Source organism: Hirundo rustica, chromosome 6 (genome assembly GCF_015227805.2).
Source record: "Hirundo rustica isolate bHirRus1 chromosome 6, bHirRus1.pri.v3, whole genome shotgun sequence".
Lineage (NCBI taxonomy): Eukaryota > Metazoa > Chordata > Aves > Passeriformes > Hirundinidae > Hirundo > Hirundo rustica.
In genome coordinates, this window is record NC_053455.1 from 9,448,875 (window position 1) to 9,551,039 (window position 102,165).

The following is a 102,165-nucleotide window of genomic DNA, read 5'->3' on the forward strand; positions in this document are numbered from 1 at the left end:
CAGGCACAGCTGCTGTCCAGGGAGCAAACACAGCACTGTCATAAAATTAATGTAGCAGTTTGCCATGATGGACCTATGGGGCCCAGGGCTTGATTCCACTTCCTAGTTTTCTTGTGGTTTCAGAAGCATTTTTAATTGCTTTTTTCTCATCAGGGAAAACAAGTGTGTGAGCCGCAGGTCTTTGTTCTGTAAACTATCAAGTGCTAAGAGAATATAATTATTATCACTGCTATTTATTTCACCCTTTGGTGTTTTGTCTCTCTTTCCTGATTGGTTTATGATGACGAATGTCAGGACTCTGTTCCCAGTTATGCACCTCTTGGGCAGAGACAATGCAATGTGACATTTAACACAGTGTACCAGACACCATCCTCCCTCTTTGGAATATTAAAATCACATACACAACATAAAGCACTCGTAACAATAGATGTATCTTTTATTCACAGATAAAAACTGAAGCAAGCTGTTATAATACATATTTATACAAAGAATTTGAAAAAACCATAAAAAGGAAGATGATTAGAAAATATGATTCATTATGAAATGTGGTATTACATACACTATTAAACCTTTTCAAAAGTATTTGTTTGGCAACAATTTATCAATAGTTTCCACACTTAAGTGGCCTCCTTCAAAAAAGCACAAATCTCATGCAGCATGTATAAACTTGATCCTGAGGGTTTGCCTTCCTTAGAAAAACTGTAAAAAGATATACTATTTGTCTTAAAAGTTCAAAATGCAAATGCTATATTTATAGTCAAAACTATATAAAAATATGGACCTAACTTAACATTTACAAAAACTTTTTGCTCCTTTTTTTTTTTTTTGCTTGTTTTACGGTTTTGGTAATAAACATAATTCTCAATTCCTGCAGTCAGAGAGGAAAAAAGAAAACCAAAACAAACCACAGTGCCCTTTGTAGACTTCCTCACATTAAGTTTATGACTCCAAAAAAGACCAGGTCTGTGAAAAGTGAGGTTAGTAACCAAGGAAGTAGGTAAGCAGTTAATATATATCTATATATGTATATATAAAATGGAAAACAAACATTTATTTTGATCTGAAAAAGTAATAATACAAAACCTGAAGGTAAAACAATCATCTCAAAATGCCATAATACTCCTTTTCAATAGATAAATGTTCATAAAAATATCTTGAACCCTAACCAAGAAAACAATTATAATACAATTTTAATTCTGCTACATAAAACAGCTTTTCTATGAAACAAGAAGGCAAGTTCAGGTATGAAAACATAATTTACTTATTGCTTTTGCTACAATGTTGTTTGTTTTTTACATACAGTCATAAATACACTATACAGTATAAAATATTTTGTAGGAATACATTTTGTGGTCTGCTTAGGTTTGCTGGCTTTAATTCTAGCACCAAATACAAAAACAAAAATCAAATGAACTTTAAAGGCACTTCCATTTCGTGTTTGTTTGTTTGTTAATGAACATCATGGTTTGTACTAAATTTCTTCACTTCCCTCTGGTAGAAGCAATACTTGATCCTACTTTCATCTTTGTACAGCTCAGGTCACGTTGAGGCACCAAATGATTTATGAACATTCCCATTCCTCAGCTGTTTCTTTCTCTTACAACATTCATTGTTGCTTTTTAGTCTTCACCTTCCCTCCTCCACTTCCCAGCTACTTTATCCCTTTACTTCTCCATGTCGGATGACCCAGCTTCACTTCCTTCAGTCCCTTGAAAAGCCTCTCTTCAAACCTCCACTTCCCTCACTCCATCTTGCACGTCGGTTATCCCGATATCGAAACATGTCACTATCATGATATGTGACTTGCACAGATTAACACACTGCTCCAGTTCTTCTGTCACTTGTTCCAGTGCCTCCAGGTACTCCTGCGAGTCCTTATCAAGATCAGGATCCACTTCAACTGTCAGACAAAAAAGTACTGAGTAAGAGAAACAGCTTATCATAAAACATTATTCTATCACAAAGCAGGCAGTTGGTAGAGTAAAATTGAGTTTCTCTTGAACTAAGATTTTTTTCCCCCCTTTGTTCAGAAGATGCAAAACTCTGCCTTGAGGCTGCAGTTAAGCACAGCACTCAGTCTGGGAACAAATCTCATTACTCAATTTCCCAGCTATAACATGGATATGGAAACAACTCTTTCCCTCTTTGGAAAGAAGAATAATAAAAGAGTATATATTTAATATTAACAAACACCACATTTAATATTAACTGCACCATTTTGCTGTTCTCTTCTGGTTGTTTTGGACAGTTGTTTTGTTCAAATAGCATATTACAGAAACACAGATTGAGTCATAGAGTATTTTAGGACTCAATTCAGCAAAATATCTTAGCAAGTGATTAAGTTTTTCAGTGGGACTGCTGACATGCTGAAAATCTGTTAGAGGCTGATCATACTGCTGTTTTTGCAAAATACTTACAGTCTTCCTTCCACTTATTTGGATCCATCATCAACCTGCACTTTGTCTCTTCCAACTCTTCCTTCAAAAATTCGTGCTTTGCCTTTATTTCTCTGATTCGCTGCTGGCGCCTCTCTAATATCTTCAGCTTGGTATGGAAATACATCAGACCCTTTTAAGACACAGAAAGACCATTCCATGAATTTTCCTATTTTGAGCTGGCCCATAACAGTCTGACAAAAATTGCTCCCAGCTCACTACTTGTGAGAGTGAGCAGGTGGGTGGTTTTATTTGGTTGTGGCATTGGTGGGGTTTTTATGGGTTTTTGGGGAGTCTTTTTATTTGAAGTTACATTAATGGATTCTAATCTAGACTGCAAGCTACATCACTTTAGTATTTTTTGCACTTCTCTGAACTAGCAAACATCTCTAAATACATTCTGGAATTACTACTGTTTGTAGATAATGTTTTTTTTTCCAGTAGTGACAATGATGAACACAGCCTAATGATAATGTCAGAGTTACAGTTAATACTAAAATATAAATTCTTATTTTTCTAAAAAGCATTCCTACCTTCTCAACATCCTGGAAAGGCTATTACAAAAGAAAGGGGAAAAAGGCATCAGTAGAACATAGAATTCTGATCTCTAAAATAGAATTAGCTGAAGTGTTTTCCAATTACAAGTAAGCTAAACTCAGTATATCCCTGATTTAATAGAATCCTGTCACAAAGAGTTAATGATCCTATCGTTGAGGGAGGCTGTAAGGTTCCACCAGCCAGGCTAGGATTATGAAGTCTTCTCATAAGTATTCATTGGTAACTTCCATTTACACCATCAGTCATGTTAGACACAATTAATTTTAGACAGTAATCATTTTCATTTTCTGTGTTAAGGGTACCCCAACATATGAATTGTAAAATTAATAATTATAGTACTTTAATTGCACTCAATTTCCTGAACACCGTTCTGGCATTCAAGCAAGGACTTTGTCTGTATATTGTAATTTAAGTTGTCTACAGTTGTAAAATATGTGCTGACCTCAGTTTCCTCTTGTCTGTGTCGCTGTAATCGTTCCACATCATCAATCTCATAAACTTTAATTTCAAATGGCTCTTTCAAAGTGCCTGGCAAAGGTGGTAGATCAACCCATTGGCCAGTGACACTGGGTTTTCTTCCTAAGGAGGCAGCATCTGGCAGTGGTGCAGGAATCAGTCTGCGACGCTGGAGACCTAAAATACAAAAACAAACACTCCTCAGGCTCTAAGAGACTAACACGCTGGAGAACATACTGCAGTGAATTAAAGAAAGATCTAGGTTCTCAGCATACTTAGGAAGAAATGCTTTTCTTGATCTTTTCCTTTTAGTAAAATACCCTCCGGCTGCTAATTGAGTTACTGCCTTGACAAAGTAGGTTTCACTTGGTTCCCAGATGGGAGCAACAGCAGTTCCTCTCCCAGAGCAGATGTCTGAACATCAGTTCTTTATTCTCTCCTTGCAGAAATATTTTGCCTGGATTGATTTTTCTTTGGTGGACTACAATGGTATTCATTACCTTGAATGGCATTGAGATAGTGAATAATCTAAAACTAATACTGATAATGGCTAACTTATCTGGAAATCTTCTGCTCCCTCAGTTAAAGCCAAGCAAGCCTGTCTAAGATCCCTGTCACTGCACTACATCTTTGCAAAGCTCTAACAGTTCCCTCCAGAACTACTACTGCTATTTTACGGTGCTAAATACCACCAGTTTTCAGTGACTTTGTGGGATTGAGAGGCATTCAGAAGGCATCAACCAAGGTGCAACTTGAGCACCTCTAATGTTGAGACATGTCACACCTTTGCACCAGCACCCAGAAGTTCAGTGCATGACAAAACTCACCAATTCTGGGAGCCTTCAATAGAATGCTCCCAGATTTTCCAAGAAAATCATACTGCTCCATTATGCTTCTCCTAGGGTTCAAGTTTCATGAAGCAGAGAGTTATATCCTTCAAAAATGCTGATGCTTTTGATTGCAAGATTTGGCACTCTGGTGTACAGTGGTTTTTTTCTGATTAATAATCCTCTCACCATTTTCTAAAAATCTGACCCTTACAGTGTTTGTCTCAAGCACAAGTACATGCATAGAGCTGGTCAGGCAACATTAACAAGCCTGCAGTCCAATCCCCAAGAAAAGGAGGGCTGAAGGCCTCCAGAAACAAGCTGAAATAACACAAGGTAGCAGTGAGTATAAACTGGCTTTAGGTGACTGGTGACAATAATTTTAGAACTTAATTGCCTCCTCTTATTAAAAACTAACTTAGAGGTGAAGAGTCTTGTTTCTTCTGCTCTTACAAAAGGGAGCACATCAAACAGACTAGGCAGCTCTGCTCAAAGGACAATGCTGCCAAAATAGCTCCTGGGCCGAGACCTCTACAGGAGAGCTAAGTGCAAGTTAAGGCTGTCAGATAAGCCCTGTCATGAACTTCAACATGAAATGAAGACAAAACCCCAGCAGGCACCCCCAAAAGCAACACACCTCCACTGATACCCCAAAAGTTACTTGCTTTACATATTCATAAGAAAAACCTCCCTCATTCTTAATTGCATCCTTGCTGATTTCTAAGCAACAAGAACAAAAGAGGAATGTTCTCAGAAGGGGAAGTCTTGATTCTACTTCTACAAAATCATTCTCACAACCCCAATCCATTCAGCCTGAAATACCACTACAGTCCTGCCAGGCGAAGCCACACACTGTAACCCTGGTCCTGTAACTGCTTTGGGAACAGAGATCCCTCTGAGGAGGACACCAAACAGATGTGGTCAAACACAAGCAATAAGCAGACAAACTTTATCTCCTTCCACTGCACAAGCCAGAGTCAACATCATTTCTCCAAGAATGAAGTTACAGGATAAGGGAACAGGTTTACAGCAAAATACATGGGAGTAGGATCTGTCCTTAAATCCAGAGACTCAAACATAAGCTACTCCAAGAATACCTAATAGTGCGCAAAGATTACAATTACTTTAGAAAAGTAATAGGTCTGAACCAAACATTTCTCGTAAGAAATATTTGATGCACTTCCTGGTAAACCACATTTCATGCATAAAACACATTATTTTCTCAAAGTCTACAGCACTCCAAAAAAGTAATACATAATTTACTGATATGGAGCAATTACAACTGGAAAAAGAAACAGTTTGTCATTTTTAAAGACCTTATAAGTATTTCCTGGGGCAAAAACAAATACAAATCCATCAGTGGGTAATGCCTTCTCAATATGTGTGCAACTTCTACAGCTGTTAATATTGATTTGTAGGAAAGGTTTAAGAGGCTGATATGCTATGGAAAGAGAAGCGCAGCAAATGCTGCACTAAGTTTCCAAAATGATTTATCGCTTGCTGAAGGAACTCATTTTCCTTGATCAGAAAGCACCATGAGATCAACTTCATTCATTTGGTTTTACTGCCCAAACTGAGCATCGTGGGTATCTACAGGGATTGCAGTAACGGCCACTTTCCAACCAGAAGTTCAGATCCAGCACATTGCTGATCTTAGTTCCTACTCTATTTCCAACAGTCAGAATTGTCCAGGCTGCTGAAGGAGGCTGCTCGTCATGATCTACATGGCACTGGTTGCCATGGATCCTTTACAATACCACAATATCTCCACCTAGATCTGAGAAATGAACACTAACACCAATCATATGTGCCAGATTTTGAAGCTTGTACAAATACACTTGACTGCAGCTGCACTTACATGAGCACCAGCTGTGAAAGCAGTAAGGAAAGGCACCAGAGGGAAGGAAAGGGGACCTGGTCCCCCTACATCCACCTTTGTTTGCCTGGTCAGACACAGTGAGCCAGAGTTGTCCCTTCCAAGCAACCCTCCCAGTCAGTTTCCTACTGCTTATATTATCCACACACACCCTCTAAAATTTCTTAATATAAATACTATTAGAGTGCAATACAATAATGTTGTGATTAGCTGGTAGCATTAACCAAAGAGTCGCTGTATCTTACGCACATGCCCTACTGCTCTAAGCCTTACCTTTGGGTAATCCAACACACATTTAGCAATCCTCATTAATACAGAAACACTCTTCTCCCCTCCTTTCCTTTTTCCTATTCCTTTGTTTCTAAACTACAGTCCTAGCCAATCTCTCCAGCGTACCCTCAAAGACACCTAGCAGCAGAGCTCCCCCTCTCCTCACTGCCCTTCTCTCACCATTTTTCCAGGATCACTTTTGAGCTTCACAAAAACTCATCAGCATTCACCCAGCACCTCATTTTTCCCAACCCACCCATTTGGTAACACCTTCCTATTTGGGCCACCCTGGTCCTGGCCCTGCTGAGGGAAGAAGGCATGTCCCCCATCTGCAGGCAGCCACCTGCTGCCTCCTCCCTCACAGGGAGGCTGCCGGCACCCCGGGGCACCCACACCTCTCCTGCCCTCTCCACCACAGCACCTGTGTCACACCTGCAGCTTTGAAGTAAAATAAATGGCAAGTAGCTGCTGTCACAGCAATACACATGCACACACAGGCGCATGCAGCCAGTCCACATCCCTGCTCTGAGTTCCCTCCAAGCCTCCTCTCCTCTCCACTCTGTCAGACATGCCACAAAACGCCTCCATCCTCAGGACGCAGCGGAGCACCAGCGAACACCTGGCCACCTGCCCCTTCTTGCCTTACCTGTTGACCGCTTCTTGGGGGATTTAAGGCTCCTCATCCGACCCGGCGATGACATCCCGCTCTCGCTCATGGAGTCGTGCGCTGAGGAGGCACTGCCGGTAGCCTCGCTGTCCCGAATCATGCTCTCATAGCCGCTGCTGCCCCCACTGTGGTAGAACAGAGCCGTCCTCCCCATGGCTGGCGGCAGCTCCCCGCTCAGGACGCTGCTGTTGTCACTGCCGTGCCCGCTGCTGTAGCGCTGCGGCCGCCGCGGGGCCGTTATCTTGCTGTAGGGAGACGGCAGCACCGGCACTTGCGACTTCTCGTCGCTGAGGTTGATGCCGCTGTCATTGCCACTGTCAGAGTCGGTGGAGCCTCGGAAGTGTCCCGCCTTGGCAGAGCCGCCCGACACCAGCTCGTTCACGCGGCTGTTGGCTGCCCTCATGGCCTGCTTGGTGCCCATGATGGTCCCGCGGCCGGGTTTGCCGCTGACAGGCTGCACGGAACGGGGGGCTGCCTTCCCACCAGGGGCCGTGCCAGAGCCCTTCCCTGCAGGCTGTGCCAGGGATTTCACAGAGGAGCTGAGAGACTTTGACCCACTGGCAGAGAGGCCCCGGTTTTTATTCCCATTGGCTTGCACCTTCTGGTTAGCGGTGGGTTTTGCCTGGCTGTTTTTACCAGGTGCAGGGGCGGTGAAGGGCAGTGCTAAACCCATACTGGAAGCAACAGGAGGGACCCCCAGCCTGGGGACAGAGCGCCCTGCCCGGCTGCTGCCAGTGCTCCCGCTGTCCCTCACCATGCTTGCTTTGGATCCAACCGATGTCAGGCTGTCACACCTCTCCAGAGACATGTGGCTCCCGTATCGGTGCACACTTTCACTCTTTGATGCCTTCACCTTTAAGCTGGACGTCATCTTGGGCAAAGAGTGGTCACCCTTCAAGTTCATTTTGCAGCTGGCACTTTCACCAAAGTAAGAGCCAGCTTTCAACCGCAAATCTGCTTCGTCTTCAGCCTTTGGCGTGGCAGCTCTGGCAAAATCCAGGCCAGAGGCTTTTCCCCCACCGTTACCCAGACCAACAGGTTTCTGCTCCAGGCTCGATTTACGTACAGGAGGTGTTGGAGGTGTTGGCCCACCTGGTCTGGGCAACATGGTTGATTTCTGTTGTGCGCTCTTCCTTCCCAGGGACGATTTCAAGCTGCCAGTGGCCAAGAGAGCATCCGAATTCCCTCGGGTCCCGGACTCCAGCAAAGTACTGTTAGCGTGTGACACTGGCATCACTCCCAGTGTGGTGGCTCCTCTCTTCAGCTGTGGCATCTTCATCGCAACCTCTGACTTCTTTGCAGCTCCGCTGGAGGATTTGCAGGCCATTTCACAACCATCCACAACCCTCTGCGAACAGGCCAGCACAGTCTGTGACTTTGTTGGCCCGGATGCTGCGCCAAAACACTGGGCAGCTTTTTCTGGCTGCTTCTCAGTACCAAACGTGTGAGGTTTTGGAGACAGCAGCGACTCTGCGGGTTTTGCTTCCAAGTGATAATCGGTGCGTAACAGCCAAGGATCTTCAAATATGCCACGTGGATTCTGCAGCTCTTTATAGCTGAGAACAGTATTATTGTGGATTGGAGAAGAGGTAGTTTTTGTTTTCCTAGGAAGACTAGAATGTATTGTTTCTATCACAGGCGCATCACGAGAATGACTGAATTTAATTTTTACTGGTTGATCAGTGACACAAAAAGCACTTTTTATCTGAGATGCTTTGGTAGTTTCAGAGGTTTGAGGGTTTTTGCTGATGCTTGAGGAAAGCTTACTGGAATTCAAGCTCTCACTCTCCAGCTCGGAGAAGCAAAATCCACTGTCATTCAGAGCACTTTTCAGGGGGACACATAAATGGGATGGGTCCAAGTTGAAGGCATCCTCGGACTTATCACAGCTGTAAGATGACTGTGCAACAAAACTGTCACTAGACTGGGCCCCATCACTTTCAATTGTACAAATGCTGACTTCACTAAGCCATGAACTGATGGAGGAACGTCTGCTGCTGGTGAAGGTATCCTTAGCAAAGGGCACAACAATATCAATATTTACACCAGTAGAAGTCTCCTGTGAGGTATAAGCATCAAACTCATCATTTATGCTGCTGATAATGCTGACCGGCCTTGAACCCGATGCAAGGGCCTGAAGGGAGCAGTCACTGTTAAAGCTAATGATACTGGAAGGTCTCCCATTATCCATAATTCCGCTAATAGAGAGCTCTTCCACCACTGTGAAAACAAGCTCATCCTCTCCATTCAGCTCAACAGGCTGCTGCAAAGTCACTGTGGTGGTCAGTATATCCCGATCAAAACATTTCCCTCTGAATGCTGACCTGAAGCTGTGTACCTCTATCGCACCTGACTGACTCTGAGTGTTGCTACCAACAAGGAATGTGTTTCCTAAAGGGTTTTGCTCAGGCTTGTTTCCCATCTGTTTGCTCATTCCCACAGGAGGAGTCCGAACTGCATTGCTATTGTCCAGCTCCAAATTCTCGGCTTTGGAGCTTGGGGAGTGTTCTCTCTGCTGTGGAGGAGGAGGTGCTGGGCTTGGCAAGGGTCTCTTTATGTACAAGGACTTCTCCTTAGAGACACATTCAGCTGCAGCCTTATTCTGCTCTGAATTCCTCAAAGGGCTACACCTTGAAGTCTGCAGGGAATCAGTGATTGTCTCTCTCTCCCCCTCCAGGACAGAGTCTATTATTTTGTTGTCAGCTCTGCTCTGCAGCTTGGAAAGCTCTGCTTTCAAGTGAGGTGTGCTATTTTCTTGACAGTTGCCATTGCCACCCCTTGGTGTAACAGCCTGGAAAGGAAGGTTATGTCCCTTTTTGGGAGATGCAGTTTCTTGTGGAATCGGTTTCTTAAATCCTCCAGAAGGAGAGGATAATTTTTCCTTTATCAGCTTGGACTGTGGATTTTCTGTACTTCCAGGAACAGGACTACAATTGGACCCAACAGAGATTTCTCCGCAAGCATATTTCATGGGTTCCTCACTTCCATCAATGCACTCTAACCTTTCCTGCAGTTCAGCAAAAGTGTTGCATTTGAAATGGTCCTTGTCAGAACTCCTACCAAGAGCAGAATTGTCCTTATTTCTCTTCTTATTTAGGGATGGGATAATGGGAACAAACTCTGGTGGACCTTCATTATCTGTCAATTCCCGGTCGGACAAAGCTGCACCGTTGGGACCGACATAGATGACAGTATCACAAGACTGTTCACTGCTGGAGGAATAATCAGGATCACTGGATATATTCAGGACAGGAAGGTCAGGGTCAAGGGCAACAGTTCGTGGGTGGAATGGTCGCAAATGGGGTGGTCTCCGGACATGTCCTTCTTCACAGGAACTCTCTCCTCCAGATGAGCTGGATGCATACTGCAAATGACAAGTAACAGAGAAATTATCAGCATCAATTGATAAATTAGTATATACATGCACAGTAAGTGATTAAAAGGTCAGGTTGCAATGTACTCTGTGCTTTGTGTTACTATCACAACTACCTAGTGGGAAAATATTAGAGGGGAGGGTAAACCAAAATAACATGCCACATACATTTTACTGCCTTAGTAATAATATAACAATCACACCTTTTCAGATAAATTCTATTAAGTATTATGCATTCTCTTCCTCCTCAATAGGTTTCTGTTCCTCCTCTATTGATTTTTAATTAATACTGATAGAAGCTTTTGAGGTAGTTCCATATGTAAGCAAAGAAAGAATACGTGTTTGAAACAAAAAGAAGGGAATATCAGGATTAAGAATTGGGGGCAGGATGATGGCTCAGTGCCAAGTCATTTGTCAGTTCCTCTCCTGAGATTTTATGCATTTTGTATTACTTCCTACCATAGAGAAATCCCATGTTCCCCTACTGAGAGGTTAGGAAAACTCATTTTCAAATGAATTAATTTCTGCTTGTTTGTGAACAAACCTTGGATTTCTTCTTTCTCATGCGGTGGATTCGCGATGCAAGCTGAACAGTGGTGAGAGTCTCTGCATAATTGGCTGGGGAGTCAGAAATGTGTGCAATCATAGTAGTCCTGCAGTTGATGTTCCCAAGTGATTCCCTCAACAACATTGTCAACTTGTTGTCCCTGTGCAAAAAAAAATGAAAACGCCAGGATTATTTAAAGAAACCAATTTTTTTTTGCAGAATTTTACACCACAAGCTGTGCTTTCACTCTTGTGCATGGTACACGTAGGTAAGAAACATGCTCCTGTTATTCACCACACTTAAAATGTGTCTAAATGTCACATACAAAGGTACCAATATTTTAATTTATCTGCCTGTGTATTTACAGTATGGTAAGTAATTTTGTTGCTTAGAAAATTGTAAACCAATTGACTGATAATTAATTTTCTCAGATTTAGGGTCATATTACTCAAAAGAGATCATGAGTGCTGTATTTTTCAGACTTAGTACCAGGATAGTTACACTCTGTGAGCTCTATGAAAACACTTTTAACAGTAAGAAATAAAAGAAGTCAACAGAAATTGTAAGAAATCTCTAAATAGATACAACAATGTTAGATTGAACAACGAGAAATACAAGTGTCACCCCAACTAATCTATTTTCCATTCTGCCTCCTGTGCTCTGCTCTGGCATAGCAAAAGGGAAGCAGGACTTATCTCTGGAGGCCTTCCTGGTGATGCAAAGCCTGTGGACAGTAAAGCTGACAAGACAAGTGACATTTTGTCCTCTACTGGTCTCCAAGACATCTTCCCCCAAGGCTCCTTGGAGTGGGAAGCTTCCTGCTTCCTACTGTCTCCCCTGAGCAGTTCCAACCTGAGGGAACTCCTATCATGTCTGGTCACTAAACCACAGTAGGTGACCAAGTTGAGGATCTGCCCTTCCCCATTCTAACCCATCCATCCTGTACTCCATGCACAAACCTAGCAAGTAGCCTGAGGAAAATATCTCTCTGCCTAATACAGAAAGAAAAAAACACCTGTTTGAGATGCATCACTAGATAAATATGTGAAATGACATGATTGATAATGCATTATATCTTTGTGCTGTTGTTAAGACAAGTAGCAATTAAATTTAAGGACTGAAGGCCAAGTTCTGGTAAGGGTGCTCTAAAATGTGACTGTTGTCTTTAAGCTGGGTTCCCCACAGGTGTGTTTGACACAAAATTATTGTCACAGGTACTCCACAAAGGAAAATACGTAAACATTCACTTCTGCTAAACTAATGGGCAACATGGTGTTGTGTTGTTCAGGTTTTTTTTAATTGAAAAGATGTATCATTCAAAAAGACACACAGAAGTAACAACCTTTGATGACCATACTTGATCAATACTCAATTAAATATTTTCCAAAATTTCAGCACAATTTTTGCAGTTATAAAAAGAAGAGAAAAATCTATGATATTTGGGGTCAATTACTCACTAATGTCCAGCTGGCTGAGATCAGCCAAAAATTCCAAATCCAGGAGACAAAGAGAAGAGAGAAGGAAAGAAGACATCTACTCATTTTTCCCTCACTTTTTGTAACAATCAAACCCTCCCCAACACATCACCCAAATTCACCCAATATACCATTTTTGGCCATCTAACTAAGAATTTCACATTACTTGAACACTTAAAAACCTGTGTGTATGTCAAGATGGACAAGCAGATGAACAGATACGTGTATCTGTAGGAGTGACCTTAAAAGAATACAGAACCCTCTCTGACAGAATTTCCTTTAACTTCATGTTAGGTAAATAAATTGTTGGTGCAATCCATTTCTCAGGTAAAACCAGCCACAAATTTAAGGTAATGCAGACTAGAATTCACTTACTTATATGGCACATGCTTAGCACCATTAATTAAGGCCAAAATTACGTTGCCCAGGGCAGAGAGAGACAGACACAGAGAGCCTCCTCCATCTCGGCTCTTGCTCAGCACTTTTTCACAGCTCCCTAAATCAATGAGATGCAAACGACTGCGTCCTCCAGACACTAAAACAAGAAGGGGAAAAACAGTTGTACATCACATTCTTGCATGGACTCAAGCCAAACCTCGTATTCAAAAGGCATTCAAATGAGGAGAATAATGAATACAGCATGAGATAATGACCAAATTAATATTTAATTATAAGGAAACCAGATATTAGTCACAGCTACAAAAGTTATAGGTGACTCAACTGGCTTGAGAGCTCATTTTTTTTCTTTTTAAGTAATTGCAAATTATTACTAAAACTAATGCAAGACCACATCATTTAAAAATAAACAATATGGTAAGAACATTCATACTTCCTCCTTTGCTGCTCTTCTCCATGCGATACTGGTATATGTGAAGAGTAAAGAGCATGTGTGAATTCCTCCTATCTTCCTCCTCACATTCAGGCTTGCTGGTGCTTCTGGCAGCAATTGCAGCATCAAGGAAAAAGGCAGCTTTCTCTGCTGTCGGGGCCCTTAGCTCACTTTGGTTTTGAAGCTTGAATATAAACAAGAAAATGACTAATTAGCACAGGGGCTTTTTTTATTATTTTTTGCTGAACATGCTAAATCTCCAGGGCACTCAGAGAAACAAATATGTACACCATGGGAGAAGAGCTTATAAATTAAAAGCAATAATTTTTTTTTTACTGGCTTAAAAGTTGTCATATTTGTTGTCAGATAAAAGGAAATAAAAAGTAGAAGAAAGTCAGGCTCCGAAAAATCTATGTTGTGATATTCATTATACCTGGGTTCCACATATTGGATCTTCTCTCAGATAAACCCCAGGAGACTGGCCATCCTGAAGGCTGCCAGTGGCTACTTCAGCTAACAAATCCTTAAGGTTTTCATCTTTGCCACTGATCTCTACAGCAGATACTCTAATAGAGAAACGAGTTCCAGTTTTTTCTTTACGTTCATTGATCAATTTGAAGAGCCAAGAAATTGCACAGGGGATGATACCAAGGCTTTGTGTGGAGTTATCTTTCCCAATCATAGTAAAAGATTTTCCTAGAACGAAAAGACAAACATAAACACAATTAGCCTTTCTTGTACAGGCAGTGTGTCTTCATACTGCCACCTGATATCACCAGAGTACATTACATGTAATGCCATGTGCTGCACAGATAAGGGAAAGAAGAGGTGAAAAAATTCAAAGTTTGTAATTAATAATCCATTCCTATTTATTCAATTAAGTTTGCAAGTTTTGTAAGCCAGACCCAGAGCAAATTAACATTAAAAACATCTCTGATCTTTTGATTTTCATCACAATGCACTTACATAAACTTGCTCTTGAATAAGCTAATCTGATGCTACATTTTACCTTTTCAAATTAAAACTTACAATCACAATGTAGAAATAAACCGTGATAAGTTTGCAAAGCTAATTAAAAAGAAATTCTAATCTATTCATATACTCCAGGTTTATTGTTCCAGGAGCTGACAGCATGTAATTACCAGACTGACATAGTAATTAACTGTAACGAATTTGGGAGCTCACCAAGCTTGACGTGACCAAAGCAAAATATGCAACCATCTGCACCATTCACAACAGACTGGATTACTTCTGCTACTGTTCCAGAGCATACCTCAGCCTGAAAGAAAAATTGGAGACAAATATGTGAAAGAGCATATACTGCTGTGGTTTTTACTATCCTTCTGTAATGAAATGAATGACTCAATATTTTTGAGGTGCAATATTCTCCCCATTTTTATGGCTTCAGTCCTATTATTTTAGCAACTATGCTATCTTAAAAAATGATAAAATATGCTACTACAACCTAAAATAGTTTTCAATTCTATTAAACCTATTCTCTTGGAATATTGATTCTACGACTAATGTAGCAAACTGAATGCTATCCAACCAGGCTTCCTGCTGGTTTAATAGCTTAGCCAAGGCTATTCAGTAATAGTAGCAACTCCATTGAAATTAAGCTACCCAGGAGTGCTCACAGGAATTAAAAAGACATCCATACTGGAGAAAATGCATTAAGATCTCTGAATAAGATTTCATAGTATCACATTTTCCTCTTCCAGCGGAAACATCATCATCAATAAAAAGAACTTGCTAAAATACTTGATTGTGCTAAAACCAGTTAATCCACATCAGGGAAGGTTTCAAATACACAATAAGATGATCTATTAAGTACAGCAACTGGGGGCAGGGGAGGGCCCTGCTGTAAATATGTAACTACAGTGAAATGATAAGGCTCTGTTTGCAGGTGTATGGCAGCAAGCTTGCCTCCAGCAATAACTCCTCCACAGGAGGGGCTGCACCGGCCAACGTCACCCAAAAACATCACAACAGGCCACCCAACAGGCCTGCTACAAGGAAATGAAAAGCCATCCCAAAACAGGGGTCAACAGCCTGAAGGACTGGTGCCAGAACCAGCAGACAGGCAGGCTGTGACCAGCCACCTTGTAGAGGACTGGCAGCACAAGAAAACCTCACTTCCAGTTCTGGACTAATGCTGAGATCGCTGCTGCAAACGTCTGCACAAAGACCTTGTTTGAACTTATGCAGGATCTAAAAACAGCTTTTGGGATGTGGTTACCTGTGTTTTGGGCACTGATGTGTGTGGGAAGTTATTCTCCAGCTTTAGTGCTTGTCTAGAACTTAGACTTAACAGATACTGTCCTATCTACAGACTGGGACACAAAAAAATAAACAAAACCCTAGGAAAAGATCTGAGGAGGGGATTATGAACTAGATTTTGTTATATTTTCTCAACATTAACAGACTGTTCACCTTGAATGCTTTGTGTCCTATTTTTCACCCTAATTTTTTTTCAGCAGTTCAGACTTGGTGTAGTTCTTCAAATGCTGTTGAATTAGTTCCTTTTAAAGCTGTTCTAGGATTTTATTTTCTGAACCAAAGATTTTTCACAAAAGGAATTATCAGATGTCCATGAATGCAGCCTCACTGAATATACTGCAGACCCCAATCCTCTCAAAGACCATCCTGTCTGTGTCGCAGATTTCAGGTCTGAGGCAACCAGTGAATAAACGCTCCCTTTTGCAGGCCAAAAGAAAGACATGCACTACTATCAGCACAACCATCAACATAAAATAATCAGTTAAAACCACAGTATAAACAAACTGGAAAAGGTGTAGATAATATAAAAGCTCCCTGTTCCCTGTATAATAATCTCAAGGGGTTACCTTTATCTTTCCTCCTAAACATTTAGTTTAACATTAGGCACATTTATCTCCCACTGAAAGCTGTGGGGAAAGACTTTATTTCAGTCCCATCAAATGGGTTAAAACCTAGCTGGATGGAAAACCAGATTTTAAGCTGGCTGTGTGCCTTTCTCTAACAAGAGAATACACAAGAAGGTACTTCAGTCAGCAAAACTATTTCCCCAGCTACTATTCCTTAATTTTACATCTCAACTAAACAGAAGATATAAGAATTTACCCAGGTGTCTATTAATTACCATGTTTTTTCCAGGCATTAATACACTCAAATAAAATTCCCCAGAAACAGAAGGAACTCTTCAGGGAATCAAATGCAGTGCTCAAGAGAAGACTCAAGAGGTTTATGTGAGTGATTCCAGTACCTGTGAAGCATCCTGGGGGAAAACTGCATCAAAGGCAAACATCTTTGGGACAGCAACAACACCTCTTCTGTGACCTGCATTGGAAGGCCCAGTCGTTGCTGGATCATAAAATGTGATTTGCTTTTTTCGTGGGTCTACCTTTAGGAAGGACATGGATTCAGACGTTTCGTGTGCTCCTTGAGAGGAACAAATCCTTACCATCACTTTCACCTGCAAGGATTCAGAAGAAAGCAACAACTTGAGTTCCCAGCCACAGATAACACACACAAAACATTCCTCCCAAACCCACTCCCCTTCCCATGATGTGTTTGCTTGTAATGTTTAGGTGTGTCAGAACAACCGTGGGACAAAAACAGAGCCAGATTTTCCAGCCTGGGGTCTTCACTGAACTAATTAGGCTTCAAAGGTGCACTTTGTCTCTTCAGCTGATGCTGTTCCAGTTTTACCAATTCAATTCATAAATGTCTGATGTGCAAGTATGATCCACTGTAGGTGTAATACGATGCCAAAGAAAAGAAAATCCTAGTCTCCTGCTTTTCAAATACTCAATGTGACTGAAAGGACACTCTGAAAACCAGTCTGAATAACACAAGGCTCAGACAGCTACTGCATTTGAAATAAGTCTAGAAACTTTCAATTTCTCTTTCATATTATTCTAATAAAAAGGTGTTTCTCTTACAACTGTCCCAAGCAGTTGCCTTTATGCTGTCACTGCTAGGCTCTTCACTGGTTAGTTGCAGATTTAATGGGGGGAGGGGGGAAGAAGGGAAAAAAAAACAAACAACCACAAACCACTAGAAGGTCAAAGAGCTTGAAAAGAAACATTTCACAAGGTACATTTCTATTGCAGCGCTACAGATTATGATATCCTACACACAGCTTTTTAAGACAGTATCTTTAGAAAGCTTCGACATGTTAGCTGTGATTTCCAAAGCACCTTATGGGAGCCAAGTGACTGGGTCTGAGGAAAATTCAACAGCTGTACACCTGCTTCTTTTAAGCTTCCTGGAAATCATACTCCTACTCTAAAAACCTGTGAAATACTGCCTCGCACCCACTTACAACCATTTATCCTTATGAAATGCTCCCATGTCAGAACTAGCATGTTTTATACACCTTGCACTGAAGTAAATTACTATTACAGGTGCAACTTCAACTCTGAACTGCCCTGCAGATCAAACTTCAGAGAAAAGCAATGTTCAGTGAGAATTACTTTTTCCACGGTGTATGAAATGTTCCAGTAACAAGCTGAACAACAGTTTAGTCTCCTTATTCAACTACCAGACAACTCTCACAGCACCAGAGTTAACCAGGTGGTTGAAGAGCCTCCATGGCTGCGATATTCCACAGCTGGAACAATTTACATATGCACTGTCCACAGCATCCATCAGCACCTTCATCTTCTGCAACACAGCTGCTGAGCCACAAAACACCCACTCCTGTTAAAGCCCATGGTTTAGTGGTGGGCTTGGCAGTGCAGGGTTAACAGCTAGACTTGATCTTGAGGATCCTTTCCAACCTAAACAATTCTATGGGTCAGGCTCGCTTTTAGCCCTGAGCTGGATATTGCATGTAGAAGCTGGGTTCGAAAGCACTTGTCTCTGACAAAGAATGATTCTCCATTTCAGTAGTTTTTTTGTTAAATGTAACCTTAAATGTGCCAGAACAATTTGATTCCTACTTACTTCGTTTCAAGAACATTATGTCATTGAAACGGTGTGCACTTATTCCATGAACACATTCTTTGTGTCTTTACCAAAAAAATGGGCTTTGCAGTCAGCACTTCCCCATTACTTCTGTGTCCACAGAGATACTGGCAAAGGAAGAACCAAAGCTGAAAACCTACTTCAGCAAAGCACAGCATGTGAAATGCAGGCAACAAGCAGAGACCAGGCTGAGCCACCCTCAGGGACTGCCCCTTGTACCAGACAAGATGGAAAGGTGACAGCAGACACATCTACACCCAGCGTGTGCAGTGCAATGCAGTGGCCAAGCCAGGATGATCCGCAGCAGATGTGGGAGCAGCAGGAAGCACCATGCTGAACTGCCCTTGCCTTTACCAGCTGGGGAGAGCAGGTAATTCAAACACTGAAGTTCTCAACTGTCCCGTTCTTCCATCTCCTTCTCTTTATGGGGGCTAAGCTGCACACGGGCATCCCTACACAATCCCTCAAGCACCCTCAAAGGAAATATTTTCCACAAAGCAGCTCTAAAAGCTTTCCCCCAACATTTCTTACAAAGAGGTTAAGAAACAACCAACCCTTCCCACTAACACTGCAGGAGGCTCCACCAAACATAGAAGCAAATTCTTCCACCTGTTGACTCAAGCCATCCCCTGATTCAACACTTCCTTTTCTTTTGCCTTTCACAGTAATATGAATATGAAAATACCATCCCAGAAAACAAGCAAACCCTAAAATAAATGAAACAGCTGCCTCAAAAGCAAAGTGCATCAGAGGTGACACACTCGAGGCAGTTTTCCCATAAAAGCTGCATGAAGCCAGCTTTGTGTATTAGCCTGGTAGCTCAACCTTGACATGCTACCAAGGTGCTCATAAAAAATAACCTCCCTCAGGGCAAACAAACAAACGAAAAAAAAAAAAAAAAAAAAAAAAAAAAAAAAAAAAAAAAAAAAAACCACCCTAAATATATAAATATATGTAAGTATAAATGGACACTTCAGGGTCACTTGATTAAAATGAATTTTAAAATATATGCTGTTTTCAAAGCACTTATCTAAACAGTCCTTTCTGTTCTCTCTTCTATCTATTATTAGATTATAGCAGTCAGAGCTTGAATAAGTGGAAAATTGGTTTCCTCCTGACCTAAACAGCAAGTTACCTCCATCAGAGCATTGCTCCCCCTAAACACAATGATGGCTTCACCCACAGAAAATCCCTGTGTGACAAATTAGCTTTTTAAGATGACCTCTCTGAAGCAGAAAGATACTAAAATAGCTTCCCATAATGAATCAGATCCCAAACTTAACAGATCTCAAGTGTCATGTTCATTTTTACAATGGAAGCGAGCTTTCAAGACAAATGTGTGGGGGGAGAGAAAAGCAACTTGAGGGGCTTCCTCTTTTGGTTTTGGGGTATAAAAGCTGATTTGCAGAGTAGAAAAACACTGATTCCACATTTAGCTTCCCTGTCCACTAAATATATCTGTAAGTGATATCTGTCAATAATTGTAGAGTTATAATGTGCCACACTCATTCATGATGCTGAGCCAGACTGATTTCACTCAGAAATAAAGCAGAAATGCTCATGGAAGTACCATCAAGCACAAAGATTACTCAAACGTATCCCTTCACAAGAGCAAAAACGACGAGCAGGCAGATCCCAGGTGCATGCACATGCTTCTGTGTGTATAAAGGAAAGGTTTAGTGCAATACTGTTTATTCTTCTCACACTTCCTGCATGCCTGTGGTTGAGGACCAATCTTAAGTGACAGGTTTATATTCTCAGCTCCGAAGTTCATCCCAGTGTTCTTCTGGAGTTAATACTGCAGGAAAACAGTATAGGATGAGTACTATAGGGCCAGCATGGCTCTTGCCTTAAGGATCAATCCAACTGCAGCTTCTCGTGGGTCTCTCTATCTAGCTCTCATACAAAAGGCATGCTCACCTGTAGAGACAGCAATATGTGGTGCAGGAAATCATCCGGAAACAAGGGCTTGCAGAGAGGGGAGGATTCAGGATAACACAGGGCCTGTAAATTTGAAAGTAACTTTGGCCCATAACTAGGGAACAAATCAGTAATGACTGCACTCTAATGCTTTTATTTGCTTATGAAAATGAATTACTAGAATTAAGCACAATTAATTTCAGGCCCACTCAAGATCACAGCTTTCATGGGCAATTATTTGACAATATGTCCAGGTTTCTGGGGTTAACTCCAACTGCAGTGGTACCAGCTACTGCTAACATTTGTACAAAGCAAGGAAACAAAAGAAAAGGAATTTAGAGGAGAATAAAGAAATGGAAGAATAACACAGGTCTAAAGGAAAAAGAACAGGTAAGGGGGGTGGGAATTGAAGAGAGCTAAAAGCACTGGGGGTGAGGGGAGAGAGAGGGGGAGAGAGGGAGAGAGAGAGAGAGAACACATAAGAGGAAAGACAATACAAATTTGGTGATTTTAGAACAGTCATCTCAGGCTCAGGGCACCCCTCAACTTTTATATTCCTTAAGGAGAGCTAACACAGACACCCATCCTGTGATGGGAATGACCCTTTTAGCTAAAAGTCTGTATTATTACTACCTTTCCCCCCCCCTTGTTGTTTCTTCTTCAATGCAAGGAAAAACACAAAGTAAAAAAAAAAAAAAAAAATTACAAGTGAAAGTTTGTAATTATGGAAGGTATAAGACTTTGCATATAGAAATTCATCCAGGCATTGAGTACTGGATAGAGGCACTATTTTAATGAGGATGTTGATAGAAAAAGAGGCTAGGTTTGTATTTGAGTTCAATTTCTGCAAATAAAAATAAAAGAAACATAAATATCACAATATTTGCACATTATTAACATTTTTTTCAGTGCCTGAAGACAGCCTAAATCATAGAAACAACTGAAGTATCTCATTAATTAACTGACTCTAATCTGGTGGGGTTTGTACACTGGGGGTTCACACTCCATTACTGAACTTTTCCAGACTCGTGTATATGCAGAAACCAGGAGGTCAGCAGAACTGCTGAAGGAAATCCTATTAAAATCAAAAGTGCTTTGGAAAAGAAGATGGTAAATATATCTTAAATACGTCATCACAAGATAAAGAATTCAAAAAAATAAATAAGCAAGCACCTAATTTGGAGAAGCTCCAGAAATGTGTGGCATAAGGTCAGAGGCCCAACCCCCAGCACAACAGTGAGTGTAATTTTAACCTTCACTGGCAAGGGTGAGAGAGAATTTCTGAGCAATCAAAGAATATTTATTTATTTATTTATTTATTTTTAATCTGTCAGCCTACCACTAGAATTCATTAGCTCCAGATATGCAAGGGCAAACCTAAGGGATGGATGCTGAAGCATAAATCAAAAGCACACCAGTTTTATGCAAACACATGCGATTTTAAGGAGACAAATTGGCAAAATGGGTAGATTCCTTAAAAAAAAAAACAAAAACAAAAAAAGTCCTCTGTGTGCAACACAAGGCTATGTAGAGGACTCTGGGAACAAACCCCATAAAGTTTTAGAAACATCTGACGAAATCACTGGAGAATCACAGACCCACTCAAATATCAGCAACCTGTTGGGAGTCCTGAGAAAAAACTGTAGACTTTGAGACCTTTAACCTTTACGGAAGTCAAATCTAGATGGATATTTAACAATTTTCAGCAAAACACCAAAATATCTCAGAAAGTGAGGGATTTACAATCCTGGCTGGCACCAGCCCTTCCTCTCCTTGCAGAGCTCCTCCTCCTCTGATACTGGCGACCCCATTTCACACCAAAGGGTCACGAGGGGTCACCTTCTGCCCCACTGTCACGTGGAGTCACTGCTCCCATGCTGTGACCTTCTCCAGCATTGCCACGTGACCTGTTGGGGGGGGGCTCATAATTTCCAGATCTCCCCAACACACTGAACCAGCTGGAGTTGAGGAGGGCAGGACAGGGGAGTCGCACCAACCAAAATAATGGGCTGGCTTCAGGACTCGTCAAGACAGTGCAGAGCATCAACAGTATGTCAGTGCCAGAAAGCAGGTCTGGAAAAAGGAAGAGACAGACCAAAAACATGTGAAACCCAAAATTTGAAGCAATTGACAGCTGAAGAGGAGACTGATGGTCAGAGGTAAGCTAGAAATTCTGTCTAGTAAGGCCCATATATAAGACCAATGAGGCGTGTGCTGTCCCAGAAGAAATCATGTTCAAGCCTGAATTTGCAGAGAAAAGAGCCGCTGATCAACAGAGAGAATGACACAATCCTACATAATCCTAGACAGAAAGAGCCAGGAGATTGACATTCAGGTACTCACATATTATCATCCCATAAGCAAGAGAGATGGAAAGGCTTTAAACTCTGAGACCAGAAAAAGGGGATGGAGCAAAGCACACTTAAAGATCCAAATGATTTTAGTTCTGTTCCTAAGATTATCATGGACCTGTACTACATGTTTTAGACAACAAATACAAATATATATATATATATATATATATATATATATATATACACATCTACATCAATCTATCTATCTATCTGTATCTTAGAAAATTTGTCATTCATCTCTCAGTGGAGGGTGCCAAGCACTCTACAAAGTTTAATTAGGGACAGACTTGTAGACAGAGAAGGCTCCACTAATTCACTAGGTAATGACTAGACTCCATGGCCTTTTGAATGTTGAGGAAATTAGGATCCTGACCCAGCCAAGTATGTTAGCACAGGCATAACTGTAACATATGGTACCTCCTTTGAAATCAATGGATGTGCAGTGTTTATGTTTTTGTAGTGATGCTTTGTTAGCATCTGATGCTTATATAGTTGTCAAGTTTCATATTAGATATAATGAGAAGGAAAAAAATAAAAGGAATGGATTAAAAAGCATGTACATTTTTTAAATACATGTCCTCACGCCTCTTTTACTAAAATAAACTCTGTCTGTATTTTGGGAAGGTGCTGGCACTATAGTGGAATCCATTTTAAAAATGCTGGTCATATTCTGCATTACAGCAGTATCATAATCCCTAAATGAGCAAGCAATTTGGTCTTTAGCAATAAATGTCATTATAACAAATTTGAATGGACACTAAATATTCCCTAGAAACACGCATCCTTGACAGGCATTGTGCAGCCAGGAAGTTAATTCTGTCCAATATTCACAAAATGGCGTATAACAGCAGGTTAATTAAATAACTATGCTTATACACCCACCATTCTGAATTAAGATTTCTCACCAAGAAATTACAAAGAATTCACATTCCGTTGTATAAAGACCATTTTCCAACGAAATCACTCATTTTTCAACTACAGTGTAAAACAAATTACAAAAGTCCTAGTTCAGAGCCAATATTTTTCATGGATTTAATTGTAACTGACAGATATATAACCCTTGCTAAATTGGTTTACCGTGGGTGGTTCTTACAAGCCTTTCATATACTGCCACTACCAATGGATGGCAAATTTTTATGCAAAATTGCCACGCTAGCATAGACCATCTAGCTCCCCTGGGAGAACCTAAAACAAACAAAAAAATTTTAAAAATCACTTCTATATTGTACTCTGCTAAAAAAGAATTGATTCTGTACTCTCAGAAAACGTGAAGGAAAACTATTTCATTTTTTCAAGGTGAAAACAAAGTAAAACCTACGTATTTTTACTTCACTTTTCCACATTTTTGTTTAAGCAGCTCAAGGTGTTTTGGCAGGGATGCAAATACTTTGGATGATACAGTGCTACCTACATCAATAGGCAAGTACTTACTGTGATACATGACTTACATCAGAAATAACGCTTCAGTCATTAGGGAACAAGGAGCAGTAAAGATGACAAAATTAAGTACCTATTTGTTATCCGTCATCAAACCATCGTAAGAGCCAGTGAATGGGACACACAGCACGCTTAAGACAACACTACATAATCAGTAAATCATATTAGCAGAACCTTAGCTATGGCTTAGTAAAGCATAAACGGAAATAAATGTCTAAAACTTATAAATGGAGAGCAGTATGCATATACCTGTCCAAGAAACACATCTGACAGTTCAGGTTCTCTTTAAATGCTCCACTTCAATTGTCTCACATAGGAGCATTCTGTCATTCTAACTCAAAAAAAATTTGACAGAATCCTTGGAAGAGACAAGCACTTAAAGCTGCTGTTGTAAGTGATGCAGTATTATAAAAAATGAGCTGAACAGAACCCCAGAAAATAACATTTTGCATGAAAAAGGTTTCCCACCATGCTAAGGAAAAATAGCACATTAGAATGCTATACAGCAGCCACTGTAAAAAGGATGTCTTTCTTAATACCACAATATGATAAATTATCTTAAGTAGCACATTAATGTCAGAAATTGAGCATAATCTAACTTCTTTCCAGTGACAATATTAAATGGCTTTCAGACGTCTTTTCTACTATTCTGACATTAAATTTAATAACACCCAGAGAGACCACAAAAATGATTCAGTTACAAGAATCATAGTGCACTGGATCATTGCCTTTTAAGTAGGATTCAGCTAAATGGTTTGGACTCCGATGCTTTCGGGACATTCAAGAGAAAGGTATGAATTTTGCTACGTAACATTTATCAGTAGTGTGTAAAGTTCCTTTCAGTATCCAGTTTGAACTGATAGTGGGATCTTCCTTTGTGCATGAGTTTGGTTACTGTTGATCACATGAAGCACAGGCAGAGTTCTAAATTGTTGCGCTTTTTTCAACTTTTCCCTGCTTGGTATTCCTGCGTGTTGACAACCCCTGCAAGCACCTGCGAGAGTGTACAACATTTTGCAATCTTACTGAAGAAAATTAAGCAAAAGGCTTAATTAAAAGATTTGTATCACAGCACAAGTCCAGACACTGCTGCTGAAATTATTATAAGCAGAAAAAATTGGTATTTCTGAAATGTAAAAGAAATTAATAAGACATTTATTTTCCACCTTCCAGAAGAATACTTGAAACAGTGAGAAATTATAAATACGAATTGCAAAAGATATGCAAGAGCTCTCTGCTGCAGTAAATCTCTTATAACAAATGTATTCAACCATAAAAGCTCCATAGCAATTTCACTGCAGAAGAACTGGATGATGTGCATGAAGAAGATGATGTGAAATTAAGAATAAATTTAGATCATGGGCTCAAATAATCAATAACTGAGTGCAAGTGCAAGAACTGGCCATCGTGATCTCTCCACATTCCTGCCTTGCCCAGCAGTGCTCACAATGCACAGTAACTGCATTTGCTGCAGCCATGCAGCCTATGAAAAGCGAGAAGTCAAGCTTCTTCCTTACCCCAAATGTTTGTTGTGCTCAAATGTTCAAGACAAGGTCCCACAACCAGTGGCAGGACCTGTTCAGTTTCTGACACCACAGAATGTATCTGACACAAGATAGTCCAGATGCTACTTCAGTCAGTTCCTTAGATGCAACTGTCCCATCACCCAGTTCAGAATAACTCTTATTCCTCTGTTGACCCCAAAAATTCAACCATATTTTCCATGTTTTTTCTGTGTGTCTTACAATATATTGAACCAACCTTGAGTATCAGTGGATGGAAAAAATGTTATGAATTACCACTGCAGAGACAATATAAAAAGACAGTTGTATTTGCCACTGTAAATGCTTCAACATGTACTTTACTCTAAGCTTCCAGTGGGTTTATAAGAAAAATGGGACTCCACAGAATGTGTCAGTACAAACAATAATTAGTCACTGTAGTATTCAGGCACTACTCGTGTAGAATAAATAGTGTTTTGGCACAGTTGGCATATCATTCATCTCTTCATTTTTTTTCATAAAGTGAGGCACATTCCTCTCATTGAAGCATCGTGGACACAGCATGAGTTTCCAGTTTGCTACTTCTATTTTTCATTCTCACACAACAACTTCTCCTCAGAGGTGAGGGAGGAAAAGGAGGCTGCTCCACCAGCTGCTTAACCCACTGAAACCACCCAGTAATAGTGAGGGACACTGCTGACATGGGAATGAACACCCAAACCACATCAAGTACCAACCACAGCCACAGATGCTGTGGTAGGAAAAAGTGATCCAGAATTCACTGCTGATTCTGTTCCATATGTGTATCTTAAATTCATCACTGGACAGGCTGCAAGAAAAAGTTGAGGAAAATGATAACCAGGAGGAGTATAAAGTAACAAGCTGTTAGAAGAGAGACTGATGTTAAGAGAGGACCACAGCACAACCACCAGTGTTTACTGATCGCTCTCTCCATTGCTGGGACACTTAAAGCAATGAGGAAGAAAAGCAATTACTTAATTCCAGTCACCCTCGTCATAAGATACCAGCTGAGCAAATTTTGATCAGAAGAAGCTGATGAGTAGGAAATAGTAGAGAGTGCTAATGCATAATGAGCTAAATGTTACCAAAAGCTGTTTGGCATTGCACACAAAAGGTTAAACTATGAATTTTTAGTACTAAAGAACACCAATAGAGGAGTGATACTTCTCCTTGGATCACAAGTTCTAAGAATTCAGACACATGAAATTTCATTTGTGCTGACTCATAATTTTTAGAAAAAGCTGTACTGCTGGAGGGGTTTTTAAGGCAAACACTGATATTTATAGAGTTGAAAAAGAGGAATGGGTTAAGAGACATTTAGTAGGTACTGCATATCTTACACTGTGTTTCAGAGATGGCTGCTTTGGGTTTTGAGGAGCATTAAAACTGGTAACTAGCCTACCCCATTACCATTTGGATGCTCTAAATCTCAACTCAAGAACTAAAGGGCTGATTCAACTAGCAGAGAGCTCTTATCCTCTCCAGCAAAGCACAGGATTCTTCCAAATTGTGGTAAACAAGTATTTGGTGAGAAAGACACAGCTGGAACCCTCAGAGATTCACAGAATCTGCTGAGTTGGAAGGGACCCACAAGGATCACTGAATCCAAGTCCTGGACCTGCAGAGCACCGTCCCCAAGAATGACAACAAACAGAATCTTCAATACTCTATCATCATTTTAAGGTTCCTTCCAACTGAGGATATTCTGTGATTCTGTTTTTAATGTTTTCAGCTGAGAGCTAAATAACAGACATTATGAGAATCAACAGATAAATCCTGTGCTGGAGGAGAAGCTCCCACGGCTGAGCTGATCAGGGTCCTGCCATATCCTTGGAATTCTGGTGAAGCTTTTCCCTTGGAAAGTTCTCCACTCTACTCACTAATGAAAACAGTAGGTAGAGCACATGACCCAAGGCATATTATCTCCTGCCTTCTGGAATCATACATTTGATCACAGAATTTGTTGATCTGTTTGAAGACACCAGGAAAACCAGCGCTTTCCATGAGGTACAAGTCATGCAGGGAAGTTCCACCAGCCACCCTCAAAGCACAGGAAAAAGGCTGCGGTCTCTTGGCTACACAGAGGGAGGAACACAACTGCAGGCACACAAGTGCAGAAACAGTTTTATTGAGCTGTAAGCACAAGGATATAGAATCGTACTTCAAAGGTCTTCCTAAGGCAAAATGCCTCAGAAATGCCAAGCTCCCTGTTATTCCTGGTGCCATGGCCAAGTACCAAGTCTCATAGGATAAAAAAAAAAAAAGAAATAAGAACAACAATCACAATAATTGTGTTTTGTTGAAACTCACACAGAGAAAGGACATTCCTCAGCACACCCTCCTCTACTTGGGAATGTCTAAATTACTGTGCCAGATTTACTGTATTCCATCATTACATCCTCTTTTCTAAGGCACTGGAAAAGCAGGAGGAAAAAAAAAAAAAAACAATCCATTTTCATCTGGGACTTTCCACCTGCTTAAAATAGCCCAAATTACTCCTTTATTTTCCATTAAGCACAAACTCAGGAAATACAGAGTACTCTCCGTGAGCAGGTGTCAGCTCCAGGTATTCAGGCTGACAAACTCTTTATGTTAACGCTGATTTGTATAGTTACTCTAGTTGCATATTTTAGCTCTCATATGCACATTACATACTTCAATTCTATCTTCAAACACTAATCTCTTGTAGCCTATGTAAATAAGTATTCAGACTCTGTTGTGTGGGTGATTAAACAGTTATAAATATGAATAAAGCTCCAAGTAATTTGGTTGTATTTTAATTAATTTTAGATAAACTTAGCACGCATTTTTTTTTCATTTCAAAGGTGCTGCATTTCCTAAGTTGGCAAGACTGCTACTCCATTTCCATACTCTTACAATGACATGTGAAGCAGAGGGAAACAAAGCCCCCTCAGTAGAGTCAAGCACCAGTGCCTGAGTCCTGCTGGCAACACAGAGACTGCTTCTTCCACAGCTGAAGCCCGTATGGCCACTGGGTTTGGACCAGTGGGCTTGAATGTCAAAGGAAATTTTGTCTCTTACTCTTTGTCCACAGGAGGTAACAGCACTCAGGCACACTCAAATGGACGTGGCTCTCGCTCTATCCCAAGACCCTTTTCCTGAGTCCGTCCTGCTCTGTTCTAGGCCAGAAGCTTCCAGCCCAGTTAAGATTTGTCTAGAAAAATACTTTAAAATATTGAAAGCCAAAGTTACCTTTCCAATGCCAGGGTTGTCCTTGATTTTGGACACAGCTCTCAGAAGGCATGGTGGTGCTGGGGGAGGACAGAGCTGCAGGATGCCACTAAAGTTAGTAGCATAAATAGAGAAGTCGTGTGTGTGTGGCAGGGGTGGATGGTATTTCTTTCTCTTCGAAGACAGGTTAAGCTTCTGTGCTGCTCTGTATAAAAGTAATAGCAAGAAAGGACAATGTTACTTAGGTGTTAACAGGCATCTGAACCAGACAAACAGGTGCTCACTGTCATCACTGCCTGCTTAACAAATCAAGTCATTGCATTCTAATCCAATTTCATAAGGACAATGTGATAACATTATGAAAGTGGTTCTTTGTACTCTACAAGTTACTCCAAGTCAGCTGAGCTCAAGATCCTCTCCTGTTGGCTGCACAGAAAATCCTTAGGTAACAGAAAATTTCCTTCAAGACAGATTGTATTTTCCTCCCCAAGTCCATTCTTTCACATTAAAATGGAAAGCTATTAAAAAGACACGCTTTAATGTGCTGAATGATAATGATCCTGCTTTTGAAACGTATAATTTCAAAACATAAAAGATGAAGAAGGAGGAAAAATTAGAACATACAATTAAAATTGTAACATTCTTCCTTGTGAATAAAAATAGCAACAAAATCTGTTTATTTTTTCTGCTATTCCCCATCAGCAGCACCAAACAATATAGCAAGAAACCAAAACAGAAACACTTCCCTACATCAAAACCCACATGGGAAAATAAAATTCACCCTGCAGAGTGATTCTTTTAAGCAGAATAAAATATATATGTTAGCAAGCACATGCTGAGCAACTGGACATGGCAATGAGGATGAAATCCCAGTTCTCTCAAAGTCAAGGAGAGCTTTACCACCCGAAAAAGACACAGGTGATCCAACCCTGAGACAGTCAGCAGACAGTCCATCCACAGACCAATGTCATAAAAGCATCCAAATTGTTACCTTTTAGCATTACTTTGAATGACTGTTCGGGCAGCAAAAGCACAAGGTGTCCCACTGTCAGCATCTCTGGACATGCTGAGACCACACTGCTGATGCCAGCAGGTCTTCTGGGTCCATGCTTGCAATGTGAGGGCTTGTCACGTTGAACAAATTAGTAAATATCTTTATACAATGACTACTTTATATTTTCATTAAGTCTTTCTGCCCAAGATCTCCAAGTACGTTTCACTGAGATCAAACTGGCACTACCATCTGTGCAGTATTATAAGCAACAGACCAATGGAGAAACCAAGGCAGTGTTTTGCTGTCATAACAATTTAAGGGTAAATCCTGAACCCCAACCTTGCTACGAATCTTGTCACCATTGTCAGACAGCCTCGGGCTTAATCAGCTTAGTAAACAGATCAGAGAGGGAAACTGTTCCTTTGTACCATTTATTGTAGGTTAGAAATAAAAATTAACACCAAGAGCAGAAAAGCTGCAGAGTTTCTTCCAGTTTCACTATTGGCTTCAAATGAGCAACAATACAAAGATCTGGCTGTGTTTGGGGAGCAAAACTGGACACTTGAGTCAAAATTAGGCAGTTAGTACAACAGCAGGACTCTCAATACAGATCTCCAAAATTCCCAGTCCTTTTCTCTATATTCCAAAACTTGTGTGTTGAACTCCTGAACCTTTCAACTTCTAGAGATGCAGACCCCCTACATGCTTCCTTCTCCCTCTATAAACACTATGGTATTTAGAAAAAGACAAAGCTTCGTGTGATGAAAAAATGAGGCCCTAGTCTCAAACTCAGAGGGAGCCCAAAGCCACTGTCTTTTGAGGAACAAGTTGGACTTTTGCCTCTGAGGAAAGAAGCAGCTTTTGACTCCTACTGCATCCTGAAACCAGCAGGAACTGCATCCCACAGCGAAGCAAAATACCACAAGCATGGGTTTATACAGAACCTCAAGGGTTTGGTGGCAATGAGAACTGATTTAACTGCCTAAATCTCAAATTCCCGTGCTGATACTTCATTCAGTATGAAAACATATGCTGAAATAGGACACCGGGAACACGCTTGCACAACTTCACTGTGGTTGCAGCTGCACATTAAAACCATAATGCCTCCTAAATTATATGCCGCTTTACTGTGCAGAAAAGAGACTCTACCTGTTGGTACTGTCATTGAGGAACTCAAGACAGTCATTAGCATCTATCTCCAAGTACCAATTAACAATCCTGCTTATTATTTAATCATCTTGTTGATTAATATGAAAGATAATGTTTATTTTCTTGTTTACATGCTATGATCCCTTGTTGAAATTATAAAAACTCCTCAAGAGAATGTCTTCAAAGTGCAATCAAGATATACATTAAATCCTGATGAAATAATTACTCCTGCAACGAATCTGGCTGAAGGAGCTCCTCTGGGAAACATACATGAAAGAGAATGAGATACAAAGGACAAATTTACTCAGGAATTGTGTGTTCAAGGAGCTAAGTACTGACACTCAATGAGTAACTGCACACAAAAAGGCCAAGCAAAGCAAAGAATACGAACAACAAACAGAAAATGCCACTTTTTGGAAGTATAGCAGTTCTCAAAATACCTCAGTAGCACATTTCTGGGACATTCTGATAAACAGATCCAAGATACTGAATCTCTTACTAATTGCCTTAACTTCTGCACCAAGACAGACCCACGTTCAAACCGGTTCACGCTGACAGTGTGTGTGACCTCCCTGCACCTCCACAGTGGCACATGCTACCTAAAGCAATTAACTGCCGTAGTGCTGATAAATCCTCTTCCTGTGAGTCTGGAGGGCGATGATTTTACCAAGAAATTTGGCAAAGGGACTGTTGATGTCCATGTGAGATAACAGGAAACTGAAAGCAGAGGAACTGGAGTAGCAGTTGTAGAAAATAATCAGTGCTTTGATGGGCAACCAGCCAGCTGCACTAATAATGATGTGTGTGGTTCACACTTAAAAAGCATCTCTTGTCAGGTAACAGTGCACAAAGCTTAATTACAACTTCTCTGTGCCTGAATGCAAGAATGGCTTTGCCTGACATTAAAACAAGGTTATTTCTGGAGCTGGAACACCGCAGACAACTTGCAAAAGCAGTATCAAACAGCTTGCTGGGTTTGATTTTGTTTATTGTTTTGGGGTTTCTTTCTAAAAGGGAAGAGTAAGGATCTAATTGAATGCATAAGGCAATTTAGGCAAAACAAAACCTCACTATCATACTGTAGACTCTGAATATGAATTCAAGTAATTGTCATCCTCAGCTCCTACAAAAAGCACAGTCAGTTCTTTAACAAAAAGCCAGCTGGGCAGCCCCTTTCACATGCTTTGCTTGGGCTCCTGGACAGGTCCAGGCCAAGAGCACAACAAAAACACTCATTAATCCCTATGTGCTTCTTGCAGAATAAACAATACACATGGTGGCAACCCAGCCACCTACTCATTTGGCCAAAATATAGGCCAAGCTGGTCTGGACATGGGCCCAAATAAACAAAATTTAACTTCAGAAACCTCCTCAGTAAAATTCATGAGAGGATGCATTTACACAGAGCCAGCCCTGAGAAACTCCAGAGTGCCAGACTTTCTCCAGTCCTTATCCAACAACACATTTCTGAATTTACACTGAAGTTTTCAGTTGTGTCTTTTCTCCAGAATTCCTTTTCTTGGGGGGAATTTGTTCCATGGAGACAGGATTGGAAAAGCTCTCCTAAACTGGGCCTTTTTTGTCTAGTGCCAGAAAGACAGGACTCAAGCTCATACCAGATCACTTTCTGTAGGGACCCTAGTTTGGTGCTATGTCCATTGCCTGATCTGCTTCTTTTTCTCCAATTTAATCTTGCACAGGAGGCCCTCACACACATCTTCAGCAGCACAATGGGCTGTCTGACCTTGTTCAATATCAACTTCTGTTTCCTCACAGGGAAAATTATGACCTTTAGGGAATTCTACACAAAATTTAAGCATTGCAGTCATTTGTTTCTCTGGGCACGTGCCAAACACTTGTCACAGCTCTGACAGGGTTTTACACTTCCCACCTATCTTCTCTTTCCCCATTTTCAGCCTTCACAACCACTCTTCTACAAAACACTCTTACATGGGAAACCAAGCCCCACACCCTTATGCTTCTCTTCCAATTAAAGCATGAGAGACTTCCATGTATATTGCTTTTACCTCCAGCTGTGAGATCTACTGTCTGCATTTTGTTTAACTCTTTCCCTCTTTAATAGAAGATGTCTTTTAAGACGCTCTGGAGAGTTCTTTCCTCATAGCTAGGCGTCACAGTAGAAAATAAAACTAATATATGGCACATGCAGGGGCACTCAAATATCAAATGACGAGGGACAGTCTCTAACCTGCTCTTTCCCCCACACAATTTACAGATTACTAGGTTTTCTGCCATGCACGATGAGACCAGTGAGGAAAACCACAGCCAGATCGATTACATAATGCTCAACACCTAGGGAATGAGGCTGTGCAACAACAGCAGCTACAAAGCCTGCTCATTGAAAAAGCCATGCCATTTTTAATTTTAAATTCTGCCTATGTTGTTAGCATGACATTTCAGATATTCTGATGTACAGCAAGCTGCTTCTAGTTTACACTCCCTGCACATATTCTGCACATTACAGCTGTGAAAGTAAACAGCACAATTTAAATCCCTAAAGCACTCCTTCTGAGCATAATTTCTTCACAAAAAGAAATTAGATTTGAAACTTTCATAACTAGGCAAACTTATAAAATTTTTGCTTAAAACTTTGTGAATTTTATTAACCTTCAGAAGGAAGAGTGCTATGAAGTATGCTTTGGCACGCATACTATAAATGGACCAACTGAGATAAAGGCAGAGGACTTAATGGACACAGTACATTTATGGACAAACTACCACAAGTCAGAAATAGAACTGGGACTCCTGCTTCCCATTATTAAGCTCCACTAAAAAGAATAATAAAAGAAAATTTCTGCACATTCATTTCAACATGACTCATTAAATGTTAACAGTTTTAGTGTTATCTTTCAGAGATCACTATCATTATTTGTATTGTGAGGATGCTGAAGGGCTTCACTGAAAGGGTCAAGGCCAAAGAAGTGTACAGTCCAAGCCTTAAATATCCTGAACTTTAGACTTTACACAAAAGTATGCTTACTCAAGACTTTTGGTTTGACCTTGACAGACACCACGGAAGTGATTTTTATCCTGATTCTGAGCCCTCCCCTAAGTTTGGAAAATTACGGATGCAGGCTTACACTGAGAATCAGTTGACTTTAAAGCAAAGCTTTCCCAAACTTTCCCAGTTCTCAGCTCAGAAAGGCATAAATCCCCCCCACATAACCAATATCCCAGTCTTTTCCTGCTGCCAACCAGTTCCAAAGGAAGCAGTGGGAAAGTCACAGGCTGTCATCCTATCTGCAGTTCCAGTTATTGTTTCCTTAATCACTCATCAAAATAGGCAACAAATAGACGGATGTCCTACAATACATCCTCCAGCACCCTGTCCCAAGCCTTCCACAACTCACAGGATAAACTTGGTTGGCATTATTATTTTTATTATTGCTATTTGCTGCTTGATTTGTGGTTCAAAAATTAGAAAGGTTGCACAATGAAAAAAAAAGAAAAAATGCAGTTGCTACCCAAAACCCCAAGCAAAATTAAAAACCAAGAAGGTCTCTATTTCCACTAACAGCATTAGCCTTGGAAAACAAAATGTGATCTAAAAAACACATTTTTAAAGCGAAAACCAGGAATGTCAAAATATATCATGAAGGTTTGGAAAGGATAGGCACCATCTGTATTTCTAGAGTAAGTTTTGTCCAAGGAGCCACTTATAAAGCGTATGATAGACTTCAAGGGTATGGTCTCTTCCTCCCCCAAGACTACTAGGTTCCTTCAATGGATGTACAACTTCTGGAGGACCTAAACACTTTCCCCACTTTGTACCGTTACACCAGTTCTGCACCAAACCTTTGTTTGTTTAGCTGTCCCAGCAATGCTGCTGAGAAGCACTGCCAGGAAGAACAAACAATTAATGTTCCTTATTTCTGTGTTTTGACTTCCTCAATAAATAATTAGTTCATCTGGATCACAATGCACAGCCTCAAACAATGGCATTTCTTATAATGGGTGAGGGTAATAAAATTTCAATAGAAACCCATTATTCTGAAACAGTCCAAAATGTTAAACCACATTTAATATTTCGAGGATGTTACCTCACCAACACTGTGAGAGCAAGTATCTCCAATTCAAGACAAAGTTCATGCCTTGCCTCATGCACATAGCATAATCTTGCAATTCAGATTTGAATTTCAGCCTCTCACTTTGACCCTGTAATTTTCTCTTACTATCTCTTTCTAAAACCAGCAAGACAGAAATAAAAATCAGCAGTGTTGACATATTAGGAACATCATCATCTCATAGCTTTTTAATAGACAGTTTTTAACTACTCTTACTCTTGGAAAATTCACATCTCATGTCTCCCATTCCTTGTTTTTCCCCCAGCTCACCAGCAGACATGCAGAGGAGCTTATTTCCTTCTCCACAGCAGCTGTTACCTGGATGAACACCACTAACACATCCTAGTCAGTCTTCTCTTTTCAAATTAAGAAGCCCCAATCCTTCCAACCTCTCCTCACAGGTCAGGTTTCCTTGATTTCTGACCATCCTTGTTGCTTGCCCCCAACTCTATTCACAACTTCATAAAGTATGGAATTCAAGCAAATTGCATACAGGTATCCAAGAAGAAAGAACTTCTCACCCCACTTCTCTGTAATTTTTCCCCAGGTTTAAGAAACATCAAAGGGCAGATTCTCACGAGCACTGACAATTGCACTCCAACCATTTTTCCTGCTGTCCCAAACCAGCAGCTTCTGAGGTTGCTGCTATAAAATTGTCACTTCCACGTTCTCTTCAGCTTGTAGATTTAAGACATGTTTCTGGCCAAAGAGCATTGCTTCAGCAGCCAGAACCAGCGTTCAGGAACTGACATATACATACATATATATATATATATGAATAACAGCTAGTCACAGCAGCCTGCCACACACCATTTCCAGCTCTGCTCACTAATGATGCTAAACAAAGCAAGAGCAGATGAACATATTGCTGCACTTCCACACTTGCTGTTTACAACTGTACCATATGACAAACTGCTGAAAACCTGTGTAGATTTATCTTTAAGTAAGCAAGACTGTCGACACCTAATATAGAAATATGTCAGTTCCCGGGCTGCACACTGCATGGATAGCTATGTACTGAAAATACAGCTACCTGAATGCCAGCAATATTTCCCCACTCTTTTTCATGAGCTAACTGAGCTAAAGCAGGCAGAACCACATCAATCTAAGCTCACTCCTTAGGCAAAAAAAAAAAAAAAAAAAAAAAAGTTGGACTTATTTGCCAGTGAGACACAGATGCATGAGTCAGGCTGAGCAAAAACAGAATTCTAGTCTCATTTGTATTCTGTCAAGAAAAAGTAAGAAAGACATTTTTAAAACTACAAAGTAATGCAACTGAAACAATGGTGCTAACTAGCCCTTCACTATTGAATCAATACTTATATCAATTACTTAAAATTTTGTTTTGTTAGTATCAGCTCCTGGTGTACAAAAATCATTTTGCTCATTCAGGCTGCTCCAGGGAAGAGGTAGATGTATTTACAAGTGGAAAAGATAAGAGATAAAATACATGACATGGCTAACAAGGGTTCATCTGAAACATCAGATTCAGACAAAAAATATCTGACAGGAAAGAGAAGGACCAAAAGAGAGGAAATTCAGTATTTCCATGTTCCCGACTGCATATAGCAGTCTGAATACAAGTTAGCATCTGTGAATATAATGCCTTCTTTACAATAAAAGCTCTCAGGCAGGTTACATTTTCCTGTTACCTTCCTTTGACCCAGCATACCATCCCCACAGATATACCTTTCTCATCAATTCCAGCTCCCTCAGTTCCATATTTTATTGCACATCTAGAAAATCCACAGAGGATCCATTCTGACTTCAGCTGGGTTTTATTTCAGATGCTTAGTCAAAGGCTTGACACCTATACTGCCAAGCAAATAACTTCTCAGGGGGGCATTTACTTATTCCTACTGTTAGTGAGTTAAATGGTCACTGACAGCACTAAATGATGCAGTGGAAATCACCCAAGTACAGAAGTGGTATGCCTGCACAATGAGTATTTTTAAACAGGAGAGACACATGGGCTTCTAAACCCAGGGTTACTATGATTTATTTAACCGATATCAGTTCTGAAGTGATACTTCTCAGAGGTGTAACAGGCTGATACTGCAGTGCCCTTTAAAACAGCACTTAGTAGAAAATTTTGAGATGTGTGTTTTTCCATCACTGCAGATGGAGAGATATGACTATTTCTGACCCAAAGATGGTAACTTCAAATTTCAGTAAAAATGAGCAACTCCTGAAGACCTGCTGGAGACACATTAGTAAACGATATTCTGAAGCTTGCCCTGAAGTCCAGAAAGCTTCACTAATAACATTTAGATTAGATTTATGATGTGCTGATTAGCATCCATTGAGTCCTTTCCTCCAGAGGGCAAGTGCTTCTTAATAAGTAAACTCTAACACTGAGGACACAAAAAGCCAAACAAAGCAGAAAGCAAACTTAAGAGCAGCACTAACCAATGATGAGTGAGATACTGGCTAAGCTTTTTGAAATGTCCTGCCAAAAGAAACATCTTCCATATTCCAGCATGAAGGATGGAGAAAGTTTAGAAATTCAGTATTTCATAAAGAATTAAAAAGTAGCGTCAGTGTAATCCTGCAGCTGATCAAGCACTGCAGCTTTAGTGCTGGTGCATTTCTTTGGCTTGACATTTTATTTTTGTAATAAATGATAATGTGGGATGTCTTGTTTCGCAGCAAGCACGAGCAAGCAAAGCAGTTTAGCTCTGAAAAGAGACAAGTGCCACTTCAAAGTCCATCTGCCCTGCAAACCACATCCTGCACACCATAAACTCAATGTCAGAGTGACTCCAGGTTAGCCATGAAAACTAAATATTCAATTAACTATCAGTCTGATTTAAAACTATTTCACCTGCTAAGTCTGTCTGTCTGAACAATGGCATTAAAATAGTTAATAGGCTATTGGAAGAGTCTGAAAGTCACTAATAAAGTTGCAAAACAGGTGCAAACTGTCAAATTACATCCCCACAGGAAAGTCACCATTATCATTTTACCTATGGAATGCTCCGTTCCCACTGCAGAAAAACCACCAGTGCAGCTGCCACTGCTGCCAAGCTGAGAAGCCCCGAACAACGGAGTCAGAGCAAGCGCTGGTGTTCAGGAGTCCAGGAACCAAAAAAGCAGGCAGACTGGGAGGGCTGGGCTGAGGGGGAGGCAGGAGAAGTGCTCCTCTTGACAAGCTAGGAAGGGCAGAAAGAAAGGAAAAATCCAAGGGGAAAGAGAGACTCTGGTAGCTATGCAGCAGTGAGATTCCATACACTCAGGAAAACAGAATTAATCAAGTGCATTCAGCTAGGGAGGAAGGAGAAAATAAAGAAAGGGTCATACAGGAAAAAAAAATTAAGGGAGAAAATATTAAGTCTGGGTGAGCCAAAGATCCAAGAGAGGACAAAGTAAGAAGAAATATCTGCATAACTCCAGTCAAGTACTTCAGACCTTTTCCTAGTTTAAAATCCACATACCACCATTTACCCCCATAAATAAAAGCAAACCTTGGTAGCTCTGAAGGCATAGATTCTCCCCTACTTGTGGGCACATCACTTTTAAATTATTCTTCGTTTCTCCTTCTCATGAGCACCAAGAATGCCACAGTATATAGAGCTAATCCAAACCCCAACTGCTGCAACCACTGTCTGCACTGATCCACCTACAGCTCAAAAAGTCACCACATCTCCTGGGAGGGCTGCCTCTGCTGCTCCAGAACTTCTTCATCAAGGCAATCAGGGCTGACAAAAATCAGCCCTCCTCAGGTGTGGCCTCAAATTATAAAGATCTTTAAGATAGCTGGTCAGCAGAAAACACTGGAAGTGCTTTGTTGTGCCTCAATTCTGCTTCTGCTCTCAAACTGGGGTTAAGACCTAGAACATCCTCTTCAAAATCCTGACCTCATCACATAGTTCCCACGTTACTAGATTTATATTTCCCCCTCTTTCACTGCTTCTTCCTTTTCATATTTCTTGCCAATCTGATCGACACCAGGTTCCCTCCTTTCTTTATTCTGCCGCCACCTGCACAGTCCAGCCTGCTCCCACACAAGTCCTACAGCCTGTGCTATCCAACAGAGGCTTCTCCTCCCAGATACCTCCCTGACACCGCTGTCATGCATGACCTCTCCAATATCATGATCCCTAACACTCTACAGAGGAGCTTCATCTTCCAAGGCAATGACTCCCAGATTCCCAGTCCAGCTCCATCTGGTCATCACCCAGATCCCCCTGAGACTGTCAAACCCCCACCACGGGCTCTCCACCTTGGCTGATCATTCAGTGCCTCACCCCTCTAAATCAACAGGCATCTGACCACAGATCTGTTGGCCTTTGGGACCTTTCAATGCTTTGTGTAGCATTCTAACTCAGCACTATTAATTTCCAAACTCTATTTTCCCTCTTTCTCAGCTACTCCTAATTTGCTCACCTCCCCTTTGCTGAAGTGCAGCTCAGTGTCTCATCTCTGCCCCGTCAGTCCCACAGATGAGCTGCTCCTAGCAGGGAGCCTGGCTCACCACACACCAATAACACAGTGTGTAAATGCATGATGCTGTACTAGCAGTGATACCAGTAACGATGTTCTGCTGTTAGACACGCTGTCCTCAGAGTCATTTGTGCTTCCAAGAACAAAGCCTAATAAATTCAGGCTTATCTCCTAATTTATCCTCCTCACGGGCTAACGTGAAATGGGATATACCTAAAGCATACACTCTTTGTTTGTTCTTAATTATAGGCAGTATTATGCTGCCACAGCAACTAGGAAAGCTTAAGCTGCCCTAAGTGATACAAGATACTGCACAAAGGCTGACACCCTGCCCCATCTCCTGTCCCCACAGCATGCTGTGACACGTGCGGGTCACGTTTGCACTCCGGGGACAGGGAGCAGTCACATTCCAGCAGCGTGGCATGGCACCGGCGAGATGAGGCAAGCCCCTGGTGACACCTGCTCCCTCTCCATTTGCACATCTGCATGAGGGCTGTCTTGCTCTCCCTGGCTCCATGCAGAAAGAAGGGGGACAGGAGGGCATCCCTTCTCCAGCCCCATGCAGTGGTGAGGTCACCCTAGGGATCAGGCTGCTCCAGACCTCTACTATAAATCCAGAGGAGGGACGCATTAAGGAGAAAACATTAATTATTTATCTGGCTGCCCCCGAAACAGCTGGATGCTCCACTGCATCCGCACATCCACAGCTCTCCCTCAAGCTGCAAATTTCTCAGCTGCTCTTCCTGAGCAGTGACCAAATGGTAGCAAGAGAAAGTGGAGATTTTGGAGGCATTTAACTAAGAAGGGATAGTGCACTGAGGGGCTGCTGGGCTGCATTAATGCCAGCAAGCCATCAAATCCCTGAGGAGCCCTGCAGTTCCTATCATCTTGCTATGGCACTGTAAATAGGGACAAACCATGCATGGGGTTTGGATGTATCTGCCAGCAAAGCAGCCCTAATCAGGAAGGGCTCGTACCCCACTTTCTGAGGTAACTAGTTCAAATTAAATTTTCCCACATCACATCAGCGCAGGATTTCTTGGGTGTGGGTTACACTCACCGTGGAAGCTCGAACAAGTGACTCTGCCTCTTCTCTTGACCCATGATTCATCAAGAATTTACTGTGGTTATCTGCAACTATAGCAGGGATTTCTGTTTCAGCCTCACAGACAAGCTTAACCACCACAGGTCAGCACAAAAATCTCTAACTCGGGATCCAATGAATCACAGATTTGCTTCACCTTTTGATGAACTCTTATTCATAACCCAGTTATTCATATTATCTGTTAGAGATTTAATTTGTGGCAGCTCTGCACAAAGCCAGGGTACCCGCTCACCCCAGCAGGGTACTGGGCAGAAGTTTACAGCTGTTAAATACAGGGAACTGTGAACTACATTATGAGCTTGGCAGAGATATAATCTTTGCTTTTAACAGGACAAAGAATGACAAGCTGAAGTGATTTACCTAGAAACATCTTAAACAAGGTAACTTATTAAAAAAAAAAAGTTTCTCTTTTTTTTTTTTTGCTTTTTTCCCCTGCATTAAATTCTGAAAGTACTGATAGTCATGGAATAATCAGGTTTAACAGGTTAGCAGTAATATATGCCTCAAGTGTTCCTAATACATCGTAATCTTCTTTCAAAGAATTTGCATCACTGTCAAACTGAACTACTGATTTTCATTTGATGCTTTTAACATGTTTCTATGGTTACTTTCCAAGGTCGCATCAGAGAAGCCTGAACAGCAGTTCAGAAAGACAAAAGGCATTTTGCATCCTTCACCATATTAAATAATTTATGAAAGTTAAGGCATCCTCGAGGAAAAAAAAAAAAAAAAAAACACATAAAAGAATAGGTTCTGAGGTTATTTTCTTTGCAACAGTTTGAAGCACAGCAAAATCAATATATCTACAAAAGCTTTCAGGATGAGACTATTTAACTAATGTTCCATATGGTACAAAATGCTAAAGAACACATTCTAAGTTTAGATCTATATGCACAAGCCTACATGAACCGCATGAATGGACTTTAAAACAAAATGTAGACATCTAATTTGCTGCTATCAGCTTCATCTTTTAAATCAGGCATGAGGCATTGTCTCAGTATTCTAAATTCAAAAGATGCAAAAATAAAACCGAAAAAAAATGAAGTAAAACCAGTAATGACAGGCTTTATTATTCCCACCATTTTTTATTCAAAGCCATACAGATTTCATCTGTCCTCTAAATGTTACAAATTTTGACTAGTGTAATGAAAGCTTGTACTAAAAAATATCTGAATTCTCTGCCTACCACTACACGAGATCAGAGTTTATTGGAACTAATTGAAGTGTCTAAGGCTTGGAACAAAAACACATTAGTCATTTAGTGGTTGTGCTAATATTGCTATGCCTTTCCTGCAGTTTCATTAGATACAGACTGCTTCAATACCCTAATCATATGCTCAGTCACAGCACAATCAGGACACAGAGTACTGACAAGCTGTCCCACCATGCCTAAAGCTGATAAGGTGTCTGCTCTACGAGTAACCTCAATTATTGACTATATTTTATGGTCAATCTAATGACCAAATGCTTATCAGTGAACCATCAGGTGCCTGTAATAGGATAGTGACCCTTAGTTTATATGTACCATTACTGCTCATTAGTGAATAATTAGATTCTTTAATCCAAATTCACAGGCATTAAAATATGATGGAATATCCTGGCTCTATAAAAAGACAACTATGCTTATTTTAACTCTTCAGATGTTCAATTACATTACTCAGATATTGTATATTTTGTTAAGAAAATCTGCTTGCAAAAAGCATATCATGTGCCATGTTTTATATCATGCCTAAATGGACACAGCTTTCCCAAACATGAAGGAGGATGACGAGAGCAGAAAGATAGTGGGTGTGACTCACCACTGTGATTCTCCAGATTTATTATCTTAAATGGTTTTAATCTAGCAAAGCCCAGCAACATCACAAATAATTTAGAAACCTGAAAACTAGTGAGTGCTAAGTTTGGAAGATTAACTTTTCAAACAAAAGCAGGTGGACACAAGGGAAAGGAGTTGAAACTATACAGTTATTTCCCCACTTCAAAGGCAGCAGTCCCACAGCAACAAATGCAACCTTGTAAGCAAACCAGTTTGAAAAGATCAACAACACCAAACAAGGTGAGAATTTTGGAAGAGGTATGTAACACCGTTTGTCTTCTGCTCAGGGTTGCTTGCTGAGATACATATTTTCTTCTAAACCATTTTGATTCCTCCTTGCTGCCCTGTCACTGCTCAAATCTTCCTCCAGCTTGTGCACTGAGGGCAGGCACCCCTGTTCTCCAAACACCACCACCCCACCCAGCCGCACAGGCACTGCTGCCGCCAGCATCACCAGCCACCAACAGGCGGAAATGGCACATTAATGGTGACAGCTTCGATTTATTGGGGGTCTTGATTCTTCTCCCAAAGGAGTGGTATTTTCTTTTTTGTCAGAGAGCCCATTAACCTCTTCCCAAGTGCGTGCCCATTCTCCTTGCTGCCCTTCTCCTGCCTGATCTTGGAAACACCATTTCCTCTCTTCCCCTGCTGTTCACATGACAAGAAAACCCAACCTTGTTATAAAGCTTCTAACAGCTTTATAACAAAATATGCCGGTATTTACTTAGCTGCAAGCATAGCCCACAGAAGGGTCCTACAACTATTTCACATATTTTCCCTTAGTAATATAAAGTTTGCTCAGGTTCCTTATACAAAAAAACCCACCTGGAAACTGGTATAAAGTGTGGAGCAATATACAAGGCAGTTCACATGCCACACCAAGGGACAAAGCCAGCTGCATTCTTCTTAAATCTGAAGAATGAAAGAATAAACTTCTCTTGAAATGTAAGAGTAAACTGGGAGTCTCTTCACAGCCATCCATGAACATAAGCTGTGCTTTTTGCCCTGGCTTTCTCATTCTGCCAGTGACCGGCTGAGCAGCTCCATTTTCTGCTAAATCCTCTGGTCCTCTGGTAACATGACCACTGAGTAGTGTCTGGCAATTTGTTTGCGTGATACAGTCAGATGTTAATCAAAGCTTTCCTCCTTCTGTGACAGATCAGAGTGAGGAAAAAAGCTTAAACCTGATTTAATTTCTTAATACGCTTCTGTCTGGTGTCTTTAATATTTGGCTTTGATTTAGAATACTTAGCACTTCTCTGCATTTCTTGGTAATGAATAAAATACTTTTTTTTAAAGCAGAACATAATTAAGCTTGAAGAAATTAAATATGACATTCAAATGAGAAAGAGCTTTGGATGAATATGTAGATTTGTGCTGCACATATGCTTAACAAAATCAATGTACCCCTTGCAAAGAATATCTTAAAGATACTCATTTTAACCATGGGAATGTCTTATCACCACGTATCCTTCTTGTGGCATCTCTTAGCTACTATTTTCCAGGTGAGAACATGAGCTCTCTGTCCCATCTTCAGAGTTTGTGACCTTACAAACAGAAAACTGATTCTCATCAAGGAACACACTGGAGTGAAGAACAAAACAACCAACCAAAAAATCCAGCACAGATCTCCCTTCCCAGGCACAAAACAGTCCACAAGCAAGAGTGTAAGGGTGTTACTTCAGCAAATAGAAACTCCAGTTTTAACGTGGAAAGGCCAGGAAACCATGTCACAACCCAAAAGCTAATTGTGCTAGGACCTGTACAAACACAATGAATGCTGTTTCACAAAAAATAAGATTGGAATACTTTATTCATGTGAAAAAAAAAAAAATGTATCTAGTGTTGCTGTGGCTCAGGAAATCACAGACACAGTTTCCACAAGCACCTGATGAAAGCTTTGTCTTCCAAAGTAACTAACCCTTCACCCAAATACACTGGACATTAATATATATGCATATTTTTGCCTAGCTACTTTATTCCTAAGGCAAAACAGCCCTTTTAAGAAGCCAAAGTTCCAACCACATCTCCTCTTACAAAAGGCTCATGTAAAAAGTTGAAGGTCCTCAGCAGACTTGGTAAAAGAGAGGCCAATGATTTGCAAAAAATATATAAATATATGTGTGTGTCTGTGTGATTGTCAATATATTAACTGCATTTATTCCAGTAGAGAACAAGAACGTAATCCGCCAGGCTCTGCATAATGTGAGTTACACACTGGCCTTGCTATGAAGTTCAGATTTTAAGTGGCTGAGGAGTTTCAGTATGGAAAAAAAAATCAGCAAATATAATTAATGGGGACTACAGCACGACATTACAGCCACGACTCTTCTTTCATCTCCAGGTGCTTCCTGAGAGAGGATCAGCTGAACAGAAAGATGAAGTGAACAAGTGAATGCTTCTGCAAAAGAGTCAAAGCACGGGTGACCTTCTACCCCAACATGTTCAAGGCTGGATGGTGCAAAGGGAAGCAGACAGAATGGGAAGAGTTGAAGCAAAGAAGCCTGAGAGCCCACTTACTGAACAAAACCCCCCAAACTGGTGATATTCTAATATTTGTGGTCCCTGGATAAGCCATTTCTGCCAGTATCTGTGTCGTTTCTCACTCATCCTTGAGGATCTCCTTCTCCTCCTTTCCCCTCCTGCTGAGAGGACTGCATGGTTTGAGGGTGGAGGACTCAGCATGGAAACTTTGATCCATTGAGGTCCCAATAGCAGAAGAGTCAAAAGAGAAGGAGCAACGGCAGAGTGAGCCTGTCCTGAGGTTAATGCCAAAGTTGGGGGAGCAGCCTGGCCAGGACTTTGTAGCCACCTGAAGATCTGCTCAACCTATCTACAAGTGCCAGGGATCAGTGATGGATCTCTCTCCCCAACAAAATCTTTGTGATTTTTTTTTTTTTCTTGTGTCAACAACAACAGAATAAGAAACAAGTGCTTTGTGCAGAAAAATTTCCATCAGCTCTGTCCATCAGTTTAAAAATTCAAGAGAATCAATTTTGAATATAGGAAACATGGGTAGGGAATAAGCAATGTACTAATGGGGTTTTAAAATGTTTTAGCTAGCAGAGAGCTGCTAAAGCTATAAAATTCTGATTCACTCAAGGCAAAGACAGATTCATGAGAAGCAATTAGGGCCTGATCCAACATACAGTGATGTCATTTGCAGTCTTGCTGCTGACTTCAACAATCTTTGAATTAAGGCAGCGACACCCACTTCACAATAAAAATAGAACTGCATTTTGCTGACCAGTGACAAAAGCACCACTGAGAGAAAATATTTTGGGTCCTATTTTATACTATTAGGCACTGATTTCTTTCTCTCACTTTCAAAGAATGTATTTTATTTTCTGGCTTCCCCAGTGAAAGGGAAAAATCTCTGCATTTGTTTATGACATACAGATTAACACCAAAATAAATCTAAAGTAGATTAAGCTAAAATCATACCCACAATATGAAACACAGTTACAAAAGCTGTGCTGCTGTCCCATCTAAATACTTTGGAAAGGATGCATCCGTCCTTGCTAAGGTAACTAAACAAGAAAAGAGACATCTGAGCTTCTCCCTTCACCACTCCTCTCCATTCCCACTGATTATTTCAGATACCTAACTCTGAATGAAACAAATCACGCTCTGCAGGTCATCATTTCTCTGTGTTGACTTGAAACCCACAGCACAGAGACAATCCACTAACTTACAATACAGCGCTCTTGGGGCAGTCATTTCCCAACCTCTTGTGTGCAGACAGACTGTGATACACAGGCATTTGACACTCCAAATCGTCGTAGTATGTGCTTTTAAAAAAAACAGGACCTGGAAAGCCGAGCTCTTTCTGAGGTCAGATTGTAACTCATAGCAAACATCATTTATTTAATGGTACGGTACAACACATGTTAAAGACCAATGAAAAGGAAACAATACAATTACCATTGTGATTGCATTCTATGAGGGATTCTTGGTGCATAAATTTTACTTTAGTGCCATTCACAGACATACGCTTTTCAATATTGTCTCAAAATATGTTCAGTTCTGAATTAAAAGAGGAGTTGGAATGCAAGTACAAAGCCCTGAGTTTTGTTGTTTTAAATACCATCTGCTTGACAGCGTATTACATTTAATCAACATTGCTAATTACAACAAACATCCAAACAAAACTAACATATTTTTGTTATAAGATACCAGAAAGGAAAAAAAATATTGTTCTGGGCTATTGCTAAAAGAACAATGTCAAACTGTTTTAACTGTTTCTACCAACCATAGAAAAACTTTTATTTGGACACATAGGCCATGCTACTGGATAAAAAACACCTTTTTTTTTAAATCTAGATCTGAGGGAAAAAGACTAGTTACTTCAGCTTGGTCTCCAAGGAAACCTACAGAATAGCAGACTTGTGGTGAAGATGGCCATTAAGGACTAGACAAAGCCCAACACGTTTTCTTGGGTTTTGGTCAAGAGAAGTTCCAGGTCCCCAGAGAGAGAATCAGGGTGACCCCATCCCATCCCTGCTCTCCAGTGGCAGCAGAAAGCCACAGTCATGACCAGGTGACCAACTCCGCCCTTCACCAACCACAACAACCACTCAATAGCATTTCCCAACTGTCTGAAGACCCACAAGCAGTTTGGAAAGCAGAAAGGAGAGACAGTACCTTATGAAGAAGGAAGCTGCAGCCGAGGTACCTGCGGAGACCCCGGCTGGAGCCACCACGCTCTGTGAGGCTGCCGTGCCACCCGCGGGGTCTGAGCTGTGCTGCCCTGAGCTGATCTGAGCACTGGGAACATCTCGGCCGCTTTCTGGCGCTGCTTCTGCCTGATAAAAATAAAAACATACCTACAGGTCAGTACACTGTAATACATGGCCATGACAGGGAGAAATTTCACACAGCACTTCCAGAGAGAGTCTTTGCAAGGGTGAAGGTAAAGATCAGCGGTGGGTGAGGAGTGATACAGGTGGACAAGCGTGCCACAGTAGGTTCAGCCACAGAGAAAGTAAAAACCATGACCGCAGGGGAAGAACACAAAAACACAGAGGAGTGTTTCTGAGGAGTAATGCACAGTTAAATAGTTTGACAGGCATGAAGAAATGGAAAACGATAAGCAGAACCCTTTTGTTTTACAGTGTTATTTGGGAGCTGGCAGAACTGTTTATCTGGTTCAGTTATGACTGTCAGGAATTATTTCTCAGTGGCACATCACCTACAAGACCTATCTGTTTAAGAGGAACTAACAAAACAGTCACACTTGTAATACGTTTCCACATGAATAACCCCAAGAAGTAAATAAAAGAAAATTGATTTTTTTAGAAACGTATATACAACCCTGTTTTTCAGTATTATTTTTCTTAGCAGCACAAGTGCACAACACTTCTCCCCTACAAACCGTTTCAGTGGAAGAACAGGAGAGACTGGAGATGCATCTTTTCCAACATAAAGCACTTGCAGCGTCTGAGACACAGTTTGGAAGATGGCAATTGTTTTGAGATTTTTGCCAAAATTTTAGACATCTGTATTGTGAAATTGTGTCAGGTCTATATCTTTGTGTTCAGGCCACCAACTCTTTCAAGTGCCGAGTTCAATTAAGCCCCATCAGTCAAATGCTCATTGACAGTGCTGGGAAGCCTCCTTTTTGGAAGAACCCGCTCTCTGTCTGGGAGTCCTGAAGATTTAATTAAAGACGACACCACAATAAATATTTGTCAAAAGAGTTAATTGCTTCATGTATGGTAATATATGATGTTTCTGTCATCTGAAATACTACTTTGACATTTCCAACTAATTAGCTAAAATAGATTCCAGGAAAGGAGACAGCCTTGGTAATGAAGTGCAAGCACAATTAGGTACTTCCTGGGATGCCACCAAATTTTAAATTTTGAGCTGCCATAGATCATGTTTTACAACTACAGATATGCACACATGGCAATAGGGCACTCCCAGTTACATACACACCCTCAATTTTCTCATACACTGACAATACAAATAGAGATTTTCTCATGAGAACTGAGGCAAACCGGTTATTAGGTACCAAGGACAAAAACTTTGCCAACCAAGTAGTGCTCAACTGGTGCATGAAAGCCTGTCTGGAGTTTCCTCTGGACTCATTCCTACAGGTTGAGCGCTATATTCCCAGTTTCCAACAAAGCCAAGAAGAAGAAAGTGTACCCAGCTCATTTGAAGGTCTGCTCTTTCAAGATTAATACTATTATCAGTATTATGGAGCGGCTGACTAATGTTTTACCGTAGAGTGCTACACAAAAAAAGTACTTTTATAAAGCTCACCAAAGACATCTGAGGCTGAGACACAGAATATTCATGCAGATTAACTTTATCCTGTGAAACCACTCATGCTAGAAGCCAAACTGGAAACTCTGAACAACCCTCTGCAAAACCCTTCACTTTGTAATACAGAAATCTCACAAGATCAGATCTCTCTGTGATGAAAGCAGAAAGACCAAGCACTGCTAGATATCAAGACCAACACAAAGAAATGGTGTGGCAGGAAAAAGTACTTTAAAAAGGGAGTTTGTCCATCCTACCATGATCTACTGGCAATGACAGCCAGGAACAGCGAAGCTTGGAAAAGAATCGGATCCACTCACGTGGTTAATTGCTTATAACTAAGTGATGGAGTAATGAACCTTGAGGAGGTCGATAAAGCAGGTATGTGATCATTAATGCACCGAGGCAACAAATGTGTGGTCTTGACCTACACCAGTCACAGAAAGAATATGGCATGTGGAACAACCTGCAGATGGGTAAAATCCAGTGCGACACCTGAGCTTCAGAGTTACACGAACTGACACAAAGTGCTGACACAAGTGGAGCTTCTATGGAGACAGCAATTTGCAAACTAAAAAAATCTCCACCACAACCTCTGGAGCCAGCACGTGGAGCCAACAGAGTGGCACACCAGGGACTGCCAGGCTCAGCAGCAGCGGCATGATGGCCAGCAAGAGGAGGACACAACCTGCAGCCACTGGCAGGGTAACATCTGTGTCTGAATACTCCCCTGTGTGCTGTCAGGAAGACAACCATAACCCTCTGCCACAGAAGCTGCTGTCTCAAATCAAAAATTATAGGCTCAAGTCGAATTCCCACGCTGTATTTTTTCACTCACTTTCAACAGGGACTATACTAGACAAGAGACCTGGTCACAAAGAAAATTTTGTTTAAGCAATAGTTTGAAAAAAAGACAGAGCAGCAACATGTTTCTAACCAATCACACTAATTAACGTATAATCTAAATGATGGCATGATCGAAAGCTAAATATGAAATCTGTAGAGTTAGCAAAAAGCTTCATTGAATTTTACAGCAAAGTGTAACAGACTTGTAAGAACTGACTGGAATCTGTTAACAGATCAATTCCTGTAAAAGCTATTCACACTTAACAAAAATATAAGCCATGTGTAACACACATTCCTTTTACACCACTTTTTTATTTCTATGAGAAGTTAAAAGTCTGCATTTCTAAGAGCCCAATGATTATGGACATATCAGGCAAGTAACTTGAAATATCTAAATCAAACCTGGTATTTCAGATGGCAGATGGTTAATATACTTTCCAAACCAACTAAGCTGGATAAATTGCTATTCCCACATTAAACACATTTGAAAACTCAAACAGTAATTTCTGTTTCTTTAAGTTTTAATTCTCAGTTCTGTGTGAACATAAGAGGACGAGGGGAAGCCAATGAGAAGACACTGATTCTTGTAAAGGAAAAAAAGTGAAGATACACAAGATAAAATCATCAGAAGACTACTACAGAAGAGAACCCATATAATTTTCATTGTATTCAACTACCCAATTAACATTAAACACAGAGGTAACATCAGTTTTGCTGCAAGGTCCATAGCTGAAAAACAACAGAAGTTCTTCCAAGTTTAGGATTCCTTTCAAGGACAGTTTGTACCATCCAAAGTGACAGGATTTTCCAGCACAGCCGTATGCAGCTCCCCCTAAGAAGCTACATCTCTCAGGTTATCAGGAAGGCTCAGGTATAAGGAAATTTGTCAGGTCCAGGTCATTTACCCTGAGGCAGGAAAACTAAAGATAAGTAATGAGACCCTCCTGGGCCTGGACACTCCAGTCTGCCACACCACCACAAAAAAAAGAAGGAAAAAAAAAAAAGGGGGGAGGGGGGGGAAGGAAAAAACAAACAAACTTTCTTTTCCCCTTTTCTTTTTTTTTTTTTTTCTTTTTTTTTTTTTAACTAAATGCATCTTACTCATCTCAACAAATACTCTCCCAAGGACTGTGTGTGGCAAACAGAATTCTTCAGAGAAATTTGAGCAACTTTTGACTTTTCGAAGCATTCAAGTCTGCACAGAGAGAAAGCTCCAGACTGCAGCTGAGAGGGAACTGTGCTTCTCTATTTAATGAATTTTCATAAATCATTAATGATCAAATGCAGAAAGCACAACCTTGTCACTATAAAGTGTTACTGACTGCACTGAATATTTAAAATGTCACAGGGCTCCACATCCAGAGAGTAATGTTTGTTTCAATTTTCTAAGAAAATATTTGCTGGACAAAAGCCATTGGAAAAAACCAAAAACCCTCTGGAAAGACACTAAACCTCAAAGGAAGGATTTCCAAAACTGCTCTATAGGATCCCTTCCTTCTACTCTCTCCAAAACCACATGAAAACTGGCACCAGTAAGAGCACAGCAAGGATGACATTTGAAAATGTCACACCAAGCATTTTGCACATGCAGAAACGAGCAATGTCTTGGTGCTTCATGTCAGTGCCTGTGTCATGGACAGGAGGGTTTTGGGACCAGGTCCCAGCACCCATCCTAAGGACATGGGTGCAGGTCAGCCACGCTGTACTCCCAGCTGGCAGCATCCACACACACAGCTGAAGTTGGCAGGGCCAGGACAAGCAGCTACAGCATGAGTTGTTCCCAGTTAAGAGAGGGCCAAAGGCTGGGGGAAAGGGCAGGATGAGACAGAGGGGGCCTGATGGACTCCAGAGGTGGAGGTGTGCTGAGCATAACAGGGACACCCCTGTCCCATCCCTGATTCCCAGCACACAGGCTCACTGTTGTGACTAGATGGCAGGAAACATCTGCCTGGGCTAATGCAAGTCAGACTAGTCCAAAATTACACTATAAAGAAATTGGCCCTAGATGAAATTCCCAGATACACAGGATTCTGTCAGGCCATTACCATCCAAAGGACAATTAGAATTCCAACAAGCTCTTTACACATTTGAAGTGCAAAGCCAAAAACTAAGCCATAATGTTTCCAGTTTTCTAAGTATTTCCATTCTCTGGACATTGACCTTTGGCTAGAGAATGTCCAGGAATCCAAAAAAAGCCAAACGAGGTCATGTCACTTGGTCTCTGACATGCATGCAAAATACGTATCTGGCGACAGGCAAGAAAAACATGGACTATAAAAACCTATAGAAAAACAGATCAGTCCCAGGACAATACTGTCATGGCAAAAGAAAACCAGAAGGTTGGATAGAGCTGCAAAAGAGTATTGAGAACAGAATCACTAACGAGGGAATGAAGAAAATTACAAGAGCCTCTACAAATCTGACACACATCTGTTTATCAGAATCACAATTCAATATAATTTATTTTACTTCAAAAAATTGGTCCCGTAATGAAAGCACTTAACAGGGTAGTGCAGGTTAAGCACTAAGTGCTCTGTTACAGCCTGAGTCTGTACTGGTGATTTTTTTTCCCTTTTTCTAACCTTTTTTCTGACTGGCAGGCAGGCAGAGAATTTTGAGGATTTGCTCTAACTTACTATTTTCCCCTTTCCGACTAGAACGTCACAGTCAATTAAATTGCAAAAACTGCTTGATGTAATGATTTTGCAAAATATTAAACCTACTGTTTATATATGATAAAACAATAATTTTCCACCCAAATGATTCATGCAAAGACTCTTATGACCTACTACCACTGACTGGAACAAACGTGACGTAAATCTCGAGCTGGATAATGCTCACACTATAAACCCTTCTTTCCCATAAGCGTGGATAAGTCCCGCACGCATCTCCTGTGAGAAATGTCTCCTCCTGACTGACGAGCATTACATAAAGTTAACAGGGCAGCATATGCCAGGCTGAAGTGAAACGTGTTCTGGATAAACTTTTTACTGCCATTTGGCATTGTTTCTGCCAGGGCTCATTATAAAATAAGTAGGGCATTTTATAACTACAATACACTACTGTAGTCATTTATAACCTGCAGCTGCGATGTGGTAACAAGAATGCCTAAACCTGTAGTTTCAGAATTTTATATGCATCTCGTGTTCAATGTAAATCAAATGCAGAGCATAATATCCTTTCTCTCAAAAAAAGGGGTTTAAGCTACAAGAGTTGCTAATGCCTGGCTTATGATCAATCTCTGAAGATGAGGCAGAAGGAGAAAAATTATAGAGAAGTAGAATTAAAATAGAAATAGGAGACCCATCTGCTGTCACAGACTGGAAAGTAATATAGGCAATCCGAAGGCAACCTCAGAGCACTTGCTTTTAGAAATAATATCTGAATTACTAAAGCAGGTTTAAGGTTTGGATCTTTACCACCAAAAATCATCAGCAGGCTGTGCTCCATGCAGAAAGGATCGCATCCTTTTGGGCAGGGCACACACCCAGCTACATCCAGCACTGGCGTCCTTGGCAGTACCAGGATGGAGAAATCAGCAGCTTCTCCCTTCTGACCAAGGGCTTTTTATCTCAGTCTGACCCAGATCTCTCCTAAACCATGCTACTTGGTCCTTGAAAAATTTATTAGGGTTCTGGGCAGGCCTCCATCTACAAAATCAAACTTCACTCTTTCCTCCCTTCAGATTGAGAATGTGGGCAATCCCTGCAGGCAGGGCTCTGGTAGTGCAAAGATGTCAGCAGACAGTGAGAGACCAATTCCTTCACATTTCAGCTGTTCAGGACACCCATACCAAAAGACACAGCAAGCAAGGCTCTTTTTTCTTTACTTCTTCACAGCGATCTGACCACCAGTCACGTGAACAACACCCTCCTATCTGCGCATGAACACCCACCACCTGGAAATCCAGGGCTACCAACAAGGACACAGATCCTGCTGCACATTAACATTCTCAAATCAGGACCTCTCACGTGCAGTGGATTTAAAACAGCCAGGCTAGAGGAACTGTTTCTTCTAATGCCTCTAGGCAAGCATCAGAAAGTGTTGCCCAGGGCCCTCCCTGTTGACTTCTATTACAATAGCTGCAGCCTCCAAAGCCAAAAAATCGAGCTGTGTACTTCCCTGGGTATTTATTAAAATGGACAAACATACAATAAAAATTTGCTGCTTTTTGTCAAAGGCTGATAAGAGCAAGCAAGGGAATTCATTAACAGGCTCATAATAATGCAAATTTCTGCCATTTTAGGATTGGTTTTCCCACAAGAAGACAAACGCTTTCCTGTTAGGACTGACTTTCACAGGCCAGATGCGTTTCTAACAGCCACTAAACACAGGACACATGCAGAGCTTTGAACTGGGACAACTTGTATCACCTTCCTGACGCCTCAACAGCATTTCTCAATGATCTGGGCAACTCAACAAAAATCTCACTGTATCTTGATTATTCTCTATTCAGCAAAAGAAATTACCATGTTCCCCATTTCATTAAAATCACTGTATTGTTATAATGATTGACATACAATGTCATCAAATACAGCAAAGGTGGACAGAGATTGTCATACCTAATTTCTATCTCAATCACACTTGAACTGCTTATGTATTAGATGTAGCTGCTTTAAAAAGAACATCCCTTGGGATCAATTTGCCTGACAGCTACCACATGGAAGGCACCCATTCACTAGTAGCTCACCTGAAGAGGTACAAGCCCTCATTATCTGAAGGGAAAACTGGCTCTTTACTACACCCATATTCAGAGACCAAGGTTCAGTTACAGGCAAGCTCAAGAAGTAGCATTAAGTTTGCAAAGGTAAGGACAGCAGTGATCACTGTTGAAGGACACCAAGGTCCCAAATTAAGGACAGATCTGTGCAGATGATACTCTCTTCTTGTGGGTTTGCTCTCAGTGTTGAGGCCATGTACCCCAGACATGATTCACCATGATTACAGTAAAATCTGCAAGCCTGCAGATGTCCCAAAGCTTCTTTTAAGGAACCAAATGCCAATAATAAGGAACGCCAGAAGAAATTCCCAAGTGTGACTGTGCAAAGAAGTGTCAGGTGAGATTTGACATAGATAAGCCCACATAAAAGGGGAAAAACAACCTAAATCACTCCTCAACAACACTGAGCTCAAAACTTGCAGCTACAGCTTGGAAGATCTAAGGGTCATTGACAGTTCCTCTACATCAAGATGTAGCAGCAGCCAAAAAAACAAAAGAGCAAGTAAATTTTGGACATCAGAAGACAGGGCAGAAGGAACAAGGAGGGTGTCCACATATTGAGTCTAGTACTGCGTATCAAGACAGGGTAGTGGAGTAAGGGAAATGAACAGAGACAAGCAAGTAAAAAGTCAAGAAAGTAAAGCAGCTACCCCAGGATGAGAGATGAAGGAGGCTGGGACTCTTGCTTGGAGAAGGGAAGATTGAGGACAGCCTAACTGATATTTACAAAGTCATGGAGGTACAGAATAAATTGAATCAAAGTGGATACCTTCTTTGCACTGGGTGGTGAAGTCATGGAACCTGCTGGCATATAGAAGGCTGTGGAGTTAGAGAGTGTTTCAGGGTCAGAGAGGGTTTGGATAAATTCCTGAACAGCAGGTCCCTAAACAGATCCTGAAGGGAACAGACAGGTATGTGCCCCTGCGAATTCTCCAACTGAGCATGCTGGGGAGTATGAGCAGACTGAAGGAAAGCAGCCAGGCTCCACAGCTCTCCCTAAATACCATTTCCAGCTTCTCTGCTGGAGACAGCCCTGGGCTAGACAGGCTGCAGCTGAGACTCAGCAGGATATCAGTAATGTTCTTATCATTCCCATACAATCTTTTCAAGAGAACCTTACAGTAAGTAGCAACAGGAGGTTGTGCTGTTCCTGTATCCCTACCAGTACTTCAGAGTCACCAGGAGAGACTGACAAGACTCAAGGGGATGTCCACACAGCTACCTTGCATGAGCAAACTAAACCTAGACTTTTCCCAAGCCAGGCATCACAAGGGCCATTCTCCCCCTCTTTATCCTTCCACTGCCACCTGACCCCTAAAAAAGCCTTGTACAACTTCATCACCTTGCACAACTTCGTCATCTTCTTTTTTGAGAGCAACAGAGACAGTCCTGAATGGCAGATCCATTATCTTTGCCCAACAATACCAAAACACAGCAAGAGATTCATGTCTACATCACCTTTCAAATTCTTCCTTCACAAAAGGTCTCACAAAAGAACAAACTCATCCAGATTTGAAATAGTAGCAGCCATGCAAATGCAGAGGAATTAACTCAGTTGTCTCTTCTCCAGGCTTAACAGCCCCAGCTCCCTCAGGTTTTCTTGTAAGAGAGATGCTCCAGTCCCTTCATCATCTTCACAGCCTCTCCATGAGACCCTCTCCAGGAGCTCTGTGTCTTTCTTGAACAGAGGAGCCCAAAACTGGACGCAGCACTCCAGGGCTGAGCAGAGGTGCAGGATCACCCCCCTCGAGCTGCTGACAATGCTCTTCCTAATGCAGCCCTGAATACCATTCTTGCTCACAAAGGCAGTGCTGGCTCGTGGTTAACTTGTGGTCCATCAGGACATCCAGAGCTACTTTCCTGTAGGTCAGTTCTGTATTGGTACATGGGGCTAATCCTCCCCAGCTGCAGAACCCCACACTTCCTCTGGCTGATTTTCATTATGTTCCTCTCTATCCACATCTCCAGCCTGTCCAGGTCTTGCTGGATGGCAGCACAGCACTTTGTGGTACCAGCCACTCCTCCTCAGCAAACCTCCCAAGGCTGTGCTCTGTCCTTCCATCCAGAGCAATGATGAATACAATAAACTAAACTTTAATCAGCACAGACCCCTGGGGGACACCGCTGGCTACAGGACTCCAAGTAGACTCTGCATCACTGATCACAACCAAGGTCCAGCACAGCACCTCTCCTCATTGGCTCTTCTGTCATTTGGAGAAGAAAATTATCAACACATCCCAGGAACCTCCTGGATTGCTTACGCCCTGCTGTGCTGTCCCTCCAACAGGTATCAGGGTGGTTGAAGTTCCTCATGAGGACCAGGGCTTCTGAACATGAGGTTGTTCCTATCTGTCTTTTGAGGACCTCATCTACTCAGTCTTTCTGGTTGGGCAGCCCACTCTCTATAATGTCACTGTGAAATTATCTCATCGTAGTTTTAAAGTTCTATTTATAAGTCTAATAATCCCATCATTGATTACAGTGACTGTATTCAAATTATAAATCCATTAGCTGCTCAACAATGAAATAAAATCAATAATGCACGTAAATGGGAAAAAAGGAATTTAAATGCATACATTAATGTCACTTGAAGTAGCGCTATTTTATGCACCATCTCTAACAAAACTGTGTCACATCATTAGCAATAATGTGAAAAATCTTTTTCAATTAACAGAGCTGATTTGATGCTATGTTCACTAAAGTGGCAATCCATTCCATTAAACACACACATATGAAATGCTTGAAATATCTATGAACTCTATCCATACATCATAAATTCTCTCCTAAGTGCTGAAACACAAAAATAGACACATCATTTTCTGTTGATGCTTTTTAAACCTCCTGCCAGAAGTTACCAGGCAGGGCACTTCAATGACTAGTTGCAAGCAACAAAGAGCACCAATTTTTGCCCCATGCTCAGCTGCTCATGCCACAAAACAAGGGGAGATGGTTTCAGCAATGCTCAGCCACCCTCAATATGCCATTATTCCAGTACACAGCCTGCAGATAAAACGTCAGATTCAAAGCACTTTCAAAGAAAAAAACCACAAGATGTTCAAATACTATTTTATACAAGCAGGACAGCTGGGCAATCCTACCTGCATACAGCTGTACAAATCAGTTCCTTTCATGTGCTATGCTACCACTGCAAGACTTTCCCCTCCACCAGCCTGCACACGACTGAGGTCTGAATTTATCTGGTTTCTCTGCTGCATTAACTTCTGAAGCCAAAGGGTACTATTCATCTGCAGCCCAGCCTTAATCCATATAGCCCATGCAACAGTAGCCTTGTAAAAGCTGTTTTTTCTCAAATCTTGGATGACACCACTCCTGAGCTTCAGCCAAAAAGTATGAACCTTCTTTGTATGATGACTTCTAGTGCTGGGGTGGCACAGGATGCATTGAGTATCAGAGGATTTATAGTGGAACAAATTCATAGTATAAACAGACCAGTAGGAAGCAAAAGAAGCTGAAGGGAGCAAAGTGAACAGAGAAGGCCAAAGAAACAAGTTAAAAGGCAAGAGCAGAAAATTTAAATATTTGGGGTATTTAGTGTAGCTTATGATACACTTGTCAGATGAGAGAATGGACTGTGGACGAAAAGTAAATCCAGTGGATTATCATTTCCACATAATCTCTGAAGTCTGCTTGTCTTAAATCTATCTCTGATGAGTTATAGGTGAAGTCTGGGCAAACATTCTTTATTATTGCCTGTTGGCTTCAATTGCCAACAGAGGCAAGTATGGACTTGTTTCCTCATGAGAGCTGTAACAGCAACAGTTTAGCCTGGAGGGGTGAAAGATCAAACGAACTGGTTTCAGGTGGTAATTTGAGCCACAAGAGGGTCTGAGCCCTCAAACAGTTACCCTGTCCCACAACTGTAAAACCAATACTATGGCAGAAGTGTCAAACACAATAAAAAGAAATTCAATCCACACCCTCACCCAAGAAAATGTTCATTTCCATCTTGTAGCCAATAACTTTTCCATTAACTCAATATTTTTCTTATATCACTCTGAAACCTGGAAATACATTAAAAAGTAACTTCATTTTCACCTTCAGCACCCTACACTGGGGACAATCTGGAATAAGAGAGCACAAAGGTCTCATCAACTACATGAAGCAGAGGGCTACACTTTCAGCTGCACGTTTAAAGCTGAATTTCCAACCCACTTCTTTCTAAGCCAGTCTGCTCCCTGGCTGCTGGAGCAGGGTCTCACTGACTGTGGCAGTGCTGTCCTCCCACATCACGCCCCTCCCTCTGCATTTGCCAAGGCAGCAAAGCTCAAAGCAAGGCATGACTGCCCAGCTGACAGTCACAGTCACAGCAAAGGTCTCTTCCACAGGAACATAAATTAGGTTAGCATGAGAAAACATTCAGTAACTTGGACCAAAAGGTTTCCTTCTGCTGTTGAAACTTTTTATGGAGGGTGACCAACACTAACTTTGAAAACTAGTATTTTTTTGCCACCCCCCCTTCCTTTATGTACTTCCTCTACAAGAGAAGTGACACCAACACTACTGGAGCTAAAGGGAAAACAGAAAAGCCTCTGTGCAGTCCCTGACTCACCACCTGTCTAATATTGACTTCTTCAGGATCAAGATTTTACATGCGGAGCCTGAGAAATGTCCCAAAGCTCAAAGACATCCATATGTCTCGTGGGCAAGATTTATGGTCAATGCACTGTATTTTAATTGTTTCATTACAAAATATATTTTCCACATTGTGTTAATAAAAGGTCACTGAGAAAGCTATCAAGAAGGGTTTTAAAAATTAATTTAAAAATCCATTTGGCATGACATTTATCAAAGTAAAAAAGTAAATGCTGGAAAGTAAATCCTGTCATTGTTCCGTTTTCCACAGTCAGCTTTTTATTGCATCTTTTAAACAAAATGTAAGTCACCCTTGCTATAAACAAACAAAGAGGCTTTAAGGAAAGTCAACAGAGGCTGAACTACACTCAGACAAACCCATCTGGTTTAGATTAGGGTAAGCAGAAGACTTACTCAAACTACAGGAAAGCTTGAATTGTGACTAAAATAACTCACAGGTTTTTCACATAAGACAAATAAACATAAGTTCTTTAACTTTAGAGCCTATGCACCCATTTACATGTGCTGTGCTGTGGGTGAACCCTCCCTCTCTGAACCTCACAGACCCAAGCAATAAACTAAATTTAAATTTGTGAATACTCTCAGGAACATACATTGAGCTTTTGATAATTTTAAAATTTTGCATACATAAGCTTTAAAAGTTTTACTTAAGGCACTTCAAATTTTTTAGTGTTCCAACTTTTTTAATTTCTTAATGGTGCATTTTTTAACATATTTTTAAATCCACTTACAAACTGGTAAGTATTCAAGGAGCCACAATGCTTTGCCTTATAACCAGTGCCAACTGTATATATTCCAGTAAGGAACACAGTGTGACCAGGATTTCATTTTGTGTAAGATGAAAGAAAAAGGCATTTGCAAATAAGTTCTATTTCACTGTCATGTCTTTATATCACATGGCATGGCTACTTTAGCACTTTGATGCAGTACATAACACTGCATAATAATAACACAGTCAATTTAAAATATACAGTAAGACCTCTTTTTTCTACAATACACAATAAACGCAGCTACTTCTAGTAGGCGTACAAGGTATTTTCAGTGGGTTTAATATACTACCTCTCAGCCAGCTTCCAACACATCTGGGTAGCCCAAATTCCCCTCAGTCCTCTCCTTTTGCATTAAACTGGGTAGCAGTGCTGAACGCTGCTAATGTTTGTTTGGGTCTTTTTCATTTGAGTAGTAACCTTATATCCACTTGTCAGGTCTAGAACTAACAATATAATACCATTTGTTAATTATAGTTGTCAGGAGTCCAGCACAAATCAGCTGCCTTACCCAGAGTTATACCAGCTCCCTCCTCTCCACGGTGTTCACTGTCTGCTCAGACAACTTATCACTGCTACTGCTGATTATTTTCTGTAATTTTTCACAACAGGCCACTTGGGTAAAGCAGCTGATTACATCTTCACCTTTTGCACCTTGATTGCAATCCCAGTCTTCCCCTCCCTGAACCTTCCTCCAGATCCTTAATTACTGTTCCCCTTCACAGCTCCCAAAGCCCATGGTTATTATTTTGGTTTGAGCAGCACCCATACTATGCTTCAAACACACGTTCCTGTTCAAAAAATTTATAATCTATATAATGGATTTTTCACACTTGAACTCCAAACACTTATTAAAAATTTATGACGTTCTGCACTTCTGACCCGCAACATCCAGCCCAGAAGTGTTTTCACAACCATAAGTGACATTACAAGGTAATACATGCGAGTTTGGGGAGGGAGATGAGAGGAGCAGCAATCAAATCTTTTTTTTTTTTTCCTCTCTACAGACAATTCCACTACCACCACTATTAGAACTAGCCATGAACAAAAAATACGGCTCCTGGACAAATGCGTGCTGCTGCAAGGTCTCCTGAGGTTTGGCAGATGCACACTGGGGTGTATTTTAACATCCAGAAGGCCCTGGGGGACACAGTAGCCTGCATCCAAAAAAAGCTTTCGCTCCTCATGACCTTCCTGGGCTCTACCAGCACCAGCACAGGCACCACTGGCGGACAAAGCAGGCCAAGACAGATATCCAAGATGAGAAGGACAGAGAATCTCTTGGAAGTGCCTGTGGGTCTTCCACAGCCACAAAGTAAGCCTCAGTAATTATGTTATAGTAAATACCTGGGGTTTTGGCAATTAAAAATACTTGAGATGGACCTCAGCCTTTACCTTTGTCTTCCCAAATTTGTGAAATTAATCCTGCCCACTTCATATGCAGCCAGTGAGTTAGATCACTGGGAGGGTAGGCATTGGGTAGGAGCCTCCTACCAGGGAGTGCAGCAGCTGTTTCAACTATCCTTTGGTAAGGAAAAACGGTGTAAGTACAGATTCCCAGTGAAACAGGAGTGTTCACAGGGTGGTTAAAACAACTGGTGGCACAACCAAGAGTGGAAATTCCCTGGGAAAACAGCTATCTTTTTTTCTCTCCATTTGTGCAGTGTGTTGCCTAAATGGGGGCTGAAGTCTTCAAAATCCAGTCACACATAATAAATAGTACATTCAATGCTTTTTTCTACGGCAGTAGTTCTTGCTCCAGAATTCCTCTAGCCAGACCAACTTTTCTCCACAAGACAGGAAGTATTACTAAAGACAGACATCATTAAAAATATGTATATGCAACGTTCTCTTCTGGGGTAATCTGAAACCTAAATCCTGTCTCTAACTTCAGGAAAAAAAAAAGAAAAAATTATTTCAAACCAGTAAAAGGAAAAAAGTAAATAAATAAACTTTTCTAATAGGGAAGGAAGTTCAGATACAAGAATCAAGAGAACTCAGAAAATCCCAGTCTTGGAAAATTGTAAAATTATGGAAGATAAGCATTGGACAAGAATGTCCATGTGGATACTGTCCTAGACAAGGGCTAGACTACATGTTTCCTGAAATCTCTCCAATCCTATTTCCTTCAACACCTGTGATTCCTCAGGGGAAGAGCGTAGGGGAAGCACCCACCCAAACAACTTCATCAGACTCAAGGCTCTTAACAATACAAAAGGCAGCGGAAGAATTCCGACAGACACAAGAAGCACCATCTGGAAAGAGATGCACTCACAGTTTTCAGTAACTACATTTGGGTTTAAATGAATATAATAAATAAAGAGAGAGGAGAGATGAAAACAACCTTAAGACTAGCTTCTCTCCAAAAACCGCTTATAAATCTAAAGGATCGTTGCAATGACTGGATCACATCCAAGCTGCCTCCAACACTCGCAGTGTTTGTCCTCTCGTTAAAGGTCACTATTTTCCAGGCTACTGAGTTTCTTTGCACATTTCTAAATCACACTTAAGGTCTGCTGCATTACATACATTTTTCCTTCACAGGGGTTAAATGAGGCAACAGTTTTATCTTAGAACAGCGTAGTGGTTAGGGAAGACCACATCTATCAGTCAGCATGGTTAAGCAGGAAGAAATCTGTAGCTGGCTGTTACTGAATTATTCAGGACAAGAATAATGGCAGACAAAGAATCAGCAGACAAATGGAAATACGGGAAATACTCCTGCTTTCAGAGTGCAGGGTTCTTTCCCTGCAGCTTTCCCATTTTTCCTTCTCTATTTCTGTGATACACAAAAAACTTAAAAGGCAATTTAAAGGTAACATCATACACCATACATGGCCAAATTGATCCCTAATGCATGGAGCAACATTTTAGAGAAAAGCTCTCATAGCAGAAGTTCCTTATGAACTATGAAGAGCTGAATGGGCCATTTTCCCTTTTCTCAGTGAATGACCTGATGTCAGTGGAGATTCACTGGATTTAAATGGGAACCTCTCAGAGGTGGAATGTACGTGAATACACAAATTTCCTTGCGAGAGAAAAGTATGGGAGGGAGCAATCAAGTCTCCAAGCCTTTTCAGAAAGGAAACACAAGTCAGCCTGAAAAAGTAGCGTTACACAGCAGCACTTAAATATTTATCTCTGATGATCTTGGAGCTCAACCAGCTGAAGCTACCAAGCAATATTAGGTAGTGTTTACATACAATAGTACATAAGGGCATTATGCTACAATTAAAGCTGCTTGGCACCAAAATACCTGATCTTGTAAGATCTGCTATGTCATCTTTAAGTGAAAACCATGACTTCAAATTGTACACATTTCATTATTACATACAGTCCCCCATTCACTACCTGAAAACTGGTCAGGAATAAATCTTAGTCAAAACCAACCACGTATTGCATCCTTCTTCTTAGCACAGTTCCATAGATAGCCACATAATGAACTTGCTTTAAAGGTAACATGCACCGCTATAAAGCTTTTCCATTTCCCACAAGAGTTCGTAAAATGCACGCAGAATATAGGAAATCAACACCAAGGCTTAAAATCCACGTGCAGTGACATTTACAGGCATGTGGCTCTGAAGCAACCTCCTGAGCCCTTTCCTCGGCAGCAAACTGTTTTGCAACACATCTAAGCTGCAGATTAATGCTGTGCATCACAGTCCATCAACAGCAACTGCTGAACTGCACACAGCCTTAGGAGCTCAGCACTAGACTTGAGGGTCAAGTTCATCTTTGATATAATCCCATGAAGTTCCCAGAGTTTCTCGTGTGGCAAACTTGGTTTTTTGTGTTTTTCTAAAGGGGTTACCAGGCATGTGACAGACAATAACATCACCTGCATACATGAAGCTAAAATAGGTGCAAAAACATCTGAGGAAAGGATCTCACCATGTGAGATAAGAAAGCAAACTCCTCCTGACATCTGACAGAACATCTTTCAAAGCTCTTTAACTCTTCAGCTCTTGAAGCATGGCTTAGAATACCATTAGCTGATCCCCACAAAGATAAATAAGTATAGATCTCAAATTTTATCTGTATCTCTCTGTATGTCAACACACATGCAAACAAAGCTCAAGCAGCTGAATTAGCACTACTTACTAGACAAGCCTGAGGCAGGAAGCTGTTCACCCTGGAGATACTCCACATGCCCTCGAGGTACTGCTGCGCTTGGATGGTGACGGAGCTCAGGGCACCGCTGAGACCGCTGGGGGCCACGGTCACTTGGACGCTGGAGTTGGGAAAACTGCCCACGCCTTGAGACCATCCCAGTCCTTTCTTCCTCTCTGCCGCAGAGAAGAGATTGGGCGACTTTCCAGGCTGCCTGCCCACCTGCCCCGCAATGAGTGGCAGGTCTCTCTGGGAAGAGACGGTGACCATCCTGGGTACCACGCTGGTCACTGCCCCGGCGCCGGGCGGGAGGTCGGGCATCTCTGGGTAGCTGGTTTGGCTGAGGGTGTGCATCATCTGAATGGCTTCCTGCTTCAGCTGATTCAAGTGAGTGGCACAAGTTTCGCATCTGCTCTCTCCTTCATTCCTGTTTTTCTGTAAATAGTCAGGCACTTGAAGCTTGTCAAAAATTAAAGCTGATAATCGTGGGTCCTAAAGAAGCAAAGAAAGGGGGAAAAAAACACCATATTCAGTTAAAGTGGTGCAGAAAGATAAAAAGGAGCAGAAGAAACAAAAGCTCTCTGATTTGCTCTTCCCTCTCGGAAGTACTTTAAATCTGTTCTGGTAACTCTCAGAATTTTTCCCACTGAATGCCATAACAGGCCCGCAGTGGATTAATAAACCATAAGTGAATTCATTTGTATTAGACCCAGCATGAAAATTATCATCAGAATTAAACAGTGGAGCTGCAGTGTTCTTGATAACTGCTCATTCTTCTAATTAACTCTCCTCTGGAGACATCTAAGGTGCCCGTGCTTCCCATGCTCGGGAACAATGTTAGTTGAGATGCTGAACCCACAAATATGGTGACTTGATTCCAAGGCATACCACCATCAGAAACCCAGGAAAATTAGACTTTGAAGTATTTTAAAAAAATAATGCGTGACCTGGTAAACGTTTTGCTGCCCTTACCCTCAGAAATGATTAATCAAGTGGCATAAAAGCCAGTTTACATGGTGCTGCCCACAGGACTGTTATTTCTGATCTTTGCAACCCAGATGGTCTCAATATTCCCTTCTGCTACAGTTGCTTTAATGAGAAATAGAGTTGAGCTTACAGCCATGTGTGAAGGTGTGACAATGTGCACACCAAGACCCTGATTTAAAAGCAACACCTATTTTGTTTCCAAAGAGCAATTCCCCATCACCCCTTGGCTAGTTCATTTAAAGACTGCTAAGACATTTTAAAACCCAGCACTACGTTTCCACTTCAGAGATAGAGTTACCTATCTCCTGAAACACACAAACGCCTTCCCATCTCAGGCCTGCTACTGTAAAGATTAGTCAAGAGATTAAATCCAGCCCTGTCGTAAATCTGCTATCGAGACTAACACCAGGCAGTAAAAGTGACCCAACTTCACATGCTCTCATAGAGCTCTCTAAACAATTAAGGTTTTAATGAGATCACAGCACAGCCAAAGGTTTATTTGTATAATTATTTTAAATGAAAATATTTAATTTTCTTGTTAATAAGTAGGACACACATAGCTGGTAAATCAGCCATCCAACATATGCTGGGGATATCCCCAGATTGGCACTTGTTTTTAAAAATGTATTACTTTATGCCAAGCTGCAATTGCTCTCTAGAAAACGAATGTCCTATTAGAAAACTAAATCTGGTTTTAATTACAATGCACATCAATAAAACTCTTTAAAAAATCTTGGCACTGGTACTTTGGCTTTGCTCTGAATTCAGAAAGTACTAAAATCCTGCTTAACTTCTGCAGCAGCAGCACAGAATTTATCTCATGTTTAGCAGTTGGACTACTCCTGCAATAGTTTTCATCTCTCACGAGACACAGTACAGTGTTGATAGAAACCATTATAAGAATATCTAGCATCACGTTATTCCACAGCCAAAAGCCATTAACCAAATTTGCTCTTTCCACAATAATCTAAATTATTGTTTGCTGACTTAAAATAAAAAATACTTCTCAGGCTAAGAAAAGCTACTCCTGCCACTGACTGAACAATAAATTGATTCACATTAGTGAGCCAGCATAAAAAGTGAAGTGAAAGCCACTGTTTCATTTTTGTCTCTTCTCTTTATTGAGGTTTAGATCCTGCTAAAAATTCCTTTGAAGTTGCACCATTTGCTTACCCTCATGAGGAAGAAAATTCTTTCCCACCAAACCTCCCACAAGATGGTAATACTAAATTAGAAGATATTAGTCATTAAAAAAAAAATTGCAATTAATATTTTTGAAACGTTTTTCTATCCCTTCAGCAGAAAGTGCTTTTGGTTAGACCGAAAAAAACACAGAGGCTCAGTGCTGCAAGCACTACTTAGCCTCGGGCAAAACAAAGGCCACGCAGCCTGTCTCCCAAGAAAAACAAACAGCACCGTGCTCAGTGCTCCTCAGAAACTTCTCCAAGGGGAGAGCCCTCTGAGCAAATACTTGCTGAGGCTGACACACAGCATCTATTCAAAGAGCCCCAAAACACAGCACCTTCCAGCGCCGGGTGCCCGTCTGCGGCCAGGCACATCCCTGGGCTCGCTCCTTTGATCCAAGCTGGGCACACAAGGAAGCACCTGCACGTCCCAACTGCATCAGCCTCATCTGGCAATGCTTAAATTGCTATCAAATGTCAAAAGTTTCAAATAAGCAATTAAAGCGAATTACTAGGTGAAACAGGCTTCTCATTTAAAAGAAATTACTTCTTTTGATGTAAAGAAAATTAATGACCCCAATTCTAGCTCCATAAACACAGTTTACAGCATAAGGCAGATCAGAGTCAGGCCTGTCTCGCAGTTACAAAGAAATCAAGTGGATGTCATATTAAAGGGGGGAAGAAAATAAATTTTAAAAATACATATATTTAGAAGATTATACAGAGCAAAGCTTATAGGCACATAGCATGCCAAATTTAAACCTCATATTTTATTTATAGTAAAAAAAAAAAAAAAAAAAGGCATCTCATTTCCAATGCTTATATTTTGCCAATCCTTACAAGGAGCCTCTAACCTAACATCCAGCCTCTGTGACCCCCAGTTCTCATTGTGCCCAACCTTCTCCAGCACCTCAGGGAGGGCCCAGCTGGATAGTTAGATTACTTTTATTTTTCCATTCTGAGACAAAAACACCTGGCTAATGGTTGGGCGCGAAGGCCAGAGGAAACACAAGTTACTGTTAAAAGCATTAACCATAACTTAAAAGTTTAGCCAGCCCCATTAAAGCGGTTTTACTGCCTGGTGACAATGCCCGGTCCTGGGGAGCCCCGGCTTCGGCAGCTCGCGCCCTAACAAGGCTGGGGTGGAAGTTACACTCTCGTGCTTAACAGAGGGAAGAAACAAAACTTGAGTGACCAAATGTGTGACACACACGTGGGAAGGGTGAAGCGGCCAAAGCCATCCTTGCTGCAGCTCCACCAGCAGACAGGCAAGCCAAACAAAGGGGGTACGCAAATCGCTGAGGGGAACGGCACAAAAATTAAACATACAACACACAAACCTCTGTTCCAAAGAGTCTGCTGTGCTACAAAGAACATGACTCTTTTGTTCCTCCACACCATAAATAAAGTATGCTGTCTTTGTCACACCTACTTTCCAAATGCTCTTTCCTCCTGAACAAGCAGGATAAGCAGAATACTGTGATGCTGTAACATTCACAGCTTCCCCTCCCACTGCAGAAACCAGAAACCTAATTTCAGACTCAGCTTGTTAACTTTTGCATACAAATTTTAGATCTTCAAACATCACAGACTGTTAGAATTGTAAAATAAATGGTCCCACTAGGAACTGAGGAGCCCAGCAGCCCCCAGCAAGGTCAGGGCATGAGATAATTACATGTTCTTATACGAGGACAAATTTTCTGAATGCTTGAATTTACCACTGCTTTTCAGCAAGCAGTTCTCACAGCCAGCTTGCCAGCTGCTGCTGGCAGATTAAACACACACATGTAAACTGCCCACATGAGAGGAGCTCACAGACATGGTCTGCAAGTTCAGCTGGGCAGGATGGTAATCTTGGAAAACCAGGATTGTGCTCCTGCAAAAACACCTATTTCCTTCAGCACAGGAGCATTTAGCCTGAAGCTTGCCTTAAGGCTTTACCTCTGAAACCAGGAGAAGAGAAAAGGAGCACAGATCTGAAAGCACATCCAGCAGCTTGCAACAGTGAGAAGGGAACAGTCTCTGTAATCCGGGCTTCCCTCTCTGATGTACCAGCTCAACTCTGCTGCCTCCTCGTGAAAGCAAGCGAGGACCGAGCAGGGTCTCAGCTATGGGGGTAACACCACGTGCTGCATGTGGGACACACAAACAAAACCCACATTTCACAACTGCAAAATACTACATCCCCAGACCACTGCCCTTGGAACTATAGACATAACTCAAAGCAACTGGGATGTGGCCAAAGGCCAGTATCTCCAAAAATCCCTGCTACAGCTTAGACATCAAAGTCATAGCCAGGTTTTCAAAGCATGAAACACCAAATTACCTTCCTGGACCTAAACAGTTCTGAGAATTTCAAGCAGTTTGTCAGTGGTAACTGCACTTAAATTAGATTATTTTGAAATTATAGCTCAATCTGTAATTTCCCAAGCACTTAAGAGTTTGCAGTTAGATTTTCTGTTCAACTAACAAGAAAGAATAGAGAGCTTTTTTCCACAGCAAAAGAGAAACAAAGATACAAGCTTTGAATCTTACCTGCAGCTAGTGACTTCTAACTCCCAAACTAAGCAAGAGAAGAGGAGGCAGAAAAGCATCTGGATTCCCACTTAAGAAGTCCCTGAAGTAATACCCACCCATCTGTAACCTAATCCTTTCAGCGAGGAACTGTGCACAGAGTGCGAACAAACGATGACGAACAAATGATGAAAAGTCAAAGTGCCAGCAACCGTCCTCAGTAATTACCCGCAATTTTGCCTGGCACTGGTTTCTGCAGTGCGAGCGTATCCGGAGCAGTATTCAGAATTGAATTAAATTAAAGTCTTGATATAAATATAATTTAAGAGAAAAAAAGAATCACTGAATATCGCACTGAAACATGTAATTAAATACAGACTGAGGTGAACAACATTTTAAAAGGATGCTTTTGGAGAAAGGAATGTACTATCCCGGTGCAAAAGAATCAATGTTAATGATTTTTTTGTCTTAATTGTCCTTCCAGATCTCTGCCGCCCTGCTTACAAATTAGTTTTTATCTTACCTGACATTGTGAAATATCCCCTAATATCTTCTATATTGACAAATACCTTGAAGGCTGATGCCTGCTCTCAACTATATAGCAGTCATTGTGAAAACAGACAAACAAAAAGCAATCACTACATTCAGCAAACACAGAGAGTGTCCAATGTAATCAAGGAAAAAAAAAAGGCATGTTAATTTTTTTTTTTTTTTTTTTTTAAGAAAAGTTTCCAACTATCTGACTAATCTCAAGGGAGTGAAAATATGAGCTTTAAGTCTTCAAGCAACTCATGTTGTGAATTCATTCAGTCACTGACCTCATCTTATCAGAATATAAACAATCAAGGAAAAAAAACACATGAAGCTTTCACAAAAACAGAATTCACCTGAAGTCCCATCTCCTGCTGGTTAAGGGTATCTGGAACTTACAGTGTAACTTCACTGTCCTTGAAAACATTTCTCTGAACATGCAGGAGAGCGATCTACACTTCCAAAGTGAGCAAAATGTGCAGGCATTAGGAAAAAAGTAGACACATTTTTAAGGCCGAATTCCGTTCGGCCTCTTTCCAGTAATGTCTCACTACCTTTAGGTGGAAGGTTAATTTAAGCCAATGGACTGTGGCCCTCCTCCCATCCTATCTCCTAGCAGGATTTCTTCAAATCTCCAATCCCATTATTCTGTTTCCAGCCACAACTTGAGGCAGTGCACACAGACATGTCCCCCTGACTCTACCCAGCTGAGACTCAACCCAATTTCTTTTCATCTCTGGCATCCCAAAGAGTTTTAAAAAAAAAAAAAAAACCACACAAAAAAAACCAATCCAAGCACATTTTCTTACTTATTAAAAAAAATTACATGGTATCTCTTTTAAACAGCGCCCATCTTTCTAACAAAAGCCAAGAAATACGATAAATCTGCTCAAAACCACATGACCCCGCACTAAAAATGACTGCGCCGTGTTTAGTTATTCGGCAGCTCCACTGAACTCTATTTATTTCCATTTCCTGCCCACTTTAATGTACTTCAGCGGCCTGCAGTAAAGTTAAAGCAATAGGTGTCTGTCATAAAGATGAATAGTGCTATTGGAATGCATAATACAGTGGAAAGAGGAAATGAGAGCAATCTGGTTTATTTACATCTCAGGCTCCCATCAGCACCTCAACCCACCTCCCAATGGCTTCAGCTGCCTTTCCTGTTATCTTGCTGTATAGTCCCCTGCAATGAGTTGGCTTTTAACCTCTCAGAACCAGAGGGGATGAGCTGATCTCCCAGATTTGCTTTCATGAGCTGGCAGAGTACTGGAGCAAACAGCCAAGCAGAGTGTTCAGTGCAAAGAAAACAAAATAAGGGCAGTGGTTGCCATTTAAATTAATTAAAAGACGCAAACAAAACAAAAGACCCCAAAGCGCTCTGCTATCACCGGTAAATTTACACAGGAACCTGACTACTCCTGAAAAACAGTAATTACTGTTTCACAAAATATTACTTTTAATCTTCTTTCTTTACAATCTAATTAAACAGATATTTTACTTGCCTTTGGAAAATGTTTTTCTTAATTTCATCCAATTTTAACATTTGGTGTGTTCTATAAACTACACATCCAAACTAGTATGCAATTTTATGCTTATTTTTAATAGTGTATGACTTAATTTAAAATTTATGACTTTTAATTTGCATGTTTATTGTTGGTTTTAAGTAATCTTTTAATTTTCCCTCTTGGGTCTGAGGCTTACTATAACTTCACAATGTAAATTCAGTACGGATTTTGTTCATGTGAAAACACCATCTTCCAACACACGTTATTTCCCTCTTATTTCTTTTATAAGCATTAAAAAAGTATTATCACTTGGAACAGCAAGCAAGTCTGTGTAGAAATAGTTGCATATCTATCACTACACAATACTTGGTGTCTGAAAAGCATTTGTTTGATTCTACTTTCAGAAATAGCCACTTGGATGAAGCTGACTTTCAGAAATTCAGACAAAAACCTCTCACACAAATTAGACACTTTTGTTTAAAAGATAAAGAGCTTTCCATCCCTAATTATTTTTTCTTTGAAACTAGGGAATAAATTTTGGTTAGCCTATGAGCACAGTAAATCAGATTATAAAAACTCTGCCTATTAGAGACACATCTGCATAAAAAGTCACAATTTCTCTTTCCTCTTCAAAGCAAACCAAGTGCTCATGGGTTAGGAACAGCTACTTGGGAAAATGATGCTGATTGATGTCACCACATTGAATGCCACCAGCTCCACATACAGTTTGAGTTCAGTGAGGCTGCCCAGATAATAGAACAGCTCTGAATTTCAGCATAGGGATGAAAATCAGAGCACAGCACCACTACACAGAAACACGCTGCCTTGTCAAAACACCTCAGAAACACCAACCCTTAATATCATTTTATGGGAAACAAAAGGCTGTTCCTGCTATTAGAATTCAGTCGACAGCCTGTGTTTCCAGAATTACAAATTGCACTGTGAGCCTGGTGAAGTGGACTCCCTCACTGATGAACTCTGACCAGCAACCCAGCCCAGCCAGCCCAGTGGACTGGGAGAGGAGTCACACCCCGGATGAGATGATCATCATATTTAAGCGATCATGATTTCTTTTGTCCCAGTAGAACCGTGCCCATTTGTGTCAGACAGACCTTTGATGAGGGAGTTCAAGAACAGCTGGACACCAGCCACAGTGAAAGCAACTCCAGCTTAGAAAGACTGCATAGGAAAAAAAAAAGTGCTTGGAACACTCCTCTGTATACGAACCCTACCACTGTTTCAGTCCAACCATCTGAATCCAATTAACAGAACGCTCAGCGGCAGAAGTTAGGGAGTGGACACATTTTCCAAATGAACATCATTAGCATAATGTAGATTTAAAATCAACTATGGAAACCAGCACTTGGCATTGGATCACACTCTCTTAGTGTCTCATTCACTTGCTCATTTTATCAATTATTTGGTAAATGAGTACTTGAAGACTGTACAGAAACGATTTAGCCTTTGCAACCAAAAGGCTGCCCATTGTGCATTCCCTTGCAAGCTACAAATTACTGCATACAGTGCACAGTTAGCACACCGTGCAGTTTGTATGATTACAAAAGTGGATTTTGCTTATTCCTCATCTTAATTAAGTTCCACTGCCTCAGTTTCACTGCTTCACAAAAATAAATAAATAAATAAATAAATAAATTTTAAAAAATCTCGTTGGCAAAAAAATTTTGGGTTCACATCTGAATTTAGGGAGTACTGTAGTGGAGTTGAGTTTTAACTTTCTCCTTGCCCAGACTTAATCAAGGAGAAGAAAAAAAAAAAAACAAAACACACCCAACAGGGAAGAATAGTCAAGGAATGACAAAGAGCATCTAACTCCTCAAACTCCTCAACCACAAGCTGGCCACACTCTGCCTGAAGAGTCTGCTGCAGTTCCTTTGCTTACTAGGTGGCACGTATGAGACACCACCTCCCTCTCCAAGCTGTTCATCCAGCAGCTCGTTAAAGTGGATTCTTGGATGGCTTTTTTAGTACCACTCTTCAGCAGCACAACTTCAGCCAGAAAATTCACGGATCTGCTGTCAGCTACCCGTTGGTCCTGTGTCTTCAGTATCTCTGGATTAGGATGGAAGTAAGGTCCATTGCTGTCCCTCAGCTTCAGATAGGATGCCAGGGCATAGAAATAATTTATCTCACTCTGCTCATCCCAGCTTACATTAGAAAGAAAAGATAAATATGCCGATCCCAAGGGATATCTGCAGGAGAAGAACACTGCCTAAAGAATCAAGTGATCCTCCCATGGCATCTCATTAGGGTGAAGTATGATCCCAGCCAGATAAAACACAGCTGGAGACAGACATTTGAGGAGTGTCTACAGAACAAATAGCAGTTTAAAAACAGAACAGAACAAAACAAAACAAAACAAAAAAAAAGAATATTGTAGGAAGTTAGAAGAGTTTGGTTTATTTAGTTTAGAAGAGTAAAAAGTAATCAGAGTCCTCTAGTATAAAAAGTGGTTATCAAGAGACTGGTGACAAATTGCTTTCTAGATCCACTTGGGGAAGGAAAGAAATTCTACTTTTAAGCAGAGGTAACTCAAGAAAAACTATCAAAGGTGAATGAGCATTAGCAATTACTACAGGAAGGTGTTGAGAAATCTTGTTATTTGAGAATTTCTGAAAAGTAGGTGAAAAACATCTGTGAGAGGTGATCAAGAAATAGATGACTCCATTCCAGTGGAGGAAGTTGAACTACTTTTTAAAGATCTGAAGATAGTTCCCCAGCCCTGTGGTTCCTATAGTTTTGGAAAGATGGGTAACATACCTGTGCACAGACTTGCTGCTTGGGTCCAAGTGCCACAGGCTTCAAAATACTGCTCTACTTCAATGACTGTTAGTTACTATTAGTAACCTACACTATTCTTGCTCACAGCAAGTTTTCCAACTTGCATCATTCCTATATTAATTCCATACCTCTTGTCCTAGGTGTGATCCTTTATACACTTTGAAAAATTCTTCTGTCAAATACAGCCCATCCTCACCACACCCAAAACTTTCTCTTATCATTAATTACGCTACATTTTACACCCCACTTTCAAACTTCCTTTGCAAAGTGTAGAATAGCTACATTTTGTTCCCTACAAATTCAGGGATGCCTAAATTAGAAGGTGTAAGCCCAGCTACTCCTATCTGTCCATCTCAATGGACACCAGGTACAAGTGGTGTCCCTCAGGGTCCCATATTGGGACCAGTGTTATTTCACATCTTCATTAAGGCTGATCAAGGGCAGCCTCAGCAGATTTACAGATGACAGACACCAAGCTGAGTGGGGCTGATACACCTGAAGGATGGGCTGCTATCCAGAGAGAGCTGGACAATTTGATGGGAATCTCATGAGATTTAACAAGACCAAGTGCTGGTGCTGCACCTGGGTCAGGACAAGCCCCAGTACCACTCCTGGGGATGAACAGACTGAGAGCAGCTCTCAGAAGAAGAGCCTGGGTAAGAATTTATCAGCCAAAAAAACAATCACACTCAGGTGAGTGGAATAATAACAGTCTGATGATCACTATCCACCTGTAACCCTCTTGTCAGGAAGCCCTGCAGTGGCCCTGTCAAAACTGCAAGGTGTGCAACCTCTCACCATCCAAAGGACTCATGCAACCAAAGAGGAGCATCTCCCTTTGCCTAAGGTCTGTCTTCTACAAACATAAATCCATGGGGCTATGCCCGCAGGCAGACAAAAAGCCACTCTGCCCATGCTCAAAGCATCTCAAAAGCCATGTTAATAGGGTTTATAAACTCTGCTAAGGCACGAGATATAAAGATATTAAACCCATGGGCAAAGTGATCTTATGTCTGCTTGTAACAGGCACACATAGACATGCCCACAGATGATTGGCAAAAACAGCTCTGCAAACTTTCAGGCTCCTCACACACACGCACAGAACAAGCCTTGTCTCCTGAGACACAGAAGCAATCAAATACCTGGCAACAACTTTCAAAACCCTTCAAGCCAGATCCTATTAAAACCAACAACTAAGAGATGAAAGGAACTAGCTCGTCCTACCAGTCACACTTAACAAGGCTCTAAAACATTTACTGTATCTAACATTACCTCTATAGAAATTCCACAACTGTAGACAATGCCCAACATCATAGGATACATTTATGTTTCCGTTCAATTGAAGGTGCTACATAAAAGGATGTTTTTATTTTAATTTGTGTTCTGGGACCTTGGAAAAGAAGCTGCCTCATCACCTGCTGGAAAAGGCCAAGTACGGAAGAAGAAAGGGTTCTTTTAAGTATAGAAATTATAGCCCCAGAGTGAGACCTGGGTCCTAAAGAAATCCATGGCAACATTCATACTGAATGCAAAGTCATTATATCCCCCTCTAAACTGAAACATCCCTGTTCCTAATTTCAAATTAGCAGTGAACTCTTTCACCAACCTGCCTCTCCATTTCATAAAATGCCCATGAAATGCATGTTTGTAGATGTTGAGTGATGACTTAAGTTAAATCTTGGTGTGAGAATTTCCCCATGTGTCAAATCGGCAGGGAATTAATTTAATTAAAAAAAATTAAAAAAAAAAAAAAAAAAAAAAAAAAAAAAAAAACCACCAACCTGCCACCCAAGTTTCCTTAGTATTATCATTACAGATGGAAATACACATTTACAACCAGTTGTGTAATTGTGCCTTACTAACATCCTTATAAAATTTGACTGCTTGTCAAATCACCCCCATTGTGGACAGCACTGAAGCAGCTCTAGAGATTATCAGAGTTAAAGGGCAGTGAAGATAAGCACCTTGTCCCACCTCCTGCACATCACAGCTCTGTTAATTTCAACCATGAGAAGTAGTGACCCTGACAGGCTTCTTTAATGAAACTAGATGCTTTAATATTTTAAGAACACTCACTTTTATTTAAGCCCATGTGTCTTCCAAACCCACAGTCCTTGAAAAAAAAAAAATGTTTTTAAAGTGCACGGTATATGAATAAAAACCACAATCAAGCAGGTAGGGACAGCAATTGAGGACATAAATCCAGAACTGACACACACTACTCTTTGCTCCTGTGACAGTTTATATCAGCAGGGCCAGAAACTCTGCTCCCAATGGTCAACTTGAAAAATCCAAGTGGCTGATTCCAGGACTCTCAGCACCATTACAGGCACTGGCTGTGCACTGTTAATATTTGATGTATGCTTGCAGCTCCAGTCTCAGAGAAAGCCATTATCCAGGATATGCTCCAAGATGTGTGTTTTACTCCACATGCCCGATGCTGTGATTCACAGGGAAAACCTGCCCAGAAGGCACAGGCTGGGATGTTACTGCTCCAAGCTCCATCAGCAAATAGTCACTGAAATAAATTAACATCAGCATCTCATAGAAGTCCCTGCATGAGAGTGTTAGGCAAGATTTATCCAAGACCACAGTCTCTGGAGCAATTGATCAGAATCAAAGGTAAGCCAAAAACTAAATAAATGAAAATGGGACCAGCTAGAATAACAAAGCAGCACGGCCAAGGCAGCAGCCACATGACAGCCAGAGGCATCTCCAGAGCAGTCAAAACAACTGTCCACAGAGCTTGCCAATGAGCCAGATGCTGCTGCTGCAAGAAGGGTAGTGTTGATATAAACTCAGAGATACGAGATGCTTAACACCGAGAGCAATCAATCTTCACGATTCCCACACGGCTGCCAAGCTTCGCTATTATGCCACAAAGAGATGAAAACAAACTTCATAAAACACATGCAGATCCTACAGGAGAAACTCCCTCCACCCTCCCCTTACTACTGAGAAACAAACCCACAATTTGGGTGTAGCTGTAAATGACCTGATGCTTTTCCTGAGTTAACAACAGAATCAGGAAAGAGTATCGTTGGCTAAACAGTGCACTGCACACACCCTGCCAGAAAACCCATGAACTTATCATACCGTATAGGAAATTCCTATCTTCCACATCAATTAGTGACCCAAGAGTGATTGATTTTATAATCCCAAACTTGACTTACAAAGTGACTTCCTCTGGGGCCAATTTTCCATTAACCCAGCATGTGGAAAATTGCATACGGTCAGTGCACTATGAAAACCAAGGAAAAAGAAGTGCTATTTAAACCCCAATTCTACCATGCCTCCACATTCTTGCTTTCCTGAGGGAGATGCACTTTTGACAGTTACTTCCTTTCCCTGCCCCAACATCCTATCTGCACCACACACCAGCTGGGCACTCAATCAAAACAGAAACAACAACAGGAACTAGCAGCTATTCATTACAATAGGATCAAAACATTTCTAGGCACTAGCGCTTCGCCAAGTTACCATCCTTGAAGACCTGCCACAACCCTCCTCTTCCCTTCCATCACAGACACCATTGCTCAAAGTGGCCCCACTACAACCTGAAGCACCACATTTTGAAGATCACAGCTTTTGAATCAGAAGCCACATCTCAGAACTGCAGGAGGTAATGGAACCGGGCAGCAGAAAGGCGAGAAAATTACCTGGCCAACAACACAGGCCAATGTTCATCCTTTATTCCAATCAAGTTAACATTAGCTCCAGTCTATAAAACCAGGATTGCACTGCACACTAACTACCAGGGTAATCACAGAAACAGCACCGCAATATGATTACTGGGCACTAATTATATCTTATAAAGAGTTAAAGACAATCAAGTACATGTAATAAAGATTTATATGCAGTTTTTCACTGACCTGAAACAGCTTTGTACATTCGTAGGTTAACATTACTGCAGAAACAAAGCAAACAGTTACATCTACATGATAAAATACATGAAACCCAAGAGCCAGATGTTGGGTCCTTTCATCTAGGAAGCAATTATTTAATTCTTGGGAAAAGATGATCTCTCGTTGTTTCATCAATACACAATATATCTCAGAACCAATCCTAGCACTCTGGCCTGGGCTGGGTACAAATCTGAAGGACTGCACAGGGTCATGAATCAAGGGTCTCCTTTTCCTACACCGCCATTGCCTCTGGGCAGCGAACACAGAGCAACTGGAGATATCCTCAGCCCCTCTCTCCCCATTCATGCACAACCGCACTGACCCCAAGGGGGCTGTAAAGAAAGACTCTGCTCCCCCTCACACCCCTCCAGGAAGGCCAGCTCTCCACTGGTAAGCACAACAGGGAATGCCAAGGAGCTGCCCACCCTCTCCATGAGGCTGCTGGCTCCAGCTCTGAGACACAAAGGGTCCTTCAGCCACCAACTCAGGGCTGCCAGCTCCAAGCACCATGAAGCACTGCTGACCTTTGGTGAGTCATTTTGGCCACACCGTCCTCATCTATTGTCCATCCTCCCAAATAACACTACTCATCACCTCTTGAGAGGTAGACAGCTGACAGCCACCATTAACACCCACCCAAAGATCACAGAATACTTGATTACACAGGACCCTACACCAGGAGCAACTCAGCAGTTTTGCTAACTACACTACAAACAAGGTAAGTGAAAAAGCACTTCCCTCTGCAAGGTTACTCCAAGGTTGTCACTGGATAAACCAGCCTGAGCATACCACATGGAAGGTACACTCCTGAACAAGGCACAACAGATAGGAGCACTTAATAAACACAGCCATTAACTAGGAAACATCCCTGCAGCAATTAAAAGTTTGCAAAGTACTACAACGTACACCTGGTTATTGCTCTGACATCTGCTTAGGTTTTCTGTGTGTTTGTAAGTGGAACCAAACAGGAAGATAATTGAGTTTATGGGCATTTCATGACAAAAATCACAACAAGGTACTGCTAATTGTTCATGAAAAATGGCATAAAAACTCAAATGAAGCACATGTAGTGTTTGAAATGCTTAAAAGTTACCACATTTTACAATGAACCATATATGACCAAATGGTGTTTCTCCTACTAAAGAATAAAATTATTCTAAACTAAGGATTTCAACAGAAAATGAGAGGAAATTCACAGTCTGAACAATTGCAGTTGTGCTGAGCACATTTTAAGACATATGGCAACTTTATAATGGTCATTGGGGATGAAGAGCTAAAATTCTGTTGCAGATTTTGAATTTAAGACATTTCACAAAAAATTGCGTATCTCAGAAAACAAATTATTTTTAAAGTGTGCATCCTCATAATGTTACAGACAGTATTTGGCATATGTAAATATGACTACCTCAAAATATGAATGCTATTTTCAGTGCAATTACCCAATTGGTCTAGAAAGGCTCCAAATAAGTTTTAAAAAAATTGTGTGAAGGCATCACTAAAAGTAAACAAATATAACAAGATCTGCCTTAACTTTATACAGAATTACTGCAATACTATTCAGCTACAATGTGTTATCCAGTGTCCACAAGTAAATGCCCCAATTACTATTGTAAGCCTGTCATTTAAATAGTTCCTTCCTGTTTAAAATGTGGAGAGCCAAATGCATTTTCCCACCACTAGGTATTGTGTAAGACTCCTTTCTCTTCCAGCAAGCTGGCTGAAGATGGATGAGTTTCCAAACTGATAGCATTTTTAATTACGTGTTTTTCTCTCATTACTAATTTCCTAAACACGTCTCTAATCTCGCAGCGAAATCTCTGAGCGCAGTAGGTGTATCCACATACATGATGCTCTTGAAAATTAAAATGAGATAACGATCAGGACTGCCATCACAACATAACCTGAAACAAGCAAGATACATGAGAGGTGATGCATACTCTGATCTCAAGTGTTTCTGGAAAGCAGTAGCGATTGGATGGATTCCATCCTTCCTGGAGCTCCTCCTGGAGCCAGCCGCACAGCCAGCAGGGTCTAGGAGAGGGAGATGCTTCAAGCCACCTCCCACCTTGCACATTTACACGCTCGTGATGCCAAAATGCGTTTCCACCCCTTCACTCCCCTCCCCTAAACACTGCGCCGAGAAGCGCCGTGTGCATCAGGGAGCAGACCAGCTGCTCCTCTACAGAAGACACACTCAGGTATCCCAGTTCCCTCCTGCCATCGGGGCTCCAACAGCTCCTTCCAGCTGGGCCAAGGTCTCCTGGAGGGGCTGCCTTCTCCAGGAGCACAGGAGAGTGGGAAGTCTGGGAGGCAGCCGTGCCCACCAGACAGGTAGGACATGCCCACGCCAGGTACCAGAAGGGGTCACACCCCCAGCAGCTGCTGCTGCATGAGATGCTCTCTTGGCAGGAACTGGGACTATGTATAGACCCGTCAGATCAGGTCAACCCAGTGCCAGCCAGTTATTCCCATGGGATCCCTCTCATTCCTCAGATACCTCTCACTACCTGAAAGGCATTGCACAGCTGAACAGAGCTGCAGCATTCTTTAACCATTAAACCAGCGGGGCAAAACTGAAGCTTTTCAAAGGGGGTGGGGGAAGCAAAAGAAAACAAAAACAAAAGGATAACTGTCACGGGGCTTTCTTCCCAGCTAAACACTTCACACACCAAATTCCTAAGGGAGCGAGGCTTTCAGCACATCAGCTGCCTTCTCATCAACTGACACTTCCCAAATAAAGGAGGAAAATCCTAGAACTCTTCAGAGTGGCTGACAGTTAAAGAATCAAATAAAGCAAAACCAGATAAATCACAAACACTTAAATAAATTTATATCTTCTAAGCAGTCCTAAAATATGTCACAAGCATGATTCTGCTTACTCACTCAAAGGAAAGGGATGTCTGCTGTTTTGCAGCCAAAAAGACAAAGGTAGAGTGAGACTAGAAATAAGGCTGAAGTGCACAGAGCAGATTAATGCTCATAAAACCAGTGCATGCCTAAGGAACACCAACACCAGGGCTCTGGTACATATGCATGCAAGTCACTAGTCTGTAATCGCAGGCTGATCAAAATGCATGTGCTAAATGGGGTAAGCTTATCTAAAAATGTAATGCTAGCTGAATTGCCCTGGGCCCCTAGGGAGGCCTGCAGCACAGTGTGAGTGGGCTGGGGTTCAGACATTTCACTGTATTCACACATGCTGCTGTGGAAGCTGGATGATGGAAAAACTACACAATTTCACATTTTCTTCTCAAAAAAAACCTAGTCCATGAAATTTCATCCTATTTTTTTTTGCCTGCTACCCATCCACTGACCAGGAAAAGCAATAAAGCCCTAAATCCAGCCTTAACTTCCTCAAGAACTTGATTAAGAAATTCCTACAAGAACCCTGGCTCCTCTTGAAAACAAACACTTCTCCTGAACGTCACTCAGCAGAGGGAAGGAAAAGCTGGGGGATGCTCCCATTTTCTCCTTCCCACAGCACCTTGGGAGGACCATGAGAAGGACACCTACGTACCCAAGGCTCCACGAGACCTTTGCCTGGCACCACCCACCCCTGGAATGGAAGCAGCGCGCACCTGGGAGTCAGGGCAAGGCTGAGCTGCACAACAACACAACCCCCGACCTCAGGTGGGAATTCGCTGACCACCGAGGGCAGGGCGAGCCTTTCATGTGACTCTGCTGGGTTATGACTGGGCTCCTACTCCTTTTTAATTCTCATTACCATTTGCTGACACCTCCTTTACAACCAGAGGGACAGGTTCTTTACGAGAAGCCGTTTCACCTTCCCCAGTTAATGTCTTAATCCACAGACTGAAGCAGGTCAGATTATCTACACTTATCAAAGACAACATTATGCTTCATAAGCTATTTTTCTGCTTCAGTAAGGAACATGCATGTTTTATTTCTTACTGTGTTTACCCATTACCTCACTGAGCGGCATTATTGTTAGTCTTTCTGAGGCTCTCCTAGAATAGGAACGCATAAAACAGGATTTCCTCCAGCTCTGCATACCTACTTACTCCAGAGTCATTAATGACACAGGACTGGATTGAACAAAGACTTAACATCAAATGAGCATTCAAAACAGCTGGGAACTAAAATATATCTGCCTGGAACACTGCATCTGTGTTTTGTCTTTTGAAAAATGCCAATGAGGCAAAAATTCGCTTTCAAGACCACTTTTATAGGGATGTTTTCATGGGAAAAAAAAAAAAAAAAAGGACTTGTGAAACACTTGCACTTCCCAGTGGGCTCCAAATTAAGTTTATAGCAGTTTTTATACATAAATCTGCAAATCAAGTTGTCCTCTTTCTGGAGATCAGGTGCAAATTAACTGCTGTCTAAAGGAATTCTGTAGGAAAGAATCCTCCAAAAACCCAAATCCAAACTGTCTTCCATGTGATAACAAGCAATAGCTGAAATACACAAGGGTAGGTAACTATCCTCAGAACTCAACTCTGAGATTTTTAAAATACCTCTAACCAATACTTTAAGGGAAACTTATAGACACATAAGAAAAATACAAGTGACACTGTTCCAGGATTCATAGAAATTAAGGATAGTGCTTGGGTTCAGTGTTTAGCACCCAAAATAACCTTGGCAATCTCTTAAAGACCTCTGTATGGGTGGTGCACACAAAAGCAGTGGCAGCCAGCAGGCTGGGAGGCAATGCAGGATGCATGAGGAGAAACATTACAGGCTCTGTGTAATGCTGTCAGCTCCCACCTGCCCCAGGACATTTCCTACCTCTGCCTACAAACAAGCGATTCTCCAGCCGCTGAGTAAACAGTCTTTGAAGATAACAAAGCTTATTCTAATCTCTCACTGATGTCACTCCTGTACTGTACTCAGCTGAGCTACAAAACTCCTGAGTTAACTCACTCTGTAAGATCAGGACTACCTTAACTCTCTGCTGTTGCACAGACTTCAGGAATCCTGTTCAGGTACAGAAAGAAGCATGTTTTCCACTCAGTGAATCTGTTTTTTCTCACTGAATAACCAGACATTTTTCAGCTCACTTCCTTAGCAGCAGGTGGACCGTTTCTTACCTTTATGCTTAGTGAGACAGCTTTCCCAAAGAAAGGACAAGCACAGCCTCTTGGAAGGACAGAATGCATGGACAATTTTCTAACACTAAACAGGACTGTTGCTCCAGTGACAAGAAGGAAAAATGAGGTTAAGCCTGGACCAGTGTGGCGTGATACTGGGAGCGGTCCTGTCCAGGGCCCTGAGTTGGACTTCTGGGTCCCTTCCAACTCAGGATATTCTATGATTCTAGCAAAAGAAATTAAAATAAAAAACTGTAAAAAGAAAACAAAAAAGTAGAGACTTCCAATTAATCACCTCAGAGGAGAATGCCTTTGTGTTTTCACTTGTGTTCACTTCCCAGGGTTAAGTGTTCTGCATCTCAGTTCTTCAACTATCTATTCCACACTTCTCACTGCACCCAATCCTCCAAGAGCCAAACCCTCCCACAGGAATAAAACAGTCAGTGAAGAACTCAGGGTGAGTCAGGCAGGAAAGCCAACCCAGCATATAACACATCTTTCATGTCATCAAAAGACTTGGCAAAAAGAAGCTGAAACCCAACTAAATTCTTACAGCACAAACAGAGCTACTTTGCTTTTGAGCTGCATGTGCTTATGAGCAGCCATGACCAGAATAATAAAAGGACACACAGCACAAATCTGAGAACAGGAGCTCAAGTTGTGCCTAAATATTCACACTCCCTGTCAGTCCCAAAAGCAAGTTTATTCTGGAAAGCCTGAACATTGTCAGCCAGGGTTTTCTGCCGCTTCAATAAGCTATACCACAGTTATAACAAATAGATCCTGGCACTATTTCCACACACATACACATAAACAGGTAATTATGTTCCCACTGAACAGAAAAATGAAGAGGATGTGCTGGAGAAAAGCAGACGGAGGTAACGATACTAATACAGAGAGATGGATTTGGAATACAGACATTGACCAGCTCTGCAGTCTGGCTTCCTCTGCAATTCACCCATGCAAATCAACTGAAACTGCACAGAGCAAACAGGCTCCATTTTCCACCTGTTAACACAGGTTATTGATTCCACTGTCAATGGAAGAACCACAATTCAAACTGCTATGAAATGAAAATCCAGTGTCGCATGTAAGCGGAGACAGAAGTAAGGAGATGTACATCCAGGATGACGTATTGCTGAAAATACTCTTCCCTCAACCCAGCCATGGCTCCCCAAAGGGTTGTTACCAAAGACATGACTACTTCCCACTGCCAAACTGCCCTCAGGGAGCCAGGAAAACTGAGCCAGGGTGTTGCTCCTTGTGATCAGCTGAGCAAATGCTGAGCATAAACCCCACCTTCCACACAAAAATCAGAGAAACCCATTCACAGCCTGTGGTTCACATGTCAGCATGAGAAACTCTCTTAACCACACAAATATTCTTCTAATCATTTAGCTCTTTGTGGAAGTCTCGGATTTTAAACCTGAATAACAAGTAACTTCACCAGAGGTCAGTCAAGCAGCAGTAAGACTGCACAGGGTGGCAGGTTAAAGCATCTCATGTGTACAAGAGTACAAGTATGAAATTCAGAAAGGGCCCCCAGGGATCCCAGTGCAAGACATGAAGACGTAATTAAAAACCATAAATCCATCAAACGAAAAATATGTAAACTTAATGTATTATCTCATATATTTTTCTTCTTTGAACACATTTGTCTTACTCTACACTCCTGTGGAGCATACAAATAAAAAATTAAAAGTATCAGAAGAAATATTTCTTAATATGTGAAAAGTGAATATCCATAATAAATGCTTTTTACTTTATTCTTACAGATAATTGCTGAAAGAAGCTCTCTCAGCAGTCTGCTGAGATTCTGTGCATATTATGAATTATTTCAACTGTACCTCCTCTTTACAAATTCCACAAAAGGATGGTATCTTACAGTGTTTCCATGCCACTCAATCATCCACACAAAATTACCCTTGTGAGAGCTTGTTGGAGGAATGTCAAATGTATTTGCCTGCCTTTGCAACAAAATCTTCAGAGAAAGAAACCAAGAGTTCACAGACTACAGTTACACAAGTTACATTAACACCTGAACATTTTAAGAGCAGAATCTGGGTTTAACATTGAATTTCAACCTATAGGCAAAATAGTTATAGGCTAAATCCTGCCCCATATTTCGCCGACGGCTTAGTTTTCAGGATAGCTTGCAAAAGCTCTGCAGTACCTGGAGATCTACCTGGAGATCATACTAAGTCTAAGGCACATCTTCTAAAAAGGGTATTTTGGACAAACTAGTCCTTCCATCTTCTACTCACTGGCCAGAGAAGTAACACCAAGCATTGCCCAGGAATGACAGTGGCAAAGACATTTGTCCCTCATCTCCATCCATCAAAGGCCAGATTTTGTAGAGCAAATTTGTCTGTCATCATTAATGAGTGTTTCCTTGGAACCAGGTTTCCCAGGGCAATGCAGCAGTACGGAAACACCATGGGGGACCCAAAAGGAGCAGAGCAATTGAAACAAGGATGGCCAGATGTCCTGATCGTACAAGCCACTTGTTAGTCCGCAAGTTTCTGACAATTGTAAAGACTGTCACATTCCACAGCCTCTGGAGACAGCTCCTGTTTTGGGGTGGGAACTGGACATGTGCCACCAGTCTGGCACAGTGCCGCTGATCTTGACCACTTCAGCAGCCTCACCTCCTCCAAAACACTCAGCAGCACCACTCTGCTGAAGGCCATGTACCCTGGGCATAGATACCATCCCCGAACTCCTCAGGAGTCACATAAGATGCAAAAGCACCAGGCAACCCCTGTAAAGAAATTTTTACTTGATATGCAAGCTGTAGGAAACTGCTGTAGTCTGAGATTTAGGAGAAAAGAAGCAATGCCAAAAGGAGTAAATACATGCTACAATACAATACAGCGAGAACAACATAAGGTAATAAAAACAGAATACAATACAAACTGAGTGCATTTAACATCCCAAATGAGTTCAAACACAAAGCCAAATGCTGCCCATTTACAGTATAATCAGCACTGATCAATTTATACACACAGACAGCAGCACAAACTGTGTTGTAACAAATGGTATGTTGCAATAAAACAGGAAACACATTTAAACATAACCTTTTGAATGCTGTGAGAACCAGGAGTAACGCTTCTCTTTCACCATCCATGCCGAAAGCCAAGTCAATGCCCAGCCTAGCCACAAGTATCACATTTCAGTTTTGTACAGAAGGCCTCCCATCCCATTCACCCAGCAGTGTAAAGTCCCTCAGCAGCATCAGGGGAAGATTTGCTAAGAGCTAAATGAAAATTGATCATCTTCCCACAGCTGTCCAGTGTTCCAGTCAATCCTGCACAGGTATTGATGTTTGGTAATAGCAGCCCAGCCCCAGCCGAAACTCAGCACAGCTTGCAAACTCAAGGAACGGTGATCAAAGACAAATTGTAAGACTTGATTCAAAGAAGGAGGGCTGTACTCACCTAAGCCTCTTTTTGTGAGCAAGAGCTGAGATTTCTCTGATTCACTGTGCATTAGGGTGATGTATTCAGCAGTCAGACTCTTGGTGATGAAACAAACACGCAACAATGGCATTATGTTGCCTAAAATAGGTGGATATATTTATACTGAACATTTTTTCTCTGACATGAGAATGAACATCTGCCAGCTATGTCTTAAAGGGTCAAGCAGCTTCAAAGCAAACTCAGTCCAAAGAACTATATGCCAAAGATTTACATTCCCCTTGGCTTCTCCTAGAGAAGAATATATTACTCTTGCTAAGTGACATATTCCCACCATATTCCAAATGATAGCAATAATAATTTGAAGCTTTGCTCTTAAGTTCCTCTACAAAATTTAGCTTCCGTTCCATTTAAAAGTAAAACATTTTTTTAATGAAAAATTAATAATTAATACAATTTGGCATAAACTTCAACAGCAGTAGGAGGGACTGAAGCCACCGAGAGCCCCCAGTTCACAAGGCTACATCACATTTCCACAAGGCAGCTTTCCAGTTCCATCACAGGGAGGCATCACGCAGCATGCAGATAAATCCATTTTAGGTACCATCAGCACAGCTCTAGCCCCTGCTCCCTGAGCTGATCTGACACCTGCTGCTTACTGGAGCTCCCATTCAACTGGACACACACCACAGCCTCACCACTCCCCTCCTGGTGAACCAGCAGATTTTCAGGACTACCTGTTACTACCTTTACAGTTTACCCGAAGTCCCCAGCTTTTTTAGCTCCTTCTGCTGTTGCAATGACCCCAGTTCTGACACCTAACCTGAAAGTTCAGTTGCAAATCACAGAGTCCACTATTTTCTGTGCCCCTGTGTTATATATTCTTTTTATGCACATTACAGGAGCAGTCAGCTCTACTAACAGCAGTTTATGATGCTTACTGCCATACAAACAAGAGAGAGTCCCCACCACAAAAAGCTTTTACTGGAAATGAACAAAAGGTGAAAGCATTTTCTCTCTTCTGAGCAAAGGTGAAATTAAGCCCATGGATATTAAGGTGCTTGCCCAAATTCACAAACTCAGTGATAGATCCAGAGATTAATTTATATTTTGCAGTGCGACAATGCCTGCTAACAGAGGGAGCAGGAGGTATGATTCTCCTTGAAGTAAGGCCCAAGTTTTCTCCTATAAGTCACTGTAGAAAATGAGTAGACACTTGTAAAAGAAGTCAGGCAGGACCCAATCACAAGCACAGCCAGGATAGGCAAGATTCCCACCTTCCTAAAGATGCTTTCCACTTGGGGACATATTGGACACATAAGTACAAAATAGTTATTTCAGTGCTGCAGGTCTGCAGTCAGAGGACAAGGAGACAAAACCAGACAAGTCAAATTCCACTGATTTCAAGTAAATAACAAAGAGCAGATGCAGTACTTCCAACTGGACAGCTGCCTGCCATACTCAGTGTGACCAATATCTAAACAGATCTAGTTCCTGAAGGTAATCCAATTTTGAGAAAGGCAACAGCATTGGCATGGAAAAATATTCCATAAGACATGCAGACGCTTTCAGAGAAATTCTCCTCATCTAACCAGGGTGAAGCAAAATCTCTGCTCACTTTTCATGACAAAATGTTCATCTGCCAGCTGAAAAGCCAGGGACTGACTGGCTCTTTCCTAGATCAGCATCTTCACTGTGGCAAGGACAACTCAGGCCCACAGAGTGCAGCTACTTTGGGGTACCCGAGCAGCAGGGGATGCATGTAACAACTGTGAACGTGGTGGGTAATCCTGGTCTTGGTGGGGGGGAAAGAAATAAAATCTTGGTGGTTTCAGTCATCCCCACTCCTGTACCCTGCAGTGCCAGGTCCACAGCAGCAGCCACTATCAGCTGCTGTGAGCCAGGGAAGAGGAGGAGGATGACTACTGCCTCCAACAACCTCATTGTTAACAAGTCAGAGGTTGGGATCACTGTAGGTGGAAACTCTTGGCAAAAACAATAAAGCAGCTACTACATATTTCAACAGGTTCAAAGTAACCTCAGATGTTAGGAGCAGATGCTCTTTTCCACCCCCTGGGATTTTGAAATGGTTTATGTGTTTCCTCCCTTTCCCCTAATAGGGCAGGGTGCTGAAGGAATTAGCCAGAGAAAGAGCCAGAGAAACACTAATTACCCTCAGCTACCCAGGAGACCACAGTACCTTCAGATAATTGTGCACTCCCCACTCCCCCACTTCACATCCCCCAGGAGGAGGTCTCTTGCCTCCAGCATCCAAACTGCAAGATAATCCCTCTCACCTGTATTTTAAAAGGGCATGCTTGAAAATCCTAAGTGTCTAAAGCAAACTCATTACAATTAGTTTCCGCAGCCTGTCCCGTCACACGGGGAGCGACTGCGCCGAGTCAAAGCAGGGAACTGCTCGTGTCAACACATCTGACACAGTGCTGTCACTAACCCTGTTATTAGACTGCACACGTACCTGAAATCCACATCTGAGCTCACTGCCTGGAGCACTCCACAGCCAAGTCTCTGCAAGAGTCTCTCTCACAAAATTAAATATTAAATGTGCATCTTAAAAAAAATGCCCCATAGTTTCATATTTATCAACTAAGATGTTACTTTTCCACTTCTGTATTTTTGAAATGTTAGATATAGAACATTTTTAGGCATATTTAGTGGTTGTAAAGAGCCGTGAAAATTGGATTCCTCTAGAGAGCATTCTGTAAGAGACGGCTCTCCCACTCAATTCCCCTTATTCACATCAACCCAGTTGCAAAAAGACATCCCATGAAAATATGAAGAGCCCCTAAGTAACAGAGGACCCCAAAGTTAGCAAACACTCATCTTTGTCACCACTGTGACCCCCAAATTCCAGGCAGTAAGGGCTGACATGCAAACAGAAAACAATGGGCACAGGCAGGAAAACTCAGTGAAGCCAGGGACTGCTCCTGAAAGCTTAGATTGACTCCACATGCACCTCAAGTATTGCAAGAAGCCCCCATATGCTCTGAATCCCTGTTCTTTAAGGGAAGCATGACCCTGCAGGCAAACACTGAGGGCACAGAGCCCTGGCTCAGGGTCCTCCACGTGCAGCACAGGCTCCTGGAGCACCCAACAGTGAGGACACAGGTACTGGCAGCCAGGGTTCACATGAGCTCTCCTTGCCTGTATTCCTGCTGATACCAGGCCACCAGAGTGGCCGAGGCAGGAATTACAAAGCATCCCTGACTCTCACACATCAAGACTACAGTCCTCAACCAGACTGGTTTTCCAAAGCAATAGGAACTACTGCATGGTTCTTTCAATCTTTCTTACTGACAGCCTTCTTAACAACTTTTGAACCTGTCAAATGATCTGAAATTGAGGCAGAAGGCTCAGAACAAGTTCCTACAAACTTCCACAAACTGTGAGACAAATTGGGCAGTACCCATGCGTTGGCAGAAGCCAGATGTCCAAGTACTAGCTTACTGTCAACCAGTGTGTGCAGCTGCAGAGAAGATGCTGCCTCTCATGGAGTCATCTGGGACAAGGAGGGAACAGCTGGGATTAATGCAGAAGGATGGGGAGAACAAAAGCAGTGAACATGCATCCTACCAAACCCTCCTTCCCTAGTTCTGCTGCTGGCGGAAACATGGGGGAATCATTTAGCATACAAGAGAAAGCCACAGGAAAGAGCCTGCCCATCCCAAAACTCTGCTCTTCGTCTCCCCTGCAGGTGATGCAGTCAGCAGCACACACAGGTGTGTGTGCCACCAGGAGACCACCACTCTGACCAGAAGGAGGAGTGATGGGAGTCAGTCCAGCAGCACTGCCTGGCATTTGCACAGGTAAGACACATCCACGTAAACAGCACATCTGAAGCCAGTGCCATCTTCCCCTTTTTTCCCCAGAGTAGCAGAGAATCCTCCAACTCTGGCTGGTGTAACACCGAGCCCTGACAAGGATACAGCAGGCTAGGACTTGCTTAGCTCCCTCAAATGATTCATGGTTCATCAGCAACAAAAGCATAACCTGTCCTGGTCACTGAGGCAGACGAGGGCTGACAGCCTTTTTACCCCACTGCAGCTTACCTGGGCAACTGGGGATACAGGACTTTTTAGGTATTGGGGAACAAAAAATTGCCAACCCCACCAGCAATAGAGCCACACTCTCTTCTCTGTCCTTCAGGCCTTTGGAAGCCGTTCAGTGGTGTGCCTCAAGTAACACACAGCACAGATAATGCAATGGGGGGGGGGGGGGGGCGGAATTAAAACAACAGAACAGGGGAGAAAAGAAGCTCTTAAAACTAAGACAGTGAGAACTTCCAGAACTGAAGCTATAACACAAAATGAGTATTTCTGCTGTTTAATGTCGCCTCTGGCATCTGCCTGCACTGGCAGTAGGTGCAGTATATCCTGCTCAGACTGGGGGTGTCTGGGGGTGAGGGGGGATGGGGACAAGTGAAATGCCGTGTCTGAATGCCTGGGCTGGGAGGAACATGATCATCCAAGCTGATCACTTTCAAAGTGAACTTCTGCTGGTCTAGGCCTCCTTTCAGTACCAATAAAAGAATTCTTCTAATACAGTATACCTGGGCACAAGCATTACTTTTCTACAACCAAAATATTTACACTAGTATAAATCCCTTCTGTGGATGTAGTTGCATCCCTGTGTGCATTCCTCACACCAGGAGAGCTTTTCTCCTCTGCTCATAAGGGATTAGCTAAAACCATTTTACAGTAGCTGTATGTCCTAAAGGCTATTGCCTGCGCCAGAGGCAGCACAGAGTTTACTGCCAGAAATGCAGCTACAGGAGCACCTCTCTCATACTGAACAGTCCCTGCCTCTCCACTTCCTTGTGGAGACACACACCTCTTCAGAAATGACAGCATGTTTGGGTTTTACCTAACAAGGGTAATCACACAAATTGATTAATTAGCATTTGTGAAGCACAGTGAAGAATTTAGGTGCTACGTAATATTATTACTAATTTAATCTACATCCCATTCCATCCTCAGTGTCTGCCTGAAACTGCCAACAATGATGCCAATTAGTGGTAATTGTGGTTTGTGAAAGGCTATTTGCCAACTGGGAGTGAAGCACAGACCACCAACTCATTTCCCATGGATTGTCCCACAGCTGCCAACAGCAGCAACTTCCAGGCACAGAGACCTGCTCTCCACTCCAGCCAGAACTCTGGCAGCAGGAGATCCTGTATCCCATTACCAACTCTCCAGGGACACAGCCTGCAAAACTTTCAATTATGGATAAACCAAGACACCTTGTTTTTCCCTCCTACATTAGCTCAGTACATGACCCAGTAACTGATGCCAATACTGCAATACCAAAATGTTAATCTGGGATAATTTCAGATTAAGCTTTGCTTGGTTCCATCCACACTTAATGAAAATCACATTTTGATTCACACAGAGGCCTCACTGTGGTGGAAAACTGTAAAGGCAGCAGCAGTAAAACGAAGGGAATTGAGAGTGTAGGATGCAGTAAATCTTGTGCTTGGGAGAGTTTAAAGAGTTTTAACATAAGCAAAGAGGTCTATCTTTTTATCAGCTGTCCACAGAGATTTGGAGGACTTTGAAGAGACACAAACAACTAACAGTATTCTATAATCAATGCACATCATCTGAGCACTGAAACTTTAAATTATTTATATATTTTAAATACGTCTAATTGAAAGGATAGCAACATAAACTGTATGAATCATAGCCCTCTCAAGTAATTATATTTGTTATCCCTGCAGACTGCAAACAGTACGTTGGTTTTCTATTCTAATGTGAATTCAATCCCTTGTCAGCTGCCCCACGCATGAGAATACACCTCCACTCTTTCATCAGGAAAGATATCAACAGCAGGAAACTAGCCCTTCTTTCATCTCTGAGGCACCCACCCACCTTTCGAAAGGGTTTTCAACCAGGTGTGGAAACCCTTCTGAATCTGTGCTGAAAGATCTCTTAATTATTATGGCAAAGGAGGTAAATCCTTTGAGAGCACCATGCTCCAAGCAGTAGCCTTCTGGTGTTTACTCATCCAGCAGTTGCTTAGTTTGACAGTGCATTAGAAGAGCTTGTAGGAAAACTTTGGACTTGCATTGTATGGGCATGAAAACTCTCACGGAGAGGAGCTGCTTTTTCAGATGTCTTGTTATATAATTAAACAAGAAAGGGGGGGGGGAATCGAGCAAGCTGCCTTTTTGGCACAAACATTACACAGTGCTCACCCTGCCAGCATATTGCATCAGATTCCCAGTGCAAGGCCAATTCACAGCAGCTGAGTAGCCGAACCCCTGACTGTTATCTCCTGCTAAACCTACTTCACGCTCACAAGGCAGTAAGTACAACTGCTTATTGCATCTTCCTTCCTGAGGAGCTGCTCACCACACCAGGATCAGAGGGAACCTGAGCTCGCAGTTAGGCTACAGGTCTCACAAGTGTCAGAGAATGCAGTTTTTGAGAAATTTCAGCCATCAAGCCTTACTGCATGCTGCACAGTGAGTAAACTCCAGGCATCTGTCACTCCATGCTTGGGTCTGCCGAGGTTCTGACACTGCACTGACTCCTATTTTATTACGTTCCTAGGCATGCTTTGAAACCCTGCAGAAAAGGGGGATTAATTTACCCATCATCGAGTGCTTATCAAGGAAGTCCCCCGAGACTTGCAGGAAGGAGACCACACAAACAGGCCTTTGCTCACAGGTCTCCTCACCTGAACACCTGGCTGAGGCCCCCGACCATCCCACACTGGGAATTTTTTTTTCCCATGGCAGAGATCAGCTCACAGATAGGACCCAATTCTTCACGGCAGAGGCCCACCCCAAAAACAGGAACAGGGGTTTCTGTGCTCCTCATTGAAGCAGCCTATCTCAAGCACTTCACAAGGGAAATTAAACTTCTTTCCACCATTTGCAGCAATCAGAAAACAAAAGGTCCGACAGTCCTGAATCCAGTGAGATAAGATATGTGACCTTTTACACCACAAAAGTAAGAGCTTACTCCAAACCCAGCAAGTCAAAAGAGAGATTCCTGTCAATTTCAAAAGGCTTTGGATCTGGCCTGAAAATGCAAACCTCACTGTGCATTCGGACACTGCTCCACAATGCACTTCCAAACAAAACTATATTTAGATTCAATGGGAATTCTGTAGATCATACAGGAACTCTTTGAATGAAAACGAAGGTCAGTAGGGTTTGGCTTCCTCTTCAGACCCTCCCCCCCATTCTTGCAAACATCCAGATAAGCATTGTTTAGAAAACAATACATTACTTCCAAATGTTATCAAAACCCCAACACACGTTTTGTGTGTCCTGAAACAGAATCTCAGGGTCTTCTTTTGCATTTGCCCCATCAGCTAATTCTCAGGATCTCTTCAGATGTCTAGGCATGACTCTGTATCAAGATTCTTTTTTTTCGCCTTTCAAAAGCTTTGCTCTACCTGCTCTGACAAAGGAAAAGGGACAAGGATAATAAAGGCCTTTGCTAGACAGAAAACAAACACGGAAGGGAAAAACTGTGCAGACAATCACAACATATGCTAATAAAGCTGCACCTGTGTTAGAGGGAATCTCTTGGCATCCTCAAGCACTTTCTCCATTCCCTACCAGGTATTCAGTGCCACCGTGCAGCACAAATCCGAGAAAAAGGACACAGCCAGTGCTTGCTGGAGGGACATTAGGGACAGGAGTGAGCCCATCAGCCAGGCAGGCACGTTCAAGCACCCAGAGGGCAAAAGCACAGCCCACTCAAAGATCATCCCACTCAAAAGTTTCCTCCAGCGCCACAGACTCAAGTGTTTTATTCTCAGCTGCACTTTGTGGGCTTCTCGGAAGGAGGAGCTGAACGCCTGCCACCGGCAGCTTCTCTTGGGAAGGACGAAGGCAAATCCCAGCGGCAACACCGAGCCGGCATCCCCGGGGCGGTGTCAGCAGGGCTGGGTCCTGCGGGGGGACAGGGGTAGCTGCCGCGGCACCCGGGCTCTGGGGCGGCCCTGAGGGCGCGTCCCGGACGGCACCTGCACGGCCGCTCCTCGGCTCCTTCCCAAGCTCCCTATTTTATTTTTAACTGTTTCTGGCAGCCGGTGGCTTTAACAGCGGGTGAGCATCCAGCCGCACAGTTTCGCTTTTTGATAAAAGTCCGGGACGGGAAATCCTTGAACTTTTAAAGAACCCTCCTGGGTTGGAAATCTCCGGCTTGGCCGTCACGCTCCCCTCCCAAATCCTCCGGGGATGTACCTGCGACCCCGAGCGGGCCGGGGCCAGGCTCCCCCCTCCCCCGCGACCCCCCGGCGGTGCCGGGCTCTGCACTTACCGGCGGGGCGTTGGGCGGGCAGCCGCCGGCAGCCAGCCGGGCCGCCTGCCTCCTCAGCTCGGCCAGCTGCGCCTGGCAGCTCCGGCACCAGCCCCCGGCCGCCGCCCGCTCCAGCGGCCGCGGCTCGGCCCCCGCGGCGGCTCCCGCTCCCTCGGGCGGCGGGCGGCTGGCGCAGCGCTCCTCCTCGGCGGCGGCCGGCGGCCTCTTCCGCGGGGAGAGCTCCCGCACCGCGCTCCCCTCCGCCACCTGCGGAGACAGCACAGCTCAGCAACGCGGGACGCGGAGGCAAACGCCGCTCCCACCCTCCTCGCGAGGGGAAAAAAAAAAAAAAAAAAAAAAAAGTGAGGAAGATTGGGGGGGGGGAAAAAAAAAAAAAAAGGGAAAAACCAAAGAAAAGCTCAACCGCGGGGAGGAGATGAGTGTTGCAGGAACTTACCCCCGGCGCCCGGGGATCAGGTCCCAGAGCCTTCCTGGCGGCGGCCGCGAGCATGATAGCGGGGGATGCTCCCCTGCCCCGCTCCGCTAGTGCGGGCGGTGCGGTGCCCGGCGGCGCGGCCAGCCCGGGCCGCCCATGGCGGGGCGGGGGTCAGCGGTGCCAACAGTGATCGCGCCTGGTCCCCGCCGCCCGGGCTGCCGCTCTAGGTGATGTTGCCTCCCATGTTGAGACGGGAACGAAGTTTGGGAAGGGAGAGGGAGGCGGAGTGAGCTCCCGACGGCGGTACGGGGAAGGACCCAGAGCACGGGAGCACGTCGGCAAAAAAAAGCTGGAAAAGTGCTCCGAGGGCAGGGGAGGAGGGACTGGGCGGGGGCGGGTGGGGTGGAGTAAGCGGGGCGGGGGAGCCTCGGCCGGGGCGGGCTGGGGTTCGGGTTTAGATTTGGGATAGCGGCGGCGGGGAGAAATATGCCATTTCATAGTGACCCTGCGGGGTAGTGCCAAAATCAGTGTAACTTAAGTCGTTGCTTCCTTCACACTCTAACACCCAAGTTCCTCGGGAGTCGGAAAAAAGGGCCGGGCGCGGGGTGCGGTCCCGCCGTAGGGCGCGGAGTCGGAAAAGCTGCGCTGGGGGTGCGGAGCAGCTGCGGACCCAGCGGGGGTCAAGGGTCCTGCCGGGGTCCGCTCCCCTCGCTCCGCCGCGCTGCTGCCGCACTCCTGCGCGGGCCGGGACACGGTGTCCCCGCTCCGCGGGCAGATGCGCGGTGCCGCGGGGTACGGGCCCCGCGGGGCCGACTCTCGCGCCGCTCGGCGGGCGCCACGGGATGCTCCTACACGCGAAAATTGACCTGACAGATGGAGAAATTAACGTTCGCAGCTAATTGTCTACTTGGCTGCCGCTCCAGCTCGTATATTTAGCACTTTTCTCCTTTTTTATTTTTTTTTCCCCCCAGGGAGGGGTGTGCGCGCCGCTGTCTGTCACGGAGCGGTCCCGCTCTGGGGCCGTGGTGCCGGGGCCGGGACGCGCCCGGGCCCCGCGGGTTCCGTGCGGCCGCTGCCGTCCCTGTGACCAGAGCGCCCCCTGCCGGCGCCGCCGCGCCCGCGGTCCCGCCCGGGACGGAGCCGGAGCTGGAGCCGGAGCTGGAGCCGGAGCTGGAGCTGCTGGAGCTGGAGCCCCGTGGGGCCGCCCCGGGTGACGGCGGCCACTTCCCCAGAGATGCCAACGCGGCGCCCGGACCCCTTTCCCGCTTCCCCCTGGTGGCGCGTGTGGGAGGGTCTGTGGTGAGGTGGGCATCGCCGAGCACAAAGAGTGGGGAAACACAAACATATGGGGGGAAAAAAAATAATCTTGCCCCAGGACGCACCTTTCCGCCGCCGCTTAAACTTCTCTGGCTCTCCCGAGCGCGTGTGTGAAGCGCCCCACCGGTCCCACCCCTAAGGGTGCATGCCCTGGGGCAGGGCTGGGGCCGTGGGCGACAAGCACAGCCCTGAGACCCCCACCCCCTGCATTGCGACCCCCCGCCTGCCCCGACCGCCAGCCGGCAGCCCGGGAAAAGTTTGGGCGCGGGAGTAAAGTGGAGACACGGGGGGACACGGGCTGGTACCCAGGGACCGCCGTGTGCCCCTCTTGGGGCTCCGGGGAACCGGGACTGGCACAGGCACACACACGCACCAGGACGCCGCGCCTCGGCTCCCTTCTCCCGCCCGCTCCGGACAATGCTGCTCTCCGGGAAGTTGCTCCGAAATTTCCTGTGCCCGAACAACGTCTGTAAAGCTCTCCCGCGGCTCCAAGGCTCGGGTTGGACGGGGCGGGGGGTAAAGGGGTGGGCTCCCCGGCCGACGCTAGGCTGAGCAATCTCCTTTTCTTAGTAACTACAAAACCCTCCTGGAAACAGCGGGACGCAGTGCCGCCACTCCCCATCTGAAACCGGGGTCACATGAGGTGCCGCGGTCCCCACGAGGAAGCCCGAGGAGGGGTCCGGCAGCGCGGTTCCCCCGCTCCCTTCCGCGCCGCTCCGCGGAGCCGCCAGGACTGTTCGTGGTGCTGAAACCCGCCCGGCACCGCCGCCCGCAACTTCGCACCGCCAAGTTTGCCACCCCCTTCCCGTGAGCCGGCCCTCGACCCCCTCCCTGACCCCAGCTCCCTCGGACCGCGGCAAGATCCCCTTACCCTGGCTTTCCTCCGCAGGAGGTGGCTGGTGAAGCCGAAGATGATCTCCGAGTCCAAACACAAGGCTCCTATCTCCAAGAGGCTGGGATTTTTCCTCGTGGCGTTGGAGGCATCGGGCGATTTTTGAAAAGCCATAGTTTGGGGGTTAGAAATATCCTGCTCCTTGAGCGGAGGCGATGTATTTGTATACACACACGCACAGAGCGGGAGGAGAAAAAAAAAAAAAAAAAAAAAAAAAAAATATCAGACACCTCCCACCCCTTTAAAAAAGAAGGGAGGGAAAAAAAAAAATAAAAAATGAAGAAGAAGAAAAAAAAAGCCAGACGCGGGTGAGTTACTCCGTCATCTGCCAGGATGCGCCGCCGGGATGAGGTAGCCAGCAGCCGGGCAGACCCGCCAGTCTCCCTGCCTCTCTTTGCTGCTCTCCGCCGCTCTCCCCTCCCGTTTTATCCCCTCTCAGCGCACCTTGCCTGACGAGCGAGCGCGGGCGCGGAGCCCTCAGCGCCCCGCAGGCGCCGGGGCCGCGGCCGGGGCCGCCGCTGCGCTGGGTGCGCGGGGCCGGCAGCGCCCTGCTCCCCCGCCGCCGGCCATCAGCTCGCCGAGCGAGGGGGCTCCCACCGCCCGCTGGCCAGGAGCCCGCACTGCGAGCCTCCTGCCTCCCCCCATCCACTGCTGGGTGGGTTTAGTGGCTGGGTTGGTGGGTTGTTGTTTTTTTTCCCTCCTCCTTCTCCTCCTCCTCCGGGGTGAGCGCAAGGAGGGAAAAGCTGTCAGTGAAGTCAGTTTAGGAGAGAAGAAAGACGCGCACAAAAGGTAAAAAAAAAAAAAAAAAAAAAAAAATAGGGGAAGACTTTAAAAAAAAATAAAAAAATAAAAAAGGAAAGCCTGAGGGAAACAGAGTAAAGCACTTTCCGGAAGGGACGCAGCCTTTCACTTCTCCAAAAAGCTTCCCCCTCTTTTCTCCCCACTGTTTAATTGTATTCGCAGTGGGGGCGGACGGCAGGAGGGAGCGAGCTCCTCCTCATCGAGGGGCCGAGACACAGGTGCCCGGTGGCTGCTCCCGGATCGGGCTGCCCTCCCTTCGGGCCGCCTCTCTGGCCGCCGCCTCCCCGCGGGTCCCTGGGGGCCGGGCAGGGCTCGGAGGTCTCCGCTGAGTCTCGGTCCGTCCCGTCGGGGCGGGCGGGATGGATGGAAGCGGGGACGGGGCTCCGGGCAAAGCCCTAATCCCTTCCCGCGTACTTTCCCGCTTAACAAATAATCCCCACCTGACAAAAGCATTATCCAGTTTCTTATGGCCTGCGGTGAAAGGGAGTTGGATAATCTATTTATCCCGGCTCCGCGTCGGCCGCCCCGCCCGGACACCGGCTGCCGCCGGGCCCGCTGCTCCCACCCGCAACTGCGCCCGGGGCAGGGCTGAGGTTCTTGTCCCGCAGCCGGAGCCCTGCACGTCGGGAGGGAGCTACAGGACGGTGGCAGCTGCTAGGGAGCGGGGAGGGAAATTGGAAAGGAAGAATAGAAATGAGGAGCGGGGAGGGAAGGGGAATTGAGGGTAGGGGGGGGGAGGAAAAGGAAATGAAGGGAGAGGAGAGGAGAGGAGAGGAGAGGAGAGGAGAGGAGAGGAGAGGAGAGGAGAGGAGAGGAGAGGAGAGGAGAGGAGAGGAGAGGAGAGGAGAGGAGAGGAGAGGAGAGGAGAGGAGAGGAGAGGAGAGGAGAGGAGAGGAGAGGAGAGGAGAGGAGAGGAGAGGAGAGGAGAGGAGAGGAGAGGAGAGAGGGAAATCTTAATTCTCTACGACCACGAAAGACACCGTAGTTATTCTGAATTTACTCAGTTGCCTGTTCTGGGCTTCCCAGCTCACAATGATTCTGCGTTAGATGAAGGAAGTGGGTTAATGGGTGTCTCTGTAGGATGAAGGTGTAACAGGCAGGCACTAAAGAAGTGCTGGGAGGAGGGGAGGGTGGGAGTGGTGAGATGCTTACAGCAAAGGTGTAAAGATTTTTTTGGCTCCTCACTGCATTCCTTCCTGATGTCCAGCTATCAGACCAGAGACATACCAATGTGTTAGCTGGTCCCTGAACCCATCTGGTAATAGTGTCTGCAGGGACTCAGCCCTGGGCCACCTTGCCCAGACTCACCCTCTCACCCTCCACTAACCCTGTCCCAGCCTCCTGTCTTGCTGTGCACCACTATGCATTCAGAGTCTTCCACCACACTCCCCTCCACAAGTGGGATCTTCCCCTGTCACAGAAGATCCCTGTGATTGGAAGGTCTCACATTACCAAAGGAGTAGGAAGAAGTCGGTGAAGAGGACTGCAGAAGGAAAAACTATTCAAGCAATGTGGTGATACAGACATCAACAATCCAGGTAAAAAGTGTCCTCACCCAGGCACTCAGTTCAGGTGTTCAGCATGAGATAGAACAATGCCCATCTCCAGAACCATGAAATGTCATTTCCCATTCACTGGAATCCTTCCTACCTTGGCTTGGAAACATTCAACAGCAGAGAAAAACTCAGCCAGGCTATGAAAGCTTGTTGCCTGCTCTGGAGAAGGCCTGGGGCATCTGTCTCCATCCCCCATATTTTCAGACCAACCAAATTTAAAGCACCCACACAATGCTCTAAGACAGTCCAGGCCTTCCTTGTCCTCATGCCACCTCCAGCCCCCCATGACTCCCTTCCCCAACACAGTTTATCCCTCTTCCCTGACTCTTGGCAAAGTCCCTAGGAAGGTTTAGGTCTACAATATGCCCTGAATGTCAGGTACTGAGGGTCTGTGTGCAACCCCAACCTCACCCCTAATCCTGGAGAGTCTCCCTTTAATCGCCCCTATTAAAGCAAATATCTCCCCACCTCACTGCCCTCAGGTGTCTTGCCGATAAACAAGCTCAAGGGAAAGTTATTACCTTTTATTCATGGTGTCTAAACTAAAGTAAAACATCAACAGGGTGACTGTACATAATAATATACTAGATAAAGTCCATTTTTCTTAGGCCCTCTGAAAGCGATCCCTGAGCATTAAAACGGGTCTCTTAATAAATATCTTATCTCCCCGCCACAGAGCCCTGGCTGCAGATAACCAGACAGCCATTACTGAAATAACCCCATTTCCCATCAAGGCCACTTCAAACAGGCTTCTCTTTAAAGACCCCTGCCTCTTCCCCAAAGGGAGGTGGGAAAAGGCTTGAACCTGCCTAGGTGGGGGATTTCATCCAAGTCCCCAAGCATAGTGTAGGGTTACTGCATTGCAATGCATTCCCTTCCATAAATAACCATGGAGCAAGGCATTCTGCCTGCTAGTCACAAGCCTAAACCCATTCTCCTTGTGCCCTGCTCTGGGGTGAGCAGTGCTGGGCTCCCACAGTTCTGATCCCCTGGGCCTGCCCTGCAAGCGGAGAGAAAGCTGTGCAGGAGAGGAGGGGCATGGCAGGCAGCTCCCACCTGGAGGGAAATGGCCTTCCCAGTGAGCACATCCCAGGCTGCAAGGTGACACTGTATGGGTTGCACTGGACCCCTTTATTAATACACCATACAGGTGATAGTGGATTTGTTAAGTATATTGCTGTGATTTCACATTTAATTTACTAAGAATACAGTGGTTTGGGCTAGAGGACCCAAGGGAAATCTAGGCAAGAGTGAGCAAAAATCCATGAAATTCAATGTAGCACACTAATCATGGAGGCATTATAGTATTAATTGCTATAATGATATATTTCTAATCCTATCTTACACTGCACCACATAATTTCATTGGGTAAGAAAGGAAAGGAATTAAATTTAGTTCAATACAGGCAAGCGTGTAACTTAATAGAGTAGTTTGACTCCAGTGCACTCAGGAGTTTAGGGCCGATGTCACAAAACATGGTCGACAGCAGGGAAGAAGGATGGCACAAGACTTTTGACACCCTCACTGAAATTTGGAAGCAATATGGAAAAGTGTTAGATATCTGCTTTTTGAGAGGCAACTTGGCCATATAAAGGATAATTAGAATTCGTTGCAAAGATGATTTATCATGTCTATCATTGTGCTTGAAAAGGCTAGGTCACCCATGAATGCTGATGAAATTTCAAAGATCTACTCCCCAAGGACTTTCTGCATCTGCTGCCCTCTGAGATGGGGAAATAGCCCAGGGCAAGCTTCTCATTAATACCACAGGAAAATATAAGCATTTTGTCCGACATAACATTTTTCTTCGGTATTATACCTGACACGATCAGACCTTTAAATAACGTGGTAATAGGGCTCACTTTAAAGTTCATGTACTTGATGCTGTGCCCCCCCCTTCCCGTTCTCCCCTCCTCCCCCCGGTTTCAGCTGGGTAGTACCTCTCTCTAACAAGCCAGCGTTTTGACCCGAAACACACTTTCTCCCGTAACAAATATTGTGTGAGGTGGGCGGAGGTGGTAAAAGTACCTTTTGATCTTGTTTGTGTAATATGCAAGAGGACATCAAAGCGAGGGAAGAGGAGGAGGGAGGGAAAGGAAAGCAGAGCAGGAATAACCCTAGTCAGTGGAACACCAAATAACTCATTAATAGCTAAATAAAACATAATTAGGAAAACTCGATAAATGAGTGGTTCTTTAAAGAGAGCGGTGGCGAAGTGGGCTGGGAGGGTAGCCAGGGGAGGCGGGCACAGCCCGATTCAAAGCCTACCCCGAGGCAAACCAAGCGGGACCCGCAATTTAGAAGGGGCAGCAGGACCTCTCGGGGACCCCCTTCCCCGCCACCTCGGGGACCCCGCTTCCCCCGGCCCCGTCCCTCTCGGGGGACAGCCCGGGGGGCTCCGGGGGTGTCCGGACCCGCTCCTTGCGGGTGAAGGGGAGCTGTTTCCCCGCGGGGCGCTGCCGGTTTCGGGGCGTTCCCGGGCGCTCTCCGCCGCGGGCTGCCCGGTGGGCGCGGGGGGGCCCTGGGAGCCGCGGGGGCGCCCGTTTGTTTTGGGTCGGTTTGTTTGTTTGCTGTGTGGCCTCCCCTTTATGTTGATCAGGCCGGCTCTGGGTTTAATTGATCTGCGGGGCGGGCAGTTGAGACCATCAAGGGAAAGTTCAGCCCTTGCGGACTGCGGAGAAAATAAAGATGGTATCGGTGAAACCGGCGTGAAAGGCAGACACAGCCCCCCGCCTTCCCCCGCGCGTGTTCACACGCAGGTGGGGACGCGGCCACCCCCGAGGAGCTGAGGACGCCCGGCTGAAGCTGCAGAGCTGGATCGACTGCCTGGGACACCCCTGGGGCCCGGGGGGAGGGTATTCGGAGAAACCCCCGGCCCTCCCCCGGTCAGCAGTCAGGAGGATACCACTACCAGCTCCGGGGTGACTCTGCAATGGCTCAGCAGTGACTCCGCAGGCGGGATATGCCTGTACCAGAAGGGACGGGGGGAACGCAGGGAGGAGAGCGGCTAAATTCATCCCCAGAGGCAGATTTCCTCTCTGTCCCCGAGGTGAGTCGGGCTAGCCAACTTCATCCTGCCTCTGGTTAGCTCTCCTTCCAGCTCTGCGCTTGGGTGTCTCTTTCTGGAGCTCTGCCCTCTGCTCATCTTAACAGTGCTTCCTCACCACACCTGTTGTCCTGCAGGGCCCAGCCCAGCCTACAGAACCCCTTTTCTGTTCCCACCACAGTAAGGGGCTCCCTGCCGTGCCAAGACCGTGTCCCATCTGCACTTAGGGCAATGCAGGCCACAACGTGGATCTCATGAGTCGAGCAAAGCAGGGGCTTTAGTAAGCCCCAGGTTGTGACCTGCCTCATAGGGAGGGCTGGGTAAAACAGCTTGGGCCA

General features: G+C 43.1%; 1 protein-coding gene across 2 annotated transcripts; it reads right to left on the minus strand.

Annotated features, from left to right (window-relative positions):
- Window positions 1-555: 555 nt before the first annotated feature.
- On the minus strand, window positions 556-96,538 carry KIF26A (kinesin family member 26A). Of its 2 annotated transcripts, XM_040068007.2 has the most exons (15): window positions 96,404-96,538; window positions 93,801-94,046; window positions 63,600-64,100; window positions 46,926-47,086; window positions 28,711-28,894; window positions 16,558-16,767; window positions 14,499-14,592; window positions 13,747-14,009; window positions 13,314-13,497; window positions 12,860-13,019; window positions 11,007-11,169; window positions 7,069-10,453; window positions 3,436-3,626; window positions 2,418-2,568; window positions 556-1,900 (listed from the first exon to the last, which is right to left on the minus strand). In XM_040068007.2, exons 1-15 carry the CDS (start codon window positions 96,536-96,538, stop codon window positions 1,725-1,727), a joined length of 6,204 nt encoding a protein of 2,067 aa, XP_039923941.1. In that variant the 3' UTR covers window positions 556-1,724. The 2 variants fall into 2 exon arrangements, with proteins under 2 accessions (XP_039923941.1, XP_039923939.1); XM_040068005.2 differs by lacking the exons at window positions 46,926-47,086; window positions 63,600-64,100; window positions 93,801-94,046; window positions 96,404-96,538 and adding an exon at window positions 38,382-38,574.
- Between the last annotated feature and the right edge of the window lie 5,627 nt (window positions 96,539-102,165).

What these genes read in the sequence shown, in the direction of transcription:
- KIF26A (XM_040068007.2), bottom strand. Translation starts at nt 96,538, where the DNA reads ATGGCTTTTCAAAAATCGCCCGATGCCTCCAACGCCACGAGGAAAAAT. An exon ending in GCAGCTTCCTTCTTCATAAG is followed by an intron (nt 28,895 to 46,925) that starts GTACTGTCTCTC and finishes ACTTTTATACAG; the next exon opens with AGCAGCACAGAAGCTTAACC. An exon ending in TGAGAAAGAAGAAATCCAAG is followed by an intron (nt 10,454 to 11,006) that starts GTTTGTTCACAA and finishes TGTCATTTGCAG; the next exon opens with TATGCATCCAGCTCATCTGG.